This window comes from Rhincodon typus, chromosome 19 (genome assembly GCF_021869965.1).
Source record: "Rhincodon typus isolate 14 chromosome 19, sRhiTyp1.1, whole genome shotgun sequence".
Classification (NCBI taxonomy): Eukaryota; Metazoa; Chordata; class Chondrichthyes; order Orectolobiformes; family Rhincodontidae; genus Rhincodon; species Rhincodon typus.
This window is the reverse complement of record NC_063350.1, coordinates 20,751,684-20,895,862: the sequence shown is the minus strand read 5'-3', so window position 1 is coordinate 20,895,862 and position 144,179 is coordinate 20,751,684. Positions and strand designations below refer to the sequence as shown.

The 144,179-nt window shown below is 39.7% G+C and overlaps 2 protein-coding genes across 3 annotated transcripts; both read right to left on the bottom strand.

Annotated features, from left to right (window-relative positions):
* Positions 1-27,680: 27,680 nt before the first annotated feature.
* Positions 27,681-102,580, bottom strand: l3mbtl1 (L3MBTL histone methyl-lysine binding protein 1). The gene is made up of 22 exons (XM_020527221.2): positions 102,554-102,580; positions 97,447-97,617; positions 96,105-96,313; positions 91,786-91,936; positions 82,116-82,266; positions 80,131-80,278; positions 77,546-77,660; positions 70,742-70,836; positions 66,969-67,073; positions 62,030-62,165; positions 61,300-61,391; positions 58,690-58,841; positions 56,782-56,858; positions 49,113-49,198; positions 48,861-48,971; positions 46,920-47,034; positions 46,353-46,455; positions 36,054-36,251; positions 34,615-34,676; positions 30,354-30,523; positions 28,424-28,486; positions 27,681-27,937 (listed from the first exon to the last, which is right to left on the bottom strand). The coding sequence occupies exons 2-22, from the start codon at positions 97,580-97,582 to the stop codon at positions 27,803-27,805; spliced, it is 2,610 nt and encodes an 869-aa protein (XP_020382810.1). The 5' UTR covers positions 97,583-97,617; positions 102,554-102,580; the 3' UTR covers positions 27,681-27,802.
* Positions 102,581-107,295: 4,715 nt separating this feature from the next.
* Positions 107,296-117,523, bottom strand: LOC109927255 (serine/arginine-rich splicing factor 6). Of its 2 annotated transcripts, none has more exons than XM_020527224.2 (6): positions 117,261-117,523; positions 115,016-115,176; positions 114,288-114,406; positions 113,988-114,190; positions 110,707-110,796; positions 107,296-108,506 (listed from the first exon to the last, which is right to left on the bottom strand). In XM_020527224.2, the coding sequence occupies exons 1-6, from the start codon at positions 117,365-117,367 to the stop codon at positions 108,134-108,136; spliced, it is 1,053 nt and encodes a 350-aa protein (XP_020382813.1). In that variant the 5' UTR covers positions 117,368-117,523; the 3' UTR covers positions 107,296-108,133. The 2 variants fall into 2 exon arrangements, with proteins under 2 accessions (XP_020382813.1, XP_048464159.1); XM_048608202.1 differs by having other exon boundaries at positions 115,100-115,176; positions 117,261-117,495.
* Positions 117,524-144,179: the final 26,656 nt, after the last annotated feature.

The window sequence follows — 144,179 nt, the reverse complement described above, 5'->3', positions numbered from 1 at the left end:
TAAATACTTGGTGGAGGTATTCTTGTTCATTTTGGCATAGTTCTGGGTTGCTGCAATATGTTGCAACATATGCACAGTTTTGGTCAGAAATGTCACTGATGGGAAATGTGAAGGTAAGCGAAAGAATGACTGTGGGAGCAAGTTCAGGGTGACAGCAGGAAATGTACTGACATAATTACCAATGCACTGAAAACAAAAAGGTCGAGCTTATTTAGGTTCAGAACAAAGAATGTTTCACATATCTCAAATAAAATAGGCATTGCTGAGCTTCATATTGTTTCATATAGCAATGTCTTTTATTTGAAAGAAGAGAATGGCTAAATGTGAAGCTGTTTAATGTATGAACAAATTCCATGAGGTTCAGCAAGGTGGTAGTGGCTGGGGTCTGAATTGGTTCTCTGAAACTGGGAACTCTCACATCATCCTGATAGTGGATATTGGATGTTGAAAAAATGATGGTTTTGGGCTCAGAAACTGAAACTGTTAAAGAGACATTGGAAAAGCTGCAGCTGTGAAGTTAGGCAGCCACAGTGTGGGCTAAGTGATGAACAGGTAATAGCAAGGACACTGGTGGAGTGACACTTGTGGGAGACTGAGTGCAGCCAGCTGAGAAAGAAGAACATTTTCATGCTTCACAGAACCACAGCCACAAGACCTGGCATCTCAACAATCCTAGCAATTTTGTTGGAATAGAGATTACTGTACTGTCATGTGGTCCTGCAAGCTCTTTTGAATATTGGTAATTATAGCCATGATAGCAGTAGTCTGAACTTGCATGAGGGCAGTCTGGTTTCTTTAGCACTAAGCTGATCATGCATTATAGGTTCTACACTAGCACTTAGACATTGAATGGGTTCTGTTGTCTCGTAATGAAAGCTGAGACATCAGCTATCATGCACTGCGTCACGATTGGCTCCTTCTGTGTGCTAATGGAGTTAGTCATCATTTCACCCTTGAAAGGATGGGCTACGGGTACATCATTATCCCCAATAACAATGTTTTGATTTAATTTTGATAAGTTTCCATTTGCAGTTCTGTAAGTTCTGGAATTCCCTTCCCAAGGGTGCATCAAAGAGTGCAGTGGTTCAAGAAGGCAACTTACTGCCACCTTCTCAAGGGCAAATAGGACGGATAATAAAATGCTGGCCAGCCAATGATGCCCACGTCCTATGAGTGAGCAATAAAAAAGAGTTTCTGTTGAATTCAATTGACTCGTTTCATATTATTTTTGTTAGCGTCTCACCGGTGGCTGTCTAACCTGTTGAAGTTTTGCTTAAAAGAATAAAAAGATTGGGTTCTGTTTAAAGGAGGGAGGTGATTAACTATCATCATGGTAATATCATCATGCTGGTGATCCAGAGGCCTAGGCTAATGCTTTGAGGACACAGGTTCAAGTCCCAAGATGACGGATTTAAATTCAATGAAAAATCTGAAGTATGTAAGTTTCGATTTTGTTTGGTATTATCTATTTGCTTACTTAGTGGGACTTGTTTTACACTAATAATCAGATGTGGTTTACAATGAGATGTGATTTATTATCATTGAATCATAAGATAGACATATAATATATATACAACTTTACAAAACCAGTCTTTCCCGCTAATATCCCGTGTAACCTTGCAGTTCTTCAATGTCTATGCCCACACACTAGTTTGAAATCTGCTTTGGGAGCACAAGATGTTAAAAAGTGTATACTACCCCGATTACAGCCGGTTGAACTGGAGTTGAGGCTGTTCTTCCTGCTCCCAAGCTTCCTGCTTCTTGGTCTCGGTTCTTGGTCCTCTCTGCTCCTATGATGCTGCTTGGCCTGCTGTGTTCATCCAGCCCTGCACCTTGTTGTCTCGGATTCTCCAGCATCTGCAGTTCCTACTATCTCTGCTTCTTGATCCTGTTGTCCTCTGGAGTGTATGTGAGACCTCTGATTTGAGTGGCTTCTTTTAACTAGTTTTTCAGTTATTTCCGTGTACAGTAGTTTAGCAGTAATTTGATGTAACAATGTAATTAGCATAATTTAAGAGCACTTGATTGAGCTGACCCTAGGAGCTGAGCTGTCTCAAAAACAGTTCTACCTATTGTTCCACCTGAAATGTTGCAGCATCGTTTCATCAACAACCCATTCAACAGTCAATCAAGGTGAAAGTTTTGCATATTTGTCTAGGTTGACTAAACTTGACAGTGAAAGCTGCAAACTTCCCAGCTTAATATCTCAGTTTCACTGTCTCATTAACACCCATTCAATATGATCATTCATAGAGTCATAGAGATATACAGCATGAAAACAGACCCTTCAGTCCAACTCATCCATGCCGACTAGATATCCTAAATAAATTTAGTCTCATTTGCCAGCATTTGGCCCGTCTAAACCCTTCCTATTCATATATCCATCCAGATGCCTTTTAAATGTTGTATTTGTACCAGCCTCCACCACTTCCTCTGGCATCTAATTCCACATATGCACAACCCTCTGCTTGAAAAGGTTGCCCCTTAGATCCCTATTAGATCTTTCCCCACTTGCCTTAAACCTATGCCATCTAGTTTTAGACTCACCCCCACCCCAGGGAAAATACCTTGCCTCTTTACCATATCCATGTCCCTTATGATTTTATAAACCTCAATAAGGTCACCCTTCAGCCTTTGACACTCCAGGGGAAAAAAAACCTCAGCTATTCGGCCTTTCCCTATAGCTCAAACCCTCCAACTCTGGCAGTATCTTCGTAAATCTTTTCTGAACCCTGCAAGTTTCACAACATCATTCCTATGGCAGGAAGATCAGAATTAAATGCAGTACTCCAATACTGGCCTAACCAATGTCCTGCAACGTGACCTCCCAACTCCTATACTCAATGCACCGACCAAGAAAAACAAACAAATGTCATCTTCACTAATCTATCTACCTGTGACTCCACTTTCAAGGAACCATGAACCTGCACTCCAAGGTCTCTTTGTTCAGCAACACTCGCCAGGACCTTACCATTAAGTGTATAAGTGCTGCCCTGATTTGCCTTTCCAAGATGCAGCACCTCACATTTATCTAAATTAAACTCCATCTGCCATTCCTTGGCCCAATGGTCAATCTGATCAAGATCCCATTGTACTCTGAGGTAACCTTCTTCGCTGTCCACTACACCTCCAATTTTAGTGTCATCTGCAACTTGAGATCATACAGATTTATGGAAACATTGTTTTATACTCTGTACACAGATTTTAGTTTTCCATGGTACCTGGATTAAACAAAAACATGACAGTTTCATGTTAAACAATACTATAACAGAAAATGAACAATACACATTGGTCCATCAAAGAAAAATACAGCCAACAGAAAATGCAGGTTTGAAAGCTTGAAAAATGGATATATTCAGCCTTTGAACTTACACAGTGCAATGAAACAAAAGGTTATAAATCACATTTCTGATTAGTTCATTTACTCTCACCTCCCCCATTATAGTTAAAATAATACGGGCTAGTGTCTATTGTGGTTGCAAATGTACAGTGAGGCAGAGATCAGATTTCATTTCATGTGCAGATGTGATGAGCTCATGGGCATGAATTTCTGTCAGTAAGCACTTTCTTAAAAATTTTAGCTGTGTGTTCCCATTAGAGGAAGTATTTGTAATAAGAAAACTACTATCTGTGCTTTCCAACGTCATTTGCAGGGTCAAATAGGAATATATCTGACTCAGAATTATGCACCAACATCCCACAGCCTAAACAAGATATGAATGCAGTAATGGCGACATTCATCATGAAAAACGGAAACCACGCATTGCAAATGTTGAAAATCAATTACATGAACTGGAAATGCACAGCGTAACTATCAGCAACCATATAAACAAAAGACAATCAACATTTTGGCCTTGTTGAAACCATTAATCTTTCTTTTATTTTCCATTTAAATGCTCACCCGACTTTTATGTGCAGTTAAAGTTTGTTATAATACTGTTGCGGTAATCTAAAAAGTGAAAATCTGTTATAGCTGGACTGTGTTAATTAAAACAAAACTCCTATTTTTTTCCTACATTTACAAGCAAAATGAAGCTTTAAATAAAGATTTGCCTCTTTTCGTAAGTCATGAGACCCCAACAATGTATGTAAATTTGTTGCATATTGAACTACGTTACAATGGACTTCCATTATATTTCCAATGTTTGTTACTGATCCTCATGCATCCTTGGTAAGTATGAATTATCCTTTAATCTACAATCTCTCAAATAAGATTTGTTAAAATGACTTGCAAGCAAGTTGAATAGCCTGTAATATGCCTTAATGCCACACATAATACAGTTAATGGTCAGTAGTTGCAACAATTGTTCCACTACACCCACTTGGCCAAGAGAGAACTCCTCATGCACCTCTCCTTCAGCAATTAAAATTTATACATTTAAACCGTGAAAGTGGCAGAATTCCCACGTAAAAAAAAATTTATACGTGTGGGTTGGTAACTTCCTAGTGAAAAAAGTTTGTAGGGCCACCAGGCTCCTGACTATTTTTCAAAGCGGCTTTCACAGTGCATCAAATTCACTCTGCATGTGACGTCAAATCTCAGTGTAGACCCAGCCTTCTCATGGCAGTTTCACGCCACTGTGTTGCAAAATCAGATCAAGTCCTGTTCCAAGATTATGCTTCAACCCTGGCATCAACATTACAGTTGATCAGTACACACAACTTAAAACATCAAAAGTTAAAATAAATCTGTCAGTAAAATGGATAAAATGAATGTTTATTGCATATCTATATCAAACATATAAGGATAGAGCATCCTGCAACAACTAAAGAAACAGACAGAACTCCTGAGTTCATATTACAGGGCACTTCTCTGAAACAGACAATTTATTAGAACCTTATGGAACATTTATCTAATCTAAAAAACAATGAGTAAAAATACAGATCAAGTGAGAAAGTCAATAGAATACCAGCAAGTTAAGAAACTCTTTAGTTATCTATACAAAGGGTACAAGAGACAAACTTGTTCTTGACAGAACAATCAAGCAAAAGAAATTATTCCAATGAATGACTGCAGGATTAAACATAACATGACAATCAATTTTAAAAAGTACCAATTAGCATTTGCAACCTTGTGAGATAAAGATGTAGACAAGCATATGCCTTTACTGCATGGTTATGTTTATTTTGTTAAAAGAGAAGAACTCAACTGTTCATGTGCAAAAATTGGACCTGCAGGTGGATGGAGGTAACGTTTTCACCCATTTATTAGTCTGTTAGTTTGCCTACCTGTGAAGCAATATATCACAAAACCCAGTGGATCAATTTCTGGATTGGCTGGCTAACTGGAAGAGAGTAGGAATAAATGGGTCTTCTTCAGGCTGGCAAGTGTCAGGAGGTGTGTGCCATAGGGGTCAGTGCTGGAGCTTCAACTCTTTACAATTTATATAAATGAATTGGATCTAGGGACTAAAGGTGTAGGAGGTAAATTGTTTAATGACATGAAGATGGGTAGGAAAATGAATTGTAACAAAGACAAAAGGAGCCTACAACGGGATACAGATAGGTTAAGCAAAGATCTGGCAAATGGGGTATAATGTGAGAAAGTGTGAAGTTATCCATTTTTGTGGAAAGAATAAAAAAGAAGCATATGATCTAAATGGTAAGAGGTTGGAAGTGCTCTGAGATGCAGGGAGATCTGGGTGTCCTAGAACATGAATTGCAGAAGGTTAATACGCAGGTACAAACGATAATCAGGAAAGCTAATAGTTTATTTTATGCTTTATTACAGAGGAAATTGAATGCAAGAGTAAGGTAGTTACCTTCAGTTTTACAGGGCATTGATAAGACTGCACTTGGAGGACTGTGGACAGTACTGGTCACTGTACTTGTGGAAGGATGTTAATGTATTGGAAGCAGTTCAGAAACGATTTACTGGACCAATGCCTGGAATGAATGGATTGCCTTGTAAAGAAAAGCTACACAGGGTAAGCATACAACCTCTGGAGTTCAAAAGAGTCAGAGGTGACTTGATTGAAGCAAGTAGGATCCTGAGGGGACTTGACCAGGTAGATGCAAAAAGGATGTTTCCTCTTGTGGGACAATGTAGAACTAGGGGTCATAATTTAAAAATATGTGGTTGCCCATTTAAGACAGAGATGAGGAAACATTATTTTCTCTCAGAGAGTTGAGACTCTTTGGAATTCTCTCCCTCAAAAGGCACTGGAGGCAGAATCTGCAAATATTTTAAGAAGGGGATAGATATATTCTTGATTACCAAGGGGATGAACGATTATCAGGGAAAAGCAGAAATATAGAATTGAGATTAAAATCAGAACAGCTAATGAACTTATTGAATAGAGGAGTAGCTCGAAGGGCTGAGTGGCCGACTTGTATTCCTTGTTTGTTTGTTCAAATAAATTTACATAACAGACATGATGTGGCCCAAGGAAGAACGGATTGGTTGCAGGTGAAGGTACTGATCTGGGAATATTTTAAAGGATCTGCTATCATTGAAAGATTGGGCAAACTTACCACTTTTTAGAAGGTTGTGGGTTGCATTATTTACAATGTTGATTGTTTTATGATTTTTGTTGATTATCTCAGCTGGTGTGGAGCAACTTATCACAGCTACCAAAATCTCAGCAGAGTTTTCACGACTGGTTGTTACATGCGGATTGATCTGAAACCTCCTCCATGAAATGGAAGGTCTCAATAAAAAAATTTTTCTTGTAGTTACCTAGTCTCAAGGAAGAGCTACATCACTCTAATTATGACTTAACACAACATGGTGAAGCAAAGAGCTCTGCTTGTTCTCATTGTAATACTTATAATTCTCATTTAAAAGGAAGTACAGCAGTGCAAATTCCTTAAGTCAACAGGCACTTTGACATGTGACTAACTACTTTGATTTAAGTACTTACATTATTCAGGTAAATGCAGCAGCAATTGTGCCTGTAAACAATTATAAAAATGACCACTTCATTTGATTTAGCTGGTCTTAGTTGAGAGAGCAATTTAGGTCAAAACACTGAGTGAACTCTCAGCTCTTGTTCAGAAATTGTTGTGAAACAATAAACAGCATGCAAGTGAGGCGTCAGATGTTGTGTCGGCTAAGAGTGAATGCTGAACAATACAGTACTCCACTGAAACGTCATCGGAGACTGTGTTCAGGTTTTGAAGGTAGCATGGGAGTTTTCCCTTTTATTGCAAAGGAAACAGCACTTTCAATTATTGAAGGTGATGGAACCTTATCGTTTCTTCCCTCATACTTTTATCATGCTCTCAAAAATTCCTGATTCTTGCAGTTCGGTTATCTGCTGCTTTTCCCAGATCACTATGATTCATTTGTACATGCATGGAGTGTTCATATGGTACCCAACAAGTTTTAGAAAATTCTTCAACTGTTGATAGCATTACATTCTTGCTTGTGCTTGTTTGCTGTGCAGATACAGATCACTCAATTTTTTTTATTCATTCGTGGGATGTGGGCAACACTGTCTGGGTCAACATTTATTGCCCATCTCCAATTGCTCAGAGGGCAGTTAAGATTGCTGTGGGTCTGGAGTCACATGTAGGCCAGACCAGAAGCAGGATGCAGTTTCCTTTCCTAAAGGATGTGAGTGAACCAAATGGGTTTTTCCTGACAATCAATGATGGTTTCATGGTCATCATTAGACTCTTCATTCCAGGTTTTTTTTTGTAATTGAGTTCAAATTCCACCATCTGCCGTGGTGGGATTGGAACACAGGTTCCCAGAACATTACCTGGATGATAATACCGCTAGACTATCACCTCCCCAATTACAATCAGGGACAGGAATATTGGCTAATTTCTTTTCCTACCCTTTAGCTCATAGGGCACTGAGACAATTATTGCACTTCATTGCTGAGAATTTTCTTCTAGCTGAAATCAGCCAACACCACAGAATTTGGAATCAACCTCCGATACTACTGTTAATTAAAACAGAATATGTTGAAAATACACAGCAGCTCAGGCTGAATGAGCAGAGATGTTAGCGGAGCTGACATTAAGGCTCAGGTATTCCAACGGCCATGTAGTCATTGGAACAGTTCAAGCTGTAATTACATGACAGGACCATGCAGAGGCCCCAACACGGCAAACTTTGAGGGGATTTCCCAAGAAATTGAAGATTTTGACCGGCCTGTGACCCTGAGTCTGCAGCCCTTCAATAGAATCCATTAAAGGTAGAGAATTTGGAGGATTCCACATGATGCAAGTCATTACTATAGATACCCAAGAAAAGTTAGACGGTTTTTAAATAAAAACTTGATCCGCCTCTTGATTTAGTACTAAGCTGACTATCCCCCTGCACACAATTTAATATGGTCTTGTTGGTAACAGCTTAAACTAGTTTGTCAGGAGTTGGCAGCTGGTTATAGGATGTAGAAAAGCTGTAAATGAAAGTGGAAAATGTAGGAGTAAAACCTATAATTACCCAAGGTCACATGACAGAACCCATTGGTTGTGGGATTGCTGAGCCCTGTCAATGACTTGCTGCTTATACTATTTGGCTTGTAAGTCATCCCAATTTGTAGCTTCACCAAGTTGACACCTAATTTTTAGGTATAATTGGTATGGCTCCTGGTATGCTCACCTCACTCTTTATTGAACCAGGATTGATCCCCTGGCTTAATAGCAGCGGTAGAGTGGGGGATATGCCAGGTCTTGAAGTTGAAGATGAAGTTCTGTTGGAGTTTGATTCTGCTGCTGCTGATCACCTGTAGCACCTCGTGGATGCCCAGTCTTGAGCTGTTGGATCTGTTCGAAGTCAGTCCCATTTAGCACAGTGATAGTGCCACACAACACAATGTAAAGCATTCTCAATGTGAAGGTGGCACTTCGTCTCCGCAAGGAATCTGAAGTGGTCACGATACTATCATGGACCAATGCATCTGTGGCAGGCAGATTGAAGAGGATGAGGTCAAACATATTTTTTTTCCTCTTGTTGGTTTCCTCACTACTCGCCACAAACTCAGTCGAACAGCAATATCCTTTGGGACTCGTCTACCTTCATTAGTAGGGGTGCTGCCAAGCCATTCTAGGTGATGGACTTTGAAATCCCCTACCCAGAGTACATTCCGTGCCCGTAATACCCTTAGTGCTTCCTCCAAGTGTTGTTGAACATGGAGGAGCACAGAGTCATCACCCAAGAGAGGTGGTATGCCATAATCAGCAGGAGGTTTCCTTGCCATCTTTGACCTGATGCCATGAAACTTCATGATATCCAGAGTCAATGTTCAGGACTCCCAGGGAGCTCCCTCCTGACTGTATCCCCATGTGCTGCCACCTCTGGTGGGTCTTTTCTGTTGGTGGGATAGGACACATACACGGATGGTGATGGTGGTGTTTGGGACATAGTCTTACTTACAGAATAAGGCAATGTTAGATTGTTGTTTGACTAGTCTGTGAAGCATCTCTCCCAATTTTGACATGGGTCTTCATTTGTTAGTAGGAAGGATTCTGCAGCATCAACAGGCTTGTGTTTGCATTCATCATGTCCAATATTAGGTAGCCCACCCTATTTCATCTCAATCAGAGATAATAAGAACTGCCGATGCTGGAGTCTGAGAAGGGTCAGAAGAAGGGTCTCGATCCGAAACGTCAGCTTTCCTGTTCCCCTGATGCTGCCTGGCCTGCTGTGTTCCTCCAGCTCCACACTGTGTTATCCCACCCTATTTCATTTCTTTGTTGAGACTTCATAGCGATTATTACAATTGAATGGGTTACTAGGTCATTTCAAAGGACAGTTAACCATCAACCACATTGCTCTGGATCTGAAGTCACACGTAGGCCAGATTAGGTAAGGATGACAGTTTCCTTCTCTAAAATGCATTAAGAACTAGATTTTTTTTCTTATAATCAATAATGGCTTCATGGTAATCATTAGACTCTTAATTCCAGATTGTGTCTTTTTATTGAATACAGTTCCTCAGAACATTATGTGGGGTTCTGGACTAATCATTCAGCAATAATACCACTAGACCATTGCCTCATCGTTAAATTTAGAAAACTTCAAAATGTATTCAACATTTTAGGAGGAAAGGCAAAAAGTGAAAGGAGGTAAGATAGTGTGATAAATAGGAATGGGATCAATACATCAGTGAGAGATGATCTCAGATTAGAAAAATAAATTCTGCTTGGGTGGAGCTAAGAAACACCAAGAGTCAACAAACGTTGGTAGGCGTGGTTTATGTTCCAAACAGTAATAGTAATGTAGGACATGGTATAAATCAGAAAATTGGAAGAGCATGCAGCAGAGGGAATACAGTAATTATAAGTGATTTCAATATACATTTGGACTGAATAAATCCAATGAGCGCCAATACTGTAAAGAAAGAAATCTTCGAACGTGTTTTGGATGGTTTTATGTAGCAATATTTTAAGGAATCAGCAAGGGCACAGGTTATATTAGATCTAGTATTATGCAATAATCAAGAATGAATTAATAATATAGCTGTAAAAGAACCTTTAGGGTATAGTGATCAATGTGAAACTAGTACCGTAAATCTAAACAAGAGCTATTATAAAGGCATAAGGAGGATTTCACTAAAGGGTTTGATGGAAATAGGTAATGGCTACTACTTAAAACATTAATGATTGTTTTCAATAAAGATACACTCCTTTAGGGCAAACATTTCCAACAGGAAAAGCAAACTACAGATGGCTAATAAGGAAGTTAAAGATAGCATTAGATCAAAGGAAGAGTCTTATAAAGCTGCCAAATAAGTTGTAAGCCTGGGGTCTAGGAGAATTTTGCATTTCAGCAAAGGAAGGCCAAAAAATTATAAACAGATAATAGAATATGAAGATAAAATAACAAGTATCATAAAAACGGATTGTAAAAGTTTCTATCGGTATAAAAAGAAGGAAAGCATTAAAAATTAGCAAACATTAATATGGGTCTATTATACATAGAAATGGAAAATATAGAACAGTAAAAGCAAAAACAGCAGAGAAGCTAAACACGTACACAAAATAATTAAGATTCAAAATTCTAGTAACAGTTCAGAACTGAAAAGAGTTTGTAATGGTAAAAAAATACTATTAAAGAAATTAATAGGACTGAAAGTTGGCAAGTCCCCAGGATCCAATGATGAGAGTTGAAAGAGTTGGCTACAAAAATATTGGATGCATTGCTAATCATATTCTGAAAATATATTAATTATGCAATAATGCATGCAGCTTATAAGGTTGCAAATATGATTCCACTGTCCAACAAAGGAAGGAGAGAGACAACAGTGAACTAGACACCTGTTAGTCTGATGTCAGGGGAAGGCAAAGTATTCAAACTTAGCATAACAGATTCAATTTCTAGATATTTACAAAATAACTGGCTGATTGGACAGAGTCAACATGGATTTATGAAGGGAAAATCTTACTTGCCATTACCCAATAGAGATTTTTTCGGATGGTACTGGTAGTATTGATAAGGAGGAATCTGTGGTATCATTGGATTTTCAGAAGACTTTTGATAAAGTCCCACACAGATTAGTAAACAAAATTAAAGTGCATGGGAATGGGAGCAATACACTAGCATGCACTGAGGAATAGATAACAGTCAGAAAGCAGAAGAGTAGGTGAGATGGGCCATTTGCAGGTTGTTCAGCTGTGATCAGTGGGGTATGTAAGAGCAAAAAGTACATTTGCCTTACTTAATAAGTGGTAATGTGTATTTAACAAAACAGAAATATCTGTCTTATGGGTGTCTCTACCAGTTTGGGATCCTTCATTTAAGAACTCCAAGTATGAGCTAACCATAAGCATATTCCACCATGGACTTAACTGTGTCTCTAGCATTACCTTCATACCTTTAGGTATTGTTATGAGCCCAGCTGACGTTACTAGTAATCAAGTCAGATCCCAGACTGACATCTAGCTTAATAGGTCATATTTTGTTTTTATTTTATGAGGTGATCTTTCACTGACACCTAACCATGCAATGTGGCAGATTTAGTTTTAACAATAAAACAGAAGTCTATTATGCAAAAGAAATGAAGATAGAATTGAACAAACCAAACTAGTTACATAAATACATTTTGAACAATTCAAACACATGGTAAAATGAAGTTCCATCCATTCCAATGCCATCACTTTACTGTACTAAAATACCAGAAAGTGTTTGCTTCTTTGTCATATGGTTTAATTTAACTGTTTCTTTCAATTCCCAGTCTTGAGAGTTTGGTAGCCTCTCCCTTGAGCATTCACACAGCTAAGGTTAGTCTTTCTCAACTTTGTATAATCCCTTCAGGATTCAAACCAAACACTCTGACCTGGAGCTATAAAACTAAAATCCTTACACTGAGGTAACCTATTTTATAATATTTCTAAAGTAACTCCTTTCTCTAGGAGAAATTGTTTCAAATATCTAACTTCAAATTAAGGCTTCTGCAAACGGAACAAAAATATATTTCTGACATTTGTTTTTGTTTTCCATAAGCAAAACAAAAGCCTGATCACCTTAAACAGAGAGCACAAGCTTTCCAAGCTATAGAGTTTGTCCCCTAAGGACAAAAATTATCTTGATCCTTTTAAATAGAAAGCAAACTAATGCTCCTCCATGATTATTCTGTACACTTTTAAAACTCTCCCAGTGCAAATTCCCATTATCCCCGAGCGATTCACTCCTTCATGCTGGTTTTTAAAATATTATGGTTCTAGAAATATGCACAAGTTCATCACTAAACCTCCTCATACACTCGATCGATACCCACATGCCACTAGTTCAAACTCTATGCTCTAAGTTAATTATATTCAAATAAAAACAAATCACACACCTTACATCACAGGATGAACACATTCTCTGCTATGTATCTGTAAGTTCAGTCCCAAATAGTTAAAAAAACACATGATTTCTCTGAATTAAATAATCAATGACATTACTACCTTTGGACCTAACTTTAACCCACATATCGCATAATCATTTATTAGAATGCCTAAGTAGGAAAATTAAAAATGTTATTTCATGATTAGTCAGAGAATTTTCCCTTTCCAGAGAAAGTACATTGTTGGGCTGAAAAGTGGCAACTAACATCTGTGTCACACAGTGTCAAGCATTGGCTATTTTCAACAAGAGAATATAATCACCAACCACCACCACTACCCACCCTTGAAATGCACTGCATCATTAAATCACCCAGCATTAACATCCAAGGAATCATTACTGACCAGAAATTTAGCTGGACCACAAGACCAAGTCAAAGACTGGGTATTATCCTAACATTTTCAGCAAGGTGCAAGTCAGGAGTGTGAACAAATACTCTCCACTTGCCTGTATGGCTACAGCTCCAATAACACTCAAAAAAACTCAGCATAATTCAGGACAAAACAACCATGACATGACACCTTTATTCCTTCCATTACCAGTGCAATGTGGTTGCATAGTTCACCATCTAAATAATGATATCAGCAGGATACCAAAGCTTCTTAGATAGCATCTCCCAAATCTACAATTTTTGCCCCTGAGAAGAAAAAGGACAACAGATATATTCGACGTTTCCCTCCAAGACTCATACCATCTTGATTTACACTGTTGTTTCTTTATCATTGCTGAGCAAAAATCCTGAAACTCCCATTCCACTTTTGAGGTACCAATAACAGAGTGTATGCAGAGGCTGAAGGAGGAGGCTCATCACCAACTTCTCAAGGGCAATTGGTGATTTGTAATAAATATTTTCCTTGACAGTGACACCCGCATCCGAAACAAATTAATAAAGACATTAAACAAATATATGCATAAATATATATGTAAGTGATAGCATAAAATTTGTTCTTCACACTTCTTTCTTATGGTCTATTAAGGTGCACATTCAATGACATTGCCATTACTGAATCCTCCACTATCAACATTCTGAGGTTACAATTGACTGGAAACTGAAGTGGACTTGCCATACAAATACAGTGGCTACAAGGGCAGGTCAGAGGCAAGAAACCTTGTCCACCATCTACAAGCATAATACAACAGAGTGATGGAAAACTCCCCACTTTTCTGGATGACTCCAACAATGCTCAAGAAGCTTGACATCATCCAGGACAATGCATCCCATTTGATTGTTACCACATCTACAAAGATCCACTCTTTCCACCACCGCCAATGCACAGTGGCAACAGATGTGAATAGATGCTTATGCTTCACCATGCTCTCACCAGGAAATTATCTGAATTAATTGTAGTAAATATTGTTGGTTTTAATGAGTTTAGGATAGGAACAACCAAAGTATGTCCTGGAGTGAAGGCTACGGAAAGAAGGTGACAGTGTGACTATGTCTGTCAGCGATACTTATGATACTTGTTCATAGTTCTGTACCTCCCTCATGATCAATTGCATCACAATAATTGAAAGAGCCACTCAGTTGTATCAATCGCAGGAAGTATCAAAAAAGAAATGAGACTTGACATCAACTTAGGCACTGGAAATGACAACAGCTAAAACAATCCTGTTGACCCTGCAAAGTCCTCCTTACAAACATTTGGAAGCTAGTGCCACAATTGGAAGGACTGTCGCACAGACTAGTCAAGCAACAGCCCAACATAATCATACTCACTGAGTCATATGCTACAGAATGTGTCCCAGATATCACCATTACCATTGAAATGTCCTGTCCCACCATCAGGATGCTGAGCAGAGGTAGCAGCACAGTGGTATACAGTAACTAAGGAGTTGCCCTGGGAGTCCTCAACATTGACTCCAGACACCATGAAGTCTCATGATATCAGGTCAAATAGAAGTAAAGAAATCTCCTGCAGATTATCATGTACCATCCGCCTCGGTTGATGACTATGTGCTCCTCCATGTTGGAGGAAGCACTAAGGGTGGCAAGGGCACAGAACATGCTCTGGGTGAGGGATTTCAAAGTCCATCATCAAGAATGGCTTGGCAGTACACCTACTAATCAAGCTATTCCAGGGTGCAGAATGTACTCAGGTTGGTGGGTTTCAATGTCCACCACCAAAAATGGCTCTGAAGCAGCAGGACTGTTTGAGCTGGTCGGGTCCGCAAGCACATAGCTGCTATCCTGGGTCTGTAGCAGGTGGTGAGGGAACCAATGAGAGAGGAAAACATACTCAACCTCATCCTTACCAAATTACTAGCTGCAGCTTTATCTGTCCAAGACAGTATTGGTAAGAGTGACCACCGCACAGTCCTAGTGGAGATGGAGTCCCTCCTTTGTACTGAAAATACTTTTCATTATTTTGTGTGGCACTATCACCATGACAAATGGGACAGACTTCACACAGATCTAGCAACTCAAGACTGGACATCGATTAGACACTGTACGTCATCAGCAGCAACAGAATTATATTCCAACACAATCTGCGACCTCATGGCCTGGCACAGGTCCCACTCTACCGTTACCATCAAGGCAGGGGAGCAATCCTTGTTCAATGGAGAGTACAGGAGGGCATGCCAGGAGCAGTATCAGGCATACCTAAAAATTAGGTGTCAACCAGGTGAAGCTAGAAAACAGGACCACTTGCATTCCAAACAGCATAAGCAGCAAGTGATAGACAGAGCCAAGCGATCCCACAACTAACAGATTAGGCCTAAGCTCTGCAGTCCTACAAGGTCCAGTCGTGAATGGTGATGGGCAATGAAACAACTCACTGGAAGGGGAGGAGCCACAAATATTCTCATTCTCAACGATGGGGGAGACCAGCACATCAGTGCAAAAGATAAGGTTTAAGCATTCATAACAATATTCAGCCAGAAGTGCCAGTAGAGGACCCATGTTGGCCTCCTCCAGAGAACCCCAGCATCACAGATACCAGTCTTCAGCCAATTTGATTCACTCCATGTGATATCAAGAAATGGTTGAAGGTGTTGGATACTGCGAAAGCTATGGAGTGTGAAAACATTCCCACAATAGTACTGAAGACTTGTGCTCCTAAACTTGCTGCACCCCTCGCAAAGCTCTTCCAGTCCAGCTACACTACTGGCATCTACCCGATAACATGAAAAATTGCCCAGGTATGTCCTGTACATGAAAAGCAGCACAAAAGTCCAAATTGCCTAATTACAAACCCAACAATCTACTCTCAAACATCAGTAAAGTGATGGAAGGTGTCATCAAGCAGCACCTGATCAGCAGTAACCTGGTCAGCGATACCCAGATTGGATTCTGCCAGGGCCACTCAGCTCTTGGCCTCATTACAGCCTTGGTTCAAACATGAACAAAAGAACTTAAGAGTACCCTCCTTTGATATCAATAACACACTTGATTGAATGTGGTATCAAGGAGCCCTAACAAAAATGGAGTCAATGGGTATCTGGGGCAAACTCTCCACTGATTGGAGTCATACCTGGCACATTGTAAGACATTTATGGTTGTTGAACTCAGTCATCTCAGCTCCAGGACATCTCTGCAAGAGTTCCTCAGCTTCATGTCCTAGGCTGAACTATCTTCAGTTGCTCCTTCCCTCCCCCATAAGGTCAAAAATGGGAATGTTTGCTCTTGACTGCACAATGTTCAGCAGTTTTCATGACTCCTCAGATACTGAAGCAGACCATATTCAAATGTAACAAGATGTGGACAATATCTGGGTTTGGACTGAGAAGTAGCATGTAACATTCATGCCAGACAAATACAATCTCGAATAAGAGACAATCTAATGACAGCCCCTTGACATTCAATGGTGTTCCATTATTAAATTCTCCACTGTTGACTATGGAGGTTACCATTGATTAGAAATTTAACTGGATCAGGCATATGAATACAATGGCTATAAGAGAAGTCAGAGGCTAGGAATACTGCACCTCTTAACTCCCCAAAGCCTGTCCACCATCCACAAGGCCCAAGTCAGGAGTATGATGGAATATTCACCAATTGTCTGGGAGTGTGCATCTCCAACAATGCTCAAAAACCTTGACAATGTCCAGGACAAAGAAGCCCACTTGATTGGCACCACATCACAGATGCTCAGTAGCAGCAGTGTGTGCCATCTACAAGATGCACTACACAAATTTGACAAACCCAAGACTAATTCCATCTAGAAGGACAAGGGCAGCGGACACATGGGAACAGCACCACCTGCAAGTTCCTCTCTGGGCTCATCACCATCCTGACTTGCAAATATATCACATTCTATCAGTGCTGCTAGATGAAAATCCTGGAATTCTCTCCCTGACTGCATTATGGGTTTACCCACAGCACATGGGCTGCAGCAGTTCTAGTAAGCAACCTTCTCAATGGCAGCTAGTGACAGACAATAAAGTGCTGGCCCAGCCAAAGACACCCACATCCCATGAGTGATTTTTAAAAAAAAATTGATTATAGCCAGAAAACCAACTTATAAAAGAAGGTGACAGCAAGAACTACAGGCGTGAATACAATTGGAAATTTTGACAGCAGTAAGAGGTTAAATAGAACTGTGCAGCCAGGTAAAGTAATTATATCACTGAGGGTGGTACCTAGATTTTCACAAACAATTATCCTCTCATAGCTTGCCAATTTCTGCTACCATGGAGATAGATCAAGTTGAAACTAGTTATTGTTCTTTTAATGATAGAGGAATAATCACTTACATTAATCCTGAAAAGTAATCACTGTCTCAACAAAAGTTACTGCTGCAGTGGTATTAAAATAGAAAATAGTTCTACAATGCAAAATAATAAGTGAAGGAGGTATAGGTAAATATATGATTAACAATGTAACAAACAATCTTGTTTTGTGGCATGAATTTTTGAAGGTGGATATTTTTAAATAAACAAATATCTCCAATTAATGTCACCTGATATTGTGCACATCAGCCACTGCCATAAACAGAATTCACTGACCCATTGCCTTTCAAAGGTACAACAAATGTTATACTATGTTTGGAGCAAGATTTTCATGGAAATGTTTTTCTTTCTCTGTATGCTTACAAACATAGTCGAGTTGAAGGTCCACATGGGCTGTATTTTCCTAGCCTGGTATGGTTTTGCTGATATGACTCCAACCAGTGGAGAGTTTTCCCCTTGTTCCCACTGACCTCAATTTTGCTGGAGCTCCTTGATGCCACTCTGAGGCAAATGCTGCCTTCATGTCAAAGTAACTCTCACCTCACGCCTTGAGTTCAGCTCTTTTGTTCATGTTTGTAAGAAGCTGAGGGACCGTCGTGGAAAGCAAGCATCAGTGAGTGGGTCATTGCTGAGTAACTGCTGCTTGTTGGCACTGTCAATGATCACAAGCAGACTGATAGGGAGGTGACTGGCCCATTTGATTTGTCCTGCTTTATTGTGGACAGGACATACCTGTGCAAAGAATGCAGAAGAGGCCCCTCAGCCCATCGAGTCTGTCGGATAGATGGCCAGTGTAATATTATTGGCACATGCTATCATAGCGCCTAAATCGATCATTTATGGACAACTAATCCTTATGCACTGCTTTTTCCCAAACTGCCCTTTCCCAAACAGTTTACTATCGCTAACCGACAAATTCTCTTTCACCTTCGGCCATCAAAAATTTGCTTTCGTGCCAAGTCGTTTGTTACATGGTAAAAGGTGTGTGCTATTACATACATAACCCAAACAAACAAGGAACTCATGGAAATCTGATAGTGGAGCTGACTCCCGCGGGCGTTCCAGTTGCGATTACCAGCAGAACAGAACTCAAAAGTACAGTTTGCAGAAAGTCAATTGTCCATACTTACCTGTTTTCCTCCAAGAGACAGCCAGCGAGTTCGCCCAGCTGACAGGACGAATGGCGAATCAAACAAACTTCTCTATAGCAACAGCTCCAGCTGCCATGAGCAACCAGATCGAAGGGAGCAGCTGTTGCTTCTTCAAGGAGAAGTTCAAGGCTCTTTCTCCCTTCCCCGGGCGCCCAATCCACAGAGAGAGAGAGGGAGAGAAGTCACTTTTCTTTTGGAGTCCGTACAATGCACATCAGTAAAGCAGAGACACCTTTGCAGTGGCGGGGAGGGCAGGCAGGAACAGGCTGGGGAGCTTGCTTTTCTCCTCGGTCTGCTTCAGTGCAAAGCGCCCAGCAGCTCCACACTAACCGAGCCTGACGTCAGCTGCAACCCGAGGCCGCTTTGAATGGGCTCCAAGCAATTTCTTCTCCGGTTCCCTTCCACTCAATGTGCATGCTTATTAATGTGTGTACATTACAATATCCGGGAGCTATTTTTGGACCCCGGCGGGTGGTGAAATCCGCATTCGCTGTCTTCCAAACTTGCTGAGAAGTTGCACCAATCCCTCTTCCTCCGTATTTTCCCTCATTTGGGAGTTTGGCTTACTATTTTAATTTCAAATGAATTTCCAACCCCCGGGAAAAGAATAAACAGGTAAATTGAGAAAACGTGAACACTCGATTTCCTTTTGTCAAGGTTTATTTGTTTGATCTTTCAAGCTGTCAGACGTAAGTCTGGACAAAAACAAAGAACTGTGGATGCTGGAAGTCAGAAACAATAGAAATAGCTGGGAAAACTCAGCAAGTCTGCCAGCGTCTGTGGTTCATCTCCGCAGAGGCTGAGTTTTCCCAGCAATTTCTGTTATTATGTAAATCTGGATTATCATTACAGTCTGACAGACAGTAACCCTTGGCTGGTCAGGGACGTGCCAAATTGAACTCTTGCCACTAACCTGGGGTCTTTTCAGCGTTGGCCCATTGCTTCCTCAATTAACAATTAGTAAAGAGCTGTGCAAGCTTGCCATTGGAAATACAGAAGGAATACAACATCAATTTAAAAGGCATCTGGATGGGTATATGAATAGGAAGGGTTTAGAGGGGTCTGGGCCAAATGCTGGTAAATGGGACTAGGTCAGATTGGAATATCTGGTCAGCGCGGAGGAGTTGGACCGAGGGGTCTGTTTCCGTGCTGTATGACACTATGACTCGATGAGTTGTTGAGTTACTTCAAGACAGAGATTGACCAACTTCGAGACACTAAGGAAATCAAGCGATATGGGAAGACGGCAGGAAAATGCTATCGAGATCGAAGATTAACCATGATCTCATTGAACAGTGGGACAGACCATGTAGTCCCTTGCACATAGAACTGAATCAGGAGGCAACGGGAACTATCTACGCTCTCCAATATTGCTCACATAATTTGTTAGTTCCGCTTTCTACCATGCCATGTAAAATCATGAAATTTGTACATTACCGTGTTTCTGTGAAATTCAGTGCATACTCGTGTGACATAGTGAACAACATATTTTCGTTCATTACTTTAATTTGTCAATCATGTGACTTGTGAGTTGTTTCAGGCAGCCTCACTTGAAGACTTGGGAGGTTCCATTAAATCTAAATGTCTCTTTGGTAAGATCTGCTTTTCAAGTTATTGTCTGGTTGAGAGAGAAACAAAACACTTACCATTAATGAGCAAAATATGAAGATAAAGATTCAGTCTACTCAGTTGGTAGGAATCTTGCCTCTGATTCAGAAAATTGTTGATCCAAAATTTAAAGACATTGTCTATCACTTCAATACAGGATTGTAGAACACTGCATTATCAAAAGTGATGCCTTTGGGTGTCAATATCCACCGTAAGATCTGACAAGGTGATTTAAAAAGATTGTCCATCAAAAACTTATTAATTGGTTATTTAGCTAATGTCCGAGACTTTAGGAGTTACAAAATGTCCATCAGCATTTGACACCTATTAAAAACAAGTTCGGAGGGGTTGACTAATTGCTTACTTTATCTCACTCCTACATTAGCTACAACAAAGTTTGATTTTAAAATGTAAATATTGACAATTATATGTATTAAGTCACCATAGTCCTACTTTGTCATTAGACAGAGATGAGGGTCACCATATCTCAGGCAAGGGATGAGGTTGAGACCTCATGGTAACATCAGCTGGTGTGGGTATTATACACACTCTGTACTGAAAACCAGCCATTCAGCCAACTGATCCCCACATTTGAATGTATACAGTGCAGTGTCAAAAACTAATCAGCCAGGTCCCTTAAGTTAACAAATAAAGATTTTTTTATTCATTCATGGGATGAGGGTATCACTGGCTAGGCCAGCATTTATTGCCGATCCCTAATTGCCTAGAGGGCAGATATGAGTCAACCACATTGCTGTGGGTCTGGAGTCACATGTAGGCCAGACCAGGTAAGGATGGCAGATTCCTTCCCTAAATGGAATAGGAAAAGGATATTAGTGAACCAGATGGGTTTTTCTGACAACTGGCAATGGATTCATGGTCATTCATTAGACCCTTAATTACAGATATTTATTGAATTCAAATTCCACCAGCTGCCATGGCGGGATTCAAACCCAGGGCCCCAGAACATTATCTGGGTCTCTGGATTAACAGTCTAGCAGTAATGCCACTAGGCTACTGCCTCTCCATATCTTTGTTCTACTGCTAAATACTTATTCAACCAGAAATGCAAAAACATTAACAACAGTTGGAAATTCTCATAAGACCAAGGGAAACATTTTTAATGGATGCTGGACATATGACACAGTGAAATGGTCAGAAGTCAGCCTGTTGAAAGCTGAGTAACGTTTGAGCATTTCATGCAAAGACCGTAATTGCGTAGAAAGTGTGCTGCAAAGTATAAGTGCAGCTTGGTACTTTTAACTGTGTTAGATCATTAATAAAGGTTGTCCTTACTGTAATTAAACTTTAATGTATGAGTCACTTACTTATTAATCTTTAGTCTATGTTGAGTTTTTTTCCTTGCGTGTTACAGTAGAAGTCTTAAAATTTTAAATCTTGCCATGCTTTTGTTTTAAGTTGGTCAATGGAAATTAAAAGTTTTTATTTTAAAACCTATCAATCTCTACCATGGCCACAGTGAGCTCTAACATGCATCTCTGATGAGGAACAAGAGGATTAGCACCAGTTAATGCCAGCAGCACGCCTTGGCCTTCTCTTGGTAGGGAATAGACACAAAGTTGCAGCTCTAAGACTTGGTCCACATAAGGATTTCAGGAAGAGAAATGGTTCACCCAAGATGTGCCAGCACCAGGGCCCTAGGAGACAACGGCTGTCATGGCAGGCCATTGCTAATGTCTGCAGTCTCCTGGTACAAAACAAGCTCCCCAGTGCAACAGATCAGCACACAATGCCAGTGGCCATTAATTTGCCTGTCACTACAGGCCAACCAACCACATGCTTATTCATTCTCAATATTTGTATTCTCTTAATTTTAGTGCTTATTCCTGAAAAAAGAAAGAACTTGCACTATCTTCAGTGCTTCAATGTCATTTTTATAGTTTAGAGACCAGAACTGTGCACAGTACTCCAAGTTTGGACTTGCCCGTGTCCTATACAAGTTGAACCTAAGTTTGTGACTTCTGAATTCTAATAGCCAAAGAAATAAATAGCAGCAACAAAAACAGAAGTTGCTAGAAAAAAACTAGCAGTTCTGGCAGCATCTGTGGAGAGAAAGCAGAGTTATAATTTTGGGTCCAGAACTTTTGGTTTGGGTCAGAACTGATTGTAGCTAGAAAATGGTTCATGTATGTACTAAGGATGGGGTGGAAGGAGTAAATGAAAGGTGAAAATGGAACACGGAGAGAAAAACAGTTGGCAGACAAAGGAATGAATAAAGGTCACATGAGAGAATCAATTGCTGCTAATGGGGACCACCAAAGGCAGAATGTTTGTGGTAGCAGCCCATATAATGGCAAGGCCTGTGTGTGGGGTTTGGGGAAAGGACATGGGAGGAGGTGCTCAAACCCTAATTGTTTTTGTCAACCATTGGCTAAGGTACTGCATTATTCAGTCATTTTGGCTGAATCGCTTTCAACTGTTCATCACCCAGACTGTATTCCTGCAGCTAAATTGTCTTGAAATAAATCCCACTTAGATCCACAAAAAAAAAGTGTCAGTTGTTCGACAAGAGGAGGAGTTGCAATGCTACATATGTTTAGTATACTTAACTGAGTAAATAATGATTTATATTTGATCAATGCAAAGAGTTGTAGACTGCAACATTTAAGGTCCAGGAATATGTGCTGAGGGATGTACTAAACCTTGAGGGAGCTGTTGCAAAAGCTCAAGTGGAAAAGCTACAAATACTCTAAGACCCTCCCATGATAGCACCTACCCAAGCAGTTGACATCCTCAGCATGAACCAAAGAATATTTGACATTAAAGATCTATTATAAGTATAGGCTGCAATTCTAACCTTAGTGAGCCATCTCTGACTGTTACATACTGATAAAAAGATCTAAATTGCATTTAACATAATCTCAATTTTGAACTGTTATGAACAACAAAGAATCATCCTCAGCACAAAAGATTGCCAATAGAGTGTGAGAGAATTGTGTGTATCTTACAAATTATGTGAATAAATATATTCTTTGAAATGCTTGATTCAGCTGTTTGACCTACTTAAAAACTAGTCAACTGATTGAAGAAACATTTTGTTTATGTCAATCTCTGAACAATAATTACATAACATCCTCTAAGGCAAAGAATATACTTTTACACACCTAGAAGATAAAGAAGTATTCAGCAATCAACTTCTGTTCTAGTTTGTTCATATTCAGTTAAACGCATCCATATCAAGGAATGACTTGTATTGCACAGAGTCTTAAGACAGCATCACAGTTGCATTACATATATTTGCTCACCTGGTTTCATTTCATGAGGTTTAACAACCTTTATGTCCACTTTTACATTGACTATCTCAGCAGTACTAGTGATAAACAAATAGATAAATCATTTTTTCAATCAAAAACAAAAATAACTTTGTTTTTTATTATTATTAATGAAGTGATAGATCTTTGATTCTGGATTTTTTTTATTTGGATATATTGAGTCGTAATGCAATCAAACTGAGATAACATTAAAATTACATAAATAATATTACATAATCGTTTACATTTTAAAACTTCCTTTCATTTTATATTTATATGAAACAATCATAATTTGTTCTGCAATATTGCTTTGTTGTTTTACTTCTCTTTTGAGAACACATCTTAGTCACCAATGCTGAACTTGCCAAAATGCACTGACAATCTGAAAATAAAGTGCAAACAAAGTGAAGGAAAAAGTGACATTGCTTTGATATGTGTTATATTCCAAAATCTTAGAGCAGCTCTTAAACTATTCAATGTAGAAATAAGTAGCTCAAACAAGGCAATGTAACAACTCCAGTTTTTATATACAATATCGATCCAGAACAAGATAAATAGCATGATTAAAACTCAAATTTGATCAGAAAATAATACTGAATCATTGAGTTAAAATGCTAAGCAATTAAAGGCTGTAGTTTAACTTATTAATTTTAAGTTCCCTTTAGTTTAGCCAGAATTAGAGTTGAGTATTTTGCTTCAACCAAATGCAGTGAAATAGATCAGTTCATTCACATAAGAGCCAACAATGATGCTGGGATGGAGGGTTTATAAAGAAAGATTGAACAAGTTAGGCCTATACTTATTGGACTAATCTTATTAGAATAACAAGAGATGATCTTATTGAAGCATATTAAATCTTGAGGAAGTTGGATAGGGTTAACGTTTCTTCATGTGGGAAGACTAGAACTAGAGAACAGATTAAGAGTAAGACGCCCCCCTTTTAAACTAGAGATGAGGATAAGTTTATGGTCTCAAAAAATCATTAGTATGTGGAATTCTCTTCTCTGGAAAGCAGTTGAGGTGGGTTCACTGATATTGTTCAGAGATGAGTTACATGAATTGCGATAGTTAAGGGATATTGGGGGAGGGGGTGCAGACAGCAAAGTGGAGTTAAAACCACAACAAGATCAGCCAAGATCTTATTAAATGGTGGAGCAGACTTGAAGGGCACAATGGCTTCCCCCTGCTCCTAAGAACAGTCACGATTGCCAAAGGAACCTGAAAATACTATCAAGGTATTTAAAACTCCAGGCCTTTGATTGTTGATAAAAAAAAACTGGTGAGTTATTGAAAAAAAAAATTTCCATTTCAATCTCTCTGTTGACAATGATTCAGGATTTTCAATGCGAGGTTAATGCAGCATGATGGAATTCATAAGAAGCTATTATCACAGTGGGGTGCTTTCCATTTCACCCTTTCATTGACAGCTACAAGTAGCTTTGGACTTTTTGATATCTGACTGTGAACTCCAATACTGTTGAACTTGAATGAATAGTTTTTATAAGGCTTTGTTGAGTTAAAAGAATGTTAGTGCAGTAAATATGCTTTTAACAAATGAGTGTTTCTTCAGTAAAAAATCTGCAATATACTTATTTAATATGACTAACAGTGATGCATCATCTGTGAATTTTCCCAGATGTCTGCCCATGGTGAATTCTAACAAAGTTTACATGGAGGTGAAACAGTAGTAGATAGTGGCATGAATTGGCATAGGGGCTACAAAAGGTTCGGGTTCAGCAAAATACCATAGATTGATATGGAAGGGGTGGGGCAGCATGACGATTGGGTATAGGGCATTAGCTGGCGTCGAGGCTGTTGGGAAGGATAGAGGAACATGGAGTAACAAAGTGGGTATGAGGTAGCGTGGAGTTGGGTAGCTGGGCATTGGGTGGCATAGCAGGTATCAGATGGCGTGGCTTACTATGAATGGCATTGCAGAGAATTTGTAAGCAGGACGGGGCTATGAAATATGAGAAGTGGAGAGCTGTTTATCATGTTATTCATTTCTAAAATACCCAGTCTGCAAATCAGCTAGCAGCCTTTGCTTTCATTCTGTAGTCAACCAGTCCAATGCTTGGTGTTTAAACTCTAGAACAAATATATCTGAAGTGGTTAAAAGTGTAAGCTTTAAAAATTACCAGTAACTATTTCTATTGAATATCTTCATAGATCTGACAAAGTTTTATTGCTCTGATTTCAATTGTTTCTTGGTCAATAATTATTTTATCCCAATCCATAACACAAAATCAGAATTGCAAAAAAACCTGTATGTCTGATATCTATCAGTAAATACGTTGTTTTCTTAAGAGCGTTATTAAAATATTGTACATCTAAATGCAGCACTTTCATAATACAGGTATTGTATCCTCTTATAATTTAGCTATGCAGACCATGATTGCTAATTCAATCCAGCTAACTAGCCTAAAAACGGTCCTTCATACAATAAATATGACAAGAAATTTTAATCATAGATGTTCATTTCATGTGCACAGCTGTCAACAGTTGACAAAAATTTGTTAAATGGCCATCTAGCCTAAGTAACTGTCCACACCTGCTACATCTCCACAACTGTACTGCACAGCAGAAAAATTTGAATTCAAGAAGTTTTGTACGTAACACAGACAGGCACAAGCAGTAACATTAAAGTCAATACTCGTGATGATGGGTGGAATGGCAAATATGGCATAGCACAGTCCACAAATGAAACTAAACCAACAATATATAAAACATGAGCAGCAATCTCAATACACAATACAGATATACAGAATTAACTATTTAAATGCCTTTGCATTTTTAAAAAATATTATTTTTTACAGATACACAAACAGATTTTCAACATTTTGATGCAAATATTAATACAAATATAAATATTGTGTTAATTAACATTTCTGAAAAAAAAATTATATTCCAAAGTATTATATCACACATAAGTGTCACAATTTTTCACGGAGACTGTATATCAAATCATGGCATGATAATTATACTTTTCAAATATAAATTATCATAAATTATTATGAACACCATGGTGGGTGTGCTGATGTACAGCATGAATTGAGTGGGTAAAAAAAATCCCAGGAACACAAATAAGGAAACCAAGAAGGAAGCCTTCCTCTCTGCCCTGGTTGAGCATAAATTGTGAACATGTTCATAATTGGTTTATTCATGATTTCACGACAATCTTTTACAATTTTGTATCTGATTTTTAAAGAAAGCACCACTTGCATTTTTTTCTTTAATATCCTTTGCAATTTTAACTTTTGAAAAAAAATTAAAGCATATGTTCCAAAGTGACATTTTAAGATGTAATTATCAAAGCAAGTTGTCTAAGTAAAATCATTTATTCATAACTGTTTAACCTATTCAGGTAGTCTTTCCAGTAGCTAAAATGAATGAACACAGTAGCCCAAATGTCTTCATGTATTTTTAAAAATGATAAAATGGTTTTCCAAATGGCTCCAGTAAAAATATATGCATGTGGCTTAGTATGGGAATCAAAGTAGATCACCCACAGAAACAAAAGTATTGTTTCGAAGTAACTTGCAGTAATATTAGATAAATACTTACTAAATTCATTGGACATTTCTTTGTTCTATCAAGCTCGCAAGTAAGTAATTACAACAAGGTTACAGTCCCATAATATTATAATATGCAAATTTCACATGTAAGGGGAGGGGATGATATTAAAAAATGCAGTTTTATTCAGCTTTTCACTCTATCTCAACATGGCAAAATACTTTTAGTGGAATACCAAATTTAAGCTCATAAATAATTGGAAAAGCTACATTCTTCATTTAAGGCCCTGTGTAACTGCCTTTTAAACATATGTGCTACAAAATACATCACATTTTTCTTAGACAAGTCACCTGTCATTAAATTAATCCATTATTTGTTCAATGATTCAAAACCAAACATAATTTAAATGCATCCAAATATAATTTAAATGTATCTATTCGTACAGTAGTGTTTCCACAACTTTTATTAGAAAAGTAGTCATGTTTCATTACATTACAAATGCCAATCATCACAATAAAATCCAATATATTTCCACATAACAGATCACTGAATTTCATAAATGGAAATATAATCCAAATATTCTATCACAGACTTTGAGGTAAATCAAGCAATGTCTGGAACTCCACATACTTACTGACAACTACAATGTAATTTGTTTTAATCAATATTCTTGCCCATCTTACACTAATTTACCAATGTAAAAGAAACAGAAATTATGAACAAAGCACAATTCTCAGTACTTCAGGAGAAGTTTCTTGTTGTTTCTACAAGATTACATTACACTTAAATTTATAGGAATGTCATGTCGAAGTATCATCTGCACTTTTGAACATAAGAATTGAGTTATAAATCTTTAATGCTGGACCAAGTTTAATGCTCATGATCTTCACGATATCCACTTGTGTTAGAAGGAGAAAAGCCTCCCCATCAATTGACTGCAAGATAAAAATGTAGGAGTCCATCAACACAGTTCAAGGTACAGAAATGAAAATGGCATTTCACATGACTGATTTCTGAGAAATATCCCGAAGAATAAGTTTGAAAAAAATATTCTGTTTTCGCTGCTTAAAGAAAACAATCATCTTGAAATTGTGCAATGGGGTATTAATACAGTTATTAACTAGAGTGAATTTTATTAGCTACAATGAATTAGCATGAGAATAACTGATCCAACATATACCACTTAGACAGGAAAACACTCTGGTTAGCTGCTTTCAGGATTAATCTGCCAATGACTTTGTGTGGGCAGGATAATACAGTTGCTTGGAATTGTACTAAGGTTTAAGAAGCAGAAAGAGGAATTTCAGCCAAGCATATTAAGTCTGTACAGGCTCGTATATTATGGCACAATCTCAGAGTCGTAATAAAACAACACAATATAATACAAAAACTATTAGGGGTATGAGGTAACTTGATCCTACCTCTTCTTTGAAGAGCTTTGCCTGTTGCTCACAGCCAGTGAGTGTCTGGACAAAGTTTCCCACCTATAATAAATAAATAACATTATTGTAGCAACAAGAATATATTAAATGACAAAATATGCACTATTGGTTCCTTTCATCTACTATAATAGGCATTTTCTCAGTTAACAAAAATACAGAAATTATTGGAACTATTTAACTGAGGAAAGATTGAAAATGTTTAGTGAGATTAGCAATCTCCAAATGTTCTTTAAATTTGTACGTATTTGATCTGTTTGAAGTTTATAAGGTCCTAAATTGTTTGGACAAGGTGGACATGGAAAGGATGTTTCCTCTTGTAGTGAGGCAAGAATTAGGGGACATTTATTATCTAGTTACATTACCTTAAAGATTAACGATTACGTCTTGTGAGATATCAGGCTCAATACTAGAGTGAATTTTATTAGCTACAATGAATTAGCATGAGAATAACTGATCCAACATATACCACATAGACAGGAAAACACTCTGGTTAGCTGCTTTCAGGATTAATCTGCCAATGACTTTGTGTGGGCATCCTTCCCCACTTGGTTACAGTAGCTGAGATAAATACCAAGAAGGAGGATTGGTGACAGCACATCTATCCGAGGCATCTCAGATGGTTTAGCCACACCATTTTGCAGATGAGACCGTTGCGAGCCTTTTGCCCAATTATATATTTCTTAAATTCATTCATGGGATGAGGGTGCCACTGGCTAGCCCAACATTCATTGCACATCCCTAATTGCCCAGAGGGCAGTTAAGGGTCAACCATATTGCTATGGGTCTGGAGTCATACGTAGGCCAGACCAGGCAAAGACAGCAGTTTCCTTCCCTAAAGGAAAAACCACATCGGTTTTTCCAACAAGTGATAATGGATTTATGGTTACCATTAGCCCATTTTTGTTATTTAATTCAAATTCCACCATCTGCCACTGTGGGATTCCAACCCAGATCCAGAACATTACCTGGGTATCTGGATTAACTGTCCTGCAATAGTACTGCTAGGCCATCACCTCCCATAACAGTGAATGTTACAGTGCTGCTTCCCGCTCAATGCACAGATTTCTTCCATCTTTGCTGTCCTTCCCATGAAGGTGAGGACTGCAATATGTCTTCACATACACCAACAACCATTCAGTGCTTTTTGTTTAATTTCATCATGGAATGTGGGTATCATTGGCTGAGCAAGCATTTATGTCCATCCTTAATTATGCTGGAGACGATGTTGGTGAGTCATATGTGTGTGTGTGTCTGTGTGTGTGTGTGTCTGTGTGCATCTATGTGTGTGTGTGTCTGTGTGCATCTATGTGTGTGTGTGTGTCTGTGTGCATCTATGTGTGTGTGTGTGTGTGTGTGTGTCTGTGTGTGTTCAAACTACTTTCCTTTAATGCTTGTACATTGTCTAGTATTGAAAATGAGAACATAGAATGTCTTATTCTTCATGGATTTTCTCATCTGTTTCAGCACTAGATTACACAGTTTTATCAATAAACCACCAGATTGACTGAATGTTTTGTTTTAAAATAAATATTTGCTCATAATCAAGTTATATCAGGCAAATAATGTCAAATTAATTACAGAACAATCTGGAACAAGTAGTCATATATAGTGCCAAATAAGTTTAATCAAAAGCCAAGCAAAACAATGTTTGCAGGACTAAAAATGTTTGCAGCACTAAAAATGTTTTGTACATTTTGGAAACAAATCTACATTTAGACAATGACAGACTGCCGAGATTCTCTTTTCCAATTTTAGTTCCGGTCATAGTTTGCTCTCAGCGAAACAGACTGTAAATAAATTGACAGTATGGTCATGCAGCTTTACTTCAGAACATTCCCAGCATTCAAAAGGACTTAAAAAATACATTAATAAACTGCTGCATTTCCACCACTTTTCCTCCTCTTCTTACCTCTTCAATAGTCCATTTGGCCACTCTGCTGGCACTAATACCAGCTACGCCTGGAAGCAGCTTACAATGTTGTTCCCAGCATAAGGACAATGAACGAGCTGGATGTGGGGACATGGCAGACATAAAGACTGATTGATGCAAGTCTTGGTGCATACCATCTTTTGGAATGTCTAGAAATATAGCGTTAGAAAAACACTAAGGCTGTAATGATACATTTTAATTCTCTAAAATATCTTTAAAATGTATTTGCTTATTTCAAGGTTAATTTTGTTATTTTTTAAAACAAATTATGTAACTTCTATAACTGACCATTAATTAAACAATTGGTGTGTGGTATTTAAAAATAAAGGTGTGTACAGAATCAATCAGTCCATATAGTGAAAAAGCCCTATAACAGCCTTCTGACACCATTCCTCATCTCATTCTATCAGTAGGAACCCAAAGGTTGCCCATCTTAACTTCCCTTAAAATGCATCCATTCTGTTCATATGGCCTACTCCTTTGGAAGCTCTTTGGAATCATGAAGAGAACTGTCATATGGAGCAGTCAAAAGTATTGAAAGGACCTGACTGAGGGGAGTACCAAAAGTATCAACAGGAACTGTCAAAACACTGTGGAAAGTGTCATGAATTTATTAAATGCCATATGACCATAAGACAGAGGAGAAGAAATAGGCCATTTGGTCCGTTGAGTCTGTTCTGCCACTCAATAATATCATGGCTGATCTCAATCCTCAATTCCACTTTCCTGTCTTATTCCCATAACCCTTAATTTCCTTAAGGATTAAAAGGCAACTTCAGCCTTGAATAAACTTAACACTCAACCTTGACATCTCTCTGTAGTAAAGAATTCCCCAGATTCACGACTCCCACAGATAAAAAAAAAACCTCCTTCTCACCCTTATATTGTGCCTTATAGTCCTAGACTCTTCTGTTAGGGGGAACAGCCCCAAAGAATCTTATATTTTTCAATAAGAACTACATCTGTAGCTATTTCCTTTAATTCGTGTAAACTTTAATGAGTACAAAACCAATACACTCATTCTTTCCTCATAAGAAAATCTCTCTACTCCAAGATCAGCCAAGTGAGCCTTTCTGGACTGCATCTAATACCAGAGATAGCAAGAACTGCAGATGCTGGAGACAGAGACAACACAGTGTGGAGCTGTAGGAACACAGCAGGCCACGCAGCATCAGAGGAGCAGGAAAGCTGATGTTTCGGGTCAGGACCTTCTCCAGCTCCATACTGTGATGTCTCTGCATCTAATACCAGTATATCTTTCATTGGATAAAGACCTAAAACTGGTCATAGTATTCTAGGTGTGATCTGACTAGTGCCTTGTCTGGTTTTAGTAAAACCTCCCTATTTTTATACTCTGTTCATATTGAAATAGAGGCCAACATTCCGTTTTCATTCCTTATTATCAACCGAACTCGGATGCTAGTTTTTTTTGTGATTCATGCACAAAGACCCACAAATTACTCAGTGCTGCAGCTTTCTGCAGTCTTTCCCCATGTAAATAAAATCCAGCGCCTCTATTATTTCTGCCAGTTTTTTCCACATTATATTCCATTTGCCAAGTTTCACCCGCTTTTGTAGCCTGTCTTTACCCCTCTGTGCTGTTTGTGTAATCCCTACCACTTGACTTCCCACGTATTTTTGTGTCATCTGTAAACTTGGTGATAGTACATTCACTTCCCTCATCCACATCATTAAGACATGAATTGTAAATAATTGTGGCAACAGCACTGATCCCTGTTTCTGAAAATCACCCCTTTATTCCAACTTACTGGTGTTGTATTAGGTAGTCAATATTCTATACGTGCTCATATACTATGCCTAACACCATGGGCTCTTATTGTATTAATTAACCCTATGTGCAATACATTACTGCATAACTTTTGGAAATCCAAGTATATTACATCAACTGGTCCCCCTTTATCTATTCTGCCTGCTACTTCCTCTAAGAACTCTATTTTTTTTTCAGATATGACTTCTCCTTCATGAAGTAATGCTGATTTTACTTGATAATGTATTTCTAAATGCTCTACTATTATATCATTTTAATAGACTCTAAAATTTTGCAAATGACAGATGTTAAGCCAAATGACCTGTCTTTTTGTCTCCCTCCCTTTTTGAATAAGGGTGTTAAAGTGGCAGTTGTCTAATTCTGTGGGACTTTTCCAGAATCTATGGATTGTTGCAATATTACTCCAGTAAATGAATTATATCTGTAGCTATTTCCTTTAAAATCTCAGGATGCAATCCATTAGATCCAGATTACTTATTGGCCTTTGGCTCCATTCACATTCCTAATACTTTTTCTAGATAACTGATAGTTATCGCAGTTGATTCTGCTCTCTGTCCCTTCCTTATAGCCCCTTGATTATTTAATACATTTGGAATGCTACTACCACAATGAGGACTGATCCAAAGTATTTACACAACTCCACTGCCATTTCCTGGTTCCCCATTATTATTTCCCAGCCTCATTTTCAAATGCCCTCTTTGGCCCCTCTCTTTCTTTTCAGATATTTAAAGAAGCTCTTACTTTCCATTTTCATGCTACCTGATACTTTGCCCTCAGAGCTCATTTTCTCCCTTTTTTGTTATTCTTTTGGCCATTTTTGTTGGCTTTTTAAACTTTCCCAATCCTCTGGCTTACCACTAATTTTTGCCACTTTGTACTTTTTCTCTTTCAAGTTGATACTATCTTTGACTTCCTTGGTTAAGTGTAGATGAATATTCGGAGAGTGGAACCCATTCCTGGCTTTTGATATGAACAGAAAACACAGTCAATGATGCCTTGCACCTGGGGAAACTAGCAATGCAGCAACCTGACAGTTCAGTCCTTCTGATCACCAAGCTGCATTTGAAAGGTAATGATGTGTTGCTGGCTCTTTGCAAAAACTGAATTGCCATCTGCTTGATGGTCATATGGATAACAAACTTAACTGGTTTCATTGATGTCACCTGTTACAACCTGGAAGAAATCACATAAAAGGCTGAACTTAATGGAAGTGGCCTTACCTATCTCCTGCAAAGCTGGAACAACCCTAATGTGTCAGAGATAGTAGGAACTGCAGATGCTGGAGAATCTGAGATAACAAGGTGTAGAGCTGGATGAACATAGCAGGCCAAGCAGCATCATAGGAGGATTTTCTAAGAAGGGTCTAGCCTGAAACGTCAGCTTTCCTGCTCCTCTGATGCTGCTTGGCCTGCTGTGTTCATCCAGCTCTACACCTTGTTATCACAACCCTAATGTGGCTATTTTCAGAAGACCCAACAGAACTCCATGACAATTGTGCAGCTTTTTGCCTACTGTCATATTAACTTTGTCTTTCAATGTTGATGTCCTGCCTCACAGAATGTCAATAACTCTTCAGTCTCAGTCTCCCCTCACTTCCATAGCCTACACTCGAGAAGGGAATTAAATCCAGCCCAAGGACTGCCTTAAAGTGTGCTGTGGCTGTCACATTTGTCATGTGGAATTTGTGATTAGAATGCCAATTTTGTCCCTGAAAACTGTGTAAAATGGAGATGAACTTCTACCTCCAATGTGGGCACCAGGTATGAGGCAAGAGTAATGATCAGCATGTTAAACAGCCTTCCAGCACAGTTAAGACAGATACTCAGACTGTTTAACATTTGCACCATTGGTACGCTTGGAACCATATCCTAGCATCAGTCTTTGCCTTAAAGAAAGAGGATGAAAACACGTCAAAATGGCAAAACAAATTTAAAAATTCAGAACAGTTTTGGCTGCTGAGTAAAGATAATAGTTAAAGGTTGTTTATACACATTCTTTAGCTGAATTATTGAAGCAATTTACAGAAGCTGAGCTCCATTTGTTCCATTTCATTTCGCAAAAGACTCAAAAGTAGAAGTGAAGTTTACTTACAGAGAAGAAGAAAAGAAACTTCTAAAAGTGTAATTATAGAGTTCAGAAGCTATTGGGTTCAGAATGATCAACTTCACTTACAAATATTTTATGCTTTCAGAATGCCTTACTGTGTATGCTTTTTTTGTTTTAAATGGATGAATGCCTGTGTACCAATAACAGAGTGAAATGCAGTATAAGAACATTAACTGTTTGTTTAGTAACTTTTGCTGATTGAATTTCACCCCTTATAAGCAGACTTTTGCTGAAGTTTCAAGCAGGAAAAATGGATTTTTTTACTAAAGCAAAGATTAAATATATGAAGCATCCATGGCTGCCAGAAATAACTCATCTTGCAAAGAGACCTGCATGTTCACTCACTCTGAAAGCTGACTTTTAATTCCTCTTGTTGAATCTTATGATACTTAGGTGGACGACCAATCCTGGAAAAAAAAATGAAAAAGTAGATATCTAAAGACAGATATTAAGCTGTTGTTCAAATTTACCCTGCTTCGACATCTAGTGCACTTCAGATCAATTTTTTTTATCAGCCTTTTGCATGTACTTCTGTGTGTCACTGCAGAGTAATTGGGGAAAGTAGACAAAATCCTCGTCATTAGCTGAAAGAAATTATCTGAAGTCATACTACCACAAGGTGAGTCACAAAAATCAGAACTATCAAAAAATCAGTGCTTACCAAAACAAAATACAGAAAAAGATCACAGTACAGTGTACAGTTTCCCTTTGGCACTCAAGTGCTACAATGTGCTGCTTGCCAGTATGGATGTTTTTAGTTCTTGTGATGTTAAATATGTCTATAAAGTAAGACCAAATTTACATATCTGGCATTTTTTTCCAGCTCATTATTGGCAAGAATTTGACGTGGTACTCTCGAGTAAATTGCTGTTTTTTTTCCCTCAATAACTTTATTGTTATGATACACTTTAATGTTTGTTATGTTATTCCTGAGTTTGACTATGTTCCTGTGCAGAATATGTTTACCTTTAGTATAGTGCTATGCCAAAATGCATCAGTGTTCAAAAGGCATGTGTTGGCGATCTGTATCTGTACAACAAATAGTGTAATGCAGACCAAAAATTACACAGAGATCAGATATGAGAAATTTCTCCTTATAGTTCAAACATTTAATAATGTGAAGATCTTTCCTAAAGTATAAAAATAAAATGTCTGAACAATATAACTTTGCCTTTTCTTGAAGGTATCTGACACTGAGATAAGTATATCTGAGCATTCCTAGTAAACACTTCTACTGAATTACTAAACCTTTAATTCAAATTATTAAACAAAGAAATTATCATGGATGTATTTAAACTATTGCTGCACATTGGAATTTGAGGACAACTTTACCTAGTATTTTGTTAGGAAGAAACATTCTCATGCATTTTATTGCTCATCATTGCAAAACTAAACTATATTGTCATTCAAAAACTAGTGGTGAAACAGTACGAACAGTAGTGTCTCATAATATGATTGGTCATAAGTTTAAGAATAAGATCTTTCATTATGTCACTTGGAAACATTTCAAATTCCGAATTAGCACGGGAGTTACCAAAGAATAGCTGGGAACCAGCCAACAGCTAGTAGAAGTCACTTTTGCAAACTGCCTAACAGCTGCTGGATACTTTCTAGCTGTCCTAGCTAAGAAATTGTGATGGCCTTAAAAAGAAAAATTCGGAAAAATAAAAAATGTGGGAGTGAAGAAGTTATCTAACCATTATAAACACCAATCAATAATCAAACTACTTTGCCGTGGTTTGATGTTTATTTTAATCAAACATTATGGCATTTACCATTATTACCTCCCATGATGTCTTGATTTCTTTCTTCGACCAAAGGACAATAGATTTCTTTTTCTGGAAGATCCTTCTGCATCTGACATCTCTATCTTCATCCGTGCTTGGTTCCGTTCAGCTAATGGGCAGCCTGATAGACGATGATGAGCAGTGAACTTCCCAGTAACATGCCCCGAGCCATCACAACCAGGAGTTGGGCACTTCCTGAGACAATAATGTGCACAAAACAGATTCACTCAATACATTGCAGAAATCTACTGCAGTAAGTCTTAGCATAGGTAACATTGATGAAAATCAAAATTCAAGAAGGCTGTTAGTATGAACATGAAAATCTAATGTATCTCTTTCACTGAAATTCAGGTGAATTTTGTCCTTCAGAATGTTCATGATGTATCAGTGTTTTGACATTATTAACAATAACCACGGAAATCTGCAATTAAGTTGAATATAAATGAATATACATTGTAATTGTAAATTCAATACATAAAAGCTTCCATTTGTACCTTTGGCATCTCCAGATTGATTATTTCAATGGACACAAGGCTGGTGTCCCATAGTTTCCCCTTCATAAAGCTGTGGTCACCTAAAACACCTGTCCTGACTTGCATCAAGTCCCATTCACCTAATGCCCTGTGCCCAATATAAATTGTGAGCCTCAGTGGATAGTTCACTAGAGATTTAGATATCTATGAAATTCTATCACAATTTTGCAAGTACTTCATGAAGATGTGACTGCAAGTGTTTTGAGTAGCTATTAAAGTCTACCATCATAACCACTCCGTCTTGTTTACGCCTCTTTGCAACGTCCTTCATCTACATCCTTCCCACTACTGGGCAGTCCATAGATTACACTGAGTAATGTAATTGAACACTTACCTTTTGCTTAAGCCAAATCAATTCTTAGAAAATGGCTACCGGAGTGAAGTCCTAATTAAATACCCAGAATTTTTTCAGGAAGGTTTAAGGACTAATAAAGGAACAAAGGCCACCTTGCATATTGACCAGGATTTTGCAAGGCCTATCCAGTGCCATTTGCCTTACATGCAAAAGTACAGGCAGAAATCAGGAGGCTGGAAAGGAAAGGAATCATCAAACCAGTACAGTTTGCAGAATAAGCAGCGCTGGTCATACCAATTGTGAAGCCCGAAGGGTCAGTTCGTCGTTGTGGGTATTTTAAACAGGCAGTAAACCATTTCACTCAGCTGGATAAGTACCCAATCCCTCGCACAGAGGACTCATACACAAAACTGGTAGGAATACTGTCCTTCACGAAGCTGGACATGAGCCATGTGTACCTGCAATTGCGATTAGATGAGGATTCCCAAAGTACGCTACAACTAATACCCAAAAAGGGTTAGTACCAATAAAACAGACTACCTCTTGGGCTAACATCAGCCTGTGCCATTTTTCAGCAAACCGCAGAGAACATTTTACAAGGTCTACCCCAGTTCGCCATTTATCTGGATGACATGCTAATAACAGGGAAGATCAATAAAGGGCACTTAGACGTTTCTCCAAAGCGAGCGTATGCCTTAGAAGGAAAAAATGTGTTCCAGGCACACCAAGTGGCCTACTTGGGCTATAGAGATGACAAGACCACGTTACACCTATTAGAAGATAAAGTGAGAGCAATCAAAGGTGCCCTGGTTCCCGTGTCTGTATTTAGATTGACGAACTATTACGGAAAGTTCATATGTAACCTGGCCTTCATTCTGGCTCCCTTACATCTGCTATTGAAAAAGGGTCAGCCTTGGAAACGGTCTCGTAACCAAGACATAGCCTTTAGGGAAGTGACAAAGCAGCTATCACCATCTAAGGTGTTAGCACAGTATGATCCCAAGCAAGGTCTGGTGCTAACATGTGATGCCTTCCCATATGGTATCAGAATACTGCTGGATCACAGATGGCCTAATGGGGAGGAATGCCCAATAGCATATGCTTCCTGAATTTTGACTGATGCAGAGCACAAACAGAGAAGGAAAGTTTGGCGGTCATCTTTGGTGTGAGAAAGTTCCACCAATACCTTTACAGATGTAAATTTATAATAGTAACACTACAAACCCCTCCTAAGGCTACTCACAGAGGACAAGGCTGTGCTGTCCATAGCTTCAGGTTGAGGTCAGCGGTGGGCTCTCATTCTAAGTGCGTACAATCACAACTTCGAACATTGTCCAGGTGGCCAAGTAGCAAATGTAGATACCTCCAGCTGCCTCCCACTGGCACTCCCACCATCAGCGGTGCCACCACTGGAAGAGTCCGTTGTGGTTTTAAACTTTCTGGACACCGTTTCAGTCACCGCTGACAATAGTGAGCAGTGGACACAAAAAGATCCCGTCCTGGCAAAACTAAAACAGCTGATGACAATGGGGGAAATGAAAGGGCCATCACTACCAGAATTGAAACCTTTCTGGACCCGGCGAGACCAGATCACCATAGAGGAAGGCATTTTATTATGGGGAGCAAGAGTCATTGTCCCAAACAAAGGTGGCTGCCAGATACTGGCAGAGTCAGAGGAACTGAACGCAGTGTGCAAATGCCCTAAGAGAAAGAACAGGCCTACATCCCTGGACATAGACGGGGAGTGATGTAATGATTGTAACGAGATCAGCCAGGTGGACCTCACATAATATGAGTTCCCTGATTGGGGGTGTTAATTTGGTCCCATCAGGGAGCCCTGGCTGACAGATAAGAACAGGAGGGTCAGGCGTTCTGTTCACTCTGAGAGCTGGCTCTGAGGAAGCCGGACCAATATCAAGTACTAAGCACATATTACTAAAGGGTGGCTTGCTGACGTGATAAAAGACTCTGTGGAGTTATTTCAAATCTGTAGATGCGTACTCTGTAAAAATACAAGATGAATTTGTGCAAGCCTGTGAACTTGGCTGATGACTCATAGTGTGTGCTTCAGTGGTCATGTGATTTACCTCTTAAAGAGATACTGTCCCAGCATAACATACACCAACTATAATACATAACCTTAGCTTTAGTTGACTTTTATTTTACTTATTTTAACCTTACTTGGTAGTATTAACAATAAGCTGGAGCTTAGTAGAAAACAGAAATTCTTCGCAGCTCACCCATCACTCACAAATTAGCTCTCTCTCCTGTGCCTGTAAGTTGCTAACTTGCCTATATTAGTTTAGAATTTCAATGTTTTTCAAAATTATGGAGTTGAAACACCGTCCCTAATGCAGCTGCTGAACAACCAAACAACTCATGTCTTTCCTGTGCTGTTATTTTTAGACATTTTTTACAAACTCAGCAGAGCTCCACAGATACATGCTCTTTCACAGAGCTGACTCTTCTTGTCCCTCTGAAGGAACTGAAAGGCCCTGAACCTCAAACTCTCTTTATCTGTAGCCCTAGACGTGTGCTCTCTTGTAGGTCCAACTCTTCCTGCCTCCGAGAGGTAAAAGAGAGAGGCTCAGAACCTTGGCCTCAATTTATTTGGGTCCCAGATGTGTGATCCCTCACACATCGGACCCTTCTCACCTTGGAAGCGAAGTGAAAGACCTTGAGTCATGGCCTCTCTTTATCTGCAGTTCAGATGCATGCTTTCTTACAGGCGTACCCTTCTCATCCCTGGGAGGTAAGTGGAAACTTGGGTGTAATACATTCACAGGTTCTCCTTTATCCAGAGCACATGTTATTTGTTGAAAGAATTCCAATAATTTGGTTGAATATGATTTCTCTTTCCCAAAATCATGCTCGACTCTTGTTGTTTACCTTGAGGTTTCTAAATGCCCTACTAACTCCCCTCAATGAACATTTCTAACACTTTTTCTATGACAGATATCAACCTAAATGGCCTATTGTTTCATGTTTTCTGCCTCGTTCCCTTCCTGAATAGAAGGGTTACACTTGGTACTCCTCAGACTGATGGAAACTTTCCACAACCCAGTGAATTTTGGAAATTGAATGTCAGTACGTCTACTACTTCACTAGCCATCTCTTTTAAGACTCTAAGGTAAAATCTACCAGCATCTGAGGATTAGTTAGCCCATAGCTCCATCAGTTTGCTCAGTATCACTTCTCTGGTGATTGTAATTTCACCAGGTTCCTCTCTCCTTTCCACCTCATTTACACCTATTGCTGGAGTACTTTTTATAGCATCTGTGATGAAGGGCAGAAGTCACACGATACCAGTTAATAGTTTAACAGGTTTTTCAAAATTGCAAGCTTTTCTAGCGCTGCTCCTTTGTCAGGCAAAGCCAGGCCAACAATGGCACCTCCACATCAACTAAAATGAAGACAACTGGAAAATACATGTTCATCTCATCTGTGCAGAGATAGTAGGAACTGCCGATGCTGGACAATCTGAGATAACAAGGTGTAGAGCTGGATGAACATAGCAGGCCAAGCAGCATCAGAGGAGTAGGAAAGCTGACATTTCGGGTCTGGACCCTTCTTCAGAAAAGGGTCCAGACCTGAAACGTTAGCTTTCCTGCTCCTCTGATGCTGCTTGGCCTGCTGTGTTCATCCAGCTCTACACCCTGTTATCTCTCCATTTCATCTGTATTTCCTTATATCTGCAATTAACTCCCCATTTGCACCCTTTCAAAGTCTACTTTCACTTTACCTATTTAAATGCCTGTAGAAACTCCTGCTCTGCATTTTTTATGTTTCTAGTTAGCTTCCTCTCTCACTTTAATTTCTTTCTCCTGATTAATCTTTTAGTCATTTTCTGCAGTTCGTTATTTTCTGTCCTGTGTTCTGTCCTTTGAGCAATCATAATCTTAGTTACTTCACCAATGGTGGCCATGCCTTCAATTTCTCAGCCTCATTACTCTGCAACTCCCACTCAGCACCTTTCTGCCTCTCTACTTCTTTTTCTCATTATACCGTACTTATTCAAGGCACTCCTTAAAACTTAACTCATTCTCCATGCTTTTCGCCAATGATGTAATACTTGCTTATGTGGTTTAGTGTCACAATTTGAGGCTGCAACGAAAATTTTAGGTTAAATGCACCATACAAATATGAAATGGTGTTGGATAAACACTTTGGTCTCTCTCAGTCTTTCTTCTCTCTTTAAAGTTTTCGTGAATGATCCAAAATACCTTTTCAATCTGTTTTGCCAACATGCACTTTTTTTTGCTAAGTTTTGGTTGAAATAAAATGTAGGTCAAGGGCTGCCTCTGATACTAGTCCAGGGGCTTGATACATTCAATCAGCCAATCAGGGCAGTCAGAATGAAGATCCTTTGCACATGAGGGCTGTCTTCTGCCCTGCTGTGAGCTGTTTTCATAATGGAATGAGAGAGAGGCAAGGTGGGGATGTGCGCCAAGCAAGTGAGCAGGACAGCACAGACAGCATGCAGGGTTAGTGGTGGCTGAGAATGAGTCAGGAAGGTGTCACAGATAATAGTGAGAGTGGTGTAGCATGAGCCTTGGTGAGAGATGGGAACAGTTGCAAAGGTAGTGTTCATGTGAGCTACTGAAGAGAAAATGGTGGCGCTTACACTGACAATGTGGAGAAGGACATTGACAGTCCTCCTGCATTGCTGGGCATTCCTCCAGACGGCTGAGACTTCTCAAACATTGTTGAGGTGGTGGTGGTGGTTGTGGGGTGGGTGGTGAGCAGGCAGGGAGGGGGAACATCAGACAGACTAGAATGGTCTGGTGTCACAGATTCAAACTGCTGCTCCTTGCATCAGCCCGTCCAACCGGACCTCCAGGCCACTGCCTGCAGAGCAGGGCATCAATTCCCCCCGTCTGCCATGTCCAGGGCAAATGTCAAGACTTACGCAAGCCAGCTCCAGACTGACAGTACTTGTCTGGGAACACTACAGGCTTTTGAAAATGGCGTGGATGCAAAAGATGTTTTTGTTTGGCTGATATCCATTGCGTGTTGAATTGTTGTGAGAATGTGAGATGGGTCCAGAATTGGATATTAGGGGCACCATGGGGCTGCGGTAGGTATTCAATGAGGCGTGTTTGGTAAGATTCGGCAACAAATCTCACTGGGCCTCATGATAAGAATCCCTTCAAGATACTTGACATAACTCGTACCAAGCCAAAAGAATCGTAAGATTTGGCCTTTAAACTTTGTAAAAACACATTGCTCACACCCATTAAAATCTGGTGACTGGGTAGGATAACTCTACATGTAGCAAGCATACAGGAACATAGCTCTGTCTCCTGTCATCTCACAAAGAGATCCAAGAATCCGGAATTGAGAATTTGCCAGACGTGAGAACCATAATTACACATCATTCCTTCTTTGTGTTTTTAACCATATTGCCTCCTGCAATCACTCTTGGTCTTTAATGTATATCGGGAGGAGAGGAGCTTCCAAGTGTTACAAGTCACATTGATACTTCCACTTTATCCTAATGTGTAGTGGTTTCTGTCTTGGACTTGGAATAACATAATAACACACAAATCCTTGGGCTTAACCAGCATGTGGAACTGCAATGTGGTTTCAATTTTGGCTTACAAATTGTCACTGGTCTTCCTGCACTTTGTAAAATACCTACTGAATCTAACTGGTAACAAATGTTTCTGCCATGCCCTCTAAACAATTAATACCTAGACCTCACCTACCAGCCTGAAACAAGTTAGTACTCATGGAGAGGGTTTCGTATTCAGGGAGGAGCGATGAAAGACAGGCCTAAATTTAATTATGCATCGTTATTTGATTTCGTATCTTATCCAACCTCGTTAGACATTTTTAATTAACCTGTCCAGGACAATGGTAACACATCACTGGAGAAAATGGGACTTGAACCTGGGCCTTCTGGCCCAGAGGTAGAGACACTACCACTGCATATCAAGAGTACTACTGGATCTTCTTTATGCTGTCATCACCCTGGCAGAAAAGCCACAAAAACCTCCCCAATCAAGCAACCGTTTCAAGGTCAAATGATTTCATTTGTAGAAGGACCCCACCCAGTTTGAGGATCAGAAAGAGCAGATTAAAGTTCAGGATTGGTGCACAATTTCAAAAGCTGCCTACCTGGCAAGTTTTACCTGCCTGGGTTCTGTTGATAAAATAGGATAAAACCAGAATTAAAGATGTGAGTAAATTCATAAAATACTTCAATTGCACTATAATCTGCTTGTTGGTTTAACACTTAGGGATTGAACCTGGTTTCAAAGCCTCCTGTATGTTACAGTTTACTTCATATGGATCAATTCAAGCATAAGTGGGGGAAGTGGAGGCTGCCTGACGTTCAGCTCCTCTGCTCCTATGAGAAGAGAATCCTGGTCCGCACAGAAGGCTGGACCATTGCTGCGTCAATGCAGAGACATCCGTATCCCACTAACACAGTATGTACCACTCTTCATTACACTGCAATTCTCACATTAACTCTGCTGGCAGTGCCATTTCACTGCACACCACTGCTAACCACGGGCCGTGACGCCCTCTCTGTCTTGTGTCTCGCAGGTACAGCCAGCATTGACACCACCACTGTGGAGAAAGCTCCGGCTCCCCCAGAATCTACCTCCTTGACCTCCGAGGACAAGGTTAGCGAGGCTGCAGAGGAAGCATTGGCAAATATACTTCCTGCAGCCCACACCAGCCTAGATGCTGGCACCTCAGTGGCAACGTTAGGCTTCAAGAGTTTAGGTCCACAATCTGATGAGCACCTCCATAATCTCTGTCAGCTCCACAGCTGGCCAAAGAAAAAAGGCGCCAGGCCTCTGGCACTTGGAGGATCCCTGTGGACCTGCTCCTGCAAAGTGCCAGGCAGGATAGGGCCCTGTAATGTTGGCAATCAGGGACTTCATCCATCTGCACAGGGAGGATCAGGACTGACAAACAGCTATGTGGACATACTGCCCCCTACTGCCCAAAAGCTGCATCAATGCAGCATGTCATGTAATCCTCCGACTACCTGTATGGACACAGCCAGGCCCAACACATTCAGAGTCTGCGAGACTGTGATGCGCGCGCGTGCGTGCACACACACACACACGACTGGGTGAATGGGCACCTGGTACACACGGTAGGTGCCCCATCCTCACATGGAGACAGGACAGTGCTGGGAAGTACCCAACCAGAGGAGGAACTCCACACAGCTCCTTTAGAAGTCTTCTCTCAGGACACTCCAGAGGTGGCCTGGCCCTCCACATCCATCCTGCCTGGCCCCCTCTGAACACTTTGAGGCTCATGCCAAGGGGGTTAAAAGTCCCTTGGCCTATATGGCCCATTCAGACACAAGGCAAGGCATCGGCCTAGTCATATTATCACCGGACTGTTAATCCAGAGACCACGATAATATTCTGGGGATCAGGTTCAAATCCTGCCATGGTAGATGGTGACGTTTGATTCAATAAAAATCTGAAATTAAGAGTCTAATGATGACCACAAATCCATTGTTGATTGTTAGTAAAACCCATCTGGTTCACTAATGTCACATCTGTCATCCTTACCTGGTCTGGCTGACACGTGACTTGAGATTCTTAACTGCCCTCTGAGCAATTAGGGATGGGCAATAAATGCTGGCCTAGCCAGCGACGCCCTCATCCAGTGAATGAATTTTTAAAAAAGTAGCCCCAGTATCGACTGACCAAACCTTCAGAGCCAATGACTCCAATATTGAGCTGGCTCCCTCCAGCCCTACTGCAGAGTGAGGCAGTAGGCTAAGACATAGCCAGAGGCACAGAAGGAAGAAGACTTACTGAAGGCATTTTTATGGTTCAGGTTATAATAGCTTATAAAAAATTCTCAATTTTTGTTGAAATGCCTGTCCTTTAACCATATATCTGGTTGTTAGCCCCCCTGTGTAGGACCGAATGGCATTGTGACACCATCAGCCTCACTTCACGGCTACAGACGATGTTCCATGGATGGAGGTCTACGCTGACAGTCTACAGCTTCATGGAGAAGGAAGATGAACAATGCATATTGGCTTTGGGTCACGCTGACAACTTTGGTGCTCCTTATGCTATCTCCCCATTTATTTCTGGCCTCTTTTGCCCAGAAGTGTAGCTGTCAATGAGTTGTCCAGCAATGTCTGTGCTGTGAGGTGCCATACAGAGAGGGAGCAATGTGTTTAGATGGTCAGGGAATAGGCGCCCCACAGGTCTGTGTCATGTACAAATTATAGGTCTATGTGCAGTACTTCCCAGCATCAGTCAGTGCTGCAGACCCCTCCATCACCGGTTGTCACTTACTCAGTCCATTCCAAGTGTGATGCAGCCATTTTCTTCCCTACTATGCAGTTTCAACTTCAAAAGTGTCAATGAATGCTCCTTGGCCAGTGGATTCCTGCCTCCTCCTGAAGGTGTCGGTGTGCATCCATATCCAAATGCCCTTCCAGGCAGCCCTTCCCAGTAAATCCACAGTCTTCACACCCACCCAGATCCCTGCCAAATTTCATGTGCCTGCACCTGAACACATCCCCCCAACTCCAGCTCCCAGCATTCGCGGTGACCATGACAAGTGTGGTCATACAGTGCTCCCCCCTCCTTGAAGCCCGGGTGCTCCTGACTCAGGGTGATCTTCCTCCCACATTATCCCTAGTCCAGTCATGCTTTACCACATTCCCCATTGCAGGTTTTGTTGCCCCTCTGGCTCCCTCACAACAGTAATCCTCCATTACCCACAGCCTATAGGCCCAGTCCCAAAGACTAATTTGCTGAATCTCATTCCTGCAGCAATGGCCACCCTTGACGCAACCCATTGCCCCCTCAGCAACTCCCTTTGCCCTTAGTTTCTCTAATAGACCCGACCCCCTTGAACGACCTATACAGACATCGCCGAGCAAGAAGAGTCATGATTCCTGACTGGAAGTTGTAAACTTCTCTGACAGCATGAGCCCTACCTCCCGAACTGGCCGCTATGGAGCCACAGGGCAGACCCTGTCCATGTCCCCAGCCTGCAGAGGGATGGAGCACCTGATTGGAATCATCCTGAGCAAACTCTTGAATGTGCCAATCCCCTGGACTGTTATTGGAGACTGCCACTGACTTACAATACTGGGTCGGCCTAACATCCCTCAGATCCCTATGAGATTCTCCCCATGCTTACACTATAATGAATTTTAATTTTTAAAAGCTGTTCATATAAGTAAAAAGTTAAAGTAAAGTTGCTGCAGACTCACCAGACCACACAGCTGCTCTCTCACTAGATAGAGATGAGTAATGGTGGTTTAACCTATGCATCAACATGTCTCAGGCAAGAGGAGAAGTTAAGAAGGAGATTCCTTCATGGGAGGCTCAGTTAGTGCAGACATGGTGTGAATGTGCAAACTCCACACAGACAGGTGCCCAAAGCTGGAATCAAACCCAGGTCCCGACCACTATGAGGCAGCAATGTTAACCACTGAGCCACTGTACCACCCCAACAGGTACTCACCGATGATGGGTGGTGTATTTGGAACTTTTTGCATGACTAACAGCTTTCCACCCTGGAGCTGGGCATCCTCTTTGCCCAGGTTCAGTTGAAGAATCTGACAGTTCTATAAAATAAATGGAAAAGTTCCTGATCAACTCTTTTCCAAATGTGGATGTTGATTTTCAGACACAGTGATACCTTAGAGAACTCTGAATATTTTATTCATTAAACCTGCATTGCTTTCCATGTGTGTACAACTCACAGAATGATTGGATAAGTTGTCTGCTGCATTGAAATTCCTAAATCAGAATGAATGCAGATTTACAGCCTGTATAGAAATAAATATTGTTTTAATCTTTACTGAATACCTCAGCACTACAGATCCCCTTATAAACAGGTGCAGACTAAGTTGCAGGTAAACCTTAAAATTATGTATGACACCTGGATCTGCAATAATATGTATACGATGTCTTGTGAAATAAAAGAAATCTAAACAACTATTAGTTGTTAGTTTATACCTTGAAATTAATATTAATATTAAGAATTTTGATAATTGGAGTTGAAGGGAAGAAAATTTACTGTACTCACTAATTGCTGGCTGGAGATAATGTCCTGTTCTGGCACACCACCCTGCAGGATGTATGTCTGGATTATCAGTATCTACCCAGTAACTGTAGGCAGAGGTTGATCCATCAAAATAGATCTGCGTAGGAAAATAACATAATGATATAAAATTTAAATGGAAATTAATTCTTTTGAAATTTTCTTTATTGATTCACGAGTTTGAATGTCACTGGAAAGGTCAGCATATGCTATGCTTCCTATTGCCCTTTGAGAAAACAGTAAGCCACCTTTTTTGAAATCTATCCGGTGCAGTGCTGTTACGAAAGAAGTTCTAAAATTTTGAACAGACGATAAGGAAGTTCAGCGATACAGTTCCATGTCAGGATGGTGGCTTACAGGAGAACTCATAGGTGGTGGATGTTGCTATGTGTCTACTACACTTGTCATTCTAAATGGTCAAGGTTCTGGGTTAGAAAGATGCTGTCTATGGAATTTTGGTTAAGTTACTGCGGTGCATCTTGTAGATGATACATATTCTTTCACTTTGCAACTGTGGTGGGGGGGATTGTTTAAGTGTTGGATGAGATACCAAGCAAGCAAGCTGTTTTGGCTTGAAGGGAGTGTTTGGTACTCCTCCAGGTAAGTAGAGATTATTCTATCACACTGCTAACTTTTGCCATGTAGATGGTGAAAAGATGCATTGAGAAGACAGGAGAAGTATTTCTTGCCACTTTATCCCCAGTGTTTAATTTACTCTTGTAGCCATCCGTATGGCTAATTGAGTTAAATTCTTAGCCAATGATAATCTCCTAGGATGTTCTGGTAGTGCATTCAGCGATAATAATGCCTGTGAAAGTGAAAGGGAAAGGTTTACATTTTCTTCTGACACTCATGTGACATGGACAGTGTTGCATTTGTCAGCCAACACTGTCCAGGTTTTGATACATGCAGAAACAAAATCCTTCAGTGCCTGAAGTATCAGGAAAGAAACTGCACACTCTGCACTATCACTGACATCCCCATTCCTGATCCTATGATGGAGGGAAGGTCATTGATGAAGCAGTTGAAGACAGTTAGGCCCAAGACACTACCAAACTCTTGGGCTGAAATGATCACCCTCCAAAAACCAAAACCAACTTTCATCTTGCTAGCTCCAACCAGTGGAGAAATTTCCTTCTTGGTAGCACTGTTGATCATTTTGCTGATGATTGAAAGTAAACTGATGGAACATTTCAGAACCACAGGATTATGAAATTATTGAGCCCACAAATGAGTCCAGGAAGGGCCTAAAACTGCACTCTGCCCACATTCTTCCCCCACCATTGAGGATTTTCAAAAAAAAATTCCTGACACAGTTTAATAACGCACAAAAGCTTGGGCAGATTTACTTTTCACACCACACTGATTCAGGCGAGTAGCAAAAATGCTCCATATAGTCAAGATGACTTTCCCATAATAATCCTCCACAATGGCTGGCAATGAAATTTGGAGGGAACTGATGAGACCGCTCCCAGAGTAACCAGTAACCATTACTGGGCACACACTGGACTTAAAGCTTTCTTATCACGTGCAGTTTTTCAATTAAGATTTTCATGTGATTGTGGCATTGAAGTGAGACCAACAAATTTAATTAGGAAATTCTTCAGCAGAATCTGATCTAATCTACTGTTTCCCGAATCCAAAGTAACCAATCTTAGCTACTTTCTCACTCTTTCTTCACATATTAACGGTGACCATGCTTAAAACAAGTGTTTCATTTGGCAGAAAACACTTTTAGATGTCTTGGAATCATGCATAGTGAGATATAAATGCAAGTCTTTTCTTTGCAAGAAGTAAGAAATAGGAAAGGAATGATGTGGCAAGATTGACACAAAACATGTTTGTAATGTTGAATATTGCAATTATCTTACTACAAACCTACAGTTAAAAGAGGCAGTTATTCCTGAGTAAAAGCCTTTGGACTACCTTTAACTTGTGCTCATCAACGTCTACAATTGTAGCTACACGAATCAGCACTGGATTGCGTCTGTCTACAGCTTCCAGCTTCATATTTCTCTGGAAACCATGTGGAGGACGCTGAAACACAAGGAGACAAGGTCTGACTACGTGTGAAACTTCAAAATTATTGTACAAGCATTAAGGCAAAATTGAATATGTAAAACTCTTCTTCAAATTACTTTGAACAACTCTAGTAAATATTAAAGCCATGTCACTTACAACTTTAAATGCACGAGCAGGAGCAGCAGAAGATCCAGTTTCTTCTAAATATCTATCCCAAGAAAAATGCTCTGGATGAGTGTAACCTAGGATATGAGAAAAAGTATTAGAGTCTGTACTATTATTAAGTCCTCTTGTCATTGCATGCAGTTTTTCCTGTGTGAGCCAGCAAGCTGTGAATGTTGTAACATTCGGGGAACAAATATTTACAAGATTTTGCTATAGTTGAGATCTCATGGCTGGTAAATTCAATTCTGCCTAGGAACAAGGGCAGTGGTTATAGCAGGAGAAGTGTGGGGTGGCTGTAGGTACAGCCAGGCATTGGAGTTAGAGTTTAGAAACATCCTGATAGGCATGCAGGGTTCAAAAGAAACTGGCAAGCAATTCATACTTCAGTGCACAGAGTGTGTGGAGTGAACGGTTCACAAGCTGATCAAGATTAGAGCTCAAGAATAAAACAAACAGGGAAGTACTGGCTTAGTGAAGTTAGCTGTCTGTGAAAAGCTACAGCGCAGTTTTCAGAATCCAGAGCAACATAGACCCAGGAGAGGAAGGTACACCAACAGAACATGAGTATCATTGAGACAGTCCATGGTGAAGTGACATTTGAGGGAGCTCTGGAGCTAGATCTTTGGAAGAGAAGAATTGAAATCTGTTGTGAAGTTTTAATGAGATATGATGACCAACATCTAACTTGTAACTAACAGATGGAGATTTTCAGAGGAATCCATGGAATCTGTCTGGAGTGCGTTTGCTATTTGATTTACCCTGTGGGGTTTTTGACAACCGTTTGACTGTTACCCATTTTTACTCCATATTAATTCTGGATATTGGAATATAAATTGTATAGATATTGTAGATTGATTTACTTTCATAATTCTGTATGGCAAAACTTACGGTTGTTTGTTCAAAATCATGGAACCTTCTGGCCTTATTCTCTTAGTAAGTACCTGAATCTAACACTTTGTCAAATTGTAAAAAGTAAAACTATGAGTCTGTAGCCAGATTGCAACATAAATTCAGCAGTCTGGTCCAGGTTTATAACAGTATCAAGAAGTAGATTTCCAAGTAGGATTTAAATTTTAAGCAAAAGAGCACATCACTAGTTAAATTTCCAACTTGAAATCTGCAGTATGTGCCTGCAGGTAACATGGGGTTACTGCCAGGATCAATTATCCCACCACATTTTCAAGACAGAGAGGAATAGGGTAGGCTAGTGATGTCTGAATGTTCTTTACTGTACGTATCAGCTGCAGAAGGAACATTAATAAATGTGACAGGACTTACTCCTCCTTGACTATCTAGTTTTTTGATTTGATTTGATTTGATTTATTATTGTCACATGTACCAAGATACAATGAAAAGTATTGTTTTGCATGCTTAGCAGACATGTCATACTTTACATGAGTACATCAGGGTAATAGAACAGGGTGCAGAATGTAATGTAATACAGAGAAGCTGCAGAGAAAGATCAACTCTAATATATGAGAAGTGTGTTCATAAGTCTGATAACAGCTGGGAAGAAGCTGTTCTTAAATCCGTTAGTATCTTCTGCCCGATGCTGTGGAGTGGGAGGGATCTTTGATTATGTTGGGTGTTTTCCCAAGGCAGCAGGAAGTATAGACAGACACATTGGAAGGAGGGTGCAGAGCTGGATGAACACAGCAGGCCAAGCAGCATCATAGGAGCAGAAAGGCTGACGTTTCGGGCCGAGACCCTTCATCAGAAATGGGGGAGGGGAAGGGGGTTCTGAAATAAATAGGGAGAGAGGGGGAGGCGGATAGAAGATGGATAGAGGAGAAGATAGGTGGAGAGGAAACAGACAGGTCGTAGAGGTGGGGATGGAGCCAGTAAAGGTGAGTGTAGGTGGGGAGTTAGGGAGGGGATAGGTCAGTCCAGGGAGGACGGACAGGTCAAGGGTGCGGGATGAGGTTAGTAGGTAGGAGATGGGGGTGCGGCTTGAGGTGGGAGGACACTCCCCTCCAGCCCCACCACACCCGGCACTATTCCCTGCAACCGCAGGAAGTGCTACACCTGCCCCCATACCTCCTCCCTCACCCCCATCCCAGGCCCCAAGAAGACTTTCCACATCAAGCAGATGTTCACCTGCACATCTGCCAATGTGGTATACTGCATCTGCTGTACCTGTTGTGGCCTCCTCTACATCGGGGAAACCAAGCGGAGGCTCGGGGACCGTTTTGCAGAACACCTACGCTCAGTTCGCAATAAACAACTGCACCTCCCAGTCGCAAACCATTTCAACTCCCCCTCCCATTCCTCAGACGACATGTCCATCCTGGGCCTCCTGCAGTGCCACAACGATGCCACCTGAAGGTTGCAGGAACAGCAACTCATATTCCGCGTGGGAACCCTGCAGCCCAATGGTATCAATGTGGATTTCACAAGCTTCAAAATCTCCCCTCCCCCCACCGCATCCCAAAACCAGCCCAGCTCGTCCCCACCTCCCTAACCTGTTCTTCATCCCACCTATCCCCTCCTCCCACCTCAAGCCGCACCTCCATCTCCTACCTACTAACCTCATCCCGCCCCCTTGACCTGTCCGTCCTCCCTGGACTGACCTATCCCCTCCCTAACTCCCCACCTACACTCACCTTTACTGGCTCCATCCCCGCCTCTACGACCTGTCTGTTTCCTCTCCACCTATCTTCTCCTCTATCCATCTTCTATCCGCCTCCCCCTCACTCCCTATTTATTTCAGAACCCCCTTCCCCTCCCCCATTTCTGATGAAGGGTCTAGGCCTGAAACGTCAGCCTTTCTGCTCCTATGATGCTGCTTGGCCTGCTGTGTTCATCCAGCTCTGCACCTTGTTGTCTCGGATTCTCCAGCATCTGCAGTTCCTACTATCTCACATTGGAAAGCGGGCTAGTTTTCGTGATGGACCGGGCTGCGTTCGCAACTCTCTGTAATTTCTTGCAGTCGTAAGCAGAGCAGCTGCAATATCAAGCTGTCATGCATCCAGATAGGATGCTTTCTATGATGTCTCAATAAATATTGGTAAGAGTCATTGTTGACTTGCTGAATTTCTTTAGCCTTCTAAGGAAGTAGAGGCATTGGTGTGCTTTCATGACTGTAAGGTCGACATGATGGATCAGGATGGATCGTTGGTAATATCTACTCCCAGGAACTTGAAGCTCTCCGCCTCCACCTCAGTACCATTGATATAGACAGGGACATGTCTTCCATTCCACTTCCTAAAGACAACAACCAACTCCTTTGTTTTGCTGACATTGAGGGAGAGATTGTTGGCTTTAGACACCAGGCCACTTAGCTGTCTATCTATTTCCTGTACTCTGTTTCATTGTTGTTTGAGATCTGACCAATGCAGTGGTGTCATTAGCAAATCTATAAATAGAGGTAGAGCTGAATTTCACCACCCAGTCGTGAGAGTATAAGGAGAATAGTAAAGGGCTGAGTATGCAACCTTACGGGGCACCAGTGTTGGGGATTATTATGGAGGAGGTGTTGATGCCTATCCTTACTGATCGCAGTATGTGGGTCAGGAAGTCAAAGTACTAGTTGCAGAGGGGAGGACAGAGTCCTAGGTCTTAGAGTCTGGAGGTGTGCTTTGTTGGAGTTATGGAGTTGAAGGCGGAGCTAAAGTCAATACATAGGACTCTGATGTGGGTGTCCTTGTTAGCCTGACATTCCAAGGATGAGTGTAAGGTCAAGGAGATGACATCTGCTGTGGACCTATTTTAATGGTAGGCGAACTACAGTGGATCAAGTCAATCTGGGAGGCTGGAGTTGATGATTGCCATTACTAAGCTCTTGAAGCAGTTCACAATGATGGATGACAAAGCCACTGGGTGGCATTCTTTAGGGCACATTGCCTGATTTTTATTGGCACAGGGATGGTAGTGGTCTTCTTGAAGCAGATAGGAACCTCACATTGTAGTAAGGAGAGGTTAAAAATGTCGGTAAATACTCCCGCCAGCTGATCCGCGCAGGATCTGGGTGCACGGCTGGGGACTCCATCCAGACCAGTCACTTTCCATGGGTTCACCCTCAAGAGGGCCGATGTGCCATGGGTACAGGTGCACCCAAGGCCGTCGGGGCAGAGGACATCATTTCACTGATTTTCTGTTCAAAATGAGCATAGAATGTATTGAGCTCATCGGGGAGGGATGCATTGTTGTCAGCGATTCTATTCGACTTCACTGTGTAGCCCATTATATCATGGAAGCTTACCACAGTCGGCATGTGTTTGTGTGGTTAGCCTGGGATTCTAGTTTAATCTGGTGTTGTCTCTTGGTGTCCCCGATAGCTTTACAAAGATCGTACCTAGATTTCCTATATAAGTCATGGTTATCCCACTTGAAGACCTCAGATCCGGATTTCCGGAGGGAATGGATCTTCCAGTTCATCGGTAGTTTCCAGTTAGGGAACATTCAGATTACATTCTTTGATACATAGTCCTCTGTATATTTACAGATGACATTTGTGATGATAGTGGCATACTCATTTAGGTTGACCACTGCCTCCCTGCCTCTTCTTTCTTCTAAGTTGACCTTGTGCCACCACTTTCACACTGAAACCCACAGGCGAAACAGCAGTACAGCCCCAGTAATCATCACGGCCCAATTATATATTTACACAAGCAGCTCAGAGGTTTCTGGTAGGTGCTCAAAAGCAGGATAAGAGTAAAAGCTACAGGCTCAGTGTGGGTATGTCAACTGATCGATGAAGCAGTCAGGTTTAAAATCACACCTTAGACTCAAGGTTATCATCTGAATGTCTTTAGGAGAACTATAAGACCATAAGACCATAAGACCACAAGAAATATGGACAGGAATAGGCCATTTGGCCCCTTAAGCCTGATCCACCATTCAACTGGATCATGGCTGATCCAAAATTCCTCAGGTCTGCCCTTTCCCTGTAACCCTTGATTGTCCTACCGATCAAGAATCTATTTCAACCTTAAATATATACAAGGATTCTGTCCCCACAGCTGTCTGTGGCCAGAGGTTCCAAAGAATCTCAACCCACTGAAAGAAGAAATTCCTCCTCATCTCAGTCTTAAATTAGCACCCCTATGAGGGGAAACATCCTCTCAGCATTTAATCTGTCAAGCCCCTTAAGAATCCCATATGTTTCAATGATATCACCTCTCATTCTTCTAAACTTCAGTGAGTAGAGTCCCAACCTATTTAGTCTTTGCTCATTAAGGAATCCCTCTATATCAGGGATCATTTGAGTGAACCTTCTCTAATGAAATAATATCTTTCCTTAAATAAGGAGCCAAAACTGCTCACTGTACTCCAGATGTGGCCTTAGAGCACCCTGTACTTTTACAGTAAGACTACCTTACTTTTATACTCCAACATGTTTCAAATAAAGGCCAACATTCCATTAGCCTTCCTGATTACCTGCTGCATTGATGTGCTAGCTTTCTGTGTTTCATGCACAACTACCCAAGTCCCATTTGTGTTACAGCTTTCTGCAGGTTCTTCCCCATTTAAATAACATTCTGTTCTTTTGTTCCCCTTCTAAAATGAACAAATTCATTTCTTCCCATTTTGTACTCCATTTGCAAACCTTTTTCCATTTATATAACTTACCAATATCTCTCTGTAAACTGTTTGTATCCCTCTCACAACCTGCCATTCCACCTACTTTGTCTGTCGTCTACAAATTTTGCTATAGTAATTCACTTCCTTCCTCCAAATCATTGATATATATTGTAAACAGTTATGATCCCTGTAGAGCTCCAATGGTCACTAAACTGAAAAAGAGCCCCTTATCCTCACTTGCTGTTTCCTGCCCATTAGCCAATTCTCTATCCATGCCAATATACTACCTCCAACACCATGGGCTCTTATCTTCTAATTGAGCATTTTGTGAGGTACCGTGTTGAACGCCTTCTTGAAGTCCAAATACAACACACGTACTGGTTCCCCTCCATCCATTCTGATTGAGACATCATCCAAAAACTCTAATAAGTTAGTCAGACATTATTTCCCTTTCATGAAGTCATACTGGCTCTGTTTGATTAAAATATGATTTTCCAAACGTTCTGAAGGGATTCTTGGAAAATTACAACCAAGGTAACAACTATCTCTGTAGCTACCTCTTTTAAGATCCTAGGATGCAAACCATCAAGGTCAGGGGACTTGTCTGCCTTTAGCCCCATGAGTTTGTCTAATACTACTTCTTTAGTGATGGTGATGGTGCATAATTTCTCCCCTGTAATCTTTAGCATTGGTATGTGGTTAATTTAATAGCAGATTTTAAAAAGTGATATGATCAAGCTAACTATGGATCAGTTTGCTTAATATCTATGGACAGAAAATTTGAGAACATTTAATTATAAATGAATCCACACTTGAAAAGAGAGATATAGAAGCAACAAAGTATGGATCTCAAATGTGAGAATCATGTTTAACAGTCCTTATCAAATTATTTGAGGAGGTAACAGGTACAGAAGATGAGCAAAATGAAATGGATTTCCTTGAACTAGAATTTAGAAAAGCCTTTAACAAGGTAACATATAGTTGGGATAGAAATGTGAAGGGGATCATACTTGAGAGGTTTGAAAGCTTTGGATTTATATAGATGTCAGCAAATGTGATAACTGGTTGGTTAGAAAGCAGGAATGAAACTTATAGGGATAGTAGAAACTGCACATGTTGGAGAATGAAGAAGGGTCTAGGTCCGAAACGTCAGCCTTCCTGCTCCTCTGATGCTGCTTGGCCTGCTGTGTTCATCCAGCTCTACACCTTGTTATCTATGAAATTTATAGGCTTTTTTTTTGAAGTGTTCAAATAACAGGAACTTGCATTTACATAGAATCTTTAACAATAAAATTTCCCAAGGTATTTTGTAGGAGCATTACAAAGCAACATATAACAGTGAGCCACAGCAGGAGGTATTAGACCAGATTACAAAAAAAATCTTAATGAAAAAAAGTGCTTTGAGGAGCATATTTAAGAAGGGATAAGAGATAGACAGGTGGAGAGATTCAGTGAGAAACTCCCAAAATCAGCGCCTTGGAAGCTGAAGGCACAACCACCAATGCTGGAGCAAATAAAATGGGGAACACTCAGGATGCCAGTCTTGGTGGAACATGAGTATCCTGGGGAATCATAGCGATAGTGGAGACAGCGAAGTATGTAATCATGTTCCAGCTCTAGGACTATTTTGCTGATTTGCATATAGATCTAGACAGTCTCATGCCAATATTTACAAATTATACCAAAAATAGAAGGTGGTTTATGCTTTCGATGACCAAAGGAATATTGACGGCAGAATGGGTTAGAAAGATTCACACAGCATTCAAATTTCAATAAATATGAGGTGATGATATGTTTTGGTGTGTAGAAAACAAGCAGCAAGTATTCTTAATGGAAGTAGGCCTGGTGTTGTGGAACAACAGTGAAATTGGGGATGCAATTTTACAAGGTATTAAAAATGGTGACGTTCTGCTCTGAATTCTATTTGAAAACAGTTTAAATTCAACATCCACTATACCATTTCCTTAGCCTTGGCTGCACAACATTTCCACAATCATTGCATCTCTCCATTGTTCCTTCATTGCTTGCAGTTTCTCTCTGTGTGTTCATGGACTAACCTCAACCCATCCATATGGATTACAGATGAATTTGAAAGCTTCAAATTCCGAACAGTTAAGTGTTGATATTCTCCACTTACCTTGTGGAGGTGTCAGTTGTTTACCATGCTGCTGACACCAACCTACAGGGTGGATGTATGGACTGCTGGCTTCACACCTAGGAAAGAAAATTGTTGAGTTAGAGGAAGGTTATCCATCCATTCTCCTCATTTGTTGTTGCTGAAACAATCAGCACATTAGTATTGTTATTTTTAAACAAAAGCAGAAAATTAAACAATCGAGATTTTAGTTGCAATTACAATACAATCTGAGATCAACAGTTGCTGAGTGTGAATCATAGCTGACAAGATCCTAGATATACCATAAGATACTTATACACCTGCTTGTTATTCTACTCCTCTGGTAATTACTTGGTATAGTTTTGGTATTAGATATGATATTGGTTTTATAGAAGTACTGAGTAGAACCAACAGTCCTTATCAAATTATTTGAGGAGGTAACAGGTACAGAAGATGGGCAAAATGAAATGGATATACTTGACATATACTTCAGAAAAGCCGTTAACAAGGTAACACGTGGTTGGGACAGAAATGTGAAGGAGATCATCTTAAATTTATACAAGAGTTACATTCTAACACTGTCCCAATGATGTGAGATTCTATTCTAGACATAAACAGTTTAGCTACAACTCTAAAACAAAAAGCAGTTTGGTGAGTGGTTGAAATTCTGGCTACAGTATCTTCGGCGGCACAGTGGTTCGACCCGGGATTCCAACAGCACGGGATTCCTTGAGGCAGCTTCTGTGGCATCTTGCGACCAGGCATTCCAAAAGCCCAGCATGGTGGTCTGCTTCAGCAGCAGCTTTAGCGATGGGTGTGTCCTCGAGGGGACCTACTGTGGTGTCTTAGGTGACACGGTGGTCCGGCCTGGGATCCCAACAGCCCACAATTCAGCAGCTTCGATGTCAGCTTCCTGCAGCTGTGGAGAATGTGGTTCCTGTCTTTTCCTCAACCTTGGGAACCCATGAGCCGTGAATTGAACAAAGATGGACATTATCTTAATTTTTTTTAATACATGATTTCTGTTCTTAATATAGGCGTCAGAGTATAGCTGCTTAAACACTTTCACTGTATCTTTTTGTAAAAATACTAATCTATTTTGATAGATTATTCGATAGATATTTATTTTGATATTCAACCAGACATCAAATGGAACTGATGAGAATAGGAAATAATCAGGCAGACATCTCAGGCAACTCTCACTCCCATGAATCACCAAGTGGCACAAGAGCAGTGAACCTGCTTGGGTGAGGTATGATGCTGGAGCATGGAGCGAAAAGGCTAAAAACAAAATCAGTTTTGTGGAAGAAACAACATGAATGAATCAAAAAATCCCTCAGCATAACTCATATACATGTTGTCCATTTATTATTTTTGCAAAAACCAATTCCATCCATTTGGGATTACATCCCTTTTTCCCCTCATTTTCTTAAGCAGTCATAAACTGACAGTAATCTTTTTTCTTTATTCATTTACGGGATGAGGACGTCGCTGGCTAGGCAGCATTTATTGCCCATCCCTAATTGCCCAGAGGGCAGTTGAGTGTCAACCACATTGCTGTGGGTCTGAAGTCACATGTAGACCAGACCAGGTAAGGATGGCAGTTTCCTTCCTTAAGGGACATTAGTGAACCAGATGCGTTTTTCCGACAACCGACAATGGATTCACAGTCATCATTAGATTATTAATTCCAGGTATTTATTGAATTCAAATTCCACCATCTGCTGTAGTGGGATTTGAACGCACGTCCCCAGAATGTTATCTGGGTCTCTGGATTAACAGTCCAGTGATAATACCACCAGGCCATTGCCTCCTATTTTTCTTCCACCTTTATCTTTTTAAATTTCATTCAACAATGCTTTTTATGTTCCTTTTTTGATTTATTTTGTTTGTATCTTTTCAGAATCCATGGCAAAGTGCAAAGCATACCAGTAATCATATGTGTCATCCCAGTTGTCAAAATGAACCAGGAACCTGTTTTCAATGATATCTGTCACTGTGGCAACACAAATTAGAGATGGGTTCATTCTATCAACTGCTTCCAGTTTCATTCCAACACGAAATCCCAAAGGGGTAATCATCTGAAAGAAAACTTATAATTAAAACATCATAAGATTCAATCATTTTGCCTATCATTTGAACTCTTGTAGAATTGGCTCAGCTGTGCCAACGTCACTTTTTAAACAGTCACTTTCACTAGTTTCTTCTTTGTCACTACACAAACTACAAAAACCATGCAAAGATGAGAACTATTGTAGTCACAATTAGACTGTATATGTATGAAGCTTTTAATGGTAAATTTCATAAGCTCTTAGGAACAACATCAGTCATATTAAAGCACATTAAAGCACCTATTTCTCCCTATTCCAAAAAAGTGTGCTTGATTTGATTCAATAACATGTTATTTCAATTTCTCTCACCAACTATCTTCTTGGCCTTTTCTCTTATTCAAGGATATGTGGGATGAAGGTGCCACTGGCTAGGTCAGCACTTATTGTCCATCTCTAATTGTTAAATGTTAACCACATTGCTTTGGATCACATTTAGGCCAGATCAGGTAAGGATGTTAGTTTCCTTCCCTAACGGGCATTAGTGAACTACTGATTTTTTAGCCCCAACAATCGGCAATGGATTCAATGGTCACCATTAGACAATTAACTCAGATTTTTATTGAATTCAATACCATCTGCCATGACGGAATTCAAACCCAGCTCCCCAGAATATTACCTGGGTCTCTGAATTAACAGTCCAGTGATAATACCATCAGGCCACTGACCCATAAAGTCACCATTGTCCTACTCTCTCATTAGACAGAGAACAACTGGTGGTGGCTTAAATTAAGTCTCCACACCAGAGAAGACAGCAGAGTCCTCTCAGAGGAAGAAGTTAAATAAATAAAAAATGAAAGAACTGCGGATGCTGTAAATCAGGAACAAAAACAAAGTTGCTGGAAAAGCTCAGCAGGTCTGGCAGCATCTGTGGAGGAAAAAACAGAGTTAACATTTCGGGTCCAGTGACCCTTCCTCAGAACTCTGACAGTCAAATAAATGTGTATTAATGTTAAAGTATTCACGGGAATACAGGAATAATTGTTTTTAGTTAGCCTTTCTGAACTGTTCTTCCAATGAGTTACAGCATAGTTAAAAAATAAGAACATAACAAACTGGAGGAGCAATAGACCATGTGATCTTTAAATCTTGCAATCTTCCAAGCAATATACTTATGGCTAATCTTGTGTCTCAATTCAATTTTTCCACCTGCTCCTATATCGCTCGATCCCCTGAGAGACCAGAAATCTACCTCAGCCTTGAATTTACTCAACCATGGAAAATCCACAAACTTCGGGGATAGAAAGTTCGAATGACTCACATTGATCTGAATGAGGACATTTCTCCTTATCAAATAATATACCCCTTTTCCTAACACCATGTCTCCATGTTCGATATTTCAGAGCAAGGGGAAACCACCTCTCAGTATCTACCCTGTTAAGCCCCTTAGGAATCCTACATGTTTTAAAAAGATCACCTCTAATTGTTCTGACTTCCACAGTGTGTAGACCCAATTTACTCAGCCTACAGCTCCATTTACCATCTTTAACCATATCCCCTCATCTAATAAAAATCTGTGGATTTTGGTCAACTATTGCCTTTTGAGAAAGAGAACTCAACTTCATTTCAGAAGAAGGGCCCCTACCCGAAACTCAACTTTCCTGTTCCTCTGATGCTGCCTGGCCTGCTGTGTTCCTCCAGCTCCACACTGTGTTATCTCTGATTCCATCTGCAGTTCTTACTATCTCTCAAGGTTTCTACTGACCTTTGCGTGAAGTACCACTTCTTGGTCTCACTTCTGAAGATCTAGTTCTAATTTTAAGATCCTCTCACCTGGAGAACATTTGCCTGACAAAACATATAAACTAGATCATCCCTTAATCTACTAAACACCTGGCGACACAAGACAATGTTTAAGCCCTGGTGCTATCTTGGTGAATCGATGATGTATCATCTCCAAGGTCAAAGCATCCTTCTTGAGGTGCAGTGCACCCAATGTGCTCTCCATGATTGTTCACATTAGTGAATGTGATTTCACAGAAACAAACAAAATTCAGATTATAAAATAAAATTCATCTAAGAATGTTCCAACTGACATTTCAACATTTGGACCAAGATGAGAAGAAATTCCTTGACTCAAAGGTATGCGAGTCTTTGGAATTCTCCACCCTGGAGAGCTATGGATGCTTAGTCATTGTATTTACAAGTCAGGATTGATTTCTGAATAAAAATGAAATGAAAGGATATGCAGATAAAGCTGCAGTGAGGTAGAAGATCAGCCATAACCTTATTAAATTGTGCAGCAGACTCAACGGACAGTAAGGCTCACACCTGCCCCTGCCTCTTATGTTCTTATTTTAATTTTCAGGCTACAAAACTGATTAAAAAATTTAAAGCTGTAAGAGAAAGGCCTTATTACCACCCTGAGAAGAAAGCTGTGTGTTCAAACAATAAACATAAGAAATTGCTTAAAAATTGTGCAGTTTCTCACTGTATTTTGATTGATGAAGAGCTGTTTTGGTGCAGCTTGTGACTTTGTAATCTTCAGATAATTTGGCCAATTGAATTCTTCCTCTTTGTGCCCTGAAATGTTAGCACAATAACATTATGTTCCCAAATGAATCAATCCTGTATTAAAATGACTCCTTTCACTTAAATAATATCAAGCTACACTGTAAATTAGAATTAATTTTCATACTTGTCCAGAAAGCATATTTGAATTTTTTTTTTAAAAATTGATAGTATTAGGTTTTGATATGACGCCACCTGGTGGAAAATGTTTTTGTTCGTGTGGAAGATGACCCAAAGTCTTCACACAGCAGACAAACAATATTCTGATGTAGTCTAAAATGCAATTTTATATGCGAGATCACAAATTATAATATACAGCACAGCTAACATGCCTACTTATTAACAAAGTAAATCTTTGACAATCACATGGCTCATTCTTATTGACACTGTAACCTAATGCTCTCTTGTCAAATTTAGCACAAGTGGCATCAAACAAGATCATCAAAACTTACTAATCATATGATATAAGCTTTTGCCTTTTGTACATTTTCCCTCCAATACACAATTGCATTTCAGGATGTTGTTTGTGATTCCATCAATAGTTTCGTACCAGGTCACTTCAATTTAACACATGTAAGATAATGGCCTAGTTTGCCTACAATTACTGCACAGAGTGAGTTTGATGAGATTGACGCCAGAATATATCTCACCTTTAGGCAGATGTAATTTGTGACCTGTCTTCTCACACCATCCTGCAGGATGGATATCCGGAGAGTTCGCATTCACCCAGAAATCATGACACTCAGAATAACCATCAAAATGGAGTCGCAAACGATAACCACAAACCTTCAGGAAATAAGACATTGTTATGATTATCCAGTTACAGATAGCTTTCCCCACAGTTTAATTATTAAGTTACTTACTCTTGATTCTCTTGCTTTGTCCTGCAAAGTGTTTGTTACCTTACAAAAATGATGGCAAATGTTAGCCATCCAAACTGGGCATTTAATCCCATGCAGCTATCATTATCACCAACAAGAATCAAACTAGCATTAAGTGGCAAAGTCTCAGCATCCCATTTTCCCGTGCAAGATAATAGACTCCTCTTTTGAAAGTGCCAGGAAAAACGAAATGATAATAACTGTATTCCCAACAATTAAGAACTAGTTAAACAACTTAAAATATTTGTCACATACACAGATGGCATAATTAATCTAACTGACTCTTTCAACCAAGGATTAACAATTTTTTTTCATTCTTACTGTGGCGTCACCAACCCTCACCTGCACTATAGTTGAAGAACAGGTTAATGATTGATCCCAGGCTCTACCAATGATACCATGAATCGAAAGAGATGTGTCACACTGACAAGACAAGAACTCTCTTCCTCGGAATCTCTTCCCCAGCAAAAGTAGAGCAAATGCTCTTTACCTGACACCACTAATAGTGAGATGACTGAAATTAGGAACCCAGTGGGACTTAACAAATACATTTGTATCCCATTACTCCCAAAGTTTCATGTTCTAAAATGATGGTTCTGGAGCATTTGTTTACATAACAGTACCAATAGCAGGAGCAACAGAAAAGGGAGCCACGAGAGCACTAGTACATGTATGAGAATAGGTGGTTACACACAATGCCATTGGAACATACATTACTCCAATCTCATTATTACATAGCCTATATTATCAGTGGGAACAATATAGAGCAAAACTATCTTATTTAATCTTATCCTTCAGACATATATTGATAATGTTCTTTTCAACTTTTAAATTGCGACATCTTGCTATTTTGTCACCAAAATTTGTTACTACGAATTGGAGAAATTTAAACCTGGAAATTGTTCCATTTCAAACATCAACACAGCTGCTTATTTCCAATTAATCCAGCCTTAACGTAACCATCATTCCCTTGCCAGATTTTCTGCTGGGAGAGAGCCTTTCCTTTACCAAAAATGTTGATGAGAATTGACAAGCCTAAATTTCTAACATTAACATTCGAACTAAAAATTGCTGGGCTAGCATTATTTGTCATGAAGTGCGAAAGCCCCAATGGTTCATCTTGCTTGAGATTGTTTAGGTTCAATATTTGATTGGCGAGTTACAGGTTGTTAACTATTATAGCAAGTTAACTGTTTCTGTTGTGTTACTGGGATCAATCCACATATCAGCAGCTACTTGAAAATAAAGTCATCTCTGTTGATGTTGTTTGACAAGACAAAAATAATGTTTTTTTTGAGACAGCATACATATCTAGTTTTGAGTTGAACTTATCTTAGACTTTTATAACCTAACACAAACATTATTATTGCCAATTATACTCAGGAGTTCAAACAATTAATATCCATCATTGTTTGCAAACTGAAGTAATGTCACAGCAACAAGGATTTCACAATGAGTTGGCTCTGACTCATTGGGTGGACTTCAAGGTTGACAAAAGGACCATTGTTCACCTTCTACAGAACCACCAGCAGTAACCCTGTCACCTTCTCCAGGGAAGGCCTGCCAGATTTAAGAGCCCCATCAGACACCCTTCACTGGCTTTACCCAGGGTATAGGAGTCTGGGGATAAAAATCCCACTCCTGGGAGCTGCCACCAGTCAGTGACTGACACTGTCCAAGATTGATCAACACCACTGGGATCAATGCTCATTGCCAGAAACCCGTCCACCGAGAATCACTGAAGGAACCAGGCCTAAAGAGAATGAGCGCAGATTGGGAGTTGTTGGGGAAGTGTTGGGAATCAGAATAAAGGTCAGGAGGTCCCTCACCACTTCCTAAAGCCAGATCCCTCAACTGGGCAATGAATGTGTTTGGATGACAGACACACACCAAATGCCACTGCCACCCTCACTACCCACCCCAACCCCCACACACCCTGACCCCCTCACCCATCAGCCCACTGGTTGAATACTAATACAGGTGGGGCAATGCCCTTAAATGGGCAATAAATGGCCTCATTGTGGACTACGACTGGCATTTTGGTGGGTAGTCCTTCCACAAGCCATTCTATCTCAGAATTAATCAGGCAAAGGCAAAGACAGAAAGATGACAGGGTCTCCACAGTGCAGCTTCTTGCTCAATTAAATGCTCCCCCTACCCACCTCTGAACACACTGCAATGGTATGGAACTATAAATACACTGCCTCCTGGAGACAAAGATGCAGCAACGTTGTTTGTTTATTTTGGAATGATTTGCTTCTTTTGCTTATCATGTGCAATCAAACAAATGCAAATAGAGCACAGATCTAGGGGCAGGGGCAGAAATCATTTCACATTAAAGAAGTTTTCTGGTCCAAATCTGATGATACAAATACTAGTGCTGCAACACTGAAATGAGTTTGGGCCATTTGTGGTTCAGATGTCCTACAGCGATCCCTGGTGGCTGATCTGAAACAAACGTAAACATAACTTTTTTTTCCACAGTCTTGTACCTGAATCAGGAATTTTTTGTGAAGTTGAAGCCTGGGGCTACTTGGAATAACTTCACTGCTTCATGTATTTTTACCCGCACCTGCATTCCTAATAGAATTGTATCCTGTACTTAGTATTGCTTTTCCTCATTATTTCTACCAAAATGCACATCTTCATACTTCCCTGCATTAAATTCCATCTGCAGTATGCTCTCCCATTCTACTTGCCTGAATATGTTCTCCTCTTGTTTTTCACCATGTTATGGGCTAGACCAGACCCCCTCAAAATATTTTAAGATAGCCTAGACCCTAACTTTTTCTTATTTTAAAGGTAAGTGTGAAGTACCTGTTCTAGATGCGATGTGATTAGTCAAACTACTTGACGTTAAGCAAAACCCAATTTACTTAAACGTTATAGTTAAAATACAATCAAAAGAAAAAGGAATTTGGAACAACTCAACAATGGAAAACTTAACTGGATCATAGATACAGTACCTATTACTAATTAACTGTTCCAATATAGTAATATCCCATAAACAAACATTTAGCAAAAGGCAAATTCAGACACAGATTCTTACATGCAGTTCTCCAATCCTGGAGGAAAAAACATCAAGAGAAATTTCACAGCAAGTAGCAGCTGGAGTCATTCATTGAAGCTCTAACTCTTTTGAGACGCCAAGCAGCTTCTAATGCTACAGCTGAACAAAACAAGAAAGCCTGGTCTGTGAGAGCTGGCCATACCCATTCAGGCTGCTTCCACTGTTCCAACTTCTTAAAAAAAAACCTAAAGGCCTCACATATTGTTTACTCTAGTGGCTCTGGTAGACTGCTTGGTGCCTCTGTCTTTCAACCTCGCTTCAAAAAAAAACCCAGGACAAAATAACCTTTTTAAAAGTTACAGTATCGTCATACTCCTCAAAGTTCACAATCCAAGATTTTTTGTTGTTTACAAGTTTTGTAGTTATGTCCTGTACACCCAAGACTGCCTCACTAATAAATATCAGGAAAAGCAGTTGTTTTAATACCGAGCACTGAGAAATCCCATTGTATATCCGCTTCCAGTCTGAAAAGCAACAACCACTCTCTATGTCCTGTCACTTAGCAAATTACACATCCATGCTGCTACTGTTCCTTTTATTCCATGGTCTTTAGCTTTTCTGACAATCTGTTAGGTGTCACTTTATCAAATGCCTTTGGAAGTCTCTGTACATCAGCTCAACTGCACTAGCCTCAGCAACGCTCTTCATTACCTCATCAAGAATATTGGGACAGATGCAAGGCATTCAGGAAACGAAGGTCATCTCATCAATAGTTTCATTGAAAAAACTGAGATTCAAAAAGGGTTTTAAAGGTGAAATGGTAGTTACTTTTCAATAAAAAATACACTGAAAGAACTGCAGATGCTGGAAATCAGAAACAAAAACAAGATATTGCTGGAAAAACTCAGCAGGTCTGACAGCATTTGTGGAGAGAAAGTAGAGTTAATGTTTCTGGTCCAGTGACCCTTCATCAAAACTGAGCTTGCACAGAAAACCAAAGTAAGCATGCTGCAAAACAATGTAAAGATAGAGTTAATAGCGTGGAGCAAGGAATGGAGGGATTATAAATTTTGTATGTTGAAAAAGAAGTCAACCAAGATACGTATCAGAAAGTTTACAGGATTTGCAAATACCTCTGCAATTCTCTGTAGTTAGGGTCTCATAGAATTTCCCTCTGTTATATATTCCAACTGATACATTCTTCAATTTCCTGTGACGATCCCCTGCACTATTTCCACCATTTACTGTTCTTTATCAGTTAACAATGGTTTTGAATGAAACCATTCATTGCATTTGTCAGATAAATGTAACATTGAAAGATTAATGAAATAATTCTGATTACCTGCATGCTTGTCACATGTTTGTCTCACAATACATACAAATGCACCAACGTATCATATTCTGAAATGAATTTTAGCTTGAATTTCAACAGTTCTCAGATGAATCATTGTCAGGGAGTTAACTTATCAAAAAAACAATAAGCAGGAAACTATAAAACCAAAAGGCAGCAAACACATTCAAAGGTGACGTGTTTTAGACCATTAATAAGTGAAATGCTTCTTCAGGAACTGGCATTTTTTCTGTTGTTTTTTCCTTCACTATTTACAACCTGAACCTGTTCTTTCAATGCATCAGCTACTCAGTTTTGTAAGTTAAATAAATATAGGTACATTAAAAATGAAATAATGTTTTCAGTACCTCAAACACGGTGAGTACAAAGTACATTGATGGATGTGTAGGATCAATACCTTCTAACTTCATTCCTGCTCTGAAACCATTTTTATTCAGTGGGAAGGACTGATACTGTTCAAAAGAAGATAATTGTAGTCACATTATAAAATAATTACAATATATAACCTTGACCACAGTTTATTTCACTACTCATATCCAGCTTCAATAACAGACCCCACTACTTTTACACTCAAATATATTTCAGTTAGATTTTGATCACTTAAATAAAGAGCTATCATAAAAATAATAGTGCTATTCTGTAAACCTCTGTGGTTTTAAATAGATTATACACTGACATAAAGCAGCATTTACCACTTATAAAGCACAAGTTAGGAGTCTGCTGAATATGTTACAACCAAGCCTGGATGAGTGAATGTATTCCTTTTGTTTTACTCCTCAGATTGGTACACATTTTTGAATATTTTGAAAGTTGTGTTACTCTTCAATACATTATGTACTTGAACATGTGTAAAGCTAAGGAGAATAAAACCAGCCAGGTCAAACAGCAAGTAAAATGGTTATTTTTATTATTTAAAAACTTATTCAGTAAATTCAGTAGCAATATGGTAAAATCCATCCTGAATTTTGAGACTGACACACACAGACACACACACACACACACACACACACACACACAAAATCAAACAGAACAAGGAGGTGGAATTTAAAAGTTAGAGACCACAAGCAATGAGTAATACATGTTCCAATGTTGGTCTTGAGGTGCCACTGAAACTGCAGGCAAGGCGGTTGCTCATCTGGAGTCAGTCTCTTTTGGATTACAATCAATTATTTTCTGAGAGATGGTGCTATGACATTTGAAATTCCTTTTATTTTAACATTAACCATCTCTGTGACATATTCCAACTTGTAACAGAGTTAGGATCCGAGCTAAAACAAACTATTGACAGAGAGAGGATGTTATTCCATTCTTCAGGCATTCTTGACATTACTGCCTTTCTGCATTCTTATAATATCCTGTCTTCCCTGGTAAAGTTGATCATATAACATAAATGGCACACTTTGCGGGTAATTGATATTAACAAAAGAGTTTCAATCTCCTAGTGTCAAGACTATCAAGATGCCATCAAAACAGAACAGAGTCTTCAGCCCCTTCTTTATCTAAAGTGTTTTAACATGTTTCCTTTGTCTCTGATAGTTTTCTGCAGATGTAGGGACTGTTGGTCATTGTTATTATGCTTTTTTGTAAGTTGAAACAAGACAGTCAAGTAAATGCTGACCTCGCAAGGGAGATCTATATCCCATCGAGCCTGCTCCATCCTTCAACATGATCAGATCTGATCCTCCATCTCAAAACCATACTTTTATTGAGACAGGATTTCAACATTCACTCTTGCTCATTTGTAATTTATGAAATACCATATGACAACTCAATGAACTGACCCAGCAGTCTCATTGAGATGGCAAACATGAATTAGAACTATCAAGAAGGTAAGATGTTATCACTGTGCACTCAATCATCTTTTAGCGGCTATTACATTAAGTCAACATGACTGCGTGTTGTATGTCACACAGCTGTGTGATACACCGTGACATCCAGAAATCAGAAGTCCAGAAATACAAATTGTCCAGAGATTTTTTTGGCTCACACAAGTCACAGACGTGTCACTCACAGCACTGTAAGAAATCATGCAAATAGTGAATGTGAAGCCCCACAAAGTTATTCTAATGGCCCTGCATCAACTGAAGTTGAAAGTAACAAGCTTTGGTTGTTGCAGTGAGAAGACTGCAGGAGAGACAGTGATAAGAATATGAAAGGAAAACGAGTTGGTCAATCAGGGAGGAGTTGTAACGGCTTTTGCACCAATAGTAAATTACCAAGGCTTCTGAGAACTGAAATTATTCTCAGTTTTTTTTAAATATTGGAGGTTTAGTGTATAATTCTTATCTTGTTTTCCCAGTATCAGCCTATTGAAAATGGGTTATCTGGAATCACCAGTTCCCTCAATATCGTTAACATTGTTTCAGTACAACATAATAGTTTGGAAACATGGAAGATACATTATTTTGATAAATAAAACATTTTGAATTAGTGTCTTAAAATGTTTTGTCACAGTGTTATGTCTCAGGTACATATTTATATCCCATTGACCCACCCACTTGAGGTTGGGCATGCTAATGGTTCTATCCAAACCAGAAAATTCCAAATATCAATTATACTTTGCTCCTAAGTACTCCAGAGCAGAGAAATTTAATTCCGTCAGCAGGCAGGTGGGAGAAATCGCCTTATCCATCTCCATAGGCCAAGACTTGGCTTTTCCCCAGATGCTCTTCAGCATCTCTCAGAATGTGTTTGACTGGAGGACCTGCCCCAGTTTCCTCCCTCTTGCATTTTGCATTTTCTTCTCTTGCAAGGAGGAAAAGAGACACTAGAGTTTGATAAATTAACTGTGTCCAGAGAATTGATGGACAGCATTCATGGATGTCATCGTGCAGGGATGGTTGTGACATTGCATTAAGGCAAGAGAGTATCAGTGGTGTATGGTAAGTTGGGGATTTGCGAAGATGTCTGAATGGAAAGGAATGGGTGCACCTGCAAGATGTGATGGTACATTGAGAAATGTGCAGGAGGAGACTCTGGAAAAGAAGAGTAGAGCGGTTCAATGTCAGATGCACTTTAGGATATTCTAAACGTGTCATGCCATTCAACTTTTCTGGTCTATTTGGGTCATTAAACCGCTTTTGTCACTGAACTCAAGAATGTGGCACCACACTCCTGCTGGTGAACTCCTCAGCGATTTCAAAACATGCCGTTTTGTTTGCTATGGCAGGCATCCTCCTCCCATTAGTAAGGGACAGAATCAGCCACGATCAAATGGCAGAGCAGATCTGATGAGTCGAATGACCTAATTTTGCTCTTCTATCTTATGGTCTTCCAGTAAGCCCTTACACCCATATCATCTCTAGAGGGGCCTGGTTGAAGTGGTCTCAGTTTTGGCTCCATCAACACATCCGTAAAACATTGCTCACTTTAAACGAAGTTATTTTGTGAGACCAGTTCAGTCAGTGCACAGTCACATTTAAGGATTTTGTGCATGTGCAATATTTATCCCAGCACAGTACCTTCCGAATTGTGCACAGTGTAGGCCTATGCAGCTCATTGGAAACACTGTTCTGTCATGTTTTAAGTTTTATCCAGGCAGAGCTGTGACAGCTTGTTATGAGGCATCATTGTGCCCATTCATTTTCATTGTTTGGGAAACTCACAAGTCAGATGCAAAAGCAGTACCTGAATTAACAGCGATGTGCTACTGGAACATGCTGGAACGACACCATTCCCAATATGTAACTGGATCTCCTATGGCCCATAATTTAGATAAAACCCAAACCCTATCTCCATCTTTACACCAACAAAAGTGAATGGTTTCTTAATAATTAACCTTCAGAAAGCATAGAAGTCATTATAATTTATTCACCATGTATTGCACCATACGGTGACGCAAACATGTAGGGCCCTTTATTGTTTTGGCAATGCTCCGGATAAAGTCAGGAAATGAAAGATAAGGAAAAAATACAAAATAACAACCACCAACATTCTGCCATCTAATATATTGTAATTTTGGAGGAGTTCTTCTGATGGGCAGGTCATAATGGTAAATGTGCTTAGAAAAAGGATGAGTAGGTCTGAACTATACAGATATTGAGTCATATTGAATAAATGTCTTATGTCAGACAATACTGAGGCCAATAACAATAAAAAAGCAAATGTGAATTGTTATTACCTCACGAAAGAGCTTGACAGGGGCAGCAATAGCCTTTTCTTCTTCCAAATATAAAGCCCAAGACCAAATTTTGTTCTTTTCAATTACAGAGGCAGCTAGAAGAAAATATACAAAAGATTAAATGGTCCTCACTTTGTTTCTAAAATGTAGAAAGGTTTATTGTTTGGAATTCAAAATAGATCTAAACATACAGTTTAATTTGGCTGGTTCTGTGTAATACCTGTTTCGAATGGAAATGTTCGTCCTGATGCGAATTTAAGTTCTGCTTGTGAATTAACTTTCTTACACTCAGATCCAAAAGTATCTTACCTAGCTCTGAAAACAGCTACAAAATGAGTACATTTATCAATTTCACATGACGTAGATAGGGCTGGAGTTTTATTAGAAACTAATCAAATTTATTCAAAGATCCTTTATACTGCCAATATTAGTAGCTAACTAATATCACAAAACTAATAAACCCATAATTCATTTCATTGCTCTTTGTGGAACTTTGCTGAGACCAAATTACCTACTGTGTATTCCAATAAAGCAGTGAATATACTTATACTTGGCTGTGAAGAGATCCAAGAAGCTGAAAGACATTATGCTGCAAAAATCACTGAAGCAGAAAGACCAGCCATGGATATGTGTGGGATTCGGATGTAGCAACAGTGAGGTTAAAAAGCTTCAGTGAAAATCAAGGGGTGCCAGAAACAGACAGAGCAACAGCAGATCTGTGTGGCACCCATAAGTGATGGCACTGAGGATAAAAGGAGCAGTGAGATTGGAGAGGTCCCAGGACCAATCAAACTGGTAATAGAGCTGTGCAGGACTTGGAGTTGTGGTAGTGAGGTTAAAAAGAGTAATGAAAGCTGAGAAGTCACAGAAACAAAATCAAAGTGTCATGGCATAAGACAACAGGTAGGTAATTGGTGAGCACTTCTCTCTTGTCTCATGACTGGATATTGATTTAAGTTAAGACTGTAAATGCAGCTTAAGAACTTTACCTAGATAATTAATAATTTAGAACTCAAAACTAAATTTCTTCACCTGACAGAGTTAAGGGGTTCTAGTTTATACTTAATTAGAAGTATGGGTAAAATAAAAACAAGGGTCCATATCTGATTTAGTTAAGGTATGTCTTGAAAGCTATGATTTCCACAATCTGCACTACGTATGAAATCCTTGGCATTCCTGGCTGTCTGAATGACCTTGTGTTCAGGACTGACAGGATGTGCCTCCAGCCGAAGCAATTTAAGCTCCAGTCTTGGAGTTTGAGCAATAGCTGGGGACACCACAGTTCATTCATGAGACTGAGGAGCTCATGGATACATGTTTCACTAATGTGATCATTCCACAGCCTAAGGAAGTGCAGGCAAAGGGGGAATTGCAGTCCACCGGACAAAAGGGACCACGCAGGTAGAGATGGAATCCCCTGTGTGCACTTTTCTCACAACTCACTTTTTAGCTTTGAAAAACAGTAAGAATGACAGCTCTTCTGTGGAGGCCAGTCAGTACTAAACCCCATGGTGCTATGGGTGGTCCAGCTATTGGTGAGGGGAAGAGGTATAGTAGTGCGCTGGAAAATGATATCTTCAAACCAGACCATTAAGCATTAATCTTTAAGGGTATATTTGCCCATGGCAATGAGCAATTGAAGGAAAGCGGAAAAGCACATGAAAAACAGGCATAATGCAAAAACAGCCTGTTTTGACTGGGAGGTAATTATGTGCCACCAATGGAAACAAGGCAGTACGAAACTCACTTGATTTTTATACACATGTATGTATTTATATATATGTGTGTGTCTGTGTGTGTTATATTATGTATCTTAAGCTAATGGTTTCACTCATTATTTTGTGTACGGCTTTAAAATACGTTAAGTAGATTAAGTTCAAAAATTTTCTTCATATTGATGTGCCTGTGTCTTCTTGTGTTAATTTTGATCAGACCGTAATGAATCTGTTAAGTACTTTCAGCCTTATAATATGGGGGGAAATATGGAAGACCAATAGTGGTAGGGGTTTTGTTAGTGAGGGGAATAGACAGACATTTATATGGCTATAGATCTGGCTCCAGGATAGCATGTTGCCTCCCTAGTGTCAAGGTCAAGGACATCACAAGATGGCTGCAGAGTATTCTGAAGGGGGAAAGTTAACAGCCAGAGGTCACGGTCCATATTGGAACCAATGACATCAGAAGAAACAGAAACCAGGTCCTGCAAGCAGACATTAGGGAGTTAGGCAAGAAACTGAACAGCAGGACTTCAAAAAGGTCGTAATCTCCAGACTATTCTCAATGCCATGCAGTGGTGAGTTTAGCAATAAAAGGCTAGAACAGCTGAATGCATGGGTGGAGAGACAGTGCAGGAGAAATGGCTTCAGATTCCTGAGGAATTGTGACCATTCCTGGAGGAAGTGAGATATGTACAAGTTGGATAGTTAGATCTGAACAGGAAGGGGTCCAACATCCCCATGATGAGGTTGCTAATTCTGTTGGGGTGGATTTAAACTAGATTGCAAGGAGATAAAACCCAGATAAGTAGTCCAGACAGGAGAGAACCTGAGATGGAATTAGAAGCTGAAACATGAGTAACTGAGTCTGGAAGACAGGGTAAACATGGGATAGATAAGAAAGAAATGAGTTTAAGCTAATTGGAATATATTTTAATGCAAGGAGCCTGAAGAATAAGACAGATGAGCTAATGGCACAAATAGCTATTATGTTGTACACCCATGACCAAGATTTGGCTGAAAGATGGGCAGGATTAACGATTGAATGTTCCTGGTTATAGAACATTCAGACGACATAGGGAGGGTGATCGACGAGGAGTGGTTGGTGGGGAGGGGGTTGGGGGTCCCAATATTAATCAAGAAACCAATTATGGCAATGAGGAGAGATGATATCTTGGAAGGATTATCAAATGAGGCTAAATGTTAAAAGCATAAGAGGCAAACATGCTGTTGGGTGTGTACCACAGATCCCCAAACAGTGAAGGAAAGGCAGAGGACAAAATATGTAATCACATTTCAGATATGTGTAAAAATAACGATGCAAAAATAGTAGGGGATCTTAATTATCTGAATATTACCTGGGATAATTTTAGGGAGGGATCAAAATTCTTAAACTGCATCTGGGAAAACTATTTTAGCCAGCACATGGAAAGCCCAACAAGGGACAGGCAAATCTGCAGCCAATATTGGGAAATGAGCCAGAGAAGGTGGAAGAAGTATCTGCAGATGAACATTTTGGCCATAGTGACCATAACCTTTTAGATTTAGGATAGTTGTGGAAAAGGATAAGGATGGTCCAGGTGGTGGGAGTTTGGAACTCACTTCCTGAAAGGGTGGTTGAGTCACCCTTGAAGCAGTATTTAGATATTCACATGCATTGCTATAGCCTCCAGAGCTATTGACCAAGAGCTGGGAATCTGCGTTAATGCCGTTTCATTTTTGTTGATCAACGCAGACACAATGGGCCAGGTAGTCTCCTACTGTGCTGTAAATGTCCATGTGACAATGACTGGATATAAAAAAAATCACTTAGACATATAAACAACAATGATGCACAAGTGTGACTTGCCCTCCAATTTTCTCAATTTAAAAATATGACTCTTCCATTGGCACCAATCTGACTTCTCAGTGAAGATTGAAAATATTACTATATGGGGCATTTATAAAAGTTGTCATGATGATGTAAGACATAGACTAGTGATTTTCAAATTCCATCATCCAATGTGAAACCTTGGACTTTCATGTAGTGAAGTGGTTTTAAAAAAGAACCAAAAACACCAATTTACACGCATCCTTTGATCACACATGGTCAAGTTTCAATGTGGATTTGACAACAGGCAGCTGAGCTGAAATTAACATTTCATCCAAAGGCAAAGAAACAATTGAGTTCATGCAGGCATGGTTTGAAAACAAGAATCTTCATCTATCTTTTCTCTTACACTTGATGAGAACATGTGAACATCAAGGTGCAGTTGCAAGCTTGGATACAATGAACTTAGACATAGAAATACACAAACAAGCTTGTATTTCAAGAACAAAAGCAAAAATTGCTGGAAAAACTCAGCAAGTCTGGCAGCATGAATGGAGAGAAAGCAGAGTTAATGTTTCAGATCCAATGACCCTTCTTCAGACTTGATTGTAGCGAGAAAAGGTTAGTATTTATGCTGAAGGTAGGGTGTAGGGAAGGGGGGAAGGAATAAACAATAGGTGGAGATGGTGCCCAAAGAGCGAGAAAAACAGTTGGGCATACAATGGAATGGGTAAAAGTCAGCCTGGAAGATGATTTTTTTTTTGCTTCCACTCCAGGTAACTTTTTAATTGGCTCCTTAATACTACAGTGGAAATTAATTAATCATCTTTTAATTTGTGAGAAGTATAGTCTCGTGGTTAAAAAGGACACAAAACTTTACTGAGGTCAACTCAGGGAGTTGAAAGAGGGGGAGGCAGTTCACCCCAACTCACCTAGTCTTCTGATGGCTCAAAAGGCTTATACTTCAGCTTGATACATTTATATTTTGTTCTGACCAAGTAGGTTTGCTTCCGTTGCTGGACCACCCCAAATGCAATGCATTATTGATTGCACCCATGTGGCCATCAAGGCTCCAAATGTGCAACCAAAGGCATTTATTAACTGGAAGGGCCTTCACTCCCTCAATTTTCAGCTGATCTCCAACTGTTATAATTGTGTCTGCATTCAATTCCCTGGCAGCTGCCATGGCTCTTTCCTCATCCAACAGTCAAAGGTTCCACAGTTCTCTATTTCACCATCACATCTCATGGATGAATTCTTGGGGACAAATGATATCCCTTGAAAAGATGTCTGCTTCCTTCCGTATACGCCACAGGACCAGGGAGAGAAATCAAGGGCTTTGGTACTTCTCCTCTTTCTGTTGTTGATAAATCCACACCCCTCGTCAAACCCTCCCTCCAACATCCTTCACTAGTCCAGCATTGGGAATCATGGTAACAATGGGATTGAACTGTTTTATACAGGCTTAGTAAAACCTCTTGGTTTTTGTACTTTATGCTTTTATTTATAAAGTCCATTGAATGCTCAGGTTTCAGTGTGACATACTTTACAACCACTGCTGTATCAGACAATTACACGTCTTAGTCATTCATACTATGCAATCGGCTCCGACAATATACTGTTATTTGGACATTCAAAGACCTGAAACTTGCAAACAACAATCCCATGTACAAATAAGAATACCTGGAACTGACTGGGACATACTCTATTGGCACATGATTCTTGGCTTCACTTTCATGTTTAAAAATGGAAATAACCTCCAGTAACTTAGCACCAACCAATTTGCATACAAGATTGTGCTATTTCTATCCATACTAGCACGACTTGTTAACAGAAAAATTACACTTTGCATTGTGTGATAAATCTGCTTTCATTTTAAACTAAAACTAACCATGTTTACAAATGCCAAGGTCAAGCTTACACTCAAAGGGTAATGCAGATGCTGAAAATCTGAAATATGAATGCTGGGAATGAATTAACATGTCAGGTCCACAATCTTCATTAGTTTTTATGAAAGGTCACTAACCTCTGTCATTCTCTGCACAGACACCACCAGACATGCTGTGTATGTTCAACACTTCATGTTACTGTTGGAGTAAAATAACCCCTTTTTGCCAGCCCTCCATGTTAATATTTTTAACTCTTGTGATGACTCTGGGAGTAACAAGGCTTATTTTCCAGTCCGCAACCCCAATGAGTTGTAGGAGGGTTTGGAGATTCGTGGCCAGATTTTTTTAAACAGAGACCAGGATTTGGGATGCGGTAATAGTTAATAAAAGCTGAAGCAAAATGCCAGGTTCTGTGTTTCACTGTCAGATGAAGTTTCTCTGGATTTTGATGCTGTGAAAATGATACTGGCTGCGCATAAGTTATTGTCTGAGACACATAGGCAAAGTGCCAAATTTAAGGAAACAGTCTGGGCAAGCCTACATTGAACATGAAAAGGTTAAACAAAGTAATTTTGACAGTTGGATACAAGGACTAGATGCTGAAACCATATACAAAGCTCTTAGTGAAATTTTCTCTTAGAGGAATTTAGGAAAAACTCACTACTTTCCGAATAAGAACCCATGTTGAGAACTGCAACTGCTAGACAGGCAACAATAATGGCTAATGATTAAGAGTTGATCCACAAAACTGATTTGAAAGGGTTAGAAAATGGGAGAGTGAAAGGAAAGCAAATAGCTAGGGTGAAAAATGGATAGCTGGGAATGTCCCAAAGTCTGACACTCAGATCAGAACGGAAAATACTGAGTGCAAAGGAGAAAAGCGAAAGCCAAATTGGAAACTGCAAGCAGAAACCCATGGGGCTTATTGGAACTCATGAGTCCAAAAAGAAAACTTAAAGGAAGAACTGTCAAGGTGGGACTCAAACCCAATCCTCAAAACATTAGTTTGGAGGTGTGGATGACTAGTCCAGTGACATTACCATATGCCACTGCCTCCATGTAGATTAGAAATCCATGTTGTTGTCACACTTTACGTTCCCATACTAAATCTTACATACAGTTTCACTTGTAAATGCTGTTGAGAAGGTAGCTGAGGGTTTTGTGGTCCACTTGGTTATGAAAATTGAATTATTGTCTGAAATTTATTCCAGAATTACTTCAATTTGATAATGAGGGCTTTAATAGACTTTAGTAGCATCAATTCAGTTAAACAAGGAATAACAACTTGCAAAAATATAAAAACTCAATACAAAACAAATAATTTTGCATTTTTCTTAAACTGGATTAATTTGTTTCAAAAGGACACAAATCATTGAAACTCAGAACATACTCTGTCCAGTGACTGTATAACTGGATTCATTCAGTTGACTTTGCCTAAATTCCGTGTGAATGTTGTCATCCATGAAGTGCTCCCTGATATTTTTTAAATCTTCTTTTTTCTCATCCTGTTGTGGCATTCAAAGAAAAATCAGATTTAGGTTTTGTCATATTTGGTAAATATTTCAGTTTGAAGATCAGAATGCAGATATCCTTTTACATTGATGTAGGTCTTTAAATGTGAAATAATACTAAAGATAAGCTCTGTGGAACAGAATTCTGATAAACTGTGCAAGGAATCATGGACAAAAAAATTTGACTTCGTATATAAAGTTCAATTCTCATTTTATGATATATCTCTGGCCACATATTTTACATATTCGTGCTCCTCTTTAACAAAATTTCTACAGCTAATCTACACGTGGTTTTTATTGATTTATTTCTAAATTATTTTCATGTTACACACTATAAGGGTTAGAGCCTTCAGTGAATGATATGAATAGACCACAGTCCTAAGATATATCCACTGACAACTGACTGTCTCTTCACTCATCTCACCTGGCATATGAGCCATTTGAATAGATGCACGAGTCATCGCTGATTATCATGATGGCTGATTACTAAGGAACAAATAGGATGGAATGCGAGAAATTACTTCTGCTAGTTGGGGAATCTAGGACTGGAGGCAGTAAAAAAAATGAGGGAAACCCTTCTGAATGCAAAGTGTGGTACAAGTTTGGAACTCTCCCACATGCAAGAATTGAAGCTAAATTAATGACTAATTTAAAACCGAAGTAAGTAGATTTTTGTTAGCCAAAGCTATGAAGGATGTGGAGCAAAGACAGGAAATGAAGTTATTGTGCAAATCAACCATGATCTCACTGAATAATGGAACAGGCTTGAAGGGCTAAGTGGCTTGCACCTGTTTCGATTTCCTAAGAATAGGGAGGTTTTAACCGACTAAAATAAAAACAAAACTGTGGATGCCAGAAATCTGAAATGTTGCCATGGAAAAACAGTGGGGTGTTGAACTGTCAGGCAAGTGGAAGCTTAGGTGGAGGGTAGATGCCAATATATCTGACTTGGGTCTGCTGCAATGCTACAGTGAGGCTCAAAACAAGCTGGAGGAACAACAGCTCATCTTTCTAACTAGGTACCTTACAGCCTTCAGGCAAACATTGCATTCACATTTCAGAACATAAACACCCTCCTTTATGTTCCTTATCCTCCTCCCACACTCCTAGATCCTGTTTTGTATGGGTTGCTCACAGCACAGCCAACCCCTTTTCAATCATTTACATTTCTTGTTAGCACCATACCCAGCAATTATGTCTTTCTCAGCTTATTATCAACTATCCCTGCTTGCCTATCTCTTTCTCTCTCCGGGCACAATATCCATGTACCATTTTCTCTCTCTCTCTTTCTCGTACCCCACCCCTCATCATCAACATGAATACTACCCATTCCCAACTCATCACCCAGTGCCAACTATTTTCAGCTCTGATCTGACAAAAGGTCGCTAGATTGAAATGTTAACTCTGGTTTTCTCTCTACAAATGCTGCCAGACCTGCTGAGTTTCTCTACCACTTTCTGTTTCTGTTTAAGGTTTCAACTGAATTCTGACTCTTACTTCCAATTTTCCTTCATCCCAATGGATAATCTCAATGACATTCCACCTGGTGCATTATAAATTGCAAATTAGTTTTGAACTTGTGGTTGTCTCTACACAATGTGTTGGCATTCTGGTGTTCACTTGCTCTGTGGCATGGCAATTCAGTGGACCAAATTAATGTAGATTATTACTAACGTTTTGAAATAGGAATGAATATCACTTTTAATTTATTAACAGAAATTTTCTCAGAAATTAAATTTCTCTATATGACATGCAAATGTATTTTTTATCTTCTACATGTAATAACTCATGAAGATATGTAAATGATCATTGTTAGTTTTCTCAATCAGAGCCAGCTAACATATAACACAAGGTTGCTGACATATGAAATTGCAGAGGGTACCAAAGGTCTCCTGGAGATGCTTGTCAGCACCTGAACAAAAACCAGAAAAGCAGATTTGAATGATATGCCTAACAGCAAACAACCTTACAGTTAGGTGCATCATGGGATAAACTTTAAGAATTTATGCTGTCAGTACAGTGTTTCATGTTTATGTGCATATGTCATGAATTGAAGTGTGGAGATCAGAACGTCCTACAGGATTTTCCATCCATTAAAATTAATGGATTCAAAAGCCTGCAGTGCTATCAAAATGTCATTCTGGCCAGCGAAGCTCTTTGTTCAGAGTTCAAAATATATCTTCAGAAAAAAAATGTGCAGTGCGCATGGGCCATGTTTATACTAAATATAAGAGAAAATATACAGAAGTATTTATGAAAACCAACATAAAGAGGCCACCTCCATAGATCAGCTACATGCAATATGCTTAGAATTTCACAGATTTATTTCAATTAGCAATGTTCTCATTGTGGCACAACAGCAATTTCTGCATGTTCTTGAAGGTATCCAGAAATACTTAAAAATTGTCATGATTTTATGCATAATCAAATTGTATCAGTTAAATATTGGGTGAAGCATACCTACCACCTGCTCTGGCTCAGTCAACTCATAATCATATTCTTCATCTGAGTCTGAACTAGGGCTTAGGCACACTTTCCTTTTTCTCTTTTTAACCCGTTTAAGTATTGCTCCAGCACTTCTCTTGATTGCTGCACTCCCCATTCTGAGTGACCTGTTAATTAATCAAAGCAAAATTGCATATTTTTGTTGTTGTTATAAAAACATATACAGAGGATTAGGAGATATTGTTAACTGAGATTGTTAAATTGTTAAATTTAACCTAACTGAGATTGTTAAATTGGCAATTTTATAACTAAACTTATTAAAAAGTTCCTAGAACGCCACGCATACCTGTTCATATCTCACCAGATATTGATCAATATAATTTTAGGTAGAAATCTATTTCATGTACGCGCTAGTCTCTGGGGGAGAAAAGACTTCTCAGTTTAAACTCATTAAAACCTTATCACACCTTAAATCTTCTCACATACAATGATTCACTCTGTATGCAGTATATTGACTTTGTTTAATGCCAAAGACTACAGCTACTTTCCACAAAGATCCAACAAACAACAAATTGATTGATTATTTAGTCAGTTTTCACCATGTTGAAAGAAAAGCCTCTATTATTTCTTGAACAGTCCTTGGGATTTTTAACATCTTCCTCAAAAGAAAGAAGCAGCTTAGTTTAATGACAATTCAATATTACCTTGGAATGACAATCATAGAATCAGAGAATCCCTACACTGTGGAAACAGGCCCTTTAGCCCAATAAGTCCACAGCGAACCTCGGAGCATCCCACCCAGATCCATCCCCCTATAACCCACCTAATCTACACCTCCCTGAACGCTACAGGCAATTTAGCATGGCCAATCCACCTAACCTGCACATCTTTGGACTGTGGGAGGAAACTGGAGAACCCGGAGGAAACCCACGCAGACACGGGGAGAATGTGCAAACTCCACACAGACAGTTGCCCGAGGCTGGCATTGAACCTGGGTCCCTGGCACTGTGAGGCAGCAGTGCTAACCACTGTGCCACCATGCTGCCCGAATCTAGATTGTGCGTTCTAGGTTTCTGTTTAGAGTTTGAATTCCCTCCCCAACCTCCAACCATCTGATGGGCAAGAGTGCCACTAACATTTTATTTTCCGCTCATTTTGTCTTATTCCACGAGAACAATTCAAGTTTAATGACCAAACCATGTCTCAGAAATTTAAGAACTGGAATTATATTTACTCTCAAATCCCATTCATCCACGAAGATTATGTTCAGCTTTGTGAATTTCTCCTTAACACTTAAAGCCTAAGTGCTGAAATAATCAAAGTTGTCATGATTACAGATAGCATTCATTTGATGAGAGCATCCACACAGCTGTTTGATTTGTTTTTCAATTACCAGCAGCCTGCTGGAAAATATTTCACGTCATTCTGTGCTCTCAGTTTGTGAAATCAATTCACAATGGAGTATATACTTTTCTGTGCCAGGATATAAAATTATTGAAATGTTCCAAAGGAATTTAGGTTGTATTTTAAATGTTACAATGTGCCTCAAATTTTCAACCTTTCCATTATTAGTTTCTGTGATATTCTGTGAGCTAGTCCATTGAGAGTCGAGATTTCAGTTTGAGTGACATCTTTTACTATGGGGTTATAACACAAGGCTGGGTAATTGAAATAGTTTAAGGTCTCAATGCACTGCGCTGCATCTTTGTGCAGATTAGGTCAGGGATTCAGGTCCTTTTGTTTGCACTACACTTAGATATGTCTAAATACACTGACCTACAACTTCAGATTGGATCAGGGCTATTATCCATATTGAATTGCACTTTAAATTGGGAGATGTCATATGACCCGCTAGAATCAATGACACTGAGATTGTCAATTATCTGGCAATTTACTTGATCCATCAAATATGCCCTATCATTATGTTGAAAAATTGAAGTTAGCCAATATCAAAAATGAAAAGATCTACTGTATAAAGAATGTATCTATATGTAACCATCTTACTTCTCTTTAAATTGCCGCAAGCAAAGCTCACTGCAGAACCTTCTATTGCTTCTGATTTCGTTCACTGTGTAAGAGTGACCACAGTTCACACAGCAGCAGGCACTTTCTATATGTGGCAGCTCATTCATATAAGATATACCAGTCTGTTTCACTGTGAGAGAAAAAGATGTAGGAAAAATATAGATATTAATTAAAACACATTTCTGGTAAATTGCTTGTATATGTGATATTCACCAGCAGAATTGACTTCTCAATTTTTAATTACTGACTTGTTAATGGCCCAGAATTTTCAATCAGAAGATAGCCATTCCTGAAATATACCCTGGGAAATGTGCTACAAGGTTACTTGGAAATTGCAGCTACCTGGGATTTTCCTGGGAAATTTAAACTTCCAACAGTCAATTACTCTGCATCTGGAGCCCTCCACAAAAGTCTACAATTCTGAACTAAAATTGCAGAAGTCAGAGGGTTCCAATTCACTTATCTGAATAGTTAGCTACCCAAGAAAAGGTAGAGACTCAAAACCTGCTCTAATTCCTGGATAACTATTCAACTGGCTCCTCCACCCAATTAACCTGATAACATCCAAACACAACCTTACCCAACCACACCCCCAAACCAAAACTGTCCACAACCTAGTACCCTGACCACACCTCCCCCAATCCAACCCACACTTCAACCTGACCCACCCAAACTCAACATCCACCCTGACATAGCCAAACCCTTCCAAACTGGTGCGCGATGACCCAACACATTCCAATCCAATATGCCCCCAATCTAACACCTCTCAAAGTTTGCTAACTGCACCTCCCTCAACCTGATACCACCACAACCTGACACCCCTCCAATTTGACACCCATCCTTAAAAAAGCGGACCCCCCATCTGACGCACGCTGATCTAACATCCCACCAACACAAAATATCACCAACAATTTGTCCTGGTCCATCCACATTGATGCTAGAATTAAGAAAGCACACCAATGCCTCTACTTCCTCAAAAGGCTAAGGAAATTCAGCAAATCCGCAATGACTCTTACCAATTTTTATCAATGCACCATAGAAAGCATCCTATTTGGATGTGTCAGAGCTTGGTATGGCAGCTGCTCTGCCCAAGACCAAAAGAAATTACAGAGAGTTACGAACACAGTCCAGTCCATCACACAAACCAGCCTTCCTTCCGTTGACTCCATTTGCACTTCCTGCTGCCTCAGGAAAGCAGTCAACATAATTTAAGATCCCTCCCACCCTCTTCCATCAGAATGAAGATACAAAAGTTTGAAAAGACGTATTAACAGATTCAAGAACAGGTTCTTTCCTGCTGTTATTAGACTTTTGAACAGACCTTGTATACATTAGAGAGTCCATCTTTCTCTGCACCTACTCTGAGGCTATAATAAATGTTCTATACTCTGTTCTATTACCCTGATGTACTTACGATGGTATGATTTGTCTGGATAGTGCACAAGACAATACCTTTCACTGTAACTCAGTACACGTGACTAATAAATCAAATCATACCAACCCAACACCCCTGTCAACACAACACCCTCCTCCAACCCGACACTGCCACTGAAAAGGCAGCTCCCACCAAACCTGAGCCTTCTAATCCACTCCCTCTCCCACCCCTGACCAACCCAACACCACAATGATTACACCTCACAAATGGCTCAGCCTAGCTCCCTCACTCACCTACCTACAACCTAATGCATCAACCCCTATCTTCCACCCTAATTCTTCAGTCACCTACAACACTATCCCCTCATCTGCCAGTGTCTCCTGAACTAGCTACCATACTACCCAGTCACTCAAGCAGCTGCAAGCCTTATCTCTCATCCATCTGTCCTGTCCCCCTTACCTACCAACTGGCCACCCTACCCCATGCCTAACACACTTACCTACTCTCCACAGCCAAAGTGCCTTTGATCTTCATACTCCAGAATACAGCAATTACTGCTGTAGAAGGTGGATGTGATTTAGCTTCCAGTGCTGATCTTGCACTGTGCTGGAAGCTCCCAGAACTTCATGCTTTTCAGGTAGCCCAAATCAGAAATTCAACTAGAAACCCAGAACTCCAAGGAAGGTAAGCAAGAAGGAATGGACAATCAAAAGGTGATTGCCAGTGTTTGGAGGATTAGTGTTGATAAAATGGACATTGGGTAAGTGGATATACGTGTTATATGAACAAACACTGGTGCTCCTGGAGTGTGAAGCTGAGGAGTTTCTTTGGTTTCTGTTCAGCCTCAAGCATTCTCTGTAACAACTAAATTATGTTAAAAATCCTTAAAGTTTTTGATACATTTCTATCCGAGTGTGAATTAAGATCAAAAATTAACCTTTGTGTTTCGATTTCACACTGTACTACCATCATTTTCTACAACAACTGGCATACAATCTCACATTTAAAGGCAATTTAAATGTATGGTCATGCAATCTTTAACTGGCATTTTTCTTATTCACATGTTAAAATATAAAAATCTGAATGTGTGATAAACAAATGGGGGTCAGAAGGTTGAAACAAAAACAGAAAAGGTTGGAGAAACTCAGCAGGCCGAACAGTGGAGAGAAAGCAGCGTTAACGTTTCAAGTCCAGTGATCCTTTTTCAGAACGGTGGTGTTTGAAGGGTTTCCAAGTTTGGATTGATATTTTCTTCCTGAGATATTTTCAGCAGCTGGTTTATGGAAACATTGGAATGAAATGAATGTTTGCAAAAACTAAAATAGTCCACTGAGATGTTGCAGCTGTACAATGATTTAGAGTATCATGAATGAGGCGGTGCCCTTCATGCTGAGTTCCTATTCCAGTAAATCATTGTTGGAAACTACAGGTAGGAACCTTGGATGAAAGAAGAACTCAGAGTAATCTTATCAGCAAGCTGCTGCAGTATTTCTTCCATTTCTCACTAGAAGTCCACAATCCATTGACAGAAAAGGGAGGGTAGATTATATCTTGCTTGCAGATTGAACGGGACTTGGGAAGGCCAGTTCTAAAAGATTTAGGATAAAAAAAACCTGTGGACATGTGAACCATCACTAAAATGAATGTAACAGAACCCATTAAGAGCAAGAGTTTAAATGTAGGGGCACATATTCAATGACACTTTTCTGTCTAGAAAAGTATCAGAATATTTCAGAAATACCAGAACAGAATGTTGCTCCTGTTAGATTTAATTATTTTGCCTTTTGTATTTTATCTTTACAATGCATTTAAACAATGATAAAAATGTGTGATTGAGTGTTAGATTATTGTGTCACTGTTGTCGTAGTAGGCAATAAAGAGAAAAACCTCAACCAATCACATACAGTATTACAGGAAGACAATGTTCCAGGTACTTTTTTCCTGATACGTTGCTTTTAAAGGATATAAAAACAGCATGTATATATCCTGTGACAAATGTTGTACTGTATGTAAGGTTAAAGAAAAAAATGTTCTAATATGTCTTAGTAAATTAAGATTTTTTTTAAATTCATTCATCTGATGTGGACATTGCTAGTATTTATTTTCCATCCTGAGCCAAGTTAGCTGAGAAGTTCAGTTATTGCAGAATCTGAGGCATTTTTATAAAAGGCAGTAGGTGCAATATATTCAAATGGAAAATGTAAATCTTGAAACATCCACACATCAGTGGTCTTCTCCATTAAATCCTCCTTTGTTAACCCATAATTCCTTGAAACCACAATGCAGATTTTGACTCATGCCACCCATCAAGAACTGAACAAGGCTCTGTTAAAATAGACTTAATGTTGCATTTCCATCTGCCTTTTGTTAGACAGCATAACATAAATCTGACTAATCAGCGGCCTCCTTAAATGTACGCGAATTCTGTTTTGATGATGTCACCTGAACCTCAAAGTTACTTTTACAAAGCAACCGTAGCAAATTACTTCGGTGTAAGTGACTAGCTGTAGCTCTGCATGGCTTAGTTGTCTCCTTCCATCTATTTCAGTCAGAGAGCAGGTTCGTGGGACGCACGTGAGACTCGGGAGTTAAAAACGGGAGAGGTTCAAGTGTCCATTAAGAGCAGAACAGTAATTAGAGACAGATTATGGCCCCTTAAAGATCAACGTGGCTGTGAATGTGTAAAACCCCAGGAGATGGGCGAGATACTAAATGAATATTTCGCTTCAGTATTTACTGTGGAGAAGGACATGAAAGCTGGCTTGAAGTTCGTATTACAGACGAGGATGGGCTGAAGGTCTTAAAATGCATAAAAGTAGATAAATCCCTGTGACCTGATTGGTTGCTTCCCAGAATGTTGTGGAAAGCTAAAAAAGAGATTGTTGGGCCTCTTGCTGAGATATTTGTACCATCGACAGCCACAGGTGAGGTGCTGGAAGACTGGAGGTTAGCTAATGTAATACCATTATTTAAGAAAGTCTGTGAGGAAAAGCCAGGGAACTATAGACCAGTGAGCCTTATGTCAGTGATGAGTAAGTTGTTGGAGGGAATTCTAAGGGACAGGATTTACATGCATTCGGAAAGATGTGCATGGGAAATTATGTCTCACTAACTTGACTTGAGTTTTTTGAAGAGGCGCCAAAGAAAATTGATGAAGGTAGAGCAGGAAACATTGTCTATATGGATTTCAGCAAAGCGTTCGACAAGGTTCCACATGGTAGACCAATCAGTAAGGTTAGATCACTTGGGATCCCGAGAGAGCTAGCAAACTGGATACAAAATTTGCTTGAAGGTAGGAGACCAAGGGCGGTGATAGAGGGTTGCTTTTCAGACTGGAAGCCTGTGGCCAGCTATGTGCCACAAGGATTGGTGCTACATCCACTGCTTTTCATCACTAATATAAATGATTTGCATGTGAATATAGGAGGTATGGTTAGGAAGTTTGCAGATGACACCAAAATAGGCAGTGTAATGGACAGTGAAGAAGATTATCTCAGAGTACAACAGGACCTCAATCATGTGGACCAATGGGCCAAGAATCGGCAGATGGAGTTTAAATTAGATAAATGTGAGATGTTGCATTTTGATAAGGTAAAGCAGGGCAGGACTTATACACTTAATGGTAGGGTCCTTTGCCAAACAAAGAGACACAAGGGTGCAGTACATAGCTCCTTGAAAGTGGAGTCGCAGCTAGACATGGTGGTGAAGAAGGTGTTCGGTATGCTTGCCTTCATTAGTCACAACATTGAGTTTAGGAGTCGGAATGTCATGTTGCAGTTGTACAGTACATTGGTGAGGCTAATTTTAGAATACTGCAACAGTTCTGGGTGCCCTTCTATAGAAAGAATGTTATTAAACTTGAGAGGGTGCAGAAAAGATTTACAAGGATATTGCCAGGACTAGAGGGTTTAAGTTATAGGAAGAGGCTGAATAGGCTGGGGCTTTCTTCCCTGGAGCATCAGAGGCTGAGGGGTAACCTTATAGAGGTTTTATAAAATTATGAGGGGCATGGATAGGGTGAATAGCCAAGGTATTTTTCCTAGGGTGGGGGAGGTCAAAACTGGAGGGCATAGGTTTAAGGTGAGAGGGGAAAGATTTAAAAAGGAGCTGAGGGGTAACTTTTTCATGCAGAGCGTGGTGCATTTATGGAACGAGATGCTTGAGAAAGTGGTGGAGGAGAGTACAATTAAAACATTTAAAAAGGCATCTGGAAGAGTATATGAATAGGAAGGGTTTAGAGAGATATGGGCCAAATGCTAGCAAATGGGACTAAATCAGAACTTTTTCCCCAGCCTTGACATTCTGGAAACTGCTAAATGTGCAGCATGTTTCCATTCTGATCAAACATGCACACACTCTATCCTTCTGAATAGTTCTGTCTTTCTATCTCCATGTGATATGCTAACAACAGCCGTTTATTTTCTCTTCTACCCTTGTTTCAAATATACTGAACTGTTCACATCAAGGTCTATTTCAAAGCTGCAAACTTTCATTAAAAATACACATATCAACAAACTTGAGAACCCAGACCTCCAACACCATTCACAGAACAAACTTAAAATTAAACAAAATATACAGACTTCCCTCTTTAATACACACAATATCAAAATAAAGATCAAAATTAAATCATCATTTCTCCATCTTAGAACCCAAGTTCCCAAACAATAATATATATAATCCTTCATCACCATTCTTGACACAGCAGTCACTTAATCGGTCGTCCATTGACATCTTAAATGTTATTCCCTCAACCATTGGTGCACAGTGGCAGCAATGTATACACATTCTACGTACATTCTGCACTGCAGCAACTAATCAAGATTCCTTCAAAAGCACATTTGAAACCCACAATCTCTACCATCTAGAAGGATAAGGGAAGGAGATGCATGAGTGTATCATCACCACTAATTTTCTCTCAAGCTACACACAATGCTGATTTGGAACTACAGTTTTGATCCTGCAGTATCATGTAATCAAAGCCCAGATCTATCTTCCTGACAGCAGTGTGGGTATACCTACTGTGATGGATTGCAGCAACTCAAGAAGGCATCCCACCGCTACTTTCTCCAAGCAGTTAGGCACGCCCACACCCCATGAGAACATTATTAAAAATGACATAAATAATAACCTCGTAGCCATGTACTAAACAGGAAATAATATCAAGCTGTTCACAGGGTTTTGATTTAATGCAGGCTATAAAGAATTCTCCTGTGTCCCTCACATAAAAATTTTGCTACGTGACAATCTTAGATATCAGACAGAAGCATTAGGAACTTATGTGACTTATGTACCATATAAATGGTTCTCCACATTATCTACTATAACACTTCACCAATAATTTACTGCCAAGATGTTTAATAACTAATAAGAATGGTTGTCTCCTTTAAAGAAACAAAATAACAAATGATTTACATTGATAGGCTTTCAGGCAGATAAAATATCTGCAAATATCAGTTTCATTATCATCTTTATGGAACCAGAATGGAATATTCCTTTAATTAGAATCAGGTAACTAATTAACTTGAAACCTATTAACATAACTATGCATTTAAAAGTATTATAGACCAGGCCTGACCCCCTCAAAATATTTTAAGAAAGTAGCCTAGACCCTAACTTTTTCTTATTTTAATTGCTGATATGAAATGGATGTTCCAGGTGTGATGCAACTGATCAAACCATTTGGCTTTACGTAAAGCAAAATTTATTTAAACACTACAATTGAAACACGAACAAAAAAAAGTGGAATTTAGAATAACTTAACTATTGGAAAATTTAGCCGAATACTCAATACAGAAACTTTAATTAACCGTTCCAATAATGGTAACATCGCATAAACACACCTCTTGGCAAAAGGTAAATTCAAACACCGATTCTTGCAGGCAGGAGGGAACAACGTCCAGAGACAGATTTCAGAGAAAGTTAGCTAGGAGTCCTGTCCTGAAACTTGCAACTCTTGTGGACTCAAACAGCTTGTGACTGCTACAGCTAAAAACAAACTAGATAAAAACTGAATGGCGAGAACTGGCCCCTCCCCTTCCATTGTTAAACTGTTCAACTTCGTAGAGTCTTCAGGACGTCTGCCTTTATAACCTCTTTTCAGGAAAAAAACACTTCTTAAAGTGACAGCATCGTCACAAAAGTAATTATCAAAGCTTTTCTGATTAGGTAGAAATGTAATGTTACATCATTTTAAAAAAGACATGATTCCAATTAGTTATGAGCTCTTCACTGAATATTTAATGAATAGACATCTTAAAAACAAATTTCTAAATTAGAAACAGATTTAGTTTTCTTTCTCTTCATCCTGCTCCCCTCACCAACCTTCGCAACAAAAGATGTTGTCTTTGTGTACGGCTTATAGAAAAATTGTGAATTAATTCTTTAGCAACAGATTTAAAGCTTTGTTGAAGCACACAGAAGAAATCTCCATAAGAGCTCACAATGAAAAAAATAATGGGCACAAATGTACATCTTACCACCAAAATATATCCTGAAGCACAGCAATAGGGAAATGGCAGCATAGTGGTAATATCACTGACTGGTAATCCAGAACTGACAATATCTGGGGATGCAGCTTCGAATCCAGATGGTGAAATTTGAATTCAATAACAATCTGGAATTAAATGTGGCCTAATCATGATTATGTAACCATTTATTATTGCTCTAAAAATCTTTTTCGTTCACTAATGGCCTTTACGGAGGAAATTTGTTGACATATCTGGTCTGGTCCTCATGTGATTCTGGATTCATACAATGTGCTTGTCTCTTCACTGCCCTCTGAAATGGCCCAGCAAGCCATTCCATTCAAAAGCAATTGGGATTGGTCAACACATGCTGGTCTCACCAATGGTCCCCTCCCTCCCTTCCTACTTTCCCCTCTTTTTTGCTGTCAATGCACTGACCTGATTGGTTTTGCATGTAAACTGATAATCGACTCTTCTTCAGAACTGGACCCAAAATGCTAAATTGACGTTTCGGGTCAGGACCCTTCTTCGGAAATTTGAAGAAGAGTCCTGACCTGAAACGTCAACTTTCCTGCTCCTCTGATGTTGCCTGGTCTGCTGTGCTCCTCCAGCTCCTCACTGTGTTATCTCTGACTACAGCATTGGCAGTTCTTATTATCTCTGAAATGTTAAGTTGGCTTTCTCTCCACAGATGCTGTGGACTTGCTCAGTTTCTCCTGAAATTCTGTTTTTGTTTCAGATTTCCAGCATCTGCAGTTCTTTATTTTGTTTTTGTGTAAAACAATGTTTATTTTCACAGATGCAGTAGCTGATAATTAAGGTATAACTTAATTTAATTAAAATTAACTCCAGACTGTATGACTTCTCCAATGGCAGACCTTTCAGCATTATTGTGGTAAACGAGGCCAAAATGTTTCAGCTAAACTATTCATTTGGTAACTTGAATCTTTAGACTTGAAAATATATTGATCACTTGCAATTGATCTAAAATTGGAGTGTTATAATTGATCTCCGTGTCCCGTGGGGATAGGAAAATATGGCCAGTGCTCCAAATCTCTTTCTGAGGGCTCTGGCTAGATTTACATATTGTGCAATTTCAGTGCAGGTAGAACTGGACACAGCTAAAATGTTCATTTGACCATTATGGTAGAATTTAGGGGAGGTGACGGCACAGTAGTTTTATCGCTAGACTATTAATACAGGCATCCAGTTAATGCTCTGAGGACCTGGGCTTCAAATTCCACCATGGCAGATGGTGGAATTTGAATTCAATAAAAATCTGGAATTAAGAGCGTAATGATGTCCATGAAACTATTGCCGATTGATTCACAAATGTCCTTTAGGGATGGAAACTGCCATCCTTACTGGGTCTGGCATACATGTGAGTCAGACCCACAGCAATGTGACTGACTCTTGACTGCCGTCTGGGCAATTAGGTGGCTTTGCCAACAATGCCTACATCTAGTAAATGAACTTGAAAAAAAGTTGTTGATGTTCACTGTTGAAGCTCAAACATAAACAATGACACCTGATAAAAATATTGGATGACCCCATCACATGTGAAACTGCTGGCTAGCAACGGTGTCATTGTCTTTACCAAAATAAAGAAACTTTAAGAAAAGAAAGAGGTCTTTGTTTCCTCATTTCCCACCTAAAGGAGTCTGGAAAGGGCTAACCAAAGAACAATTCCAAAAAATATGGAGCATAAAATAATTCTAAATGCACTGTGCACTTAGATGGAGTACAATGGCAAATTGACATTAAGCTGAAACCAGAAGCACCAATATATTTCCCAGTGGACATATCTTACATTCATTCGGAGAAGTTGTATTCCAGCCAGCCTCACTGCAAGCATCACTCTCCGCTTTTGTTTTAGTGTCTACAGATACCTCTGACAATGACTCTGTCACAACACCTTCTGTGCTGATAACCTCCAGGACACCGAATTCATTCAATCGGAACTGAAAAAATAAACAAATACACTATTTAATGCTCATCCAACAAAACAACAGAGACACTTAAAAGCTGCAAAAATTGAATTAGTTCAACAATATAATGATGCAATATTTTGTTCCATTTAATTCCCTTTGATATGAAAGGAAAATCAAAGTAGTTTCCAAAATTATATTTTATTTAGGCTTCAAAAATTTATTGAATAGAATAAATTTAGATTATTGATTTAATTCCAATTGAAGAAGCAGAGAAAAATATCACACAATTAATGCACACATATTGGTTTGATGTAACAAGGCGTGGAGCTGGATGAACACAGCTGGCCAGGCAGCATCAGAGGAACAGGAAAGTTGACGTTTCGTGTCTGGACCCTTCTTCTACTATCTCTTGGTTTGATGTAGCTGATTTTTACTATCTTTGAAAGAGCTGCACAATTAGTCTCAATCCTCTATTGTTTCTCCATAACCCCACACCTTTTCCTTCCTAAGTATATACCCAATTCCCTTTTGAAAGTTACTGTTGAATCTCCTACCGCCCTTTCAAGCGGTGCATTCCAGATTATAACAATTCACTGTGTAAAAGAACGTGCTTGCTCCCCCTCGCTCTCTGTGCTTGTTAGTTACTGACCCTCTGCTGGTGGAAACAGTTTAGGTCAATAAATGCATCAGAACTTATTGGGAATCATTTTGTACAGTTTCAGCGGCACTGTGATTCATAATGTAATTAACAAGATATAAAATAATACGGACCAGTTTTGTTTTTGCAACCAACTCCATATAGAGAGCATGGATAGAGCTGGAGTGTTTTCTGACAATGTTGTATGGTATATTCTCTGTAAGGTAAATGTGACCAAGCTATTCTTATTTGCCTATTAAATACACTAATCTTCAAAAGTGGCTGAGAAAAACCTTGATAATACATTTTGGGGCTAATTCTCATAAACATGTTGCATTGGACAGCACTTATTCTCCAGGTACAAAGCATAGAAAAAAGAAAAATGCTAAGTTTTTGCTGTGTTTACAATATTTAGGACTTTACAGGGCCCAGAGATATACCAATAGGCATTTGCCTTCAATACATCTTTATCTGGTGTCTTAATGCAAAAAAGGCAGGAAGGGAGATTTCTGGGCTCCTACATCACCCTCCTGGCATTACAGATCCAACGCAAAGGTGTTACAAGAAACTGGTAACAGAAATGTCAGCAGAGCTCCCCCTCAAACTAAAGGGTTTGAGAAGGCTCAATAAAAAGAGGGAAAAGGGTTAAAGTACCAGTTAAAATTGTCTTCCAGACTTTGGGTCTTGGCTGCTCTGTGCAACAGAATTTGATAAGGACCTATCTAAAACAACACTTTGCACTTAGTCCACTTTATTGCTTCTTCAGGTCATCTCCTGCATTAGAAATTCTCCAGTTTCATGCAGAACCAATATGGTTTTGTCAAAAAGAAATCATGTCTTCCTAGTTTATTGGGGTCCTTTGAGGAAATAACTTGTTCTATAGATAAAGAGGAATCAGTGGATGTATCATATTTAGATTTCCAAAAGGCATTTAACAAGGCACACTAGCAAAGTTTATAACAGAAAATAAAAGCTCGTGTGGGGGAGTAATATATTGGCATTGATAGTAGATTAGCTTGCCAACAGAAAGGAAAGAGTAGGAACAAGAAGGTCTTTTTCAGGCTGGTAGGATGTCACGAATGCTGTACCACAGGGGTTGATACTGAGGCCCCAACTCTTTACAATTTATATAAATGAAGGGACTGAAGGTATGGGAGCTAAATTGGCTAATGACAAAAGATAGGTAGGAAAGTGAGTTGTGACGAGCGTAAGAACTAGGAGCTGGAGTAGGCAATTCCGACCATCAAGGCTGTTCCACCATTTAATACGGTCATGTCTGACCTCATCTCATCCTCAACTCCATTTTCCTGCCTGCTCCCCATAATCCTTCAACCCATTACTAATTAAAATCCATCTATTTCCTTCCTACATTTACTCAATGTCCCAGCATCCACCACAATCTGGGCTAGTGAATTCCACAGATTCACGACACTTTGAGAGAGGTAATTTCTCCTCATCTCTGTTTTAAATCTGCTACCCCTTATTCTAAAACTATGACCCCTTGTTCTAGATTGCCCCACACGAGGAAACATTCTTTCTATGTTGACTTTGTCCATCCCTTTAGCATTTTATATACATCAATTGGATTGCCTCTCATTCTTCTAAACTCCAGAGAGTACAGACCTGAATTACACAATCTCTCTTCTTCAGAACAGGACATAAGGAGCCTAGAAAGGCATATAGATAGGTTAAGTAAGTGGACAAAGATCTGGCAAATGGAGTATAATAGGGGGAAGTGTGAAATTGTACATTTTGAAAAATTATATTTTAAAAGTATATTATCTAAATTATGAGGGTTGCAAGTTGCAGAGAGATCTGAGTGTCCTATTGCATAAATCACAGAAAGTTAGCGTGCAGATCAAGAAAGTACTCAGCAAAGCCAGTAGAATGTTATGTTCTATTATGAGGGGAATTGAATGGAAGAATAAGGTGGTTATGCTTTAGTTACCTGGGAAAAACCATATCTGAAGTACTGTGCACCATATTGGTTACCATATGTACGGGAGAATTTTAATGTGTTGGAGGCAGTTCAGAGAAGGTTTATTAGACCAACACCTGGAATAAGCAGATTGCTTTGTGAGGGAAGGCTAGACAAGCTAAGCCTGTATCCTCTGGAGCTTAGAAAAGTCAGAGATGACTTAATTGAAGCATATAAAATCCTGAAAGGATGTTGAAATTATGCTTCCTGTTGTGGGAGAATCTAGAATTAGGAGTCATAGTTTAAAAAGGAAACACTGATTTAAAACAGAGATGAAGTAATTTTTTTTCCATCAGAAAGTTGCGAGCCTTTGGAATTTTCTTCCTCAAAAGGCAGTGGAAGCAAAATTTTTAAATAGTTTTAAGATAGGGGTAGATAGATTCTTGATTACTAAGGAGATGAAAGCCTATTGGAGATATGTGCCAATATAGTTACGAGGTTAGTATCAATCAGCCATGATCTTTTTGAATGGAGGAGCAGGTTCTTCTTGTTCCTTGTTTGAATGTTCAGAAACAACCATCCAGTGATGTTTTTTTCAAGTGCAAATGCAACTAACTAACCAATCTACTGACATCAGCACATCATTATCCCTAACATTTCTTGAGATTTCAATCCACAGCTGAGTAAAGTTGTCCACAATGCTCCAGGATGCAGAAGCAGTTTGGAAGACCTAGTTAAAACTGAATCTTTACAGGGCCAGCAACTTAGGAATGTAGGAACAGGACTATATTGCCATTAAATGAGATCATGGCTAATCCTTGGTGTAACTCATTACATTTGCCTTTGCTTATTAATATCTTTAATTAACAAAAAAACTATCAATTTCAGATTTACATTTAACAATTGATCTAGTATCAACTACCATTTGAGGCAGACAGTTCTAAATGTCTTCCACTTTCTGATATTGAAGTGTTCCTTAATTTCATACCTAAGAGGTTAGGCTGTACCTTCTCAATTATGTCCCCTCATCCTTGATTTCCTAAACAGTGGAAATAGTTTCCATTTGTCCTACTGAATCCCTTTAATTTTTTGGAAGCTTGATCAAGTCACTACTTAACCTTTTAAATTTCAGTGGATTCCTGTTTGCTTAATTACTGTTTATAATTAAATCCTTAGAGTCTAGATTCATCATTCTGGTGAATTGGAGGAATCCATATTTGGGTAGCTCGAAATATTGCAAAAATATTGGGTAAGCAAAGTAAACACAGATTTTGCTACATATTCAGATCAACATTCTATCTAATGCAAGTCCTAATTTGTGAACTCATTAACCAAATTTGATCAAGTTTATTGATGACCATACAGTTGTACAGCCTTCAGCCGCTCATATGCAGGCCCACATACCAACAAAACAACAAGCAAAACTGGGAGAGATATTACCTAGCAACAACATCTTTATGTGAGACACTGTCTCAAAAAAGGTCAAGAAAAAACATCAGATGGTTACCAGGAGAAAGGGAAAGTGTACTGTAACACAACATACCTCTACTTGCTTGATGGATTGTATCTATTATTTAGTATATTTTGTAAAAGGAGAAAAGAATGAATATTTCATAATGTAGAGTTCAATCAGGAAAGCTCACCTTCAAATTGCTCCCAGGTAAGGTAGCAATACCATCTTTCCATTCCAAAACACTGACCATGTCACATTTGTGTGCTGCAGTAATCAGTGGACTAATTGCTGCAGTCACTGGCACAGTGCTGTCGGACTGTTCCCCTTCGATTGGCAAAGAAGCACCTTGGTTTTCTCTGGAGAAATTCTGTGGTTTTCGATTATTCTCAGCTGGACTGACTGAATTTATATTTGGAAGAAAGTGAAGACAAACAAAACCTGACAATACATTTAATCAGTCTACAACAAGTGTACATTCCTTGAGACCCTCAAACTTATAAATGAAGCTGTGATAACTTTGACTGTTGTTATATTTATAGTGGGTAACATTAAATAATGCTTTTTTCATGACATAATCACTATTGTAATGTTGTTTAAAAGCAAACTAGAAAAATTCCAATTGGTAAAACAATACAATTTTAGCCATGATATCTGGTAGCCGAAAGAATATTTGGTTTGGGTAATCAGTTTGCTTTGATCCAGATCTATTCAAATCATACTGAAAATGGAACTAGAACTGCAACGTTAAGTATTTCTTAATGCAGGAACTCAATCAGAATCTTCCTTACACCTTGTAATCTATTTTTCTTCATTTATTCAGCTGAGAATTTCTCCCAGTCACACAATGGATTCTGCCTGTACCAATGGGGAGATAATTTATCCACAAAGCTACTCAGACTCCATTTCCTATGTACATTACGATTTGAAGTCAACTGTTTCTTACCAAAATTCTCATAAATTAAATAACCTACCTTTGTCTATTATAAACCAATCAAAGGTAATTTGAGATAACACAGTGTGGAGCTGGATGAACACAGCAGGCCAGGCAGCATCAGAGGAGCAGGAAAGCTGATGTTTTGGGTCGGGACCCTTCTTCAGAAAATCCTGACCTGAAACGTCAGACTCCAACATCTGCAGTTCTTACTATCTCTAAAGATAATTTGATTGTTCTCCCAACGACATTTATATGATGTTCTTAATTTTAAAAAAGTATGGAAGTTACAGAACTACAATACCAACTTCAGGCAATGTATCATTTTGTGTATCAGTAAAATTTGTCTTCACATGCAAAACATAGAAGTGAACTTGACTGCAACATATATAAACATTTATCCACTGACAAATTATGTGATATGACTCGAATTTTAAGTTTGTTTGTCCATACTTGAATATTTTTATTCTTAGTTCTTTAACAGCTTGTCCAAATATGTTAGATGAGTTCAACTTAAGGCAGTTAATCAATTATTGCCTAATGAAATTCATCTTTTAAACATATTTTCACAAATGTTCTTTGTTTTCTAACAGTGCAATACCTGGAATAATGAAGGCTTTAGTTGACAGGCGATCATTTTGAGTAGGGCTGTTGCTGCTCACTACCTGTAGGCTGACATCCCTGGGTGCAGTCACACTACTAGGCAACAGGACCTCCAATCCCACTCTGCTATTCATTACAAAAGTGGCTCAGCAGTTGATTGCAACTGGGTCTGGAGTGAAGTCAGCAAAATTGAAAAGTCAGTCATGTTCACAAAGTCACAAATTAGGAATTAGTTGGTACTTCATCTAATGCTTGCTCAGAATATTTGGTTTGTTCAGAACTTTACAAGTCATCATATCAGAAAATTTCAAGAGCTCCCAATTATGTCATACGTTGTGACATCTGTTCAGTTTTATAGTACATCTTTCTGGACAATCAAAATTAGCAAAACATAGCAGTTCAAAAATGGGTTCAATTACCACTTGAAAGTGCTGGGAACAGCCGACAAGCTGGCTGCATGTCGAGAGAGAAACAAAGTCATGATTGTGATCAGGGTCAGTGCCTAAAATGTTGAGCTGAATCTTATCAGCTGTCAGAGGCCTGCTTTGACAGCAGATGGTCAGCGAATTTTGGGAAAGACACACGGGCAGCTGATGTAAGGCACTCCACCTTCAGCCGATCTTATCGCAGACAAATGAACAATGGCAGCAGCAAATAGCCAATTAGTTCAATTTTCTAACCAACTGTTGCCAAATTGAAGGCACCGCTGAGTTCAGGTAGAAGATCCATCCCATGATCCTGGCAAAGTATGGCGTATTCCTTGAAGTGACCTCCTGGCAACATGCTTGGGAACCAGCAAAACCTCCTATGTTTAAACACCTGGAACTGGACCCCCAGCACTCAATCAGCTTCTGCCACTAGGCAACAGTATGGCCACTGCAGTGAGAATCTGACAGCTGTGCCTGAGAAAAATTTTAAAAGCTTGCAATTCCTCAAAGGGCTCCTCACCTCCCATGGAGCTGCTGGCTGAACAGTGCTGCATGCCATTCTGTGCGTCCAGCTAAGGAACTGCTGCTGCCATCCCTAAGTCGATGGTGCTCTCAGGTACAGCCTCCTAATTCGCTACCACCATAATACCATGCAGGAGATTATTCGTGGATTAATGGTCCCAAGATCTGAAAATCCTTAAAAGTTTCAAGATTCTGCCTGCTTACTCCTGTTAGAAAATATAAATATGCTAATTGTATGAATGCGTGTATATGGAAGTGCTCTTCTGCCAAAATGGTAGCCCCGTTCAACTCTCACTCCAGGACTTTGGAGACCTGGGTTTGAATCCCGCCATGGTAGATGGTGGAAATTAAATTCAATAAAAATCTGGAATTAACAGTCTAATGATGACTATGAAGCTATTGTTGATTGCCAGGAAAAAAAAATCTTGTTCACTGATGTCCTTTATGGACGGAAACTACTGTCCTTACCAGGAGGTCTGCCCTACATGTGACTCCAGAAATATGTTTGACCCTTAACTGCCCTCTGGGCAATTAGGGATGGGCAATAAATGATGGCCAAGCCAGTGTTTCCTCCATCCTGTGAATGATTTTTTTAAAAAAATTCCTTTCTTTCCACCAGTCAAGTGAAACTGTGATTTACTTCTTCTGAGTTATTATACTATTCCTTCCTCACCATAGAAATCAAATGCAAATTGAGTGATCAGTTTCCTGAACGGTTTAGACAACAATCATGACACTGAGCTTCTGATTGCTTGCCAATTTAATTTTCCATTCCTTTCTCATTCCCTAACCTTGCACTTCTACATGGTTTGAGTCAGTCATGGCTCGGAGATTAATAGTCTGGGATCAAGTTTCACCAAACAGTCATGAGCACAAAATTCTAGCTGACACTCAGTGCAGTATTGAGAGAGTGCTGCTTTGTTGGAGGTACTATCTTTTGGATAAGACATTAAACCAAAGTCTTGCTTATACTCTCTGATGTATGCAAAAGATTTCTTGGCATCATTTTGAAAAAGAGCAGGGAAATTATCCTCAGTGTTCTGGTGAATATTTATTTCTGTCAACATCACTGGAACTAATTACCCGCTCACTATTATACTGTTATTTTTGGGAGCTTGCTGTATACAGATTAGCTGTTATGCTTCATATTTTGCAACTGAAGATTGATTAATTGGCTTAAAGTGCATTGGGATACCATGAGGTCATGAAAAGCACCATATAAATGAAAAGATTTATTTGTGTGTCTCTTTATGTTTCTTTTCACCAACAATACACAATGTAAACTTGAGGAACAGCACCTCATCTTTCTACTATATAAATAGCAGCCTTCTGACTACCTCACAATGAGTTTAACAATTTTAACAACTACTTCAAGTTTCTCCGAGACAGCAGGTGTGATAATGGAGGATGCCTGCCTCAGCACCACTGCCGTTGGAAGAACTGTGGACTAGTATTTGTAGTGGAAGGATGTATAGATGAATTTCCAGCAGGATTCACTCCTGACATTTATCCCTGCTTTTTCTTTCCACCTGGGCTATAAACTCCTTCTTATGCCAGATTTACCACGTATCCCTCCTCCTCTCTTATCCTTTACCCATTAACACTGATCTTTTATATGTTCAACAGTCTCACTCTCAGCTTATTTTACCTTGTCATTTCCATCAATTTTGCCATTTAATCACTCCATTCACTCTCCCTTTGCCTCCTTTCTTGGTCACCTGGAATATCACTCCCCCAACAACTAGCAAATTACATTATAGAGAACTAGTAACAAAAAGTCCCAAAGTATTCCACAGGATTAAAGTATAGTGCCAAGTCACGTTGGATCAGATGACCAATAGAGAGGACAAAAGGAGTCATTTTAAGGAGTTAACAAGAGCAGGGTAGAGAGATGAAGAGAGATGGGGTGGCATGGTGGTTAGCACTGCTGCCTCACAGCGCCAGGGACCCCAGTTCAATTTCAGGCTCGGGTGACTGTCTGTGTGGAGTTTGCACATTCTCCCCGTGGGTTTCCTTCGGGTGCTCCGGTTTCCTATCACAGTCCAAAGATGTGCAGGTTAGGTGGATTGGCCATGCTAAAATTGCCCGTAGTGTTCAGGGAGGTGTAGATTCGGTGGGTTATAGGGGGATGGCCCTGGGCGGGATGCTCCGAGGTTCAGTGTGGACTTGTTGGGCTGAAGGGCCTGTTTCCACACTGTAGGGATTCTATGAAGTAGGGAGAGTATTCTGCAGCTTGTGGCCTCACAACTGAATGCACAACCTCCTAAGGTGCAGTAATTAAAATTGTATTAAAACTCTGGATTATTAGGCCAGAATTAGAAGAGCACAGATACTTCAGAATTTTATTGGGCTGGTGGAAATTAAGGAACTAGGGAGACATGAGGTCATAGAGGAATTTGAAAGTAAAGAATCAAGCCTTGCTTGATCAGGAACCAACACGATTCATAAGGAATTGGAGGGTTTTGCAAGATAAAGAGTTTGTATAACATTAAGTTTACAAAGGGTAGAATGTGGGATACCAGCCAGGACTGCATTGAAACACTCAAGTCTAGAGGTAACAAAGACATGAATGAGGATTTTAGTAGCAAAGCAGTTGATGCAGGGACAAAGTTGGGTGATATTACAAAAGGTGGAAGCTCTTAATTACGCCAGAAGCGTTAAGTCATCAGCTAATTTAAAAGATTTCCAACATCTTCCGGTTGCAATGAAAGACGGTCAACCTTAAATAGTAATGCTGTTTTTACCTCCACAGATACTGACTGAACTGTTGACGATTTCCAGTTCTTCAAAAAAAGTCAGATTTCCGTTGTTGACAAGTCATGTTTTACTTCTCCCTCCTTTTCTATCTCACAAAATGGTATAACTATTTGCCCAAAAAGTAAATGTTTATCAATAACACTGCCCCATTTCATCATTTTATCACAGTTTTGTCTAGCTATCATGTCCATTTCTGTGAAGTAAACAAATCTTTGTTTTCCACTTTGCCGATTAATTCATAATCAATTACTACGAGATTTAATTGGCCACAAGGGAAATTTCAGAATTGCAATTGAGGACTATGAAGACTTATAAATGTGTTCTATTAAAATACAGCAATTTTAAAAAGTATTACAATAATTCAAGAAATTTAGTTAACCTTATTTGCTTAATCTGGTATATGTCGGTGTTGAAGCCACACTACATTGCTCTATCGAATGAGGTGATGTTCAACGTGCACTAAATCTCTTTCCCTTTCGTTGTATAAATAATGCACGGGGCATGAATTAAGTTTAAAATATATTGCTTGTCATTATCAATGTGCACTTTATTTCCAGCGTACAATAAATAAATATTGCTGGACAAATCAAATATTTCTTCACCGGATTTCTGAAAATGAAGGCTAATTATTATTACTTTTAAAAAAGCATATTTCACACCCTGCCTGAAATGATCCGAAAAGACGGCTGAAAAAAATATTCCAGTTAAAGCAAACACTAAACATGTCATTAAATCACTGCAGTTTAAATGGCTTCAATCTTGCCATTCCTGTAAATGTGATCATGATAAATCAATTAACAGAATAAATCATGATATTCAGATTTACCTGAGCGGGGAATGTCACGACCATTCATTAGGAATTATCATTCATTTTTATTGACTAATAAAACCATGCACTAGGTTTTATTTCTTACCAAAATGGCGGAGCTGACAGCGAGCCAGAGAACAGAAGCCACAGTAAAATTCAGTGGGATACACTTAGATACATATGAACACCCTGAATTGAGATACAAGGGGTGGATCCACCGCCACTGAGCCCCCGTTTGTCTTTCCCTAATGTACGCCTTTAATTCTAGGCAGAGATACAGTTAACTAGAGAGTTGCAATGAAAAAGGTATCAAATTCGCAAATTGCTACTGCACACACTGCGCGGCACTTCTGAAGTCCCATTGATTTCCTGACTCCCTCATGTAAATATACATGATATTTAGTTAAAAACTGACACCCGCAGTAAAACCATAATGCAACTGTGAGGCAATGAATTAATTTGGCAGGAATATACAGAAATAGATGTTAAATAAAGGGTGACGCTATTTGCCCACTTGGGATCTTGTCTTTTTTGCCCCACTGAAGTCCTTTACGATATTTTACTAATAGTGAAATAATTGGTTTTCTTACCAATACAATACTCACTAGCGTCTTAGCTGCGGGCTGAGAGATGAAATTGCGCATGTGCAATGCTCTCAGTACCTGTTACCCTCTTTCTGCAGATTCTCCAGTTTTTTGCATAATTTCTGGAACACTTAAGGGTTTCATTTTCATTTCCCAACAGGGTTTTTTTTTAATTGTTTGTTTCCTTTTAATACTTTTTTGATACTTCAGTCTATTTCTTAGAAGTATTAGAATTTTTCCAGTTCTCCCCCCTCCCCCCACCCATGCAGCACGGGCAGGAAATGTGGGAGTATAGGGCAAAATTTTTTTAAATTCAGAATCTCGATGTCAAGAAAAATAATTTTGATTTTCTGCTTAAGGTTCAAATTGCGAGTTTCAAATTTCACTAGTAGCTAGTAACTCCCTTATTTCCATGCACTTGCATCACATTCATGGTCTATTTCATCTCAATTCCACAGCTTCCCATTTTTCTCTCTATCCCCAAGGAACTAGGCAGCACAAATCCTGACGTGAAAGTCAGAAAAATGATCTAGCAGCAGTAAGTCACAGCTTGCTTTTCTCTGAGCCTTCATCAAACTCTGCTTTCACCACAATGTCCCTAAATACTCCAATGGATGCCATTCTCTTCCCTTCATCCAAGCCAGTCAAGCATCAGCATGCCACCAACCTCTGCATACTATGATGCTTGTATGCTCTTAGATCAACTTCTGACCTTCAAGACTTCATTCAGGAGCTCAGACACATATGACTTAAATGCTTCTCCCTGTTCACTCAGGTGATACTGCTGCAGTCAGTCAAGGAACATGTCTAAATCTAGTGCAGTGTTAGGTTAGTCCTGCAGGTCAGGAGCAACTAGTTCATCAGTCCCTTAATTCCTGTAAGCCAATGTCTTCTATAGTTAAACAAAAGGGGGGACTGAGTATGATGACAGTGAACGACAGAGCAATTAGCAGCAGTGTAGGCGCAAAAGAGATAATGGGGTGTCGCCAGTGAATGGTTGGGAAGCATGGAGAGCTGGAATAGCAAATAGTGAGAGAGCCATTGATTGGCTATGCAATAATGGACACCGTAGTCCCTGAGATTTGGCGAGATGTGTGCAGTGGCACAGTTATAGCAAATGGTAGCCCTGTGAGCATGAGGTAGTATAGAGAAGATGGTAGCAATTACTCTCATGGAGCACAGATCATTAACGTTTGTCCTGCAATGCTGTGCATTGTTTCACTCGGGATATTACACCGACCACTGGCTGCTACTTCAGTTCAGGCTGGCTGACTCTGGTGATGTAGGCTCCTTTAGAGCCAAGAACAAAAACTGCCTCCCTTTCCACCACTTCACCTCCAGATCCTCAACGGTGAACTAAGGAAGAGCAAACTTCTCAATCTGGACCACTTCCTCTGAGATTACAGTACAGGACCACAGTGTCATGATATACAACATCTGAAGTCTGGGTAGTAATGAGCAATTTCACTTCTCCTGTCACAAGATTCCACGAGATGGCCACTGAAGAAGCCACTTACATAACACAGAAAAATACATGAGAAAAGTCATCATCCTTTATTACAGGCTGAGTACCATGAATCACATTCTAAAAAAAAAAGCTAAAAATCTGAGAAACTTCAGTCCTTTGTTTTTTTAAAACCTTCAGCATCCACAACATGATTACAGTCCTTGCCTACAATTTTCTAACATGTGCAGGACACAGGGTTGACTTGTATTTTTCTGCCAAAGTGAACACCCTACCCAGATGCTAAACAACCAAATGCAATGAGAAGCCTCTGTAGGTTTTGCAGCCTGCTTGAAGCTGCAAGCATTCTTAGGAGTAAAAGATCTTAGCAATTTTAAATCTATAAATTTAATTACTGCAAAAAGAATAAAATGTTGTGTAATAATTATTGCTTTCTTTTGAACAGCTATTTTCCTTTGTAAGTCAAAGATGTTGATGCATTTTAACAAGATGTATAACATCGTTAAGTGTGCATAGCTGTCAACCTAACATGCAAGTTAGATTAGGTTTGGTTCCTGGAGTCCATCTACAGCAAGACACGTGTTCTTCTTTTTCCAAGAAGTTAAACTGCATTTTTTTTTAAAAAAAACTATCACACTACACACAAATTTTCACCTGTTTGAACAAATTATTCAAATATCAAACTTTGCTAAATAACAGTCTTCACTTTTCAGAAACCTTCCAACTTGTGTGAAACAGCCAGAAAACCTTGTCTACTTGGATCACTAATAGATTCTTATTGTTTGAATTCTTTGAAGCATTCTGACCACGCATCCGTTCTTACAAGTCATTTTAGGATTGAGTTTTGAATTTAAATTAATACTTCCAATTTATAAAAATTCCACATGACAATTGCAACCTAATATTACAAGCACAAAATGAACTCCATAAATTATCAAGAAAATGTCGTCATTATTTTAGCCATTTCATCAGAGCCAAAAATCAGAGATCCCTCCTTGAGAGCAATAAAGAAGGGTCAACATTGGTGGAATTTGATGTGGGCATCAGAGTGGACAGAGGTGAGCTACAGCAAATGTGAGGATGGCACAAGACAAACAGGTGTGACATGACAGCAGATCTCCTGGCAGAAGTAGCTACAAGCAGCAGCATTTACAAAATTAATCAGTGTAATTGCAGTTTGAGAGCTTATTTATTATAGTTGTACAGAGGGTACGGTCAGAAAAACTTTATTACATCTGACTATCTATAACCTAACGAATACACTCAAAAAGCCTGGAGCAGATCGGTAATTTTTCTTCTTTACAAATACTGACATGTCTTCCCTGTACTTTTCCATTTTTCACATATGCTTAGGTGACTATTCCAAATACAAGTCTGCCACAAAGATCCACTTGCAGTTCCCAGTTGGTGCTGACAGCTAATCCAAATAGGGAAAAAAAAAACCATTTAAAACCAAATCATATATTCAATCTTGAACAAAAAAAAACTTAATACATCTTCATGTGCGTGTCCTTTTAGTATACATTTTACCATAGAAATTAACTTCTTTCCAAGCCAGTGAAGGCAGTTGTCTACCTTGTTTATCACACATTTATAATACACCCACAGGAAATGTGACTTCATCCAGGCAGCCGCGTAAATCCAAACATATTCACTGCTTACAAAAAGAAAGCAACATCTTGCAATTCACACTTTGCAAATGCTTTGAATGACCATCCCAAAACAAACTTAATTTCTCAATACTGTAGTAATAAGAGGCAAATGCTGGAAAAGTGAGATTAAGAGAGTTAGGTGGTAATTTTTGGCTTGCACAGACTTGATGGGCCAAAGGACCTTGTTCTGTGCTGTAGACCTCTTGACTCCTCCACCAATATGCCAGATGGAAAGGCAGTATCCAGCATTAAGCCAAAATCTTGTTCAGTTACCCACAAAATAGCCCTGCCACTCAGAATCAAAAGCTGGGTATTCTGCATTAAGTGGCTCATTTTCTGGCTGCCCAAAATTGCTGCACTATTAATGAGGCATTAGTCAAAATATGATGAAGTACACTGCCCATTTGTTCAGATGAATACAACTGCAACAGCCACACAAAAAAATGAAACCGCCCCAAAAAATGCGGTTTGATCAGTGCTTCATGCACTCACCTATACACCCATCACTGACATTTGGCTACTGAGTACGCCTTCACTGCAGCAATTTGGAAAGCTTTTTCTTAAAGCAGCACCACATAAATATGCCATCACCCTATTAGAAATAGCCATAAGCTCCTAAGATTCACCCCATCCAGACTTGGGCATGTGACTGTCCCTTCCTTATCAGAAGATCAAAATTCTTGAACTCCTAACATAACAGTAATATAGCTGCTTCTTCAGAGTTCAGTACTTCAACAGGGGCTTCAACTTTTTCAGGAAATGGAGGTACAGACAAAGTAAAACACTAACATTACCAGTAAAACCCAAATCCCAAGAATAAAATGAAGAAAAACTTAATTTTTGCAGAATCTTAAACAACTGAATTGTTTTTTGCTGTACACAGCAGCACGTTGCTAGGTTGGAAATTGACGCTGCAAAAACTTTTAAAATATGAAAATTCAAACCGGAGTTTTCCAAATTTTAGTACAAAACAAGGAGGCACAAATTTCTCCTAAAAACACAACAGTTTTCCCTCCACTCTATAAATCACTTGTTGCCAAACATTATTGCCAATTTCCATTGTTAGGACTATTCATCCACTATGGAAAGAGAAATAATTAACGTTAGTCTGTGGCACTTTACGCCTCCTGTATAATAGATCTCTGCTCAGCCATGTATTGCTCTGACCGAGAAATACAACACACTTTACAAATCAATGCTTTATCAGAGAAAAGGAGAACTGATTTTTGCTTTCCCAAATGTAATATTTCACTTTAGTAGTAAACATCAGTAGAAACATGGTGCTGTCTGCATATTTTATGCTACACCATCTTACAATGGGGACATGGCTAAAAGATGGTCACATAGCTATTCATGTGTGTGTTGAAAAAGACGCTAATTGCAAACTATACAATCTTTCTGGATCGTTGTGAAAAAAATAAAAGTATTTATACCAGTTTCCATAATATCATGCCTAGAATTCTTCAATTTTATTATACTGAAGTCAACTTTTGTACCTTAACTAGATACTCCAACATGTAGTTATCCCTGCTTAGCACAGTTAGAAAAACCTTAACTTTAAAAGGACAATTATGCTTGTTTGGTAGCTTAAGACAAAATAATGAAGTTCTCAAGAAATAAAATGACAAAAGTTGCAATAAAAATGCTTTATTGAAACCATGCATATTTCAAGTATGTTCTAGTATAAAAAAAACATGCATCTGTAAATGCTGATCTGCACAAAGATCAAAAACCTAAATTAGAATAGTTTACTTTTAGCATAGGGGGACAGTTACACAAATTCAATTGTAAATAATGTGTCCATTACAATATATTCAATGTTATCTAGAAAGGTCATTTCAGCCTACAAAGCTCTTCACGGCTGCATGTAAGCTTGACAAGATTACACTGTTAATTGTATAGTTTACCCACACAGACACCAACCACTAAAGATTGGGATTCATAAGCATGACATTAGATACTTCAGGAAGTATTATACACAATTATAGCCTTGCCACCTCCAAAAGAAGTACTTCTATGTCTGCTGCACACAAGATCATGCCAGGGAGCCAAAGTAGATAATTCAAACTTTTAGAGTTGACATTACTCGTATATTTTAAAATTAGAGTTTTGGCACTAAAATGAAGTGTAACTATCAGGATGTTTTGTACAGTTCTTCATGCACAATACTTTGTGCAATATCCCAGCAATAGAAAAAAAGTAGGAAATTAAAACCAAAGCTACCCTCAAATAGCACAATACACTTTGAAAAGGTTACCAATAGAAGAAAAAAGCAACTGGCCTATTTGCACTTATTGCTCAACAGAGTAATTTAGAGGTTTATGTACAATAGCCCTATACTGTACTCTACACTAGAAAGAAAACAACCAGTTTGAAAAAAATCTGGAGTCTCAAGAGTTGTGTTTACATATACAGCTATTTTAAGAAAAAACATCCAGCTCAAATTCAGCGTTCATAAGCAGTTGTTTGCTAATCCTTAGAGCCAGATCTAGACCTGGATATTGATCTAGATCGGGATCTAGATGCTGATCTAGAACGAGAGTTGGATGGAGAGGCATTCACTGATCTTGGCTTTGAGTTAACTGGTGATGTAAGAAGAGGTGCTTCTCTTGATCTTGAGCGGGACTTTGAACGCGAACGAGACATTGATTTAGCATCTCCTTTACCATTTACTTGAGGGGATCTGGATCTGCTGTGCGACTTATTATTCAATTCAGATTTTGATTTGCTTGGAGATCGAGAACGAGAGCCCTTATCAGACATGACTTTGGAATTATCTCTTGATCTAGATTTCCTTTGTGGAGACTTTGATTTGGACCTGGAATGGCCCTTGCTCTGAGATCTGAAGTTAGAAATACAAAGGAAAATTATTACTTAAATTTTAAAAGTGCCCCCTTTCTTTTTGCATTATAAATTTAGCAAAACAGACAGCTGCAAGAAATGGAGATAAAAATTCAACTTAAATTGAATATAAATGCCTTACAATCGTTAAAAAGGTGTTTGTTCAGCAAATGTATTTGGATCAGAAAGTGCTTAGCTTGCTGAGCTACCTAGTGTCTTGGCATTTGAACTATTTAGTTCCCTACCTGTCCTATCAAAACAGTAGGTCCCCAGCTAACTGCTACTCAACAATCCTCAACTGAATATTCACATACTATTTCCAGCTAAGAGAGTTGTTTAGTCCTGAAAGCTATTCCCAACCTCACTGCTGTTGACTATTATGACAACAGAGACAAGGTCCCAGAAGAACCTAACAAGTTACATAGTCAATACCCTGGATGAAAGAGAAAATTAGGCAAAAACGTAATACTTAAACATCACTTATTAGGTTCAACTCACAAATAGGACGGCGTGTTGGGTAAATGCAGAGAAAAATCAAACATTTGTAGCACTGAATTACAGAAACAAGGTTATTTTCATATTCATTTGTGAATGTATATCTTGTACCTGCACAAATTTTAAATGAACCAATACACATCTACCTATGAAAACAATAATTAAATTCCTGAGCAAAATATCAACCCCTAACTGCCTGCAATGATTACTGAAGTTAATGAAGCAAATTAAGAACAGGAGAACTAGATAAAAAGGCAAGCAATTTGTTTTGTGGCAAACTTCAAGAAAAATCTTGAAGTTTACGGGAATTGATGCAACATTTGAAATTAAGTAACATTTTTTCTGGTAATATAAAACTTCCTAAAGGATGTCTGCATGCCTCAAATTCAAAAACAAATGCAATGACCATATCATGCATGAATACAACCCAATTTTTTTTAAAATAATCATTAATCCTGGAGTTACTACCAAGTTAAAAATGTCTCGACTCTCCTGAGCAGCTAGTACATTACAAACAGGGACTTAAAAATAGCTAACTACAAAACTAACTCACCTCTCCACCCACTACAATCCAAAAAAGATTAAAAAGTGGAATATTCACAAAGTTCAATATCAAAACAAAAAGAGTCTCTGAAAAAGGGTCATTGGACCCAAAACAGTTCAATTCCAGCCTTGGGCAACCGTCTGCGAAGTCTGCACGGGTTTTCTCTGGGTGCTCTGGTTTCCTCCCATAGTCCAAATATGCGCAAGTTATTTGGACTGGCCAAGGGAAATCCACCGTTACAGGGATAGGGTAGGGGGTGTGGGTGAGTCTGGGTGGGATGCTCTTCAGAAAGTCAGTAGGGACTTGCAGGGCCAAACAGCTTGTTTCCACACTGTCGGGATTCTAGGAAATTTAAGAGTTAGCTCTGCTTTCTCTCGACAGATGCTGCCAGACCTGCTGAGTTTTTCCAGCAAATTCTGATGTTGTCCCAAAACACATGCATTGATTAGGAATACAAGTCAATCCTAATGCTCAATGCTCACCATTAAGCACTGAGCCACAGATTAAAAATTTCCCTAACGGACATATACCCTAAGCAACAAATAAGATGAGAAGGTGTACTGATTCCAACAACATAAACCATGCTAAAAAGAAAAGTTTACAAATTAAATATAAGGTAAACTAACAAATATGAAAGCAAATAAGACTAGGTTTGTTGGCTTATCATCCAAGTTGCTGGAGTTCAGATCACATGCAACATACCCACTCTATATTGGATTTATCAAAATTCTGCTCATTATTCAGTTATACACTACTTGTACCTCATGCCATTATATTAGACTACCTAAATACGCTTTTATTATAAAGCAATACAATGTAGATGTTGGAAATCTGAAATCAAGAGAAAAATGCTCAAAATGTTCAACAGGTCTGGCAGCATTTGTGAAGAGGAACAGTTAATGTTTCAGGTCATGACCTGGTTCCTACAATATTAATGACATTTCTTCCTTCACAGAAATTGCCAGATCTGCTGAATGTTTTCAGCACTTTTTTAAAATTGTACCTGTCCACACTTAATATAACCATAAGATTTTTTCATGAACTCACTAGGCAGTATTACATACCTTCAGCAACCTTTACAATTTTGTGTAAAGTTACATATACCATGCAGAATTTGCCTTCAAAACAAAAAAAAATCCAGCCATTCAATAAATTTACTTACCGAGACCGTGACCTGCTCTTTGACGCACTGCCAGACCGACTTTGACTGCTCCTACGACTTCTACTACGACGATGGCTTCGGGACCTCGATCTGTAAATTAAAACATCATTAAAAAAACAGTAATAAGGAGGCAAACTAACTGGCATTTCTTTTTGTCAGTTATTGTAGATTGAAATATGCACCTTAGTTCCAAGTTTCTCAACAACCACATTTACCGAGGACAGTATGATTTGTAAAAATGATAAAGATACTTTTAAGATACGGAGAGCAGCTTAACATCAAGATAAAAGGTGACAACATGCTGTTGAAGCATGTGGATCTGACAACCAAAGTTTAATTTGTCCTCATATCACAGTTGGAGAAGACAACAATTGGCTTCAAGTGCCCAAACATGCAGACACGAGACCCTGACAGAGAAAGAGACAGACAGAGAAAGAAGCCATTTTGCACACAGTATTCTTTCACAAACAGCAATGTGACAATAATGACATCATCTTTTTTGTATCGTTGGCTTGAGGGACAAATATTGAGCAAACTACTGGGGAGAACGCTCTTAGTCTTTCCAATAGTGATACATGATCTTTCATTTCAAAGAGAAAAGGCAGGGCTTTTGTTTAACAACTCGTGAAGAACTGCACACAGACACTGGAATGTCAGCTTAATGTTGTGCTGAAGTGGGGTTTCAACCAACAGCCTTCTGAATCAGAGACGAGAGTCCAATCACGAATGTTATCTACAACCACATGATCCAACTCCACATTTTTAAAGATCCTCAAAAGAATTCAGTCTCAGCTCGACAAGATTTAGTAGCAGCAGTCACACCCCTTAATACTGAGTTCAAATCTCAACTTGAACCTCAAATCATACAATCTAGCTCAGTGTGGTGCTGAGGGGCTGCTGCACTGATGCACGCCACATTTATCAAAGAAGACAATAAACAAACACTTGCGTGTCTGTTTAAGGTAAACAAAAAAGGTTAAGAAACACACGAGTCCTTAGACACCAAGACAACAATTTCCTTCAATCAAACATCAATTAAGCAGATTTCCTGGTCGTTAAACTCACCTGGAATGATGATGTATGTAAATTGGCTGCAATATTACTCTACAAGATGCAAATGAATGTAACTTCCTTCTTTCAATCAGTCCACGTTCACATCCTTTCAACTTTATTCCTGTCCTACAATACTTAGACAGCCATGTCAAATTAACATTACCAACTTGGGTGGCTGAAACATTATGAACTGTAACAGGGGACTCTAGAGTCAGAGAGTTATACAGCACAGAAACAGGCACTTTGGTCCAACTCATCTGCACCGACCAGATATCCTAAACTGATCTAGACTCATTTACCAGCATTTGGCCTATATCCCTTTAAACCCTTCCTATTCATGAACAAATCCAGATGCCTTTTAAAAATGTTGTAATTGTACCCATATCCACCACCTCCTCTGGCAGCTCATTCCATACACACAGAATCCTTTGCGTGAAAACGTTGCTCCTCAGGACCCTTTAAAATCTTTCCCCTCTCACTTAAACTTATGCCCTCTAGTCTTGGACTCCCCTAGCCTGGGGAAAAGACCTTGGCTATTCACCCCATCAATGCACTTCTTGATTTTATAAACCTTTATAAGATCACTCCTCAACCTCCAAAGCTCCAGGGAAAAAAGCCCCAGCCTACTCAGCTCTCTCGATAACTCAAATTCTCCAAGCTTGGCCACACCCTTGTAAATCTTTTATGCACTCTGTCTAGCTCCCACGTCCGGCAGCGGCAGCAGAACAAACACGAGCCAAGTCGCAGACCGAATCCCAAAGCGATGGCATTGAACGAGCATGGTCCGGGCTGAATCCTGGAGCGGCATGTGGAGAAGTGAATCCTGGCACAGTGTGACTCACCTTGTTGCTGGTGAGTACTGGCGAGGAGCGGTTTGGAGGCTGGAGCGATGCAGGACAGCTGTTGGACTTGGGCCTGGAGCCATGTGCTGAGCTACTGCTGTTTGAAATTCTTGCCTGACTGCAACATAAATCCTTTTCACAATGCTATAGCGATATTTCTAACTCATTCCCAAGATACTGTAAGTAATGTTACATCTTTCCTTTTAATCCTCTTTTGTATAACAAAATTTTTTTTTAACTCTAAGATTTGCACCTAGGGTATTTGTTCCTAAGATAGTGCCATTAAAAGGTAGCCATTGTAAAAACTTTTCACTGTACTCCTCTACTGGAGTACAAGTTACAATAAAGGATATTCTATTCTATTCTAGTTTAGCAACATCTTTCCTAGTAAATGTTCCGAGTAGTTTTCTTGATGGTTCTTGATGTTAGGGAAAAGCTTTCATATTGTTGTGACTCCAAATGCATGACTCTTACTTACATACCTGTATCAGCCCTCTCTTGCTCAGTTTCTAAATGCTCTAACAGTCCCCTCACCAGCATTCTTTTACACCAACGCCTGTGAATGGCTCTTCAGAATTTATCTCTGCACTTCCTACAGTTACTTCATTTAGCAGATACAAATTCCCAAAACTAAGTGACAGCTCTTCCTGAACTTTAGCAAGGACCACTCTTGCCACTGTAGTTCAAACTTTGCTATTTAACAGATGGGAGTTTGGCACAAGCAACTGGTTACTGACTTCACACGTTTCCCATTCCTTGATCCATAAGATATCTGTCAATTAGTCTTGCTAAGGAAAGTTGCTCGATACCAAATGCGGCATTCAGTTCATTCTCTACAATGACTTGGTCAAATATACCTTCTATCAGCAGAAATAAAATTTTCAGCTAGCATATTCCTAACTTCTTAAATACTTTTAAACCCATTGGCCTGATACATTTCTCCCCACCTTCTAAAAGAACTTCATACCTTGCCTCTGCCTCAAACCACCTTCAACACCAGAGAGTATAAAGAAAACAAAGGTTGGAGATAAAAACAAAATTTGAAAAACAATTCAGGTCAGAACCATATGGAAAAATTGTCTGCAGACCAGAACCCATCGTCAGAACTCAAAGCAAAATTAACTTGTGTTTTTCTTTTACAGCTGCTAATATTTCCACAATTGTATTTTTATTCACAACTCCCATGTCTAATTCTGTGTTAAATCACATAGGTGGTATTATGTGCACAATGTCTCTAGTATATTATAGACCTACTGCCATAAAAGTAATAACTAAAATTTCCACATAGCAAACCAATTATTAAAGATGCAACCACTTCTAACTTTATTGCAAGATCCTAATCAACTAAATATTTCTTAGCTAACATGCCCTGAAAACAGCACTCACCGCGATCGACTACCAGAAGAGGAGCGTCGATTACGGGGGCGGTCTTCAACCAATCGAATCTTTCTTGCATTGATTTCAGTGCCATCCAACTTGTCCAAAGCTCGTTTCATATCAGAGTACGATCTGAATTCAATGACTCCTTCATTCATACGCTGCTTATGAGCATCTGCATAGGTCACTTCTCCTGCTTGTCTCATGAAATCCTTCAAAAGTGAAAGCAAATTAAAAAAAGCAGTCAAAGAAGAAAGAAACTGCAATTTCAATGTTACTGGAAAATTTATATGCAGTCCCAACACTTACTTTTAGGTCTTGCCAGCTGCAACGGCTTGAAAGATTTTCAACGATCAGTCTGAACTCTGTACGGACAGGTGGCCCATATTTCTCCCTTCCGTTTCTTCGATATCCATAACCACCACTGCCTTAAGAAGTTTAACAAAAAGTCAGTGAGCACTTAACTTATAACAAATCTGTAATATTTTACAGGAGAATAAAAACAGATTAGACTATAAAGTAAACTCAATTAATAATTAATTTCATAGAGTTTGCATTTACACTAAATGCTACAATTATGTTACCATGCATGTCTGCATTTATTTTGCCAAATATTAAAACTAAATATTACATCATGTACTTACATTCTAGCAGATTTTAGAAGTTTGGTACAACACACATATGGTAACAGGCACCTAGTTCAGATTAACCAGTAATGTCTAACCCTTGGCATCCTCATCACCCAGGGTCTAATGGCAAAGGCAGCTGTCGTCATGGCTTCCATTAGGTCAGCCAAACGCCAAAGGCTACATATTGTAAGGTAAAGCCAAGGTCAATCGGAACGGGCAGACATCTTAGCCTCACTGGATTCTTTTAATTAAAAGATCAAGGTCTCGTTAACAAGGTTTGGATGAACACTTACATAATTTAAACAATGTTATATAATTTAAAACAATAAAAATGCCATTAGAAATATTTAAAAGCAAATTCAAAAGTTAAATGCAAGAATATATTAAGCAAGATATTAAACCACTCACTGCGACCTCCACCACCACCATAACCACCGCCATAACTTCCATCACGACGTGGTCCTCTTGCATGCTCCACAATTATGCGCTCACCACAAAGTTCTTTCCCATTCAGTTCATAGACTGCATCATCTGCATCACGTGCATCTTCAAACTCAACAAACCCATACCTGAAAAGAATCAATTAGAACATTGTGGAATACTCTGTATGGCTCACATGATGGACAGCTTGCAACTAGGTTCTTTGGTAGATATCCTCCAGCAATTACTGCACCCTCCAAGTGGACTATCGTTGATAGTTCAAAGGTTTCTGCATGTCAATTCAAAATGTGGAAAATTAATAAACCAAAGAGGATGGAAGTGCAAGTGCTTCTAAATGTAATTACAGCAAATTTTGTTTTAACCAGCACCCTTGATAAATCAGCAAAAATTATATACCTGAATTACCAGAGGTTTACCGTATTACTGTGATCTCCATGATGTCCGAGTAGTCAGTTGAAGGTGCAAGTGAGAAGGCTATATGGTGTTTAGTTTCATTTAAGGCAAAGTTGCAAGATTAAGTGATTTATGCTGTAAAAAGTGATATATATACCCCTTGCACTACATTTCGAAAATTTAAGAGCGTGCTTTTACATTGATTTCATGGACCTCTTGATCAATCAGAATATTTGATTAACCAATACACTCCTGGTCCTCTAGCTGCCAGTTAATAAAAAGTTTGTTGTAGAACTTTAAAAAAAAATCAGTGGATCAATGCTAATAAGTGAGAAATTAGATTTTACAGATTTTGGCACAATAGTCTCTCTGCTTCTATGACATTCCAATCCTGTCTGCCATGGAGAAGTCCAAAAAGGTAAATGAAATTCTTAACATTGACAGCGATTTCCGCTCAGAATTATTAGTCAGTGTCAGATCTCCACATGCAAATCATTTCGTCCTTTATCCTGAAAATTCTTCAAACCCTAATATCCAAATACGTTCCAAATATCCACTGCCCTTTTAAAATATGAATTCTTTCACCATCATCTGATAGGAAATTTCATGTTCCAACACTGTAGATCAATTTCACCCAGACATTCCTTTATTATTTCACCAAAACAAAATCCTTTTTCATTATAGGGTCATTCAGCCAGGAAACAGACCATTCGGTCCAGCCAGTCTATGCCGAACATAATCCCAAACTAAACAGGTCCCACCAGCCTGCTCCCGGCCCATATTCTTCCAGACCTTTCCTATTCATGTACTTATCCAAATGTCTTTTAAGTGCTGGAATTGTAACCCAGTTCCTCAAGAAGCTCATTACATAAGCGAACCACCCACCCTCCGTGTAAAAAAAAAATTGCGTCTCGCGTCTTCAGAAACCTCATTTGGAACAAACGACAATTCTAATGTTAAACGCTACCTTACTTTTTTGCATTTCGGATCCAAAACTGTAAGTTTGAGATTATTGCAGCTCTGCCCAATCACTTTCATAACCACAGGTTTTGCGACAGCTGGTCAAATACTACTACACTGCAAGTGATTCTGCAACAGTTTAAAACGGCACAATTTGCAGAACGAAAGCACTTGGGCAGTAGTGTTAAAACGTGAATAGGGGGGGGGGGGGGAAGCGACGGATCTACGACGGAATGTTGTTATGATTGGCGGAATCCACGTGGACAGCACGAACTAACTATTAAAGGCGAGATTTTGACAAATGGGCATTTGTGGGCGGCGAGGGCTACAGAATGGCGTGAAGTCGAGCGTAAAAACAAAGAAACCGCCTCACGTTTTGGAGGAGCGGACTGAGCAGAGGAAGGAAGGTGGTCCCTGGTGTGACATTTGCACGGGAAACGCATCGAGTGGAATTTGGAAAAGCTAATGCAAGGCGCTCGGCGGTGAAAGCAACAGGGAGAGAAATCAAACAAAAAAAAAGTATGGGGGGGGGACATCCGACATTGATAAATGGTGTACCCTTTCGAGTTTGGAGCTACTTCTCTGCCGCCCTGGCCTCTCTTCACCTTCCCCTCTCCCAGCCGCCATTTTATCCCAATCCACGCGGCACCCCCTTCCACCGCACCCCCAACGCCGCCCAAGGGGGTGAAAAAATGGAGGCGGCATTCCCACAACCGCCGAGGTGATGGGGAGTGAGGAGGTAAACTTCCAGCGATAGCGGTGAGGGGAAGAGAGGAGGGCGGTAAGGGGGAAGCGGGGCCCCCCTCGGCCCCTATCACCAACTCTTCAGCGCCCGCGCCCGCCGCCGCACGTCCCTCACCCGTTCTTCAGGTCCACCTCCAGCAGCCTGCCGTAACCCCTGAAAAATCTCTCCAGGTCCTTCTCGCGAACTTGGTAACTCAACCTCCCCACGTAAACACGCGGCATCTTCCCTTTCTATTTACTTATTATTTCTCTTCCCCGCCCCCCTCCCCGGGCTCGCGCTCTCTCTCTCTCTCTCGCTCCGATCAACCCGCCGCTTTATTTCTCTTTGTGCTTCTCGGGTGACGTGGTACACCAGTCGGCGTTCCCTCTATCTCTACACTCCCGGAGGAACTCGCCGGGTACGTCACCGGGACTTGCCATCTAGCTCACACCTGTCGTCGTCACTGCGCGCTCTGCCTTCTGGGAATTGTAGTTCCTTGTTTGAAAGAGTTTCGGAGATAGGTTCTGCAGTTCCTACTTACATAACAAGGTGTAGAGCTGGATGAACACAGCAGACCGAGCAGCACCCTTTTTCTGAAGAAGGGTCCAGACCCGAGACGTCAGCTTTCCTGCTCCTCTGATGCTGCTTGGCCTGCTGTGTTCATCCAGCTCTACACCTTGTTGTCTCTGTTCACACCCTCACCCGCTGCGCTTCTGGGTGGCATCACACACCCACCTCCCGGTTAATTAATGGGACCAAGTACTGAAAGCTTCTCCTTGCAGCAAAATCAGAAACTGTCTTTTGGGGGGGGGAATCAAAGAACTGCTGATGCTGGAAATCTGAAACAAAAATTGCTGGAAAAACTCAGGTCTGGGCTGCATCTATTGGAGAGAAAGCAGAGTTAACTTTTGGGTCCAGTGACCCTTCTTCCCTTGACATCCAGGGTTGCCTGAACTTGCTCCCCTTGCTCTTCACTCTTCGGGGAACACACTGGCCATGAATTCTCACTATGTTATTTCTAAAAAGACTCCCACTTTCCAAATGTAGACTTAACTGCAAGTAGCTACTCTGTTGCTGTTGGCCAGATCCTGTCTAATGATATTGAATTTGACGCTTCCCCCAGTTAAGAAAATTAACTTCTACACTATCTTATCTGTTTCCAAGTTAACTGAAATTTACTGAGTTATAGTTACTACCCCCATAATCTTCGCCCACTGAAACATCAACCACTTAACCAGCAACTAGTCAGCAGCATTACAGACCCAACTCTTCAATCGATGTAATTCACACCACATGATAAAGAAAAATGGTTAGAGGTACTAGATAGTGCAAAGGCTATGGACTCTGACAACATTCCGACAATAGTACCAAAGACTTGTGCTCTAGAACTTGCTGCTCTCCTAACCAAACTCTTCCAGTACAGTTACAACACTAGTATCTATCCAACAATGTGGAAAATTGCCCAGGTATGTCCTGTACACAAATGCAAGACAAATCCAAGCCAGCCAGTTAGTGCCCATCAGTGCACTCTCAAACATCAGGAAAGAGATGGGAGGTGTCTTCAGCAGTACTATCAAGTAGCACCTGTGCATCAATAACTGGCTTTGTTCTCCTGGATGCACTTTAAAAATTCCGTCCCTTCAAATCTTTCACACAAAGGCAATCCCAGTTAATGTTAGCAAAGTTCAAATACTCACAACTACAACCTTGTTTCTCTCTTCCTTTTCTGTGATTTGCCTCATATACGCCCCTCTATTTCTCTCTGCCTTTAGAGACTTGTGGTGTAATCCCAGCAAAGTAAGCACTCGCTTTTGTATTTTAAGCTCTGCCCAGAAGGCCTCATTTGAGAATCCTTCTAGTACATGCTCCCTTATTACTGCAGTGATGATTTCCATTATCAATAGTGCAGTGCCCCTACCCCTCTTACATTCTCCCCCAGCGTGCCTGAGACTTCCATACTCTGGAATGTTGAGTTGCCAGTCCTGTCCTTCCTTAAAACCTGTCTCAGAGGTTGCAACAATATCATATTCCCACATGCTGGTCAATGCTCTACATCCATCCATCTTACCAGTCAAGCTCCTTGCACTAAAATAGATACAATTTAGCTTTCTGGACCTTCTATGTGCCTTTTCTGTCCATATCTTGTCCACCTGTTAGACTGTCCTATCATTCGTTCTTTCTCTGATTTGATCTTGCTCCTGACTTTACATTCACTCTGTGCCCCATTCCCCCTGCCAAATTAGTTTCAAACCTCTTGAGTAGTGCAAGCAAACCTCCCAGCAAGGATATTGGATGCATTCCAGTTCAGGTGCAACCCATCCAGCTTGTACGGATCTGACCTATCCCAGTTGTCCCAATGATGCAAAAAGCTAAAGCCCTCTCTCATACACTATCGCTTTAGCCATGCCTTCATCTGACCAATCTTCCTATTCCTATTCCCATTAGCACATGGCACTGAAAGTTATCCGAAGATTACAACTTTAGCAGTCTTCCTCTTTAATTTACTATCCAACACTCTAAATTCCTGTTGTTGAACCTTACTCCTTTTTTACACACGTGGTTGGCATCGATATATACCATGATTGCTGGTGTTCACTCTCCCCTTTCAGAATGCCTTGAAGCCTCTCTGAGACATCCCCAACCCTGGCACCAGGGAGGCAACAGACCATTCAAGATGAAATAAAAAACAAAAGACCTGTTCTGAGGAAGGGTCATAGACCCAAAACGTTAACTCTCATTTCGCTGCACAGATGCTGCCAGACCTGCTGAGTTTTTCCAGCAACTTCTATTTTTGATACCATTCAAGAGTCTCATTTGCTGCCACAGAAACTTCTGTCAGTTCCCCTTCCAATCACATCCCTGATCACTAAAGCTTTCCCAGTCATTTTTCTCCCCTGCTGTGCAGCGCAACCAACTGTCGTGCGACAAACTTGATTTTGCTGCTTTCCTGTCAGAGGCCACCCCCCCTCCTCAACAGTATCCAACACAGTATATCTGTTTGAGAGGAGGATGGCCACATGAGATTTCTGCACTGCCTGCTCGTACTAATGAGGCTTCTTGTAGTCACCCAACATTTTTCTGCCTGTGTAGCCATTACTTGGGACCAGCTCGCTAATCATGCAATTGGTTCTCAGCATCATAGATGCTCCATAGTGAGTCCGTCCACAGCTCCAGCCACTCAATGTGGTCTAGTAACTACTCTCTCCACTGGTCCTGCCACTGTCAGTGATCTGTGGACATATACCCCCAGGTCCCTCTGCTCCCACGCTCATTTTAGAATGATACGCCCTATTTTGTATTGTCCTTCAGTAGTCATCTTACTAAAGTACATCACCTCACATTTCTTTATACTGAACCTCATCTGCCACTTATTTTGCTCCACCAACCAGTCAATGTCAGAGATAAACAGAACAGAAACAGACCCTTTGGTTCAACTTGTCCATTCCGACCTGATATCCTAAATAAATCTATTCCCATTTACCGGCATTTGGCCCATATCTCTCTAAACCCTTCCTAAACCCTTCCCATCCACATGCCTTTTAAATGGTATAATCCTACGAGCCTCCATCACTTCCTCTGTCAGCTCATTCCTCTGCGTGAAAAACTTGCCCCTTAGGTCCCTTTTAAGTCCTCCCCCGCTCACCTTAAACCATCTACTTTTGGACTCACCCACACACCCACTACACTTATCTGTGTACCCTATCCACGCTCTCATGATTTTTAAACCTCTATAAGGTCACCCCTCAGCCTCCAACGCTCCAGGGAAAATAGCCCCAGCCTATTCAGCATTTCCCTGTAGCTCAAACCCTCCAACCCTGGCAACATCCTTGTAAATCCGTCATATAGCAGGGAGACCAGAATTGCATGCAATATTCCAATAATAGCCTAACCAATGTCCTGTACAGCTGCTACATGAGTTCCCAACTCCTATACTCAATGCACTGACCAATAAAGGCAAGCATACCAAATGCCTTCTTCATTATCCTAAATACTTGTGACTCCACTTTCAAAGAACTATGAACCTGCACCCCAAGGTCTCTTTGTTCAGCAACACTTCCCAGGACCTTACCATTAAGTGTATAAGTCCTGCCCTGATTTGCTTTTCCAAAATGCAGCACCTCACATTTATTTGTCTGCCACACCTCGACCCATTGGCCCATCTGGCCAAGGTCCTGTTGTGCTCTGAGATAACCTTCGCTGTCCACTGCAAACTTACTAACCATTCCTCTGATGTTCACATCCAAATCATTTATACAAATGACAAAAAGCAGTGGAGCCAGCACCGATCCTTGTGGTACACCGCTGGTTACAGGCCTCCAGTCTGAGAAGTAACCCTGCACCACCGCCCTCTGTCTTCTACCTTTGAGCCAATTCTGTATCCAAATAGCTAGTTCTCCCTGTATTCCATGTGTTCTAACATTGTTAACCAGTCTATCTTGAGGAACCTTATCAAATGCCTTACTGAAGTCCATGTAGATCATGTCCACCACTCTGCTCTCATCAATCCTCTTTGTTATTTCCTCAAAAAACTCAATCAAGTTGGTGGGACATGATTTCCCATTCACAAAACCATGTTGACTATCCCTAATCAGTCCTTGCCTTTCCAAATACATTTAAATCCTGTCCCTCACGATTCCCTCCAACAGCTTGCCCACCACCGATGTTAGGCTCACTGGTCTGCAGTTCCCTAGCTTTTCCTTACACCTTTCTTAAATAGTGGCACCACGTTAGCCAATCTCCAGTCTTCTGGTACCTCACCTGTGGCTATCAATGATACAAAGATCTCAGCAACAGGCCCAGCAATCACTTCCCACAGAGTTCTAGGGTATACCTGATCAGGTCTGGGGATATATCCACTGTTATGTGTCTTAAGACGTTCAGCACCACCTCTTCTGTAATATGGACATTTTTGAAGATGTCGCTATTTATCTCCCCACATTATCTTCCATATCCTTCTCCATAGTAAACACTGATACAAATTACTCGTTTAGTATCTCCCCTATCTCCTGCAGTTCCACACATAGGCGACTTTGCTGATCTTTAAGTGGCCCTATTCTCTCCCTTATTACTCTTTTGTCCTTAATCTATTTATAGAATCCCTTTGGATTCTCCTTACCCTATTTGCCAAAGCTATCTCATGTCCTCCTTTTGCCCTTCAGATTTTCCTTTTAAGTATACACATACTGACTTTATACTCTTCTAGGGATTCACTTGATCTCTGCTGTCTATACCTGACATGTGCTTCCTTCTTATTCTTGACCAAAACCTCAATTTCTCTAGTCATCCAGCATTCCCTACACCTACCAGCCTTGCCCTTCACCCTGACAGGAACATACTGTCTCTGGACTCCCATTATCTCATTTTTAAATGCCTCCCATTTTCCAGCTGTTCCTTTACCTGTGAACATCCGTCTCCAATCAACCTTTGAAAGTTCTTGTATTATACTGTCAAAAGGCGTCAAAAGGGTGGCATGGTGGCTCAGTGGTTAGCATTGCTGCCTCACAGCACCAGGTACCCGGGTTCAATTCCAGCCTTGGGCGACTGTCTGTGTGGAGTTTGCACATTCTCCCCGTGTCTGCGTGGGTTTCCTCCAGGTGCTCCGGTTTCCTCCCACAGTCCAAAGATGTGCAGGCTAGGTGGATTGGCCATGCTAAATTGTCATAGTGTTCAGGGATGTGTAGATTAGGTGGGTTACTGGGGACCAGTCTGGGTGGGATGCTCTGAGATTCGGTGTGGACTTGTTGGGCCAAAGGGCCTGTTTCCACACTGTAGGGATTCTATATAAGAAAAAAAATTGACCTTCCTCCAATTTAGAACTTTAACTTTTAGATCCGGTCTACCCTTTTCCATTACTATTTTAAAACTGATAGAATTATGGTCACTGGCCCCCACGTGCTCCCCCACTGACACCTCAGTCACCTGCCCTTCCTTATTTCCCATCAGTAGATCAAGTTTTGCATCTTCGCTAGTAGGTGCATTCACATTATGAATCAGAAAATTTTCTTGTATGCACTTAACAAATTCCTCTCCATCCAAGCCCTTACACTATGGGAGTCCCAGTCTAAGTTTGGAAAGTTAAAATCCCCTACCATAACCACACTATTATTCTAAAAGATACTGAGATCTCCCTATAAATTTGTTTCTCAGTTTCCTGCTGACTGTTGGAGGAGGTCTATAGTACAATCCCAATAAGGTGAACATCCCTTTCTTATTTCTCAGTTCCACCCAAATAATTCCTTGGATATATTCCCAGGAATATCCTCCCTATAGCCATAATGTTATCCCTAATCAAAAACGCCAATCCCCCTCCTCCCTTGCCCACTTTCGATCCTTCCAATAGCATCTCTATCTTGGAACATTTAGCTGCCAGTCCTGTCCATCCCTAAACCATGTCTCTGTAATTGCTTTGATATCCCAGTCCCATGTTTCTAAACATGCCTTGAGTTCATCTGCCTTACCTGTTAGGCCTCTTGCATTGAAATAAATGCAGTTTAATTTATCAGTCCTACTTCGTTCTCTACTTTGTTCCTACCTGCCCTGTCTGTTTGACTTACTCCTTTTCCCAACTGTACCACTCTCATACTGATCTCTTTCTTCACGATCTCCCTGGGTCCCAACACCCCCTTACTAGTTTAAATCCTCCCGCGCAGCTCTAGCAAATTCTCCCCTCCCTCCCCCCAGTATAACAGTCCCCTTCCAGTTCAGGTGCAATCCGTCCTTCCTATACAGGTCACTCCTAGAAGACACTCCAATGATCCACAAATGTGAATCCTTCTCCCCTGCACCAGCTCCTCAGCCACACATTCATCTGCTCTATCCTCCTATTCCTACCCTCACTAGCTTGGGGCACTGGGAGTAATCCAGATATTACTACCCTCGAGGACCTACTTTTGAAATTCCTGCCTAACTTCTGACATTCTCTCCTCAGAATCTTGTCCTTTTCTCTTCCTATGTTGTTCATTCCAATGTGTACAATGACCTCCTGCTGATCCCTTTCCCCTTTGAGAATATTCTGAACCCTCTCCAAGATATCTTTGACCCTGGCTACAGGGAGGCAACACGCCATTCTGATACCTCGCTGTCGGACACAGAATCACCTGCCTGCGCCTTTGATTAGAGACTCCCCTATCATAAATCGATAGTTTTGAACCTGGCATACCCTTCATTACATTAGAGCCAGTCTCGGTACCAGAAACCTGGCTGTCAGTGCTACATTCCCCTGAGAGTTCATCACCCCCTACATTTTCCAAAACAGCGTACTTGTTTGAAATGGGGATGGCCACAGGAGACTCCTGCACTACCTGCCTTTCCCTCCTATCTTTCTTGGAGGTCACCCAGCCACCAGACTGTAACTTTGGTTTATCTCCCTCCCTGCAACTGCCATCCATCACACCCCCTAGCTCCTGTTAATTCCTCATTGTCTCTAACTGCTGCTCCAACTGATCCACGTGATCTGATAGGTTTCACAACTAAACACACTTCCAGCAGACATAATCATCAACAACATGGAAACTCTACCTAATCTCCCACATCCAACAGGAAGAGCACATCACTCTACTAAAAGCCATCTTTGCACCTTAACAACCTACAGACCCAGAAAATAGCACAGTCTTACTGCTCTAAAAACACTGCTCCAAGGTAGTTTAGCTAGCTTTCGTTTTTATACTTTTAAGGTTTAATCGAGAAAAATCTCAATAAAAACATAATCAAAGAAAAAAAAGACACCCTACTCACTATTGTAGATTCAGAAAAGAAAAACTGCAAGGTTGTACTTTAAAAGCCACTTAGGTGCTCCCCTGCTGTGAGGTTTCTCCGAGGTCAGCTGTGAATTTCGCTGTTTGTTTATTTTGCTTAGAACAAACGCCAATGTCAAGAGATACGTGAAACCAAACAGCGAAGGCAGCAGCAAAGCAGGTTTTGATGGGTCAGACAGCAGGTTTCTTACTCTGTTTGAATCACTTTTCATATGGTAACTACCTTTGTCTCTCTTCCTCCTTTTTCAAGTGCTGTTGTTTTGATTGTTTTTCCCCAAAGTTCCAAAACCATGCAACAGCTTATAAAACAGTAATTACTGCTCCTAGAATTCAAGGAAATCAATTCCAATACAGAAAATATCTCAATAAAGTAGCAGCTCTTACAACCACAATTATTGCCCATCCTCCATCTTGGATTACCCAGAATGCCATCTTTAAAAGTACCAAATTGTCCTCCTCACAGTTTACAATTCTTCCAAGTTCCATGTCATCTTTGGACTCTGGCAATTAAGTTGTTTTGTCAATTAACCTCTACTGCCATCCAACCATCATAAGTCTTCTTTTCACACTATTCGCTTTTCACAGCTCTGATGAAAGGTCATAGACCTGAAACATTAATTCTGTTTCTATTTCCAGAGATGCTGCCAAACCTGCTATGCATTTCCAACATGTTCTGTGTTCATTTCTAATCTCCAGCATCTGCAATGGTTTGTTTTTGTTGTTTTGTCCATCAAAGTCTTTCAGTCATTTTCAACCAATCCTAGACTCAGATTTTAGGTTTGTAGGAAAAGTATAGAAAATTAAGGAACCTTTCTTCCCAACACATGGATGAATATCATCTAATGATCTGCAAGTAGGTATTGATGAAAGAAAAAAGTTAATTTGTTTTATTCACTTACAGGACGTTCTCCTATAATGTGATGGTTGCGTTCTTGTGTGATCTTGTGCAATAGAAAATTGCGTGATAGAATATCACCATAAAAAATCCTGTTATAGGAAAATCACCTTACCCGTACAGCAGCAAGTTCGCATTTTTCAAACAGCGTTCACTATTCAACAATCGCATTAACGAAACATGCATTATAGCAAAACTATCTGTACTTCTGAATGCATTGTTCATTTTTAAATCTATTTTGCACATCATCTCTAACAAAGACTCCCATTGTTTAATAATTGGTTTCAATCTTGTGATCAAAACTTTGTTCTGAAATATCCTTGATTTGGACAAACCACTTCTTACTTCTAAGTCTAAGATATAACTATGCAATTTAAATGAGCGGTAAAGTTAACAACATTCACAAAAGTTCCTTCTATTAAAAGTTTTCAGCAGAGAAAAGATTAATCAAGGTGTTGGAGTAGATTTATAGCTCGGGTTGTGCGTGTTGAGGTTGGTTGGCTCACCGAGCTGGTTTCTTGTTTTGCAGACGTTTCATTACTGTGCTGGGTAATATCCTCAGTGCAGCCTCTGATGAAGCATCGGTGTGTTTTCCCGCCTGGATTTTAAATTCTGGGGTCCGTTGAGATGGATTGCCTCACTTCCGGTTTTCCTTCTTAGTGGAACGTATATGGGGTCAAGTTCAATATGTTTATTAATGGCATGCTTCATGGAGTGCCAGGCTTCTAGGAACTCTCGTGCCTGCCTCTTCCTAGCTTGTCCCAGGATCTTGGTGTTGTCCCAGTCGAAATGGTGGTTCTCCTTGTCCACGTGGATTGAGATGAGTGAGTACTTGTCATGTCTTTTTGTAGCCAGTTGGTGTTCATGTACTCTCGTTGTTAGTTTCCTTCCTGTTTGTCCGATGTAGTGTTACTTGCAGTCTCTGCAGGGGATTTTGTAGGTGACATTGATCCTGTCCAAGGTGGGAAGTGGGTCTTTAGTTCGGGTGAGCAGTTGTCATAGGGTTGACGTGGGCGTGTGTGCCACTCTGATGCCCAGTGGTCGTAGGAGTTTTGTGATGAGTTCCGGCGTGTTCCTGATGTAGGGTAGTGTAATGAGTGTGCTGGGCGTGTAGTATCTTTCTGATGTTGTTTGTGTAGGCATCTTCTGACCCAGTTTTTTGGATACCCACTTTCCTTGAAAACCTGGAAGAGGTATTCTTCTTCCTCTTGGCGTTGTTCCTTGTTGCTGCATTGTGTTGTTGCCTTTTTAAATAGTGTTCTCACGCAGCTTCGTTTGTGTGTGCTGGGATATTTACTGAAGTTCAGTACCTGGTCTGTGTGTGTGGCTTTTCGGTGTACTTTCGTTTGCAGTTCCGCATTTCCCCAAACGATAAGACAGGCAGTAATCCCGACACTAACCCGAAGAAGCGAACTCAACACCTTCAACACACGGGAAAGACCGGCCCTGGACGGATTAAAGAAGGACAAGAACATCACAATACTACCTGCAGACAAAGGGCGCACGACAGTGATACTGAATAAAAGGGACTACATCTCCAAAGCACAAGCACTGCTCGCCAACGAGAACACATACCAGCCAGTACAAACTGACACGACACCGCAACTAGACAACAAAATCCTCTCCATGCTAAAAAGACTTAAACAAACAGGACAGATCAACAAAGCAGACATCTTAAGAATGAAACCAGAAGGAACCAACACACCCCGATTCTACGGCCTCCCTAAAGTGCACAAGCTGGAAGTCCCCCTCAGACCCGTAGTCTCCCTACCAGGCACTCCATTGCACAAATTAGCCAGAGAACTACAAAGGAGACTCAGACACCTCGTCAACAAGTCACCCCACTCTATCCACTCAGCCCAAGAATTCCTCAACTCCATCAAAGACATAAGGATAGACGACGAAGAGATCATGATATCATTTGATGTCACTGCCCTATTTACATCAGTAGACATACCACTAGCAAGGGAAACAATGACAGCACTACTGGAACAAGAGCAAGACCCCAGTGAAACCATCTCCAAGGACAACATGCTCAAACTATTGGACCTATGCCTCACCACCCACTTCACTTTCAACGGCCAAACATACGAGCAAATCAACGAGACACCCATGGGATCACCTATCTCCGGACTCATAGCAGAAGCAGTGATGCAAAGACTAGAAAGGCCCTTCCGCAAATCCAACCAAAATTATGGATACGCTACGTAGACGACACCTTTGTCATCATTAAATGGACCAAATTAGAGGAGACACACAAACTTATAAACAACACCCTCACTGGAATAAAATTCACCAGAGAGGAGGAGAAGAACAAACAGCTCCCATTCCTGGACGTCATGGTAGAGCGCAAGACAAATAGGGAACTCCAAACCAAAGTACACCGAAAAGCCACACACACAGACCAGGTACTGAACTTCAACAGTAACCATCCCAGCACACACAAACGAAGCTGCGTGCGAACACTATTTAAAAGGGCAACGACACACTGCAGCAACAAGGAACTACTCCAAGAGGAAGAAGAATACCTCTTCCAGGTTTTCAAGGATAATGGATATCCAAAAAACTGGGTCAGAAGATGCCTACATGAACAACATCAGAAAGATACTACACGCCCCGACACACTCATCACACTACCCTACATCAGGAACACGTCGGAACTAACCACAAGACTCCTACAACCACTGGGCATCAGAGTGCCAGACAAGCCATGTCAACCCTACGACAACTGCTCACCCAAACTAAAGACCCACTCCCCACCATGGACAGGACCAATGTCATCTACAAGATCCCCTGCAGAGACTGTGAGAAACACTACATCGGACAAACAAGAAGAAAACTAACAACAAGAGTACATGAACACCAACTGCCTACAAAAAGACACGACCAATACTCACTCATCTCAATTCACATGGATAAAGAGAACCACCACTTCGACTGGGACAACACCAAGATCCTAGGATGGGCTAGGCAGAGACAGGCACGAGAATTCCGAGAAGCATGGCACTCCACGAAGCATGCTATTAATAAACATATTGAACTCGACCCCATATACATTCCACTATGAAGGAAAACCGGAAGTGAGGCAATCCATCTCAACAGACCCCAGAGTTTAAAAACCAGGCGGGAAAACACACCGATGTTTCATCGGAGGTTGCACTGAGGATGTTACCCAGCATGGTAACAAAACGTCTGCAAAACAAGAAACCAGCTCGGCGAGCCAACCAACTTCAAAGATTAATCAAGTTTGTGTCTTACTGCACGTTTCAGAAAATTTGCCAAAGCACATTTTATTTGAGTTTCAGAACGAGTAAAAGAAAATCCAGTTAAATTGTATTACCTAGATTGCTGCGAGCAATTGTATCTCTTGTAGATAAAGCCTTTTGATTTTTAGTTTTCAATTCAGTGCAGGTTGAATCAAGATTTGGAACTAGTGAAATGTCTCCTTTTATGCAATGATCAGATTATCATCCTAAAAAGCAAAGACAGAAATTATAGCTGGTGGTATTAAAATAAAAACTAATGTTTATTCATTCATATTATATTCCTTTATTATTTTAACAGAGTCCTGTTGATATTATTCATCGTATGAGTACTTATTAATGACATGCCTTGGTCTGCTTTTCTCACTACTTGTCTGCCCTTTCAGCCTGCTAAGTGTTCTTCCACTCAGCAGCAGACCTATCATTAATAAAAGTATTTTCCCAATTGCATATATCTTGCAAGACCAATCTATATGACTTGTATTTAGATCCAAAATTTTAAAAATGGTGCCAGTTGTCCAAAAAGTGAATGTGATGAGGAATATGCGTTGTTGTCTGAATTTTACTTCCATGCTCTTGAATTCTTATGATAGTTTCGACTCAAAGTCTAAAATTGAAAAACATTTATTTGCTTATTACAATATTTGAATGGTATTTCCTCAGTTTTGGCTAAGAGTGGTAGCACTCTCAACGCTAACTCAAAGAATTGTGTGTTGAAGGCCATTCCAGACCCATGAAGCTATAGAGATAACAAGGTGTAGAGCTGGATGAACACAGCAGGCCAAGCAGCATCAGAGGAGCAGGAAAGCTGATGTTTCGGGCCTACTTTTTTTAAGAAGCACTATGCTTAGTTTATATTCCAAACATTTAAACGGCGAAAGTTTTAAATGCCTTAATAAATCCTTGAGACAATTCATTTTGATAGCTCATTTTCACAAGTTATTTTGACAGCTCCTTTTGACAGTTCTGCTGGCAGTTAAAGCAAACTGGACTAGCCTGATGTATTTGTACAAAAGGGTCTAGGCCTGAAACGTCAGCTTTCCTGCTCCTCTGATGTTGGTTGGCCTGCTGTGTTCATCCAGCTCCACACCTTGTTATCTCAGAAATCTCCAGCATCTGCAGTTCCTACTATCCATGAAGTTATAGTTTAGGCTGGCACTTTGGTACTGTTCAATTTTGCCTCTGTCCTAAACAGAATTTGAATTTGTGTTGTTATTGACCAAACCAATGGCACTAGAAACTATAGCAGACATGCTGGCTACACCCCCATCAAATACAAGTATTGACCAGAAAAATAGAAATGCTCAAATAGTATCACTTAACTATTTGAGATTACTAGGAACAAAATGGCTTAGACAATCTTAATTGTTTAACAGTTAAACCATCACGATGCTCATTATGTAAAGAATCAATACTGGGCAAGAAGGAATTTGCTTCATTATAATATTGTGGATATCTGGTGATATGACTAACAATGATTACAAAAACTGGCAGGGAAAATGCCCTCTAAATGTGAAAATTCACAGGACGGAGGTACAATATCTACAGAGGATAAATTTAATTGCCTTGGGTCTGGAAAAACTAGGTTACTTGAATCTATAACATAAACATAATAGCCATTATACTATTAATGTCTGACTAATAACATTACATTTCGATAACATGAATCATAACATTAAGGCTCAAACTTGAATCAAGAATCATTTAATTGACTTTAAAAGATTTCCTAAAACAGTATTTCAATAAAATGTTAAATGGAAGCTGCTGTTTCAAGTGGCTGTCAAAGTTCATAGCACATCAGTTTGAAGAAGGTCAGGGGAGTTCTCTCCAGTGATCTGATAAAAATTTAGCTCTTACTTAACATTACAAAAAACAGGTATGATCATTTATATTATTCCTATTTGTGGAGTCTTGTTCTGGCTGCTGTATCTCCCTACTATAGGGATTCAACATTCAAAAGTACTTCAGAGTTCTGAGGAAAGGTCACTGGACCGGAAATGTTAACTCTGATTTCTCTCCACAGATGCTGCTGGACCTGCTGAGCTTTTCCACTAATTTCTGTTTTTGTTTCAGAAGTACTTAATTAGCTTTGAACCACTTGTTTATTGCAGTTTTGTTGCAAATTTAGAACCTCACATTTTAAAAAAAAACAAAATCCACCAGTTTTGCATTTTGAAAGTTATTGAAACCTGTTGAATAAAGAGCTCTAATAAAAGGTTACAGATCTGAAACATTAACTCTATTTTTCTCTTCGCAGCTTCTTCCCCACTGTCTAATGCTTTCAGTGTTTTCTATTTTTATTAGTTATTTCTAAGCCCTTTAAGAGTTTGGTTCTGCTCTGTCAGGTTATGTGCTACCTTGCTGAGCAAAGAGGAGAATTAGTCTTGACATGTTACAAATTCAAAGAACAGAGTTGGACAAATGCCTAATCTGCAACCACCATATAAATCACTGTGTGATCATGTAAGCGTTACAATGGGATTACAATGTCTTTAATGTGAAAATTTAAAATGTGACCTGATTCATTTTGGTAGAAGGAAAGACAATATTAAATAAAGCATGCAATTCTTGACAGGGCGTCAGAGCAGAGGCACTTGAGTATTCACACACAGTTGAAGGTGGCAGGATAGTTTGAGAACATGAGTAATAAAGCATTCTATTTCCTACGTTTTATTATTAGGAGCACGGAGTACAAGGGCAAAGAGATTATGTTGAGGATAGGTTATCCTCTGCTCAAGTATTGCATCCAATTTTGGGTAATGTACTTTGGAAGAATGGGAAGACATTGGACAGGGTCCAGAAAAGATTCACATGAATAGTTCCAAGATGAGGAACAGCAATTATGAAGATCAATTGGAGAAGTTTGGACTATTTTCTTTAGGGAATAGATGGTGAGCAGAGATTTGGTATTTAAAATAATGAGTGTTCTACAAAAATAGATGGGGAAAAATTCTTCCCATTATTTATAAATCTGTTCATAAAAGTCTGTTATAAAATGTGATAACAGAATATTTGGAAACCATTAGCAGGATTGGACAAAGCCATTGTGAGTTTATGAAAGATAAATCATGCTTAACAAATCTACTGAAGTTTTCTGGGAATGGAAATAGTAGATATGATAAGGGAGAACCAGTGGTTGTGGCATATTTGGATTTTTAGAAGACTTTTGAAAAGGTCTCACATAAGGGGTTAGTGGGCAAAAGTAATGCAGGTGGGATTAGAGTAATATATTGGCATGGATTGGAAATTGTTTGACAGACAGGTAACAGAGAATGGGAAAAAAGGGTCTTTTTCCAGATAGCACACAGTGGTTTGTTAGGTACTACAAAGGTAGTTTTTGGGCCCCAGGCATTCACAAAATGAGTAAATAACCTGGATGAAGGAACCAAATGATACATGTCAAATTTGTTGAAGTCATGAATTGGGCAGGATCGAGAGTTATAATGCAAGAACTCTTCGAGGTGATTTAGACAATTTGAGTGAATGTACAAACATGGCAGATGCAGTACAATGTGTACAAATGTGAAATTACACACTTTGTTGTGAAAAACAGCGTATATTTAAATGGTGATATGTTTGGAAATGTCAATGTACAAAGGGACCTCAGTGTCCTCATCCTCATACACCAGTCAATGAAAATAGACAGGCAAGTTCTGCAAGCAATTGGGAAGCCTGGTATTAATTGCATGAGGATTTGGGGAAATAGGGATGTCTTACTGCAGTTATACAGGGCCTTGTGAGACTACACATGGGCTAGTGTGTGCAGTTTTGGGCTCTTATTTAAGAAAGAATATACTTTCCATGGAGGAAGTACAATGGAGATTCACTAGGCTACTATTGAGGCTGGCAGAACTGCCTCATGAGTAGAGACTGGTTAAACTGGGATTGTATTCACTTGACATAAAAACAGAAGTTGCTGGAAAAGCTCAGCAGGTCTGGCAGCATCTGTGAAGAGAAATCAGAGTTAATGTTTTGGATTCAGTGACCCTTCCTCAGAACTAATAGTATCTAGGAAAATGTCAGTTTATATGCAGGAGATAGGGCAGGTGGAGGGGGTAAGGAGTAAATGGTAGGTGAGGATAGAGCCCAAAGGGATAGAAGAACAGTTGGACGGATAAAGGACTAGATGATGATCTGGTTAGGAGAGTGAATAGCTGGTAATGGAGACTGTTTGTGTCTAACAATTGGTAGTGTGTAATGGCAAACTATGTGATAAAGTCTGTATTCACTTGAGTTTAGAAGGATGAGAGGGGATCTGATTGAAATGAATAAAGTTCCGACAGGGCTGGATAGACTAGATGCAAGAAGGATGTTTTTCCTGGTTGGGGAGTTTAGAACAAGAGGTGACAAGTGGAACAGCAAGGAGATTAACAAAAGGGATCAAGTGAATATGACGTAGACTATTTAGGACTGAAATGAGGATAAGTTTCTTCATTCAAAGGTAGTGAACCTGTAGAATCCTCTACCACCAAAGATTGTAGAAACAAGTCACTGAATATATTCAAGAAAGAGATTAGTAAATTTTTAGATATTAAAAGCATTAAGGGGTATTAGGAGATAGAACCATGATCATATTGAATGGCGGAGCAGGCTCAATGTGCCCCAATGGCCTACACTTATTTTCTGTGTTTTTTTCCATGTTTCTATAAAAGGAATCAGAACAAAAGGACACATTTAAAATAAGTGGCAAAAGAAGCACAAGCAATATGATAAAATAAACTTCTTCGTGCAGTGAGTGTTTAAGGTCTGGAATGCACTGCCTGAGAGCATGGTTGAGGCAGGTTCAATTCAAAATGGAATTGGACTGTTATGTGAAAATGAAGAATGTGCAGGCCTACAGGGAGAAGGCAGAAGAATTACACTAAGTAAGTTGCTGGTTTAAGGTGCTGATGCAGACATGTGAAATTATAAACTTCAGAACTTTAATATCTGTTCATAGATTGAAAAAGATCAAAGATAAATTGTTGCTCACGGAAAGAAGCAGCAATAACTCTGTCTGGAATAAACTATGAAAGGACATAGAAAAAAACTTATACAGGAAGTGAAAGCAATTAGCCAAATCTGAGAAAAGAGGGAGTTGAAACTCTGAAGAAAATTGCTTTGACATCTGCTTGATAATTGGCTGCTTTATTGCCACGAGAATAACTGATTGCCCTGCAGAAGAATTTAAGGAGTTAACTGCAGGCGAGCTGTGTCTTCAAACAGCCAGTCAATGCCAAATATAACAAGGAACAAAGAAGCTACTTCTGATAAGAAGGCAAGCTGTAGATTTGCAGTAATTTGGATGAAAGGACTTTACAAAAAAAAATCAATAATATCACATTTAGATCTGAAGAACAAAAATCTGTATAAGAATTGAACACCAGAACTCCCCTTTCAGCAGAGATTTGAAGAACAACACTGTAAAGAATCAAACCCTGGACACTTCCAAGGGCAGACACTGTTGTGGAATTGCGACCAAGTCCCACTATTAATGGGTAATAGTCAGTTTGGTTTGTGAGGAACACAGCATGTCAGGCAGCATCAAAGGAGAAGGACAGTTGACGTTTCTGGCTGAGACCAGTACTGATGAAGGGTCGACTCTCCTACTCCCCTGACCCTGCCTGACCTGTTGTGTTCCTCCAGCTCCACACTTTATTGACTCTGACTCCAGCATCTGCAGTTCTTGCTATTTCCTTGGGTTGTGAGGCTTAACTTGCTTACTTAAGGGGTCTTATGTTGGTTGCTACACGCAATTAAGTTTAAATCATTGTTTCAGTACTTGATTGTCTGTGAGATTTCTTAGTAAGTAAACAAATTAAAGGTAACTTTTGGTGATTTACCCACATCAGAAATGATGGACCTAATAGCCTCTTTCTGTAGTACAAAAATTCTGTAACTGTGAGCATTCAATGGTTTGAGAATGTCTAGACTTTCAATTGAAGTTGCATGGAAATCATGATAAATCAAATTATTCATAGCAATGCAAAAAAATAACTGAATGAGTGAGGGCTTGACATAGACCAGTAATAATCTTGGATCAAGCTAACCAGTAACATATTTTGACCTATGTACTTGGACTATCCATTTGGCAAATGGAATTGTTGTCATTACTCCCTTTGGTGGAGCTCCCAAAGATCGACGTAATTCAAGGCATAATTTTATTCTATATAGATAATTAGAATTAACATCGGAAAATGCAAATGTTTAAGGCTTTTATCAGCTTCAAAGCTTGTTGATCACCAATCCATCATTTCAGCACAAAAACCAGTAAATGTTCCCTATAAAATTCCCAGCAAACTATGAGGTTGTTTGACTTTAAAAAAAAAATTCTTTTGCAAGACATGTGTCACTGGCTCAAGCTTGAATGGCTTTGGGAAGTTGGTGCTGAACCAATACCTCAGCAATCAATGCTAGTGATTTTTGATATAAATGAGCTACATAGCTTCTCATTTCTCCAGCTGATGCACAGATGTCCCTGGTCTCTGCATAGCAGCAGATGGAGAAACCACAAGTAAATGCATTGGCACAGTGTCAGCACAGTGATCAATGTGCATGGGGAATCAGAGCAGCTACAAGCTGCTCAGCTTAGGGGAATACTGTAACTGGGTGGCTTAATAGGCTATTTCTGAGTGCAGTTAAGAGTCAACGACATTGCTGTGGGTCTGCAGTCATGAAGAGGCCATAAAGACATCAGGATTATTTTCGTAAGAGTTATTGGCAAGCTAATTACAATTTTTGACAATTCAGTAGTTTCACAGTCTCTATTAATTATACCAATTTTTAATTCCAGATTTAAGTAAATGACTGAATTTAAATTCCCCAATAGACATACTTGAAAATGAACTTCCATCTACAGATATTATTCCAAGATTCTGTATTAGTATCTCTTAATATAATCACAATGTTACTGTCGTATTGGCCTCTGGCTACCAACCACTTGTGGCATATGGTTGGGGTAATTCACTACCATAAATCTAAGCTGAGTCTCAGGGCTTGTCTAATTTCCAGAGATAGAGGATAATCTAGTTGAAAGTCTTAACAAGAAGACTCTTATATTACACAGTGTAGCTTAATACATTGTAGCAAAAGGCGCCACAAACATTAATTAGGCATAATTGTAACTGACAGGAGTCAGATAATGTACATCTACCTCCACCAAGACCTCATGCAAGATTAATACAGTGTGGAGCTGGAACTGGAGGAGCACAGGAGGCCAGGCAGCATCAGAGAAACAGGAAAGCTGACGTTTTGGGTTGGGACCCTTTCTTCAGAAATTTTCTAATCTAATTTTCTGAAGAAGGGTCCTGACCCAAAACCTCAGCTTACCTGTTCCTCTGATGCTGCCTGGTCTCCTGTGTTCCTCCAGCTCCACACTGTATTACCTGACTCCAGCATCTGCAGTTCCTGCTATCTCATGCAATATTGCTTGTTTCTCCAACAAAGACTGTATTTCATTGAGTAGAGCTAATGCAACTTCAACATTAACTCTTTCAGAGCCATACAAAGTTTCTTGTTTCTGTTCTACTATTACTTCCAATTTCCCTCAGTATTATTTTCTTGTTTGCAAACGAAATGGAGGACTCAGATATTCTGATTTTCACCAAATACGGAATGGTTAACAGACTGCAACTGTTTGAATTTATAAATAGGTGGATGTACTTTATTACACTACTGAGCCTTTCATCTCAACAGATTTGTAATGTGAAAGGGCCAAACAGATGGCAGGTGCTTCTCCAGAGGACAAACAAAATTTGAGCCAATCCAGGTTACTGCCTGATATTTCCTACCACTGTGGCAGAGTGCTGGAGCAAAGTGCTGAAAACTCAGCACATATTGGTGCAAATCCAATGGACTACAGTAAATAAAAGAGTGGAGAAAAATGAATTTGAAACACATCCACAAACATTGCAGCATGACTTTTGTTGAGTCCTACCTATATTGCAATTTGAACATTAGCCTTAATTAAAGTACTGTAGAGCCCCTTCATTGACTATATTTCTGAATTATATAGTTAAAATGTAATCAACATTAAGACATTTTCACATCGATGAAACAATGTTCTCTTTTTGGTTTCCCAGTGTGTATCATTGTACACATCATCAACTGCGAAAACCAAATTAGGTCATATGTTAATGACATACCAATATAGGATTGTATCATCTATTCCTCCATACAGATCCATTTCCAAAAGAAAAATAGGTGGATTGAGATGTTTAGTAATATAGAGATTCCAATCCAGTAGTAAAACTACTTGTTCGGAAAATTTGATTTGAGTTTGATTAATTTATTATTGTCATGTGTACCTAGATAGTGAAAGTAATTGTTTTGCGAGCTATCCAGGCAAATCATCCCTTTCATAAGTACATCAGGGCAATAGAACAGAATGCAGAATTTGGTGTTACAGCTACAGAGAAAGTTCAACTTTAATATATGAGAGGTCCATTCAAAAGTCTTATAACAGTGAGGAAGAAGCTGTTCTTGAATCTGTTGGTATGTCTTTTCAAACTTTTGTATCTTCTACCCAATGGAGGAGAGTATAACCGGGATAGGAGGCTTATTTGATGATGTTGGCTGCTTTCCTGAGGCAGTGGGAAGTATAGATAGAGTCAGTGGATGGAAGGCTGGTTTGGGTGATGGAGTGAGCTGCGTTCATAATTCTCTGTAATTTTTTGGGGTGTTGGGAAGAGCAGCTGCCATACCAAGCTGTAATATGTAGGATTCTTTCTATGGTGCATCTATAAAAGTTGGTCAGAGTCATTATGAACATGCTGAATTTCCTTAGCCTTCTGAGGAAGTAGAGGCATTGGTATGCTTTTTTGACTGTAGTGTCAATGTGGATGGACCAGGAGAGATTGTTGGTGATATTTACTCCTAGGAACTTGAAGCTCTCGACCACCTCCACCTCAGCAACATTATTACAGACAGGGTGTGTCCTCCACTCCACTTCCTAAAGACAAGGACCAGCTTCTTCATTTTGCTGATATTGAGGGAGAGATTGTTGCCTTTACACCATATCGCTAAGCACTCTATCTCTTTCCTGTATTCTGTCTCGTCAGTGTTTAAGATCTGACCCACTACGGTGGTGTCATCAGCAAACTTGTAAATGAAGTTAGAGCATCAGGGGTTAAATTTTTTGTTAATTTGGTTCATTAAATTTGCTAACATGATTTTGACAAACCTTTTTCGTGAGATTTTAACTTGACATCAATCATTGTATTAAAGGAACTAAACAGCTCACATAGGAATACATACAAACACAGAATGTTTTTGATTAAAATTGATTAGAAAAATTAATTTATCATTCATCTCATGCCTATTAATGAATAAAATGCTTGGTTCTGTTGATCTGTGTGGAACATAATTAAAATTGTTTTGCCAATACATCTAACTAGGAGTATCTTTTCATTTCTTTGTTTACAGTGGCACTTTTTTTTATTTAAAGAATGATGTACAAGATCCTCTAAAAACTCAGCAGACAAATATACTGTATAGTTTCAAAATAAATCTCTGCCTAAAATGTGTCCCACATCTGTCCAGCATTGTAGGGCTATTTCTAGAATTGAAGTTTCCTTTTTATCTAATGGCCTGTATGGCACATGTGGATACAAATTATATATTCACTACTTATGTTAGTGTAAACAACATGTACATCTACTTATACAGATGGATCTGCATTTTGCCACATTCAGTGCACAGAGTAAATAGTTTATCCAATAAAAACTGAAAGAACTGTGCACAGAAGCTGCCAAACCTGCTGGACAGTTCCAGCAATTTCTGTTTTTGATGCTGTATTAATTTATCCAAGTTAGGACAAAAACTAACTTAGCTATAATGTCCACTGTGTCAAACAGTATTTAATACTTACTGTTTAATAATGTTGATATGAGTATCCATTTTATGGTTCATGCGGTTTCAAATATAACTTCAGGTTTAAGAATATAATTTGTAGGTTATAGTTTAGGGTTAGGTCAAAATAGAAAAGAGTGAGCTATAAAAACGACAGGTGGGTTTATTTATTTGGAGAGCCAGATATGAGGTATAGACACATTATTGTAATCACAGTTCAGAGATATGTTTTGTTTTCAGAGTTAAATTAGTTTAAAAATTTCAGTTTCATTCAGTAAACACTGGTAAGTTGTAGAACCCAGTTACTTCATCCAATCAAAAAAGAAATTGCAAATGAGGGATAATTAACCTAAAATGTCAGTTTGAAGATAGCCCAGAGCAGGCTACATTGTCATGGAGATAAGTAGCTCTTAGGAAAGCTCTCTGGTTTCAGTTGTCTGTGTATTTGCTGGGAACATTCTTTTTAAAATTATACTTGGACCTTGTGTGCTGAAGATAACTAAGATAAGTTGGCCAAAATAAAAGACAATTACAAAAATCTAGACTGATAAGTAGGTAAAATATTAGCTTCATCATTGACCGTGTGGCAGAATCTCAGCTCAAATTTTGTGAAAGAACAGCAGATGGAAGATTGCCTAGATTTAAGTCAGTGGGAGAATCTACAGTAGGTGCTACACTGTCTTAATTCCAAAGATTAGCTTTGGCATCCTGAAAAGTAACCAGAACAAGGGACTAAGGCATCTACAGTTAGAGGGTGAAGGAAATAGTGAGAGGTGGGGAAAATACTCCAGAGAATTAAAGGATACTTATGGATCGTCTCGACAGAAATAAATAACTTTTAAAGAGAATTCTTCATGGAAGAAAGGAGTATACCGCTATGCATAACTATAAACCATATTAAGTTAATAGTCCTTGTTTTGTTTAAGTCTTTCATATAGAATGGAATTTGTTTTGATAGAAAAGTGAAATCTTATAGTATTACTCTGTTGATCATAATAATGTGCTAATATTAGAATATTACCTCACTAAGAACCAAAGCCACCAGCAGAGAGTAAAAAGGGAATGTTGTAAATATATGGAAGCCACACTACTATGGTTATTTCTGAAGAAGGGTCCCAACCCGAAACGTGAACTTTCCTGCTCCCCTGATGCTGCCTGGCTTGCTGTGTTCCTCCAGCTCCACTGTGTTATCTCAAACTCCAGCATCGGCAGTTCTTAGTATCTCACCACGGTTATTTTGCCTTGTTTGTAGTTAGAGACATCTCCCATCAAAACATCCTGCTTCATGATGAATTCAAAGGCCCATCAAAAAGTCTTTCTGTAAGAAGTAAGCCCATTAGTCAGGTATAGCTTTTATGCCAGGAGATAGGACATCATAATCCTTGCCATTTGGCAAAAGCATAAAAAATAGAATGAGATGATCCCAACCTCAAGACTGGACTTATTGTTTGAATCTGCCACAAACTTTGCCATACCCCACATTGCTCAGATCCGGATAAGATTCCATTCATGTGAAGGCTTGCAAAGGAGTTTCACATTTTGGCTGAAGGCATGGAGGAATCTACCATCGACTTGTGTCATCCTATTGCCCAAGGCATCCACACTCTGAAAGCTAGCTTGGAGAGGCTTACATCCAGGGATGTTGTAACTACGTCTTCACAACTCAAATCAATGTTCAAAGGCTTTGCAGCATTGGTTGAAGCTCAAATAATTGCTATGCAAACTGTGAGCTTGTGAGTCCTTTGCCAGGAAGGCAACAAATCTGTTACCTTGCCATCTCCACAGCTAATGCCAGCTGTGGTGTGAGAAAGCCACAGGGTTAGAGTGCCCTGGCAGCAGCCCTGTTGTCTGGAGACAAACCCTCAGAGCTTCAAACTTCCAGCTACAAGATCCCAAAAAAAGCAGCAAAAGGCTTCCACTGACTGTGCTGAAGTTACAGGAGAAACACCACAAAAGTTGTACACTCAGTAAAACAATACATTTTACTAAACATTGTAAAATATAACAGGTTTGGATCAATAGTACTGTGATTAAAATTAAAATCAATACATTTATTACATTTGACAGTTTTCATCTAAAGTTTATTTTTGTCACCACACTTCAAGGTTTGCATTGTCAGAATTTAATTGACATTGAGTCCAGTTTAATGATTTCAATATTCTTCAATGCCAAAATAAATGAATAACTGAAAGGTGAACAAAAACTTTTAATGCTGAGGGGATTTTTTTTAATGTAAAGTGGATTGAAGAGATAATAGAAGGTGTCGGTTCATCAGCTGTGCCCTGATCTGTCTAGTTGTCATGCATTTTTCTGGCACTTCTTTGTCTTGTTCTCACTTGTCTTCACTGAATTCCTCTTCACCTAACAGGACCTCTACTTGTTAGTTTGTCTCCTTCAACACTGATACTCTTTGCAATGCATCATTGTCCTCTTTCCTTGGGCCATATATTAGGGAACTCACTGAAATAATCAAGGCATCAGAATTATTTACCGGAATTTTACCAAAACATTTTGCACCCCACCATCAGGATCAAATATGGATTCTGCTCTCGGTTGTGTCAATGACAAGACTTGGTAGGGATCTTCCCAGGGGCAGCCAATCAAAGGGCTAACAGCTCTGCAGCCTCAGCAGTGCTACCCACTTAAGTTTCTCCTGCTGAGGCTGCAGGGAGAAGGGGAGGATAACATCATATTGAAACATCCTCGCAGGTAAGTGGGAAACCATTCTCTACATGCCTGGGCCAGAGAGGCGGATCTTGGTGACCAGAAGGATGAACCATTTGCTGTCGCCTTTGGGATATTCCATTGTCACTATTTGCTGCCTCCATGGACAATGCAGACTCTGGAAAGGAAGGCTTTCACCACCCCTCAATCCCCTCCCCCAATCCTCACCAGAGACTGCTAGGTGGCCACCTCAATGTAGGAGGCAGACTCACCACATGGTGGGAGGCTGTACTGAGGTCAGTAAAGTGCCAGGCAGTTTGTAAAATGGTCAGCTATGGGCAAATTAATTACCATAATTAGCCATCTTCCTTCATTTGGCACTTTTAGTTTGTGCCAGGGTGATCAATATCTGGGGGAGGAAACGTAAGGGACACTGTGGGCAGGATGGTGCTGTCTACACCATACAGCAGGGGTTTTGGCAGGAGAGCTGTAAATACCATAGGAAACAATGAAAAAAAACAGGAGTAAGTCTTAGAAAAATACAGGACAAACACACACTGGCTGCACAAAACCCAAGACATTGGAAACTTGTTTCAATTATGGGATGATCCTGTTTAATTTGGGATGATTTGTCATCCAGGTTTTAATATTTGTCTGTTACACCTCTTCAAGGCAGAACCTCCTTCATTGGCTTGCTTCAATGTTTGGGCACTTGGCCCAATGTTACAAATGCTTGTTGAAAACATTGTTATGTTTTAAACAGTCACTTTAATTTAAGGTAAATGAAATAATGAAGAGGATCATGGGTTCTGTTCGTATCTTGATCACCATGGAGACAAAGGATCCAAGTTGAGATTTGCTGAGAGCAAGGTGAAAATATTGGCTCCTGAGGAGAAATGGGCTGACTTGCAGTCTCAGAGTTTCTTTGGACAGTGAGAAAGAAAGTTAGAAAAAGGAATAGAGGTCACACATAGATAAAAGCAATTATGTCAGCAGAAACAATAAGTCTACAGGACTTCTGTGAGCTACCACACAGAATGCATAAAGTAGGCACTTTCTGGTTGAAGAGTCTCATTTCATGATAATCTAAAGACTCTGAAAGATTTGCCCTTGAGACAGGGAGAAGAAATCAGTGCCTCCAGTCAGTTTGGGAATTCTTGGAAAGCTGAGGGATGTGCCTTTCAACAATCACTTGACATGACAATGCAGTACAATAGGGGAGGTATGAACTGATTGGAAGTTGGGAGTGACTGTTGTTTTTCCTCTGAAGGCTCTGTTATGACAATAAAAAAGAACCCCAATTTACTAAGAGATAACAAGGTGTAGAGTTGGATGAACACAGCAGGCCAAGCAGCAATATGTATTTTTTTTTCAGCTATTAATTCTGAAATGTGTTTTATAAAAGTGCACTGCCATGGAAACAAAATAACCTTCAGGTATAAATTCAATGGTGGGCTTGCAGAAATTCATTTTGGCTCCAATGGGATATAACATCTAAAAATGTCAAAGAAACTTCAACCAAACAGAGTGTCTTGTGATGTTGAGGAACTGACAAAGCCCTATTCAACAGCAAGCCACACCCTACAGGTTATGTCCCAGACTGCAGAAACATGTTGTATTTTCCCCTTTGAAAAATACATATGGACAAGATTCAAAAAGACAGTTTCAAGTCCACTGGAGTATTCTAGTTGGGCAGAATACTTCTCAAACAAGGGAAGGACTTATATAATTAATGGTAGGGCCCTGTGTAGTTTTGTAGAACAGAGAGACCTAGGAGTTCAGGTATATAATTCTTTGAAATTTGCGTTACATATAGACAGAATGGTTAAGAAGGCATTTAGCAAGTTTGCCATCATTGCTCAGACATTTGAGTATAGGATTTGAGTATAGGGATGTTATGTTGAGGTTGTCCTGGACATTAGAAAGGCTTCTTCAGGAGTGCGGTGTAGTTCTGGTTGCCCTGCTTTTGTAAGGATATTTTTAAATTGGAGAGGGTTCAAAAAAGATTTACTAGGATTTTGCCGGGAATAACAGGTTTGAGTTATAAAGATTAGCTGGATAGTCTGGGACTTTTTTTGCTGGAGCATAGGAGATTAAGGGGTGACCTTAAAGAGGTTTATAAAATTATGAGTGCACAGATAAGATGAATAGCAAGGGTCCTTTCTATAGGGTGGGGAGTTTCAAAACTAAGGTGAATATTTTTAAGGTGACAAGAGAAAGATTTAAAAAGGACACGAGGGGTAAATTTTTCGACACAGAATGGATGTATATGGAATGAACTGCCAGATGAAGTTACAGGTATTGTTACAACATTTAAAAGATATTTGGATAAGTACTTGAATAGGAAAGGTCTGGAGGGATATGGGCCAAAGGCAGGCAAGCGGAACTACTTTGGTTTGGGAACAATGTCGGCATGGACTAGTTGGACCAAAAGGTCTGCTTCTGTTCTGTATGACTATGTGTACCAGCTTGTGTTTGAATGTTAGTGTGCTGCGAAAGTCATAATCATAGAACTACCCTCTAATTAAGCCTGTGTTGCAGATAAACACCTTTTCTCATTTTGTGTGCTAGAATCAGCTACTAGCAGCCAGAAAAAAAGGAAAACAGGACAATACAAAGTTTATCTCTCACCAGTGCTGGAATTCAACCA

Excerpts from the sequence above, each read along its gene's own strand:
- LOC109927255 (XM_020527224.2), bottom strand. The coding sequence starts at position 117,367 with ATGCCGCGTGTTTACGTGGGGAGGTTGAGTTACCAAGTTCGCGAGAAG. Across the intron at positions 115,177-117,260 it reads GAGGTGGACCTGAAGAACGG|GTATGGGTTTGTTGAGTTTG; the intron begins GTGAGGGACGTG and ends GATTCTTTTCAG. Across the intron at positions 108,507-110,706 it reads AAGAGCAGGTCACGGTCTCG|ATCTCAGAGCAAGGGCCATT; the intron begins GTAAGTAAATTT and ends TTCTAACTTCAG.
- l3mbtl1 (XM_020527221.2), bottom strand. The coding sequence starts at position 97,582 with ATGAATAGCAGAGTGGGATTGGAGGTCCTGTTGCCTAGTAGTGTGACT. Across the intron at positions 91,937-96,104 it reads TACCTGGGAGCAATTTGAAG|TTCCGATTGAATGAATTCGG; the intron begins GTGAGCTTTCCT and ends TTATTTTTTCAG. Across the intron at positions 70,837-77,545 it reads TTATACAGTCACTGGACAGA|CTGCCTCTGTAATTGAAAAG; the intron begins GTATGTTCTGAG and ends ATTTTCTTCTAG.